The following is a 120,258-nucleotide window of genomic DNA, read 5'->3' on the forward strand; positions in this document are numbered from 1 at the left end:
AGTTCATTTCTCCAAATTTATTTCTACCTTCCTAATATTCATTATAATCTGTTTGGATTGCTAGAATTAAAAGAGACCTTATTGATCTCTCCTCTGATAGACACAATTTACCAAAGAGAAAGGACCAGAAGGCAAAACACAATACATAGAAAAATTAATGTTAGACTTTCAATAAATGAGACCTCATCAAAGTTTAAAACTTTTTGTCAAATATAGACACTATTCAGATAATTAAAAGAAAAGCTCCAGACTTGGAGAAAATATTTGAGATCATACATCCAACAAAGGACATGTAACTAGAATATTAAGCATGCCTGCTATGGTTTGAACGTCCCCTGTAAAACTCAGTAGAAATTTGTTATTCTGGGGTCGGGGCTGTGGTGCCGTCAGCAATGCCGGCATCCCAGAGGGGCCTGCCTGCTCCACTTCTGATCCAGCTCTCTGCTGTGGCCTGGGAAAGCAGTAGAAGATGGCCCAAGAAGATGGGCCGCTGCTCCCACGTGGAAGACTCAGAAGAAGCTCCTAGCTCCTGGTTTGGGTTGGGCGAACTCCCGCTGTTGTGGCCATTTGGAAAGTGAACCAGCAGATGGAAAACCTCTCTCTCTCTGCCTTTCTGTAACTCTGACTTTCAAATAAATAAATAAAAGATAAATCTTTAGAAAAACAAAAAAGAAATTTGTCATTCTAGCAATAAGAAGAGGTAGGACCATTAAGAAGTGATTAGGTCATGAGGGCACCATTGTGAATGGACGCTGTGGTGAGCATCGGTTATCACAGAAGGAGGCGCCTGATGGCAGGGCAAGTTTGGCCTTATTATCCCTCCATCCTCTGTGCTCACGTACCACTCCACACATATAGACCCTTGAGTTTGGATTTCCCAGCCTCCAGAACTGTAAGCCAAATGCTAGTAAACTTCAGTTGTTTATAATTTTCCCAGTCCACAGTAATCAGAGCAGCAGCAAATGGTCTGAGACAATGCCCAAACCCAACACTAACAAAGCAAACAACCTAATTTAGAAATTGGCAAAGGTCTTGGGCAAAGTCTTCACTGTGAGGATCACAGAGAGTAAATTAGTACGTAAGAAGATGCTGAACATTTTATCCATTGAGGAAATGCAAACCACAACGAGATAATTTGCACAGCAGTTAGAATGGCTACAAGAAAAATACCAAGTACTGGCCCGCTCAAGTGCTACAAGGATGCAGAGCAAGTGCAACTCTCAGACATTGCTGATAGGGATGCATGGTGGAGCAAAAACTGGAAAACAGCTTGCCACTGTCTTACAGTGTTCTCACACATATAATCAACCACATGACCCAATAACAGTCCTACTCATTTCCCATAGAAAAACAAAAATTTACATTCACACAAAAACCTGTATGTGTTTATAGTAGCTCTATTCATAATTGCCCCAAATCACAAATAGCCCAAATACCTTTCAAGGAGTAAATAAACTATGGTATAGCCATACAATGGAATACTGTTCAGCAATACAAAGAACAAATTATTTGAAAAAACATTTATTGAAGGGCCGGCGCTGTGGCATAATGGGTAAAGCTGCCACTTGCAGTGCCAGCATCCCATATAGGTGCTGGTTCGAGTCCTGGCTGCTCCACTTCCCATTCAGCATTCTGCTGTGGCTTGGGAAAGCAGTAGAAGATGGCTCCAGTCCTTGGGCCCCTGCACCCGTGTGGGAAGACCCAGAGGAAGCTCCTGGCTCCTAGCTTCAGATCGGCGCAACTCTGGCTATTGTGGCCAATTGGGGGATTGAACCAATGGATGGAAGAACTCTCTCTCTCTCTCTCTCTCTCTCTCTCTCTCTCTCTTTCTCCCTCTCTCTCTGCCTCTTCTTTCTGTATAACTCTGACTTTCAAATAAATAAATAAATCTTTAAAAAATATTTATTGAGCTCGGTGTTGTGGCGTAGCAGGTAAAGCCATGGCCTGCAATGCTGGTGTCCCATATGGGTGCAGGTTTGTGTCCCAGCTTCTCAACTTTCTGGCTAGCTTCCTGCTCATGGTCTGGGAAAAGCAGTGGAAGATGGCCCACCTGAGGAGACCTGATGAAGCTCCTGGATCCTGGCTTTGGCTTGGCCCAACCCTGGCTGTTGCTGCCACCTGGGGAGTGAACCAGCAGACAGAAGATTCTCTTGCTCTCTCTCTCATCCCTCTCTTTCTCTTTGTAACTCTTTCCAATAAATAAATCTTAAGAAAAAAATAAAATAGTGTGTTTTTATCTACTTGAAAGGCAGAGCAACAGAGAGTGTGGGAGAGAGAGACATCAATCTTCCATCTAATGGTTCCTGTCCCAAATGCCCACAAGAACCAGAGTTGGAGGGCTGGTGCAGTGGGGTAGCAGATAAAACTGCCACCTGCAGTGTTGGCATCCCCAATCGGCACTGATTTGAGTCCTGGCTTCTCCACCCCCAATCCAGCTCTCTGCTGTGGCCTGGGAAAGGAGTAGAAGATGGACCAAGTGCTTGGGTCCCTGTACCCATGTGGGAGACCTGGAGGAACGTCCTGGCTCCTGGCTTTGGATCGGCACAGCTCCAGCCACTGCAGCAATTTAGGGAATGAACTAGTGGGTGGAAGACCTCTCTCTCTCTCTCTCTCTCTCTCTCTCTCTCTCTGTCTACCTCTGCCTCTCTGTAACTCTGCTTTTCAAATATATAAATAAATCTTTCTAAAAATAGAGTGTATGTTAAAACTTAATGAAAGATAATAAATGTGTTAATTAAAAAAAAAAAAAGAAAGAAAGAACCAGGGTTGGACCAGGCAGAAGCCAAGAGCCAGAAACTCTATCTGGGTCTCCCACATGGGTGGTAGGGGCTCAAGCACTTGAGCCATCATCTGCTGCCTCCCAGGATGCATCGGCAGGAAGCTGGATTGGAAGAGGAGGTGCTGTGGCTTGAAACACTGCTCTGATAAGGGATGCAGCTATCCCAAGTGGTATTTCAATCCATTGTGCCACATGTCCACCCAGGAATGAATTCTTGGTACACAAAAAATTTAGATGACTCTGAAGGGCCTTATGCATCTACCCACTGGTCCCCACCCTATCCATTGATTATAAATCATGACTTGCCTTGTTGGAGTCAGAATCTAGTCCAATCTCTACCCCAGGGGAAGAACTTGCTGCAGCGGCTGGAAGGCCACCACAAAACATACCAAACACCAGAGTAAGGGAAAGGCTTTATTGTCGGGTGGGGGAAGCCCAACAGACTGCCTCCCTGTGCACGAGAGAACAGCAGCCTGAACTAGGTCTTTTTTTTTTTTTTTTTTTTTTTTTTTTTAACGGAAAGGGCTTATTGCGGAAAACACAACAAACCAGAGGGAAGGGGCGAAGAAGGAAAAGAGGGAGAAGGAGAGCATGAGAGAGACAGAGACAGAAAAATGGAGAGAAAAGAGACAGAGATTGAGAGAGAGACAGAGGAAGAGAGATCAGGAGATGGAGAGAAAGACAGAGCCTTGTGTTCAGGAATAGGTCCTCTCAAAATTTTGCAGGGAAATAGGAGCAGTGAATCCCAGTAGATTGGGGGTGGAGCTGACACCGGTGGTTGGGCCATGTGGCCACCATGCTTCCAGCAATGGCAGCGGGGGCTAGAGCCTAGGGTGGTGTCTGGGGTGTAGATAGCGCCATAGATAAGACTGTGCCATTTTACTAACATTCCCCCCTTTTGTTTTTTAAAAAGTAAGAGTTGTATGGGAGTACATTAGCCCAAAAAGTCCAGGAGGGGTAGAGGGACGATGATCTGTCTTTAGAGCTACTTCCTGCTGACATGGGGTGACGAGGTACTCTGCTGGCATAGGGTGATGTCTCAAGCCACTGTCTCCTGGGTGGGGAGTCAAGTATATCTCTGTAGCAGCATTTGGTTGACCACCTGGTTGGTGAAGGCCTTGGTTCGTTCCATTATCATCGCCTGTAAATACTTAAACAGAAACTGTAGTATAAAAGACAGGGTGAGAATAGTAGCCAATTATCCTAAGAGTGGCATTAACCAGGTAATTAGAGGATTTCATAGAGGGGAGGAAATGAGGAGGGTCTCTGGACCCTTGTGAAGACTGTTTGATGGATGTGGTTTAAAGCTGATCTCAACCAAGACTGTGAGAAAGGCCACTCATCTTTTGCAGGTAGAGGGGTTTGTCTGTAGAGAAATTCTGAACAATCATACAACATTAGGTGGGGGAGAGGACCATCAATACACACAGGTCAGGAGCAGAGCCATTGATGTAAGAGTAGAGGCTATGATTACAAAGGAAGGAGGCCCTGGGGGTTGGCTCTGTGATGCAGTAGGTTAATCCTCTGCTGCGCCAGCATCCCATATGGGCGCCGGTTCAAGTCCCAGCTGCTCCTCTTCCAATCCAGCTCTCTGCTATGGCCTGGGAAAGCAGTAGAAGATGGACCAAGTGCTTGGGCCCCTGCACCCGTGTGGGAGACTGGAGGAAGCTCCTGGTTCCTGGCTTTGGATCAGCATAGCTCTGGCCGTTGTGGCCATTTGGGGAGTGACCCAACAGATGGAAGACTTTTCTTTCTGTCCCTCTTGCTGGCTGTAACTCTACCTCTCAAATAATTAAATAAATAAGTAAATAAATAAATAAAAAGGAATGAGGCCCTAAGTGGGCTAGACAGGGTCTAGAACAAAGGACACAGTCATTACTAGAGGACCTAAGCAAGGTGCTGTCTAAGCCACGAATAAGTTCTAGGTCTTATATAGCTTTGCAGCAGTAAGGAAGTAGGAGCAGCAAATCCTGTTAGGGCAGGAGCGGAGCTGACACTTGTGGTTGGGCCGTTGAGTCACCTGACTGCTAGTAAGCCAGGCTGGGATCGAAGCTTATTGTACAAGATGGCAGCCGGGGCTTAAGATGGTGCCCCAGACAAGATGGCATCGTTTCACTAGCAGTGGGCACATCCCTATTGCTACGGGCCTCCTTGTATTAGGTCAACCTGCCATCCTTAATAAGTGTTATGGGGCTGGCACTGTAGCGTAGCAGGTAAAGCTGCCGCCTGCTGTGCTGGCATCCCATATGGGCACCGGTTCCAGGCCCAGGTGCTCCTCTCCCCTTCCGGATTTCTGCTATGGCCTGGGGAAGCAGTTCAAGATGGCCCAAGTCCCTGAGCACCTACACCCATGTGGGAGACCCGGAAGAAGCTCCTGAATCCTGGCTTTGGATAGGCCCAGCTCCAGCCGTTGTGGTCATTTGGCGAGTGAGCCAGGAGATGGAAGACCTCTCTTGCTCTCTCTGCCTCAGCCTCTAAGCCTCTAACTCTGCCTTTCAAAAAAAAAAAAAAAGTGTTATGCACATTTTTTAAAACATCAAAAAGACAAAATTACCCTGACAGCTGATCAGTCACTGCTAGGGGTTATGACGCGGGCAGGGGATAATTACAAAGGGAGTTTTTTGGGCTGATAGTACTGTTACAGCGGAGAGTGACCCTGGGAACTTGCTCTATCTGTGACAAAGTATGAGGCAGATAAACGAAGGGAGAAGATGATTTTTTTTTTTAAGCCAAGCTTTATTGAAGTGAACAGAAACAGCTCTTGCAGCAAGCAGCTCAATGAGCGGACCCTCTAAACAGAAAGACCTAATTGAAAAGAGCAGAGAGAGGGGCCAGCCTTGTGGCTGAGCGGGTAAAGATGCCGCCTGTGAAGCCGGCATCCCATGTAGGTGCCAGGTTGAGTCATGGCTGCTCCACTTCTGATCCAGTTCCCTGCTAATGTGCCTGGGAAAGCAGCAGATGGCCCTACCCATTGCAGCCATTTGAGGAATGAACCTCTGTCTCTCCTCTCTCTCTCTGTAACTGTGCCTTTCAAATAAATAAATCTTAAAAGAGTAGAGAGGGCAGCGCCACGGCTCACTAGGCTAATCCTCCACCTTGCGGCGCCAGCACACCAGGTTCTAGTCCTGGTCGGGGCGCCAGATTCTTTCCTGGTTGCCCCTCTTCCAGGCCAGCTCTCTGCTGTGGCCAGGGAGTGCAGTGGAGGATGGCCCAAGTACTTGGGCCCTGCACTCCATGGGAGACCAGGAGAAGTACCTGGCTCTTGCCATCGGATCAGCGCGGTGCGCCGGCCACGGCGGCCATTGGAGGGTGAACCAACAGCAAAGGAAGACCTTTCTCTCTGTCTCTCTCTCTCTCACTGTCCACTCTGCCTGTCAAAAAAAAAAAAAAAAAAAAAAGAAAAAAGAGTAGAGAGAAGACTGCCAGGAAAGGAGGGACTTTTCTCAGCAAGAAAAAAGCCGTTGTGAGGAAGTAATCTGGGAAGTTTGTACAAGGTCATTTAAGCCAAGTATGCACCGTGTGATGAACTCCCACCTTCTTATCGCTTGCTCCTCCATTTGGTCACTCTCTGGTCCCAAGTGCGTTATCTACGGTTTAGCCAGCTCCCCATCTCCCTGCTCATGACCTTGGGCTTGTTAGGTTTTTCAGTAACAGGTTTTTTTCTCTCTTATCCTGCTAATTTATAGTGTCCAGACTTTTGCTTTTTAAGTCCCTATTTAGTTTTTGCAGTGTATCTCTTAAGAGTACTGCCTCCTGTTGCTTAGTAACCAGAGGCTGCTCTCCTGACCTTGTAGCCCCACCCTCACTCCCACCCTTAGCTGTAACCTAACCTAGCTCGCTGTCTCCTACCTACATCAGCACTGCTGTATTTTGATTATGGTGATGGTTACATGAATCTATACAGGTGTTAAAAATCATAAAACAATTGTATGTTACTTGAAAAAAAAAAAAAAACACAGAGGTGTCTTCTCAGTGGAGTTTCTTTCCTCAAATCCCTGGATCCCTTTTCCTGTCCCAGGAAGAACTGGGGTCAAGTCCCTGGGAAGTTTTTCTTTGCCAGGTTTGGATTGCTTCGTAGAGCGTGTTCTGGCCTCCTGGACAGTGTTCCGGGGGCTGAACTGAAAGCCCAGCTACCTGTGACAGAACAGTCTTTACAATTCAGTGACCGCTGGCCCTGGGGCTCGTGCCGACCGGCTGCCGTGTAACACTAAGGTTGTAAACAGGCAGCCTGTGGCCCGGATTTAGCCCACAGAGTTGTGATCCACTGGGCACTTCTAAAATGTCTAATTTATTTCTAACAGCCACAACAAAAGGGAATTTCACGTGAAAACATGGCTTTTGGTTTCTCTTGGAAACTGGAAGTTTGGGCACACACTGGGCCCTGCATGGAGCAGGATTAGCAAGGACGGGTCTGGACCCAGAATGCGGTCCTCTCTGCAATGCAGCTCCAACCCTGCCACCTACCCCCACCTGGCCAGCTCCCAGCTTTCCGGCTGACCCCCTCTGTGACCTCTAGAGCCTGCAGGCTTCTGGTGCGCTGCAGATGCTGTACATTCCCAAGCTCATTTTACTGAGGTTGGGGAATGCTTTCAGGCTGCAAACTCTTTTTTCTTTTTAAGATTTTATCTATGTATTTGAGAGGTAGAGTTACAGACAATAAGAGGGAGAGACAGATTTTCCTTCCGTTGGTTCACTCCCCAAATGGCCACAATGGCTAGAGCTGTGCTGATCCGAAACCAGGAGCCAGGAGCTTCTCCTGGTCTCCCATGGGGTGCAGGGCCCAAGGACTTGGGCCATCCTCCACTGCACTCCTGGGCCACAGCAGAGAGCTGGACTGGAAGAGGGGCAACCAGGACAGAATCCGGCGCCCCAACTGGGACTAGACCCTGGGGTGCTGGCGTTGCAGGCAGAGGATTAACCTAGTGAGCTTTGGCGCCGGCCCTCGCTATGCCTTTCAAAATAGATGAAAATACATTTAAAAATTTTAAAAATCCACTGTGACAATCTCTTTTAATTGATGTTTACCAATCATTTAAATTTCATGTGACTATTGACATGTTCAGCTCTGTCTATACCATCTTATTTATTTGTTCTGTATTCTCTTTTATTTCCTTCCTTTGGTTGGCTTGAACATGTTTTAGTATTTCACTTTAATTTATTGTGTATGACTATTTCTCTTCATATGGCTTGTTTTTAGTGGTTGCTAAAGGGATTGCAATAGATTTATTTGCTTTGTCGTAGACCACTTACAATCAATAGTTTACCACTTCAAAGAGAGTATAGAAACTTTACGGCCAGCCCTGTGGTGTAGCTGATAAAGCTACTGCCTGTAGTGCTGGCATCCCATATGGGCACTGGTTCGTGACCTGCTGCTCCACTTCTGATCCAGCTCTCTGCTATGGCCTCGGAAAGCAGTACAAGATGGCCCAAGTCCTTGGGCCCCAGCACCCGCATGGGAGACCTGGAAGAAGCTCCTGGCTCCTGGCTTTGGATCTCTGTAGCTCTGGCCATTGCAGCCATCTGTGGAGTGAACCAGTGGATGGAAGATGTCTCTCTGCCTCTGCCTCTCTGAAACTCTGCCCTTCAAAATAAATAAATAAATCTTTAAATAAAAAAAGAAGAAATTTTACTACTATATAAGTTCCTTTATTTTATCTCTTGCCTTTATGTTATAGTTATCTTATTCATTAGAATTGGAAACCACATTATTTGGTGTTATAATTTTTTAAAGATTTATTTATTTATTATTTGAAAGTCAGAGTTACACACACACACACACACAGAGCAAGAAATAGAGCAAGAGTGAGAGCGAGAGAGGGGAGAGAGGTCTTCCATCTGCTGATTCACTCCCCAGATGGCTGCAATGGCCGGAGCTGAACCAATCCAAAGCCAGGAATCAGGAACTTCTTCAGGTCTCCCACTTGGGTGCAGGGGCCCAAGGACTTAGGCCTTTTTCCACTGCTTTCCCAGGCCACAGCAGAGAGCTGGATCGGAATTGGAGCAACCAGGACTCGAACCGGCGTCCCTTGGGATGCTGGCACTGCAGGTGGCGGCTTCACCTGCTATGCCACAGCGCCAGCCCCAAGTGTTTGATTTTTGTAGCCAACTATCATATATATATATTTAGCCCAGAGGAAGAATAATCTATTACTTTACTCAAATGCTTTTCGTTTCTGTTGCTCTTCCCTCATTCTTCACATTCCAGATTTCCCTCAGGTATCATTCCCCACTGTCTGAAGAACTTTTAGCAATTCTTTAAGAGCAGGTGTTGGCAACAGATCCTTTTGGTTTTCTTCCTCTGATAATGTCTTTATTTGACCTCCATTTCTGAAGGGTACTTTGGGCAGCATAAAGAAGTGAATCTCCTGATAGTTTAGGCTGGGGGAGGGGAGCGGGAAATCCTAGCCAGGGGCTGACCCCATTCCATGACTACCACTTCCCAGCTCTCAGATTCATAGTCTAGGGCATGCAACGACACTTTTGAGCCCTCTTTCCCTGGATCCAGCCATTTGTCAGGACTAACCTTTTTTCTTCAAAATAAGCTTTATTTATTTATTTTTTGCCATTTATGCCTTTTTAAAAGTTCATGAATTTGTTTTCTTTATTTGTAAAGTAGAGGGCTCGGTGTTGTGGTACAGTGGGTAGAGCCACTGCCTGCAACTCTGGCATCCCTTATGTTACAGAGAAGGAGAGTGAGAGAGAGAGAGAGAGAGAGAAAGGGGGAGAGAGAGAGAGAGCGAGTGAGAGAGAGAGAGAGAGAATCTTCCATCTGCTTGTTTACTCCCAAAATGGCATCAACAGCTAAGGCTGGGCTAGGCTGAAGCCAGGAGCCAGGAACTTCTCTGGGTCTCCCACGTGGGTACAGGGGCCCAAGTATTCGGGCCATCTTCCGCTGCTTTCATAGGCACATCAGCAGGGAGCTGGATTAGAAGAGGAGCAGCCAGGACTCGAACCAGAGCCCATATGGGATGCTGGTGCTGCAGGTGGTGGCTTTATCTGCTACACCACATCATCGGCCTTGGATTTAATTTGATCTTCAGAAAATAAAGAAATATATTATTTCCTCCAGACCTGAGCATGCCCTAAAATTCTCCTCTGTCACTTTTGGACAAAGCATTGGAGCCAACGTGGCTCTTTTTTTTTTTTTTTTTTTGGTTGACAGGCAGAGTGGACAGTGAGAGAGAGAGAGACAGAGAGAAAGGTCTTCCTTTGCCATTGGTTCACCCTCCAATGGCCGCCGCGGCCAGCGCACCGTGCTGATCCGAAGGCAGGAGCCAGGTGCTTCTCCTGGTCTCCCATGTGGGTGCAAGGCCCAAGGACTTGGGCCATCCTCCACTGCACTCCCGGGCCACAGCAGAGAGCTGGCCTGGAAGAGGGGCAACCGGGACAGAATCCGGCGCCCCGACCGGGACTAGAACCTGGTGTGCCGGCACTGCAAGGCAGAGGATTAGCCTAGTGAGCCGCGGCGCTGGTCTCCAATGATGCTCCTTGATTTCCTCTTTTGCATAAGTGTCTGAAGAGAGAGCTCCAGCAGCAGTGATGCCACTCCAGGGTTTCATGTATAAGCAGTGACATTCATACCCTTAGGAGAACACGCAGACTTTCAGAGTATACTGGTTGGGTCCAAGAGCAGAGTTTCAGACAGAATAGGAGTTGACGCCAGGTTTTATTTGTTGTGTAGCCTATACCCTCCCAAATAGGCTTCATTTATTTTTTAAAAGCCTCTTGCTAAAATTGCTTCATTTGATTTTCCAGTGTATGTGGTGTACTTGGTTACAAGTAATATACTTGTATAATCCTACCTTCATGGGTTCAGACAATAAAGGAATGCATTGACCTATAAAGTTGAAAAGAATAGGAAGAGGACAAATTCCACACAAGCCTCAGTTAAGGCTGGGTTGCATTTTTGGCCAATTTTCTCCACTCTGTCCTCTGTTAATTGGCTTTATTCCCAAACTGGCTTCTTTGTTTTGTTAAGGTGGTTACCATGGAGTATATGAAGGGTTTTCAATAATTTCATGGAAAATGCATATTATAGGCCGGCACCGCGGCTCACTAGGCTAATCCTCCGCCTTGCGGCGCCTACACACCGGGTTCTAGTCCCGGTCGGGGCGCCGGATTCTGTCCCGGTTGCCCCTCTTCCAGGCCAGCTCTCTGCTGTGGCCCGGGAGTGCAGTGGAGGATGGCCCAAGTGCTTGGGCCCTGCACCCCATGGGAGACCAGGAGAAGCACCTGGCTCCTGGCTTCTGATCAGCGCGGTGCGCCGGCCGCAGCGCACCAGCTGTGGCGGCCATTGGAGGGTGAACCATTGGAAAAGGAAGACCTTTCTCTCTGTCTCTCTCTCTCTCACTGTCCACTCTGCCTGTCACAAAACAAAACAAAACAAAACAAAACCTCACAGATGCGGGCGCTGTGGCATAGTGTATGGAGCTGTCACCTCCTGTCCCGGCATTACATGTGAGCACCAGTTTGAGTCCTGGCTGCTCCACTTCTGATTTGGCTATTTGCTATGGCCTAGGAAAGCAGTGGAAGATGGTCCAAGTCCTTGGGCCCCTGCACCCACATGAGAGACCTGGAGGAAGTTCCTGGCTCCTGGCTTTGGATCCAACAGCCATCTGTGGATCTCTCTCTCTCTCTCTCTCTCTCTTTGCCTCTCTGTAATTCTGCCTTTCAAATAAATAATAAAATAAATATTTAAAAAATGACTCACAGGAATATGGGGGAAAAGACACTAAATGTAAAATGTCTTTGAGATATAGATAGAAGTAGATCTACCTATAGATAGAGATACACGTAAAGATTCCCAATAATAGCTATCTATTACTTTTTTATTTTTTGACAGGCAGAGTGGACAGTGAGAGAGAGAGAGACAGAGAGAAGGGTCTTCCTTTGCCATTGGTTCACCCTGCAATGGCCGCCACGGCCGGCGCATCGCACTGTTCCGATGGCAGGAGCCAGGTGCTTCTCCTGGTCTCCCATGTGGGTGCAGGGCCCAGAAACTTGGGCCATCCTCCACTGCACTCCCGGGCCATAGCAGAGAGCTGGACAGGAAGAGGGGCAACCGGGACAGAATCCGGCGCCCCAACCAGGACTAGAACCCAGGGTGCCGGTGCCACAGGAGGAGGATTAGCCTATTGAGCCGCGGCACCAGCCATGATCTATTACTTTTACAATGGAAAAAAACCTACAAGTTTATTGGGAAAAACTTGAGTCAAAGAATGATATAAAGTAGCAATATGAAATTTCACCAGATACTTAGTGCAAAGCTAATTGCCAATAAATGGAACAATGCGTAATAGGGAGAGTAAGAATGAGTCATAAATTCTGTTTATCTCCTTAAAAAACCCTTTTTTCTCTTCAGGGCTCTTAATGCTAAAGAAAATTCTTTAAAAGCACTCTAATCATATGCAGCATCCTGTCTCAGGACAGCCATTTGAAATATATGTTGGGTTTTATTTGCTGGTTACTCAACAAAAACACTCAAGTAAACTTGCTCTGCATTTTTTCTGACATGCCATTTCTGTGTCTGAATCTGCATTCTTTGTCTCTTACAGCCCTTGTCTCCTATACCCAGCATATTACAGATAGGGAGTTGTCCCCTGATAAGTGTTTGCTTAATGAGTGCATGGATGAATGCCATCTATGTGCCTTAGGATGACTTTGAGTTATGAATCCAAATGACTGAGTGCTAAGTAAATTCACCTGGAAACTGGCTTGCTTTTTCAGTGAATATCAAATCTTGTGGGGACACAGTGTTTTCATGATGACCTTTCCCGTTGGCCTGAGGTCCTTTAGTCTGAGCTGAGCCACTTGATAACATCTGAAACAAGAACTCTCCCTTTTTGTTTTTTGTCGGATTGCGTCATCACGGAGTATTGTTTTCCTGCTAGCTGTTCTTCCTGTTTTAAAGATTGACGTGTAGTCTTAGTATCTTTGGAGTCAGAAAGCATATATGTAAATCTGGCTCTGTCGTTTTTAAAGAAACTTGTCATTTATTTTCATTTATTTGAGAGACAGAGAGAGAGAGAAAGACAGGAGAAGAGAGACTGAGAGAGAGAGAGAGAGAGAGATCTCCTGTCTAGTGGTTCACTTCCCAAGTGCTCACAACAGCTGGGGCCAGGCCAGGCTGAAGCCAGGAGTTGGGAACTCAGTCTGGGTTTCCCACATGGGTGACAGGGATCCTTGAGCCATCATTTGCCACGTCCCAGGGTGTGCATCAGCAGGAAGCTGGAATAGGGAGCAGACAGAACTCAACCCACACACTCTGATGAGGGATGGGGGTGTCCCAGGTAGCACCTTAACTGTGCCAAACTTCTGCCGCGGGCTCTGTCACTCACTAGCTGAATAACCCTGGGCACTAACCTGTCCGAACATCAACTTCCTCATATGTAAAATGGTGATTGCAATAGAACTTACGAGATTGCCGAGAAGACTGAATGGAGTCGCGTATGGAAAGCATATTTACCCTGAAGTGAGTGCTGAGGAGATGCTAGCAAAACGGTTATTTAACAAACACCTGTTAAGTGCTGTGTATGTGCTAGGCACCATTCTAGATGGTGATTATGGTGATGATGAAGACGGTGATGACTACAAAGCACTAGGATAGATAGAGTTCCTGTCTTCTTGGAGCTGATCTAGTTGGGGACTGGGAGATATAAATAGGCATTACCAACATGAGGCTGTGAGAGTAGAAACCCGGGATGCTGGGAGGCCCATTGAAGGCCTACCCAACCTGGGCTTGCTGGTTAGGGAAGATTCCAGGAGAAAGTTACATAGAAGTTCATACAAGAAGGCTGAGCAGGACTTGGCAAAGTGAAGAGAAGGAGGACAAGTGTTCTAGGAACAGCTTGTTTCAAGGCTCAGAGGCAAGAAAGAGCTTGAAGTGTTTGAGAAACTGAAACACATTCCGTGTTATTTGAAGCCTGTCATGCAAGGCGGAAGTAATAGCAAGAGTTGAGGCTGGAGGAATATGGGGCTGAGCTGTGCTGAGCCCTGTGGACCAGGTCAGGATTGGGAAGGGCAGTGGAAGATAGAAGAGAGCTTTACTCCAGGAAGTCACTTGATCAGGTTTTAATTTTAGAAGGACTGCTCTTGCTGTGGCTGTTGGAGGTAAGGGTAGGGAGGGCAGAATAACTTTTGGTACAGAGACCAACCGGAAGATGAATTCAGAGACTGATGCAATTAAATCAGAGATGATGAGGGCCTGAAGCTGGAGGGTAGGAGCAGAGGCTGGAGAAAAACAAACTGATCCATCAGATATTTAAAGAGAAAGAATCAGCATGGATGCATGTGAGAGATAAGGGAGTTCCTCAAGATGATCAGAAATTCTGATGGACAGTGGCGTCGACCTCAAACACAGTAGGGAAAGTGACTCTCGAAGTGAGTGCATTAGGGCAGGAGCGGGAGATTAGCATTTGGGATAAGTGTGCCGGGATGCATCATAGGAGGTTGGGACAAAGGGGAAGCTTCCAAAGGCAGAAAAGGGAAATTCACAGAGTTCATTAGTCACAGAGGCTCCGGAAGCAGGCGGCTGCTGCTCATTGGTGACATGGATGGCTGCTGGGGGGAGGTCTTTAAAAAGCAGCTTCTCTGGAGTAGTTTTGTGCTGTGAGAGAGTTTTTATTTATTTTTTTCATTTTTTATTTTTTTTTGACAGGCAGAGTGGACAGTGAGAGAGAGAGAGACAGAGAGAAAGGTCTTCCTTTGCTGTTGGTTCACCCTCCAATGGCCGCCATGGCCAGCACGATGTGGCCAGCGCATTGCGCTGATCCGAAGGCAGGAGCCAGGTACTTCTCCTGGTCTCCCATGTGGGTGCAGGGCCCAAGGACTTGGGCCATCCTCCACTGCACTCCCGGGCCACAGCAGAGAGCTGGCCTGGAAGAGGGGCAACCGGGACAGAATCCGGCGCCCCGACTGGGACTAGAACCCGGTGTGCCGGCGCCGCAAGGCGGAGGATTAGCCTAGTGAGCCGCGGCACCGGCTGAGAGAGTTCTTGAAATGGTTCTTATCATAGGCATGTGTGAGAAGGACTTTCAGAGAGATTTGTAACAGTTCTTACTGTAGGGATGTGTGTGTGTGTGTGTATGTGTGTGTGAGAGAGAGAGCGAATGAGCAAGTGAGAGAGCACTCTTCCTTTATGATATCCCGATTCCGTTTTGCTAGGATTCAGCGTAAGTGACTGCATCTTGATCTTGACAGCTTTCGCAGTCCTTTCATTCCATGAGTTAGGGAACACAGCAGGAGCAGCTGAGGGGGTGGGGCTCTGGGGCAGAGATAGATTCAATTCTAGGTAAGTCGAGTGTGAGGTGCTGTGGAACATACCAAGGGAAACATTTGCCAGGCAGCTGGATTCAGAGCTCAGAAGAAACACCTGGGGGCTGCAGCTCTGGGAAACATCACCTGGAGTTGATCCTCTCTTGGAAGCGAGTGTGGGGAGTTCCCCCTCCTGTGGGTAGAGTGAGGCCAAAAAAGGGCCAACGAGAGGAGACTTTGAGGAGAGGAGCCTTTGAGGAGCGCTGTCAAATAAAGAGCAGAACAAGGGAACATTATCTGTACTAGCTGTAAGATACAGATTTTAAAAAAGGCCAAGGTGGCATAAGGAAAAGTCAGACTATAAGATTAGAAAGCTAAACTGAGAGAGGGATTAGGAGAAGAAGAGTTTAACAACAACACTGCTGCTGATTGATGAAAATGGACCGAGATAGAGCCTGGGGCCTTGGCAGCAGTCATTAGTGAATTAACTAAGAGTGGCTTCTGCACAAGGCAGAACATGGACGGCACTGGATTAAGGAGTGAAGAAATAGTGAGGTGTGTGACTGCAGCAAAGATGAGCTGGTAACTGGAGAGAAACTCGTCCCTTTGTTATGGGAGGAAAGAAGGCATGGTAGGTACCGTTGCGTAACAACGCGTGTTTGGTGCCAGGAACTGGGGGAGCTCTTACATAATGGCATCTGTAGTATTTTCCATGTGAAGTAAGAGGGCAGGTCATCTGCGTGATGGAGGTGATAGGCTCCGAGATCTGAAGAGAAAGACATCCTGGATAATCATGGAAGGATGGAAGAGAGGTCCGACAAGGGTCACGTGAGGGTCTCTGGACAATACCATTAAGCTGGCTCCTGTAATGCTGGCATCCCACATATCACAGGGCCAGGGAGTCTGGCGGCTCTGCTCCCCATCCAGCTCCCTGCTAATGCACCTGGGAAAGCAGCAGAAGATGGCCCAGATATTTGGATGCCTCTTTCCCACGTGCGAGACCTGGATGGAGTTCTAGGCTCCTGGCTTTGGCCTGGACTGGTTCTGACCATTGCTGCCATTTGTGAAATGAACCAGCAGATGGGAGCTCTCTGTCACTCTGCCTTTCGATTAAATAAATAAATCCTTAAAATAAATGTCATTTTAAAAAAGAAATAAACATGGTTCAGAGTGGGTTTCTGGCCCAATCAATGTTAAGATGTTGGTTAAGATGGCCATGTCTCATGTCAGAACACCTTCGGTTGATACCCAGCTCTAGTTCTGTCTTCTGATTCCAACTTCCTGTTAATGCAAACCACGGGAGGCAGCTGTGATGGTTCAAATAATTGTGTCCTTGACAACCATATAGGAGACCTGGATTCAGTTTCTGGTTGCTAGCTTCAGCCTCTGCCCAGCCCTGACCGTTATGGACATTTGGGGGAGTGAATTAACAGATGGAAGTTTCTTTGTCTCTCTGCCCTTCAAAGTAATTAATTAATTGAAAAAAAAAAAAAAAACACAGAAGACCATGGAGGAGCATATCAAAATGAAAAAAAAAAAAAAAGTAGGAATTGGATCCATACAAAATCTGGGTACAAATTCTAACTTCACTGCTTACCACTTGGCAGAACTTGGAGAATCAGCTTAGTAGCTCCGAGTCCCAGGTTCCTAACTGGTTTGTGCTCGACATTTCCCTGGCTCTTTTTCTGGGTAATGTGGACTTCTGGACACCTATAATAAAGGGGTGATGTCCCCCTCACCCCCCACTTCCGTGTCACTCTCTGTGATAGAGCCCAAGGTAGTGTTCATATCGATCAGAGATTTTAGTAAGTCCACTATCTCAAGTCCTGACTATTGTTCTTTCTTGGTTCCCCTCCTGCATTCTTTTCTCTGCTCTTCACTGCCGAGGCTGAACCAAGTCTAGATGATAAACACTGTACTGTCTTCAGGCTTCTGTACTCTGCTGCTGACCAGGCTGGTCTTGCTGGTTTATTGTCCTTCTTCACATGAGTTGTCTCTAAGAAGTCCCTCGGCAAACAGATTTCTTGATTGTCTTACCAGTTAGGTAGGCCTGGGGATGTGTCTAGATGTATCTACAGGGACATGGCTAATTAGGCTTCTCGTCATTGTGAAAAAATGCTTAGAAGTGATGTAAAGTTTCCATGCTATTTGGTTAAAACGTCTAGCAAATTAAACAGGATTCTGAGCCGGCGCCGTGGCTCAATAGGCTAATCCTCCACCTTGCGGCGCCGGCACACCGGGTTCTAGTCCCGGTTGGGGCGCCGGATTCTGTCCCGGTTGCCCCTCTTCCAGGCCAGCTCTCTGCTATGGCCAGGGAGTGCAGTGGAGGATGGCCCAGGTGCTTGGGCCCTGCACCCCATGGGAGACCAGGAAAAGCACCTGGCTCCTGGCTCCTGCCATCGGATCAGCGCGGTGCGCCGGCTGCAGCGGCGGCCATTGGAGGGTGAACCAACGGCAAAGGAAGACCTTTCTCTCTGTCTCTCTCTCTCACTGTCCACTCTGCCTGTCAAAAAAAAAAAAAAAAAAAAATAGGATTCTATAGCACACAATGTCTGGCCTGTGACAGCTACATAGAGAAGGTTTTTTTCCTTTTTTTTTTTTTTAAGATTTATCTATTTATTTGAAAGGCAGAGTTAGAGAGAGGCAAAGGCAGACACACACACACACACACACACAAAGAGAGAGAGAGAGAGAGAGAGAGAGAGAATCTTCCATCCACTGGCTCACATAATGGCCAGAGCTGGGCCGATCCAAAGCCAGGAGCTAGGAGATTCTTCAGGGTCTTTCATGCAGGTGCAGTGGCCCAAGGACCTGAGCCATCTTCTACTGCTTTCCCAGGCCATAGCAGAGAGCTGGATCAGGAGTGGAGCAGCCGGGACTCAAACCGGTGCCCACATGGAATGCCATCACTGCAGGTGGCGGCTTTACCTACTACACCACAGTGCCAGCTACCCTCCTTTTTAAAAAAGATTTATTATATTTATTTGAAAGGCAGAGTTACAGAGAGAGGGAGAGACAGAGTGAGAAAAAGATCTTCTACCCACTGGTGCATTCCCCAAATGATCTCAATAGCCAGAGCTGAGCCAGGCCAAAGCTAAGAGCCCAGAACTCCATCTGGGTCTCCCACGTGGGTGACAGGGGCCCAGGCACTTGGCCATCTTCTGCTGTTTCCTGGGAGCATTAGCAGGGAGCTGGATGGGAAGCAGAGCAGCCAGGCCTTGAGCTTCTGTGTCTTAACATAGGGGCCTTTCTCTCCTTCCGTAATCATCTCAGGCTGGGATAATGTTTCTTCCCTCCATTCTCCCACAGCTGCCCCCTTCCGTAATAGCCACTGCACTGTAGACTACCAATCTGTTTCGCTGTCTGTCTCTTTTCAGAAAGTGTACATGCCTTGGTCTTCCAGTCTTTCAGCCAACTCCTCATTCCAGTCCCCCATTTATTCTCCTTCTTCCTAAGAAATAGTAAATGCGGCCAGCGCAGTGGCTCGCTTGGCTAATCCTCCACCTGCGGTGCCGGCACCCCGGGTTCTAGTCCCGGTCGGGGTGCCAGTTCTGTCCCGGTTGCTCCTCTTCCAGTCCAGCTCTCTGCTGTGGCCTGGGAAGGCAGTGGAGCATGGCTCAAGTCCTTGGGCCTCTGCACCCACGTGGGAGACCTGGAAGAAACTCCTGGCTTCAGATTGGCCCAGCTCTGGCCGTTGTGGCCATTTCTGGAGTGAACCAGTGGATAGAAGACCTCTTTCTCCCTCTCTTTCTCTCCTCTCTCTATGTAACTCTGTCTTTCAAATAAATAAATAAAATCTTAAAAAAATGAAACAAAACAAATAAAAAGTCCTGAACCAGGCAGTGCTGTCCAAGAGCCGCTTTCGGGGCAGGCAGCCCCTCCTGGCTGCCAGGAGCTTTCTCTGCTTCCTTCAATAAGCTTCCATCAATAAGCTTCCATCACTTTGCTCACTCTTGCTGTCTGTGTGCCTCATTCTTCACGGTCACAAGACAAAGAACCTGGCAGAGAAGTTGCAACACAGAAGATTGTACCATTCCTTGAGGAACCTGGCAGAGAAGAGAGGTTCAACCCAAGAGGAGAGGGAGGAGAGGCAGTGACACAAGGATCTGTAACACACAGAGCTGTAACGTGGGAGTGTTGTCATTTCTAAAGCATCCAGAGAAAAGAAGACTCTGCTACATCTCTAGGGGTTGACACACAGACCCCAGTCATTGGAGTGGTGGACTCCTCCTGCAACAGTCTCACCCCAATCTGGACCTCTTTGTTTAGAGAGGTCAGTTACCCTGTAATCCTCAGATCCTTCCAATCACTGGTTGCTTTGGAGATGAGATAAATTACCTCCTTGGGAGATAGACCCAGGGGCCGGATCATGGAAGCCAGAGCAGATGTGCAACTTCTCCACCAGTGTCTCCCATGTACTGGGTGGTAGCTGGTGTCAAATGAAGACAGGTGCAGGATGGCCAAAGGAAGTCGTAACCTGGCCTCCTCTGAGCCAAAGCATGAAATGTCTTGCGTGTTTGTTCTTCACAGATAAACACATTATGGCCTATAGTCATCACTAAACAAACACCAGTTCAAATGCATACAGTCTTTCACTCTGGTAAATCTTTGGTCAAGATGGATATTTGGTGAGAGGTTAAGACATGACTTGTGACGCCCCGTCCTGTGTCAGAGTGCCTGGGTTTGAGTCTCTTCTACTCCCAGTGACAACTTCCTGCTAACATGCAGCAGGTGACGTGCAAGTACTTGAGTCCTGCCACTCACGTGGGAGACCCTTTGGAATTCTTGGCTCTTGGTTTCTGCCTGACCCAGCCCGTCTGTTGTGGACATTTGAAGAGTGAACCAGCAGGTGGGAGATCTCCATTTGTCTGTCTCTCTACCTTTCAAATAATTGAAATTAATAATACAAAATTTTAAAACAAAAACTGTTTCACCCATTGCCTCCAGGCCCAGTAAACTCTGTAGCTCGATCCTCTTGGAAATGGCCAGGTAGCCCTGTAGGGCGACAAAGGAAGGCCTGGTTGTCTTGTGATGGATGAGATTAATTTACTAAGTGGGAGAAACTAAATAATTAAATTCCTGATCACCCCCCAAACCAGCGAGGTCAGTACAGCCGTGGAAGGAAGAGTGTTCTGATTCCAGCTCAATAACCCAGAGAGGAGGCGGTATTGGGAAGAGGCACAGACAGAATCCACTAGACGGAGGAACACCAGCAGGGAAGCAGCCATGCTTGACCATGACCACAGCTGAAAACAGACAGAAAGCCATCTGCCATTGGCTGAAACAGGGGGAGGGGAGGGTCTGGACCCTCTTCCACCCTCCCCAGAGCACCTCCCTGGGGTGCATATGGGGCTGGTGTCCGGGACTCACAGACTGCGTGAAACCTCGGCTTCTGTCTGACACAGAGCAGCATTTCCTGGCATCCTTCCCAGCTCTGGTCCGACAGGCCTGTTTCCTGGGGTGAGGCGGGAATGACTCCTCCACAGTCCCCCTGCTTCCCTCAGAAAGTGAAACAGAGGAAGGTATTGGGGAGTAGAAGGGACAGAACTAAATTCTGATTGAAAATGTCTTCTGTGGGGCCAGCACTGTGGTGTGGCAGGTTAAGCTGCTCTGTGTTGGAGTGCTCATTCCAGTGCCAGCTACACTACGTTCCTGCTAATGTGCCTGGGAAAGCAGTGGAAGATGGCCCACGTACTTGGGCCCCTGCCACACACGCGGGAGATGAGGATGGAGTTTCTGGCTTCTGGCTTCAGCCTGGCCCAGCCCTGTCCGTGGCTGCCATTTGGAGAGTGAACTCAGTGGATGGGAAATCTCTTCCTCTCATCCTCTCTGTATCACTCTTCCTTTCAAACCAATACATAAATAAAACAAAGAAAAAGAAAAAATTAGCACATTTCTCCATGAGTTTCATTAAAACATGAATAGCGCCCAGGAGGGCACTCATCAGACAGAGGTAAATTTTAAGGTGAAAGGGAAAAAAAAAAACAAACGAAGACTAAGGATCAGGAGAAACAGTGAACAGAAGAAAATTACTTAAATGTTTACCAACTGTAATTAACATACTCAAAGAATTCAGAGGATTTATACTTTTATAAAACAAGAACCAATGCCCTGAAAAAAAAATGGAGCAAGAGAGTAATAAAGAGCTCTGGGAAATTAAAATTGTTGTAATCGATGCTAGAAATTCAATAGAGGTGCTGGGAAATAGAGTTAGGAAATCGTTGAAAAAGGAGAACAAGAAGATAATATCAAGCCAGCTGCATCTTCCCTCCCAGAGGACAGCCGTGAGGAAGGCTGAATCCAGAGCAAACTTATCCCTGTCAAAACCCCGGTGACTGTCTTTGCAGAAATGAGCAAGAAGACCTTAAAATTCATTTGGAAATGCAAGTGGATCCAAAATAGTCAAAACAATCTTGAAACAACAACAAAGTTGAAGGATTCACACTTTTTGATCTCAAAACTTGCTACCAAGCTGCAGTAATCAAGGTGGTGCTTAGACACACAGATCAGTGAAATACAGCCCAGAAAGAAACCCTCACTTTGCAATCAATTAATTTTGACTAGGATGCCAAGATAATAGGTAAACTGCTGTCTGTGGTGCCAGCATCCCATGTGGGTGCTGGGTAGGATCCAGGCTGCTCCTCTTCTGATCCAGCTCCCTGCCAATGTGCCTGGGAAAGCATCGGTGGATGGTTCAAGTGCTTGGATCCCTGCACCCACATGGGAGACTCAGAAGAAGCGCTTGGCTTCCAGCTTCAGACTGGCCCAGCTTTGGCCATTGTGGCCATTTGGGGAGTGTCTCCATCTCTGCCTCTGCCTCTCTGTAGCTCTACCTTTCAAATAATGAATGAATCTTGTAAAAAAAAAAAAAAAAGATGTCACTTGGGATATCCTCATCCCATATCAGAATAACTGGGAGGCAGTAGGTGATGGCTCAAGTTGGGTACCTGCCACCCACATGAGAATCCAGGATTGAGTTCCTGGCTCCTGATTTCAGCTGGCCCTGGCCTAGCTATTGTGGGCATCTGGGGAGTGAACTAGTGGATAGGAAATCTCCCTGCCTTTCAAATAAATGAAGTAAATAAATAGCATACTCAAAATTTCAAAAGATGCCAAGATAATTCAGAGGGAGAAATAAGTCTTTTCAATACATAGTGATGGGGGCCTGGCACTGTGGTGCAGCAAGTTAAGCCTCCGCCTACATTGCTGGCATCTCATATAGGCTCTGGTTCTAGTCCCAGCTGCTCCTCTTCCAATCCAGCTCTCTGCTGATGGCCTGGGAAAGCAGTAGAAGATGGCCCAAGTGCTTGGGCCCCTGCATCTGTATGGGAGACCCCGAAGAAGCTCCTGACTTCTGGTTTCAGATTGGCCCAGCTCCGGCCACGGCAGCCATTTGGGTAGTGAACCAGCAGATGGGAGACCTTTCTCTCTGTCTCTCCCTCTCACTGTCTATAACTCTATCTCTCAAATAAATAAATAATTTTTTTAAGATTTATTTATTTATTTGTAAGGCAGAGTTACACAGAGAGAGAGGAGAGGCATAGAGAGAGGTCTTCCATATGCTGGTTCACTCCCCAATTGGCCGCAATGGCCGGAGCTGCGCCAATCCAAAGCAGCCAGGATCCAGCAGCTTCTTCGGGGTCTCCCACGAGGGTGCAGGGGCCCAAAGGCTTGGGCCATCTTCTACTGCTTTCCCAGGTCATCAGCAGAGAGCTGGATTGGAAGTTGAGCATCTGGGTCTCGAACCGGCGCCCAATGGGATGCTGGCACTTCAGGCCAGGGCGTTAACACACTGCACCACAGCGCCGGCCCCAATAAACAAAATATTTTAAAAAATACGTAGTGGTGGGACAACTGAATATCCATATGCAAAAGATTTAAGTTGGATCCTCTACTTCAAACCTATTCAAAAATCAAATCAAATGGATCAATGGCATGAAGATAAGAGATAAAACTATAACAAGTTTAGAAGTAAATGTAGCCATAAATCTCTGACTTTGGATTAGGCAGGGATTTCTTTGATATTACACCAAAATCATAAATAATAGAAAAACTAAATTGCACATAACTGAGATTGAAGACTTTTGTGCTTTAAAGAAAACTGCCAAGAAAGTGAAAAGGTTACCTAAAGAATGAGATAAAATTTTTGCAAATCATGTATCTGGTAAGGGACTTGTGTATAGAATATAAGAGGAACTATTAAGTGTCGGTAATAAAAAGACAACCCGCCAGCACTATGGTTCACTAGGCTAATCCTCCGCCTTGCAGCGCCGGCACACGGGGTTCTAGTCCCGGTCGGGGCGCCGGATTCTGTCCCGGTTGCCCCTCTTCCAGGCCAGCTCTCTGCTGTGGCCAGGGAGTACAGTGGAGGATGGCCCAAGTACTTGGGCCCTGCACCCCATGGGAGACCAGGAGAAGTACCTGCCATCGGATCAGCGCGGTGTGCCGGCCGCGGTGGCCATTGGAGGGTGAACCAACGGCAAAGGAAGACCTTTCTCTCTGTCTCTCTCTCTCACTGTCCACTCTGCCTGTCAAAAAAAAAAAAAAAAAAAGACAACCCAATTAAAAATGGACAAAGATTGCAAATAGACATTTCTCCAAAGAAACAGATGCACGAATTGCAAATAAGCACATGAGACAATGCTCAACATCATTAATTATAAGTGAAATGCAATCAAAACCACAGATACACCACTCCACACTCACCAAAGTGATTGTAATAAAAACGAAGATAATAAAACTGCTAATAAGGAGAAAATAGAACTCTCATACACTGCCAGAGGGAATGTAAAATAGGGTAACCATTTTCAAAAATAGCCCAGCAGTTCTTCAAATGGCTAAAAATATAATTACTACAATGCCATTTCTAGGTATACATCCAAGAGAAGTGAAAACATGACTGCAGAAAAGCTTATACACAACTACTCATAGCATAACATGACAGCCAAAAAGTGGAAAGAATCCAAGTATTCATCAAGAAATGAATGGATAAAAATGTGGCATATTCATATGGTGAATAAATACAATATAGCAACTACTGTTTCTTTTAATTAGAACTGATGGATAAAAGGTATGCTCATTTTCTTTTTTAAGATTTCTTTACTTGAAAACAGAGTTATAGGGAGAGAGGGGGAGATACACATAGAGTGAGAGATCTTTGGTCTGCTGGCTCACTCCCCAAATGGCTGCAATGTCCAGGCATGGGCAAGGCTGAAGCCAAGAGCTACTCTTCCAGGTGCATTAGCAGAGAGCTGGATTGGAAGTGGAGTTACCAGGACTCGAACTGGTACTCATGTGGAATGCTGGCTTTGCAGGCCGTGGCTTAATCCACTGCACCATAACTCTGGCCTCATCCATATTGTTTGGTGATAAAAAGAAATAAAATACTGATATACACTATAACATAGGCTGAGGCATCCGTCACAAAGAAGAAATTAGTCACAAAGGATCCACTTTTATGAGATGTTCAGAATATACAATACTTTTTTTTTCCTTTTCAATTATCTTTATATAAAGAAAATTGATTTAGTATATATTAAGTAAAGATTTCATCAGTTCGCACCCACACAGAACATAAAGTGTAAAATACTGTTTGAATACTAGTTATAGCATTAATTCACATTGGACAACACATTAAGGACAGAGATCCCACATAAGGAGTAAGTACACAGTGACTCCTGTTGTTGACTCAACAATTTGACACTCTTGTTTATGGCATCAGAAATCTCCCTAGGCTCTAGTCATGAGTTTCCAAGGCTATGGAAACCTCTTGAGTTCGCTTACTTTGATCTTATTTAGACAAGGTCATAGTCAAAGTGGAAGTTCTCTCCTCCCTTCAGAGAAAGGTACCTCCTTCTCTGATGGCCCATTCTTTCTATCTTTCTACTGGGGTCTCACTTGCAGAGACCTTTCATTTAGGTTTTTTTTTTTTTTTTTTTTGCCAGAGTGTCTTGGCTTTCCATGCCTAAAATACTCTCATGGGCTCTTCAGCCAGATCTGAGTGCCTTAAGGGCTGATTCTGAGGCCAGAGTGCTGTATAGGACATCTGCCATTCTACGAGTCTGCTGTGTATCCCACTTCCCATTTTGGATCGTTCTCTCCTTTTTTTATTTTATCAGTTAGTATTCGCAGACACTAGTCTTGTTTGTGTGATCCCTTTGACTCTTAGACCTATCAGTGTGATCAATTGTGAATTGAAATTGATCACTTGGACTAGTGAGATGGCATTGGTACATGCCACCTTGATGGGATTATATTGAAATCCCCTGGCACATTTCTAACTCCACCATTTGGGGCAAGTCCGATTGAACATGTCCCAAATTGTACGTCTCCTCCCTCTCTTATTCCCACTCTTATATTTAACAGAGATCACTTTTCAGTTAAATTTAAACACCTAAGAATAAATGTGCTGATTACAGAGTTCAACCAATAGTATTAACTAGAACAAAAAAAATACTAAAAGGGATAAAGTATTAAATTGTACATCAACAGTCAGGACAAGGGCTGATGTCATAGTGTCCCTTTCACTTCAACAGGTTTCCTTTTCAGAATATACAATTCTAACAGAGACAGTGTTAGTGAAAATAGTGCCATCTTATCTGAAGTGCCATCTTAAATCTTGGTCTCCATTTTAGGCTCTGGCCCAGTTGCCATCTTGTACAATAAGTTTTTTTTAAGGATTTATTTTTTTATTTATTTGCAAGTCAGAGTTATACAGAGAGAGGAGAGGCAGAGAGAGAGGTCTTCTATCCGCTGGTTCACTCCCCAGGTGGCCGCAACTGCCGGAGCTGCTCCAATCTGAAGCCAGGAGCCAGGAGCTTCTTCCAGGTCTCCTACTTGGGTGCGGGGGCCCAAGGACTTGGGCCATCTTCTACTGCTTTTCCAGGCCATAGCAGAGAGCTGGATCAGAAGAGGAGCAGCCGGGATGAGAACTGGCGCCCATATCGGATGCTGGCTCTTCAGGCCAGGGCGTTAACCCGCTGCGTCACAGCGCTGGCCCCCTACAATAAATTTTGATCTCAGTTCCTAAGTCCAGTCTGGCTCACTAGAAGTCAGGTGACCAAATGGCTCAACCACAAGAGTGAACTCCACCCCTACTCTAACGGGATTCACTGCTCCCACTTCCTTACCCAGGCAAGGCTGGTTTTTCCACACAGGCTCTGTCTCTCACCCTTTCTCCTCAGCCTGTTGGGTTCTCCCCCCCAATAAACCTTTTCCCTTACTCTGGTGTTTGATGTGTTTTGTGGTGGCCTTTCAGGTAGGAAGTAGATTGGTAATTGCCCAAAGGTTGGTGACAAATGGGGAGTGACTTCTAACAGTTTTGGGATTATTAAAATGTTCTAATAATGACTGTGGTAATGGTTGCACAACTTCTGCCCATATAAAAGCCTATTGTTGTATACTTTAAATGGGTAAACTCTATGGTATGTGAGTTACAGCTCAGTAAAGAGGAAACCTTTGGGGCCAGCGCTATGCCGTAGCAGGTAAAGCTGCCACTTTCAGTGCCGTCATCTCATATGGGCACCAGTTCAAGTCTCGGCTGCTCCATTTTCGATCCAGCTCTCTGCTATGGCCTGGGAAAGCAGTAGAAGATGGCCTAAGTCCTTGGGCCCCTGCACCCACTCCTGGCTCCTGGCTCCGGATTGGCACAGCTCTGGCCGTTGTGGTCATCTGGGGAGTGAACCAACGGATGGAAGACCTCTCTGTCTGCCTGTCTGTCTGTCTGTCTCTCTCTCTGTGTAACTCTGCTTTTCAAATAAATAAATAAATATTAAAAAAAAAAGAAGAGAAGAGGAAGTCCCAGAGAGAGCCCCCCATGAGATCTTTTCTGGCCAGTGGAGTTAGAGGACAAAAAGGTTTCAATTCTAGGGGCCGGATAATGGAGTCAGTCTGGTGACTCCTCAGTCAGAGAAGTACAGCTTAATACCACAAAGGATCTCTAGGGGGTGGAGAGACTGGCATTGTGGCATAGTGGGATAAGCCACTGCTTGTGACACTGGCACCCCATACCGGAGTGCTGATTGAAGTCTGAGTTGTTCTGCTTCTGATCCAGCTCCCTGCTAATGGCCTAGTGGATGGTCCAAATACTTGGGCCCCAGCCACCCACGTGGCAAACTTGGATAGAATTCCTGGTTCCTGACTCCAGCCTGGCCCAGCCTTAGCCATTGCAACCATTTGGGAAATGAAACTGTGGATGGTTGATCTCTCTGTCTTTCTGCTTTCAAATAAATTGATAAATCTTAAGAAAGAAAGAGGAGCCAGCGCTGTGATGTTGCAGGTAGGTCCGCCGCCTGCAGTGCCAGCATCCCATATGGGTGCCAGTTAAGAGTCCTGGCTGCTACACTTCTGATCTAACTCTCTGCTATGGCCTGAGAAAGCAGTGGAGGATGGCCCAAGTCCTTGGGCCCCTGTGCCCACATTGGCGACCCGGAGGAGGCTCCTGGCTCCTGGCTCCTGGCTTTGGATTGGTGCAGCTCCAGCTGTTGCAGCCATCTGGGGAGTGAACCAGCAGATGGAGGACTTCTCTCTCTCTTCTTCTCCTTCTCTCTCTCTGTAACTCTGACTTTCAAATAAATAAGCAAATCTTGAAAGGAAGGAAGGAATGAAGGAAGGAAGGAAGGAAGGAAGGAAGGAAGGAAGGAAGGAAGGATCTCTGAGACCCAAGGGGGAAATTGTTAGTAAAATGGTGCGATCTACATCCTGATACCATCCTAGGCTCTAGCCCCCGCTGCCATTGCTGGAAGCCAGGTGGCCACATGGCCCCAACCCCGTCCTAATGGGATTCATTGCTCCTACTTACCTGCCTGCCTCCCTTCCACAAAGTTTTAAAAGGACCTGTTCCTGAACACAAGCCCCATTATCTCTGTCTCTGTATCTCTCTCTCTCTCTCACATTCTCCTTGCTCTTTCTCCTTCTTCGCCCCTTCCCTCCTGTCTGTCGGGTTTTCTCCAATAAGCCAAACTTTGCCTTGTCCGGTGTTTGGTGTGTTTTGTGGCGGCCTTACAGAAGTCATCTCCTCTTTCTGTGATGGAGGAGGTGACAAGGGCAAGGAAGTGCCTTCAGGCTGAGTGCTTGGGGGCCCGAAATCAAGAGAAAGAAATGATGGAAACCTCATTCCTGAGACCTGTGGGGCAAGGGAGGATGCAGGCAAGACTAGGCAGAGTTCAGGGGGGTTCAGGGCTAGGGTGTGCAGGTGTGTGCAGAGGCTGAGGACCTGGCCAGCCCTGGTCACAGGTGGGAGACCAATCAACGGTTGGGGCTAAGGGAGAGTATAGCTGCGAGAGGTCTCTGGGAATCAATGCTTCTGGATTAGACCTTGAACCAGTTCTGGGGATCATCAGAGTGTTTGTGGATGGGAGTGGTTAACTCTGAAACATCAGGACTGGGCATTGTTGACCCTGATGGAGGGAGGGAGAGACCGAGGCAGGTCAGGTGGTGGCTACTGAGAAGGTGCACAGGTCCTGGCACAGCAGGCAGTCAAGGCCCATCCAGCACTTGAGGCCATGTATTCCTAGCTGCACTCTTCCCCATTCTGGGTTGGGAGCGGGGCTCTGGGTCGATTCTTTGAAGTCTGGGGAATTCCTAGCACGGAGGCATGCTGAAAATATTGAAGGGACACACTCCTCTGGGGCTCAAGTTCCTGGGATGTTTCACATTCAGCGTCTTACTCTTCCTGAGATGCCTCTGGGTCCAGCCCTTGCACTGACCCGCAGCTTAGTGCAGAACTGGGCTCCTTTACCTGCATCTCTAGGGCCTGTGTTGGGTCACGTGACCTTTGTGTTACCACCACTGTTCCTCGATATTCTTTTTTTTTTAATAAAGATTTATTTTATTTATTATTTTAAAGTCAGAGTTACACAGAGAAAGGAGAGGCAGAGAGAGAGAGAGGTCTTCCATCCGCTGGTTCACTCCCCATTTGGCCGCAATGGCTGGAGCTGCGCTGATCTGAAGCCAGGGGCCAGGAGCTTCTTCTGGCTCTCCCACATGGGTGCAAGGGCCTAAGGACTTGGGCCATCTTCTACTGATTTCCCAGTCCACAGCAGAGAGCTGGATAGGAAGTGGAGCAGCCAGGTCTTGAACTGGCGTCCATGTGGGATGCCGGCACTTTAGGCCAGGGCATTAACCCACTGCACCACAGCGCCGGCCCCTCCATATTCTCAAGTCTCCTCCCTGATGTGGTTGCCAGAAGACAATGTATCTTCCCAATCTAAAATTTAGCACTCACAGTAGAGGGATTCCAAAGTTCTTTCCCCAGCAGTGGGGTTCTGGGTCAGGATATCCCATGTCTTTGTCTGGTCAGTGGTTAGGAGACAACTTCCTTTTATAATTATTTATAGAGCTGCACACTTAGGATTTGTGCACCTTTCTGATGATCCTGACTCTCCTACCAACATCTTCTGAACTTCTCTGTAAGAGACGCTAAGTTATTGCTCTCAGCTTGTCAGAAAATGGGGTTATGTAAAGTGATTATTAATGAAATCCTCATCTTTTCCCCTTACTGGTATGGGTAAAGGGAGGTGTTAATTTTTTTACTCCAGGCTCTTGTCATGCACAAAGACAAGAATTCTAAGTGCTGACATATATAAGGCAAATTTTATTCGAAAGTTGAACACACACACACACACACACATACACGTGAGCATGGGTTGCCCCACACAGAAATACCCAACACAGTGGCCAGAAGATTTGCCCCAAAGGAGATGGGATGGGGAAGGGGAGAGAGAAAGAAGACCTGACAGCCTCTCCAGGATGTTGTGAGTGCCACTTGTCATGCAGCTTGACAAGGCGAATGTGACATGTCGGAGCAGGGGGAAGAATCACCCAGAATTGTGATAGTCTTTTCAATATAATTTATTCTTCAATAATCAATACCACTCAATATATATATTCAATGCACACATCTAAAGGTCAATACCACGCAATATATGTCATTAGTCCACAGGTCATAAGACACATCTAGGAGTAAGGCAACTTCCAGAAATATCCAGCAATAGTATAACACATACAAAGCATATAAGCATAAAAGCATAACCAATCTAAGCACTCAACGCTAAGGGTGTAATATGAATGCTGCGTTCTCAAGGTTCATATCACGGTCACAAAAAAGTCAAAGTCCGAAGCCCAGAGTCCAAAGTCTCCATTACCACTCTGAGAGACCGATCTCAGAACAGTCACTTACAGGCAGGAGTTGTGGGATGACTGGCACTCTGGCAGTAGGCTCGAAGTTCCAAGATGGACAACAAGGTGAAGGGTTGGAAAGGTCACCTGATGAGAGGTCTGGTCCGGCTCCGATGTCAGGTCCTCAGCAGCTGGGATGTCCAGGCAAGGTGGCTCCAGCAGGGTGGCGAGCAGAGCTTCAGTCAGTGGAGACTCGGGCAGAGTTGCACTTTCACTGAGCCATGGTACCCCAGGGATGAAGAGCAGGTGTGAGGCTGGCCTTTTCATCCCCCCTCTGGGGTCGGGGGGCGGTGCAGGTGCCCTGGTGTGTCACCAATCACAAGCTCACCTTTTTAGGTGTCACCAACCAGATGTCAGTGTCTGGGTGTGACCAATGGTGTTTTAGGGGTCTTCTGGGTGTGACCAATCATGGTGCAGTGGTAAGGATGAAGTAATGCAGTAGCCAGCTGGTTAGCTTCTTGTAATGTAGTGTCCCGCGGTCCTTATCAGGCCTCACCACCTGTGTCTGTCTGACAGACGGTCTAGGCAGTTCCTGGCCTTAGCTCAAGTAACTCCATTTTGGTTTTGCTTAGGTTAAGTAACTCCATTTTGGTTTTTCTTTTTCTCTTTCTCTTTTGGGTTAGTGGTGCTCTTAACTCTTTTGGGACTCCTGTGGGATTCCCCACACAGGAGCAGTTTCCAGGGGAAGAGAGACCCCCCTCCCAGTTGTTGGGCTCTTCTATGAGGATAGGGTGGTGCCTCTCCATGTGTAAAACCAGCAGGGAATTTCATGGCACTTGCACAAGTTCCATGTGGAGCTCAATATCCATATTCTCAAGGTGTCTTTGAAGTCCAGGATGAAGCAGAGGCATTCTGGGAAAGGGGGTATTTTGATTGACAAACAGGAAGATAAGATTATACTTGGGGGCTTGTGACCTCCAGGTCAGCAACCCTAAACTAACCTCCTACCTATTTAACCCACATCATTACCATTATAAATAAAAACTTCACAAGAAAGTAGAAGTTTAAACTTGAATCCACAGGTCCATCATCCCACACTCCTGAATCCAAAAATTTCCCAACTGGGAAGATTTTCATAATTCAGCTGGCAGCATATGACCTCACTTGAACTCTTAGTGGCAGCAAAGCCTGATCTGATGCTAGGTTATTTTCAATTTTTATTTATTTTATTTTAAGATGAATATTCATTATATTTTGCTTTTAAAAACACCATATTTGGTTAAGAGTCCTTGCTAGTTTTTTTTTTTTAAAGATTTTATTTATTTGAGAGGTAGAGTTACAGAGAGAGGGAAAGACAGAGAGAAAGATCTTCCATCCACTGGTTCACTCCTCAAATGGCCACAATGGCCAGAGCTGGGCCGATCTGAAACCAGGAGCCAGGAGCTTCTTCCAGGTCTCCCATGTGGATTCATGGGTCCAAACACCTAGACTATTTTCTACTGCTTTCCCAGGCCATAGCAGAGAGCTGAATCAGCAGAGGAGCAGCCAGGATACCATCCGGTACCATGTGGGATGTGGGTGCTACAGGCGGAGGCTTAGCCCACTATGCCACAGCACTGACTCCGCATTGCTATATTTTAAAGAATGTTGTTGGGACATGTTGGACAACCCTTTAGTTCCTGAGCACAGTGCAAGGTGTGAGAGCAGCAAGTGTGGAAAATCCTAAAGGAAATGTGAATAAAGAAAAAGGCTTATAGGATTCCAACATGAAGAAGAACATTTTCCTTACAAAGAGAAGAGAATTAGACTGGCTTGGGACTTGTGAAATACTAACGGAGAGACCAAAATTCAAGAATCTCAGCTAAGACACCTTTCTTGGATAGGTTGCTGACATTTTTTGGAAATAACATAGAAGAAGAGGTAATGGGGATTGAAAACCTTTCTTTAAAATTCTATCTGTAGGGGCCAGCGCTGTGGCATGGCGGGTAAAGCTGTGGCCTCCAGTGCCGGCATCCCATATGGGTGCTGGTTCTAGTCCCAGCTGCTCCTCTTCTGATCCAGCTCTCTGCTATGGCCTGGGAAAGCAGTAGAAGATGGCCCAAGTCCTTGGGCCCCTGCACCCATGTGGGAGACTCGGAAGAAGCTCCTGGCTTGTGGCTTCAGATCCGTGCAGCTCCAGCCATTGCAGCCATCTGGGGAGTGAACCAGAGGATGCAAGACCTCTCTCTCTCTCAATACCTCTGCCTCTCTGTAACTCTGCCTTTCAAATAAATAAATAAATAAGTTTTTAAACAAAATGTGTAAAATTCTATCTGCGGCCCACAGAACAAGAGTTTGGGGGCTCCATTGCTCTGGGTAACCAGGCAAAAGAGCAACATTTCATCAAAACATTGTCAGCCCAGATGGAGGAGACAGGGGGTGTTGAATGACACATGAATCTAGCTGCAACCAGTCATGACCGCATGTGCAAATGAACACCGTCTGGGCCCCCCATGTGGGTGGCAGAAGCCATAGCACTTGAGCCATTACTTGCTGCCTCCCCGTATGCATTAGCAGGAAGCTGGATCTGAAGCAGAGGAACCGGGACTGGAACCAGGCACTCCGAAATGGGATGTGGGTGTCTCTAGTGGTGGCTTAACCCACTGAGATACAACACTCACAGTACTGCACTTCAAAAACAATTAGACCCTGTGACAAACGGGCGGCCCCCATGTTTGAGGACTGTGGATGCCACTTGCCTCTTACCGAGGAACGCAAAGCATTAACAACCACAGTGCTGATGATGAACCAGTCTGTGATGGCATGGACCCCTTGTCAGGTCTCTAGTCTGCAATGCCAGCATCCCACATGGGTGCCAGTTTGAGTCCTGGCTGCTCCACTTCCGATCCAGCTCTCTGCTGTGGCCTGGGAGGGCAATACAAGATGGCTCAAGTCCTTGGGCCCCTGCACCTGCGTGGGAGACCCAGATGAGTCTGCTGGCTCCTGGCTTCAGATCAGTGCAGCTCTGGCCATTGTGGCCAATTGGGGAGTGAACCAGCGGATGGAATACCTCTCTCTCTCTGCCTCTTCTTCTCTCTCTGTGCAACTCTGACTTTCAAATAAATTAAAAAAATCTTAAAAAAACCCATACAAGATATATTAAAATAACCCCTTCCTGCCCATTCCTAGTAGTGGCCATTCTTTTCCTTTTGAACTTTTGCTCTTCAAGCCCTGTATATTTAATTGCTTTGTATAGTTTGGGAAAAATAAACAACTTAAAGCTATAGAAACTACAGAGGTTTTTTACTCAGAAGCATAAACAATTAGGGGTTGTTCCTGGGGATCTGCAAGCCTCTCTTAGGATAACAGGTTAAATTTTCTACTCCTCTGCCAGGCCCTAGAATGCCAACCAGTTCTAGCAGAAAACAGCTACCAAACCATGGGCCTTCACCCCAGGTCTCTCAAAAGTGAGGAGCAAAGTAGCTCATGTAATGAGAGTGGGAGGAACCCCTCCTTCTAGGTAACCAGGCAAAAGATAACATTTCACTGGAAATTTTCTTCCAGGTCTAGACAGAGGAAGCAGGTGGCTTTAACCCAAGAAACAGGTGGCTTTGATTGACATGAGTGTAGCTGGAACCATTTGTGATCATAGCCAGGACAACTGAGCATGCGCACATGTCCAAAATGGACTGAGAGTAAATCCTTCCCCAGTTTTCATGTCAAGGTCTCCAGCCAGAGACTTCAGCATGGTTAGCATAACATGCGATGTATGTCTAAGCGTGTTTCTAGATTACACCAGTGTAAGCTTGTGCCCAGCCTTCCGTGGGTGACAAGTTCACCTCTTCTCTTGCATATCTACTTCTCCTGAGATGAAAGACTCACTTCTCTGTGCTTTAAAGGTGATTACTTATGGTCTCCTTATCTGCTGTAAATAAATTTCTTTGTGTGACAATAAGTTCTGATAGAGGTTTTGATTTCTACTCAACAAGAAGTGGGCCCACACCTTGGGTGAGTAGCAAATCTTCCCCTTTTCTGTTGAATTATAATTATAGCCTTGAACATGACACTTCAGTTCTCAGGCCCCTGTGCAGTTCCCTGTGGCCACATGGACTGAGCTGTGTCTAACAGAATGGGATCAGATGTGTTAGGGACCATTTCTGCTCCCTGTGGCTTAAGACCAGGGCAAGCCTCCTCTACTCTCAGGAAGATGTGCCTGGGACCTAGTTTCAATGCTAGAGAAACAAGATGGGAGAATATGGAGTTCATAAATGATCAGGGAGAAGAACAACTGTTAATGCCCTATAACAGATGTCCTGAACAGCAACAGGAGAGCATAAACTTGATGTTTTATTTGAGCCATTTCATTTTAGAACTTCATTTTCATTGTGTTTGTCAGTTTTGTTACTATAATGAAATACTTGAAGCAGCTAATTTATAAAGAGAAAAGGCTTATGTAGCTCACACTTTAGGAGGTTTAAAAAGTGCAAAGAAGGCCAGCGCTGTGGTGAAGCAAGTTAAAACCCTAGCCTGCAGCATTGGTATCCCATACGGGCACTGGTTCGTGTCCTGGCTGCTCCACTTCTGATCCAGCTCTCTGCTTTGGCCTGGGAAAGCAGAAGATGGCCCAACTCCTTGGGCCCCCGTAACCGCGTGGGAGACCCAGAAGAATATTCTGGCTACTGGCTTCAGATCAGCTCAGCTCTGGCCGTTGTGGTCATTTGGGGAGTGAACCAGCGGATGGAAGACCTCTCTCTCTCTCTCTCTTGCTCTCTGGCTCTATCTTTCTCTTAACTCTGTTTTTCAAATAAAGAAAATAAATCTTAAAAAAAAGTAATGGAATGATAAGTGGCCCTACTTTGAAATAAAAAGTGCAAAGGGCATGTGCAGGTTTTGGTTCTGGTGAGGGGCCCATGGAGGATGGTGGTGTGTGTGTGCAGAGATCACATATGGAGTCAGGTGGGCTCACACTTAGGCTCTGTAACAACCCTCTCACTGGAACTCAAGAGGTCACAGGAAGACTACTTTTCAAGGCCACACTTCCAACAACCTAAGTACCTCCCACTAGGCTCCACCTTCTACAGCAGTGGTAGACAATCTGCAGCCCACAGGCTATATAAGGCCTGTAAAATCATTTAGTTTGGCCCTGCCAAGGCAACTGTAGGTTAGACTTGAAATTTATTTAATAAATATATAGCAGGCTAATGTTTTTAAAAAGATGTATTTATTTGTTTGAAAGGGGGAGAGAGAAAGAGAAAGAGAGAGACATTAATCTTCTATTCATTGGCTCACTTGTCAAAAGGCCACAATGGCTAGGTCTAGGCCAGGCTGAAGCCAAAAGCCTAGAACTCTTCCCAGGTCTCCTCCCTGTCAGGAGCTGAAGCACTCGGACTATCTTCTGCTGCTTTTCCAGGCACATTAGCAGGGTGCTGGATTGGAAATGGAGCAGCTGGGACTTGAACAGGTGCTCATCTGGGATGCTGGCATCATAGGTGGGGACTTAACATGCTGCACTACAACACCGGCTCCCAGGCTAGTGTTTAAGTTGACGATTCTGTGTGGCTCCCAAATGATGTTATAAATATCCAAATGATCCTTGGCATGAGAACAGTTCCCCACCTCTGTCCTAAATGTTCCACTACCTCCCAATAGTAGGGGAAAAGGAAAGAGAGAGGATGGGCCAGGCTGAAGCCATGATCCAGGAACTCCAGTTGGGTCTCCCACATGGGGGGCAGGGGCCCTAGTACTTGGGCCATCATCTGCTGACTTCCTAGGCACATTAGCAGGAAGCTGAATTGGAAGTGAAGCAGCAAGGACTCAAATCATTGTTTCTGTGATATGGGACGCTGGTGTTACAGTGGCGGCTTAACCTCCTGCACCACAACCTCGGCCCCTCACCAGCACCTATTTACATGGTGGCTCCAAGAGAGGAAAGGCAGAAGTTCCCAATGCCTATGACTGATACAGTGTACTTTCTCTGCAATCTATTGGTCAAGGTAAGTCAGAGTCCAGCCAGATTCCACTGGAGGGCAAACTGACTCTTCTTGATGGGAGAAGCATCAGGTACATAAAAACATGGAGGAGGGCAATTGTAGGCAGTCTTCTTTATCAACGATCTCTCACCTTCTGGCTCTAACAATTCAGACTCCTTCCAAACCAAAATACATTCATCCCATTCACCAAAAACCTCAAACCATTATGGTACTGGAGCAAAGCCTAGGACCTCACCACCTACATCAGGCCCACGAAAAAGAAGCTTCTAATATGTATTTCATTGCATACAGACGCTCTGGTGCAATTTCTTCAGCCTAGATAGCTAGCAGTGAACTAAACAGACAAGTTACTGCTCCCCCTACTACCCAGTCCCTATCACTACACATCCAATACACTTGACAATGCAGAGACAAAAGGATTCATTGGACACTCTTGTTCACAAAGGAGAACAGAAATCACATTAATGGTCATTGATCAATAGTAATTCTGAAATCTACCTGGACGCCTATTGTCAGATTCTCCTACTCGGAGGACAGGAAATGCTCATGGACTTTTTTGTTCTCTAGGATTGATTTCATAATTCATTTTTTCAGCTTCTTGGTTCTGCCTTCTGGACTCTTGGCTTCACCACAGAGAGAACTTCCTTTTCCATAAGAAAAGCTGAGTCGATTTCTCCACTTAAATTCTGCCCATAGAAAGTTGGAAGCTCAAAGGCCTTTTTTGTTTCAAACTGTCTTTGCCTGCTACAGTCTATGGTTTGTTTTGTCAATTTACTTCCCTTAAAAACTTTGTGGGAGCTTTACGAAACTTACTGGGATTTGCTCAACCGCCCCCAAACCACATAGGCATCCGTCTGTTTTCCACTGAAGCTGGGTAACTGGTAAAGAAAAGAAGTTTATTTACAGTTTTTGGAGGTTCAAGGGCATGATACAGACATCTGCTCAGCTCCAGTGAGGGCTCCCTTGGCTGCATCACACGGCTATGTCATCCTGGTGGAAGGGATGTGGGGCAGCAGGTGGAGCGACCGCCTTTGACACTGAATCCCATATCTGAGTGCCAGTTTCAGACCTGGCTGAACTACTTCTGATCCAGCTCCCTGCTGATGTGCGTGAGAGAGCAGCCCCCACTATTCTGATGGGAAACCCGGATGGAGTTCCTGGATCCTGGCTTCAGCCTTGTCCAGACTTGGCTGTTGTGGCTATTTGGGGAGTGAACCAGTTGATGAAAGATCTCTTTTATCTGTCTCCCTCTTGCTGTCTGTCTCTCTCCCTTTCAAATAAATAAATAAAATTTTTAAAAGAGATCTTTAAAAATCTTTTAAAATAGATTATATGCTGAGACAAGAAATCGGAGAATAAGGAGGGGGGATCAGTCTTCTTTTTTACATAAACCCTATCTTGAGAACTAACAAAGGTTCCTTGAGAACTACATTAATCCCTTTCAAGGATGGTGTCCTCAGTGACCAAACCACCCCCCACTAGGTCCTACCTCTTAAAAAATATTCCACACTACCTCTCCACATCACCAAATGGAAACCAAGTTTCCACTACCTGAACCCTTGGGAGATATTTAAACCATAGCCAAACCTCAGCAACACCCACATTTCTTTCTGAGACGGAAGTCTCTCTCTGTTAGCTTGCTGGGACGCAACGCCTTCATGTTTGTCAGAAGCTCTTCTGTCTTGTCAATGGAGCACTGTTAATCTCCTTATGAAGTCTTATATCTGTACTCCTCATTCGATATTGGCCTTGAGGCCACTTCTTACCTGTAATGGCTTATTTTTTATCTTTGTTCTGAGCCCATTTCTTGTTTTGATGATCTTTTCTAGCGGTGGGCCTGTCTTGGGTCTAGTTTCTGTTTGAAAATGGAATATTTCCTTCTTTAGCTTATTTGTCTTCTGTAATAGCCTGTTTTTCTTTTGTGATTTGTCTTTTGGCAGATTCCATGTCTGACTTCAAGGTGGCATCTTCTTGCTGTGTCCTCTAGAGAGGAAGAACCCTGCACACACACGGTGGAAGGGCCCGAAGGGCAGCAGGGGAGCGGAAACCCCGTGAAGTCTTTTTTAAAAGGGAATGAATCACATTGCCTCCCAAAGACCCATCTCTCTCTTTTTTTCAAAAAAAGATTTATTTATTTGAAAGAGTTACCCAGAGAGAGAGGAGAGAGAGAGAGAGAGAGAGAGAGAGAGAGTCTTCCATCCTCTGATTCACTCCCCAAATGACCACAACAGCCAGAGCTGAGCTAATCTGAAGCCAGGAGCCAGGAGCTTCTTCTAGGTCTCCCACTCAGTTACAGGGGCCCAAGGACTTGGGCCATCTTCTACTGCTTTCCCAGGACACTGCAGAGAGGGTGTCAAACCAGCACCCATATGGGATGCCGACGCTTCAGGCCAGGGCGTTCACCTGCTGCGCCACAATTTTTAAGAACATTACTTTGGGTTTCATTTTCAACATACGAGTTTTGAAAGGGCAAGTACAGGGGCCAGGGCTGTGGTGTAGCTGGTAAAGGCGCCTCCTGCAGTGCAGCATCCCATATGGGCGCCGGTTCAAGTTCAGCTCCTCCACTTCTGATCCAGCTCTCTGCTTTGGCCTGGGAAAGCAGTGGAAGATGGCCCAAGTGCTTAGGACCTCTGCACCTACATGGGAAGACCTGGAAGAAGCTCAAGGCTCCTGGCTTCAGATTGGCGCCACTGCAGCCAACTGAAGAGTGAACCAGCAGATGGAAGACCTCTCTCTCTCTCTGCCTCTCCTTCTCTCTCTGTATAACTCTGACTTTCAAATAAATAAAAATAAATCTTAAGAAAAAGAGTGGACCGGCGCTGTGGTGCAGTGGGTAGTCTTCTGCCTGCGGCATCCCATATGGGTGCCGGTTCAAGTCTTGGCTGTTCCTCTTCAGATCCAGCTCTCTGCTATGGCCTGGGAAAGCAGTAGAAGATGGCCCAAGACTTGGGACCCTGTGCCCACGTAGGAGACCCTGAAAAAGCTCCTGGCTCCTGGCTTCAGATTAGTGCAGCTCTGGCCATTGCAGTCATTTGGGGAGTGAATCAGCAGATGGAAAACCTCTCTCTGTCTCTCCTTCTCTTTCTGTGTAACTCTTTCAAATAAAAAATAAATAAATCTTAAAAAAAAAGAAGAAGTAACTTCTCACCATCCATGTGTATAATGTAGGGATAATTTAAAAAAATAAAAAGGGCAAGTACATTCAAAATGGAGGACTCATATCTGAAACACACACACACACACACACACATATCCATAAGAAAACAGCCACAATTCAGTAACAGAAACTGAGTAAGAGACTTGAACAGGCACTTTACAGAGAGGTTAGCCAGATACCCAAAAACACGAAAATGGGCTCAACCTCATCAGTAACCTGAGAAATACCAATTAAAATCACAGTGAGATACCACCAGATCCCTAACAGAATGGTTGCCACTAAAAAGATGTACAGTAACAACAGTCAGCTAGGAAGCTGTCAATCGAAATCCTTTACTGTGAGAGCAAACTGAAACAACTACCTTTACAATTTTCCGATCTTATCTATTTGCTTTACTTTTGTGAGTATAAAATAAGCAATTTCACTGCTAGGTGTCAACTCAGTTGAAACGTGAGATACCAGCCACAAAAGATAAAAATGTTCACAGATACATGATTCTTAAGAACCCCAAACTGGAAGTAACTCTGTCCATCAACGGATGATTAAACTGCGGTCTATTTACAAGATGGAATGCCATAGGGCCGTCAAAACGACTAAAGGACAGCTTCACCAATCATGGCTCTATCTCCAAAACAAGGTCGAAAGGAAAATAACCCCAAATACTGACTGTGGGCAAGCTGATTAGTTCTTCATTTCCGTCTCGAAGATAAACTTTATACCTTTATAATTTATTAAATTTATACCTTTCAGGATGGAGGTGAAGATTAATGGCAGGAAGTACACTACGGGTTTCACAAGAACGTGGCTTAATCAATGTCAGCTATTATTTATTGTGTTCTCTTAGCAGGCCACCTTTCTGGAAATGACATTAAAGAATGGAGCAGAGCCCTTACTGGTCACCTAAAACCCCCATACCCTCCCCCAAACTCCTTCCTCCAACTTTTCACAACGGCCTCGGCCTCTTTAAGAAGTCAACCATAACTGAGGAAAAGGGCATGCCGGGAAGGTCCACTCAGCTCAGAGCTGGGCCTGACGGGAAAGAAGGGCGGAGCCCAGTGCTGCGCACGCGCACTGGGCCGAATGTTGCGTTTGGATGAGTCCCGCAGAATCCTTGGAAAAGCACCTGGCCGCCGTCTAGCGCGAGGGACCTCGTGTCTCGTTGCCTGATCCGCGGGGGGTGCAACTCCGGGCGCAGGAGACGGAAGGTGGGTGCGTTCCAGCGGCAGCGGGAGGGGCCGCGCCACGTGACGAGGCGGGCGCGGGGCGGGGGCTGCGGGTTGCGGGTTCCGCCGCGGGGACGCGCTGACAGGCGCTTGGCGGGTCCCGCGCGCCGCCTTCGCGAGGCGTGGGAATTCCTGGTGGAACTGGAATGTTGGGGACGCACGCGGTACCCGGGGGGGAGGGACGAGCGCCCGTAGCGTTGCCGTAGCTGCGGCAAGTGGTCAGAAGTTCTCGTGTTCTTCGGAGCGGGCTTCCTGACCGAGTTGTCCGTTTGCGAGCCTGGCTGAACCCTTCTTAGCCTGAGAGCTTGCTTCTGGCCTCGTGCGTCGCGGTCCCGCTGGGTCCCTGTACAGCCGGGGGAAGCGGCATCTGCGGAGTGGCCGCTGGCGTTGGTTGTTTGCGGGAAGACGGCCGTCCGGACGCGCTGGCCTGACCCCCGCTGGTGACCCTGGAAGGTGCGGGTGGTGCCCGCCGGGGGAGTGTGGGCGCACCTTCTGGCGCCCTGCGGCTGCATCTCGAGCGCTGGGCTCGCCTTGGGCCGAGAAACGGAGCCCTTGGGGAGGCGTCCGGTAAAGGCTGAGTCATAGGTGCGGGTCGGGAGGCTGGCGCGTCCCGCGGTGGGACAGGGGAGCCGACGGGGGGCTTCCACCGCCTGGTTCCCGCGGGATAGGAACCAGCGCTCGAATCCGCCCCTTGCACAGCTTGGTCACTTCCTCCAGGTCGGCTGGCGTAATGCCCGTCAGCAGCCTTCCCTCCATATGAGGGGACCTCGGAGAGTTCACGGGGCATGGAATGGCCAAGTTCATGTGGGTGTGCTCCTTCCGTGAAACCCGTGCGTAATTATCCCCTAACACCCATTTCCCAGGAATCAGGGAGACCCCTTGGAGAAGGTGCACAGGGTGTTCGACTTCAGAGATGTTTGGGAAACGGGAGCCACTGCCCGCTGAAAGCAGGAGGAAGCAGTAGTTAGTCATCTTCCCACAAGAGTTGTTTTCCGAATGCTCAACCCTGGAGCCTCCTAGCAAAGATCCACGTGAAGGGGAACAGTGACAGCAACAGGAGAATCAACCTGAGTCTTGGTCCTTTGTGTTGTGTTTTAGGCGTCCACAGTGCCCAGTCTCAAGGAGACTATTAGTTTTTTGACTGGTGAATGTGGCTGAAAGCTTAGAATGAAAGAACCTTTGGACGTTGGATGGGACAAAGCAATGGCACCACAGCAGGGGCTTTTGGACAAAGTTAAAGAAGAACCTGACGATGCACAAGTAAGGATTTCGTGTTGATTTAGAAAGGGTTTTTTAAAAATTCCTCCCACCTGATGGTTGAAACTTCTTTACTTAGGCAGTGATTGGTTTGGAAGTGAAAGCAAGCCCGAGTGTGTTTTCCCCATTCGGTAGATGTTATGGTTTGAATGTGGAACCTTTTAATTCCCAACGCAGGATTGTCGAGAAGTGGTACCTAACAACAAGTGGTTAGGTCAGGAGTGCTCGGCCTTCACCAGTGGACTAATGTTGTTATCTCGGAAGTGGGTTAGTGCGCTTTTATAAAAGCTAGTTCAGCCGCCTCTTGGACACATGCACCTGCTCCCTCTCACTCTTCTTATGCAGCAAGAATGTCCTCAGCCCATGTGGTCCCTTGACCTTGGCCTAGAACTGGAAGAGATAAATTTCTGTTTCTTGTAAATTATCTGGGTTGTGATGTTCTGTTATAGCAACACATATGGACTAAGACAATGCATAAACAAGTTTCCTGTTCTTTGAATGAAAGAAGTTCTTAATAACTGTGTTTTCTTGAAAAGAATGTAATATGTATTACCATTTTTTCATAGATAATTCTGTTGTCTGTGATAGTTGTTTTATGCCAGACTCTGGGGGTCCAGGACTGAGCTGTCAGCTATGTCCCTTTTCTTAGAGCTTCTAGGATGGTAAAGAAGACAGAGGTACTGGGGCCCTGGTCTGCAGTGCTGGCATCCCATATGAGTGCTGGTTTCAGTCCTGGCTGCTCCACTTCCCATCCAGCTCTTCTCTGTGGCCTGGGAAAGCAGTTGAGGATGGCCTAAGTGCTTGGGCCCCTGTACCCATGCAGGACACCTGGAAGAAGCTCCAGGATCCTGGCTTCAGAATGGCCCAGCTCCAGTTGTTATGGCCATTTGGGGAGTGAACGAGTGGATGGAAGACCTCTCTCTTTCTCTCTCTCCCTGCCTCTCTCTCTCTGTAACTCTACCTTTTCAATAAATAAATAAATCTTAAAAAAAAAAAAAAAGACCGAGATTACACAAGTAGTTGATCAGGTAGTATACAGAGTCACACAGGGAGTGATTGGTTAGTGTTTAAGATGCCCCGCATCCCAGAGTACCTAGGTTTGATTCCCAGCTCTGGCCCCTGACTCCAGCTTCCTGCTAATGCATACCCTGAAAGGTAATGACCGAAGTAATTGGGTTCCTGCCACCCACATAGGCAGCGTGGACTGAATTCTTGGCTCCTGGCTGTAGCCTGACTCAGCCTTGGCCAGTGTAGGCCTTTCAGTAGTGACCTAGCAGATGGAAGCTCACCCTCTCTTTATACACACACACACACACACACACACACACACATGTAAAGATGTATATAAACTATGAAAAGTTCTTTGACCTAGTTTGGACTGGGGGCAGAGTGGCTAGGGAAGGAGTTGTAAGCTGAATTATGACAGTGAATCAACTGTGCAAAGGGATTAGAGGAGAGTAATGTAGACGCAGGAAAGTACCCATAGGAGAGGCCCGAGTTGGAAGGAGGCATAGTTACTTGAAGAATGCTAAGACCTGTGGCCCTGGCATAGAAGAGGCATGAAAGGGGTGATGACAGTGATGATAACTGTAGTAGCTACAGGACATCTAGTATATTATAGTAGCATACGATGTTATTAACTAATTACTGCTAGTTATGCAGCTTTGTTTTACAGATGAAAAAACCAGTGCACAAAAAGGCCAAGGAGTTTACCGTAGGTCACAACAAATGGCAAAGCCTGGATTCAGATCCAGGCAGTGAGACTCCAGAGCCCATGCTGTCCTCTTGTAAGTCTCTACGTGTGGTTTGGGGCCAGGTTATGTAGGTCATCGTGGGCCTTGTCGGGTCGTAAGTGGGTCAGTAGGATGAAGTAGATTAGCATTTGGGAAGAGCCTTCTGGCTTCCCCCTAGAAACCAAGATTAGAAGTCCAAGGTTCAATGTGGAGAGACCAGTTAGTTATTTTGGCAAGAATTTTTCCTTCTTTTTAGACAATCTCTTCAGCTTTGTATTTATGGTTATTGACTTTGTTGTATAAGTAAAGCGATCACATTTAAAATAGTAAATAATGTAAACAGCAGAATAATAAAATAATAAAAGTAGTATTTAATTTCTCACACCATCTCACCGGCAGTGTCATTTGGGATAGGGATGTGAAGTGGGTTGCAGCTCACCCGGGAACTCCAGACCTTCCTAGCCTGCTGGGCTGAGGGGCTGGTGGAAGGGATGTGGCATCCAGGACACTTAGGTCCCATACACATGGAACATTCTTCTTCTGCCAAAAGGAACCTTTCTTTTGCTCGGTTTTGCAGTTTCTACCTTTTAGGTATTTTTTCAATCTGTTCCTTCCTTTTCCTCCCTGATTTCATTGTTTCTCATCTGGACTTTTCTAAGTTTCTAGCTGTTCTTCGGTCACATAGTCCACCGAAGCACTGTACTGCAGAGCAGGTGCTGCCACTCCTTGTAAAGACCCCGCCTCCTGCGGAATGAGGCTCACACCTGTTGGTGCGATGTCATTGCTCCCTCTCACTCTCGTCGCTCACCCTTCCCACCACTGCTAGTCTTTGTAGACTTTTTGCACTTTTTTTTTTTTTTTTTTTGACAGGCAGAGTGGACAGTGAGAGAGAGAGAGAGAGAGAAAGGTCTTCCTTTTGCCGTTGGTTCACCCTCCAATGGCCGCCGCGGCTGGCACGCTGCGGCCGGCGCACCGCGCTGATCCGATGGCAGGAGCCAGGAGCCAGGTGCTTTTCCTGGTCTCCCATGGGGTGCAGGGCCCAAGCACCTGGGCCATCCTCCACTGCACTCCCGGGCCACAGCAGAGAGCTGGCCTGGAAGAGGGGCAGCCGGGACAGAATCCGGCGCCCCAACCGGGACTAGAACCCGGTGTGCCGGCGCCGCTAGGCAGAGGATTAGCCTAGTGAGCCGCGGCGCCGGCCGACTTTTTGCACTTTAAAGGTGTATTTTGTTGAGTTTTATTTCCTTGCCTTTTGCACAGGCAGGAGAAAAGTAAACTAGGTTCCCTGGCAAAAATACGCTCCTCTTGTAAGATAGTTTAACTGTCATTCAGTGTTGTCATTAATCATTTTCTTTTTCTCTATTGTATTCACTTTTTTATGCTATCTAATAGTTCAGTGAATTATTTTATATATATATATATTTTAAAGATTTATTTATTTATTTGAATGTCAGAGTTACACGGAGAGAAAGAGAGGCAGAGAGAGAGAGAGAGGTCTTCCATCCATTAGTTCACTCCTTAATTGGCTGCAATGGCTGGAGCTGTGCCGATCCAAAGCCAGGAGCCAGGAGCTTCTTCCAGGTCTCCTTTGCGGGTGCAGGGACCCAAGGACCTGGGCCATCTTGTACTGCTTTCCCAGGCTGTGGCAGAGAGCTGGATCGGAAGTGGAGCAGCCGGGACTCAAACCGGTGCCCATATGGAATGCCGGCACTGCAGGCGATGGCTTTACCCACTATACCACAGGGCTGGCCCCTATTGTATATATTTTTTAAGATTGATTTATTTTGAAGTGAGAGTTACAAAGAAAGTGATTCACTCCCCAAGTGGCCCAAATGGCCAGGACTGGACCAGGCCAAAGCCAGGAACCAGGAACTTTATCCACCCACATCTCTCACATGGGTGGCAAGGGCCCAAGTACTTGGGCCATATTCCACTGCTTTTCCCAAGTCATTATCAGGGAGCTAGATTAGAAGTGGAGCAGCCAGGGCATGAATTGGCACTCATAAGAGATGCCAGTATTGTAAACAGTGGCTTTAGGCACTATGCTACAATATTGACTCTCAATTTTGTTATTTTTAAAAAAATTTTATTTTTTATTTGAGAGGCATGAAGAGAGAGAGACTGCTTCACTCCCCAAATGTCTCTAACAACCAGGGCTGGTCCAGGCCAAAACCAGGAGTCAGGAATTCAATTTGGATTTTCCCATGTGGGTGGCATGGACCCAGCCACCTGAGCCATCACCTGCTACCTCCTATTGTGGGAACAGAGTTGGCACTTGGATTCAGGTACTGCAGTATGGAATGCAGGCGCCTCAACCAGTGTCTTAACTGTTACACCAAATGCCTGTGCCTGAATTTTGTTTTTATATTGATCATACTAATGCTTCCATTCCCTCATCTTCCCTGCATCCACATTCACACTCCAGACTGCACTGTCTTTGAAGCCAGAAATGGTTCTTGTTGGACCTGAATCCCCAATTCCAAGCACAGTGTCTAGTCCAGAGTACATGGTCAGTAATTGGGAAAAAGAGCTTTTGTGTCACAGATGAGGAAACTGAGTGGTAGAAATAGGTGGCTCCACCAGTATTCCATGCTATGTGGCTGGGGTGCAAACTGGGGTGGTGGTGGTGGTGTTTTTTTTTTTCCCAAACCCAATAGTTCTTTTGTTATACCTTGCCTGTATTCCACAAACTTAACAAGTACAGTACTATAAATTAAGTAAGTGTTGTTTCTGAATATAACAACATAGGTTGTGAATTTAAGTGGATGGGGATCTCCTTGATTCTATTTGGTTTATATTTTTTCATGATTGAGGATGTGAACCTTGGTAGAAACCACTTGAGCACATTGTGTGTGCTATTTTCCATATTGCATGGATGAAACTCACAAATAGAAAATAAGAGCCAATAAATTAAAATGTTTATAGCTTCTGTGCCCTGAGACTCTGTTCTGGATATTAAAGTCACAGCTGAGCTGTCCTCCACTCATTCAGTGAGTTGTTATTCCGTTTACTGTAGTTCCCAATCCTTGAACACTGTGTGTAAGCAGTTCATGTAAATTAGTCCATTTGATGTTGGAAACCCTGTGTTAGATGTTATTTTTATTCCTATCTTACACACAAGGAAGCTGAGTCACAGGTGGTAACCTGTTGAAGGTCACATGGTACAGGAGCCTGTCTTAGTCTTTTTAACAGAGTACCTGGGGCTGGGGGATTGATAAAAAAAGAGGTTTATTTGGCTCTTGGTTCTGAGGCTGGGAAGCCCAGGAGCTTGGTGCAGGCATCTGCTTGGCTTCTGGTTAGGGCATCATGGCCGAAAAGCAGACGGGAAACGAGTGTGGTGGAGACAAAGCATGAGGGTGGCCCAGCTGGGTAAGAACCGGTTCTCTGGGTGACTAATCCAGTTATCTGAGAAAGGCATGCATCTCTCTCACAGCCTACTCGCCTCTTAAAGGTCCCACCACCACTCAACCCTGTATTAATGGGTTGAAGCAGCAGGAGCAGAAGACAGTGGGATCATTGGCAGCACCCTATGTGTCAGAGGTCATGCAGGGTACAAGCCTAGAAGTGGTCGTGGGATTAGGCAATTGTGGGATGATTGTTTCTGTTAAACCTTGTTTGTGTTGAAGCAGTGGCCTGAATGCACTGGATTCAGAAGGGAGGGAATCTAAGTGAGGAAGCAGAGAAAGAGCCAAGTACTTTCCCTGTAAGTTTGGCTAAGAAGGGAGGGCAGAGAGCAGTGCTTCCTAAGGGAACAGACTGAAAGAGGAGGGGAAGAAACCAGTGTGGAGGTGGAGAGAGGGAAGCTGAAGACTAAGCAAGATAGTGTGCTGGGAGAGGCAGAGGGAAAGCACTCAGGGCCCAGGCTCTGGTAGCAGTGCTTAAGAAAGTTGCCTTCTCCCATAAGAGGCCAGTTTGCTGGTGAATTTGTAGGGATGACGGAGGGGGAAATCAGAATGTTGAAAGAGATCTTGTTTTATATGAAATCCATAGGTAATTAGGAAGTATGTGGGGTTGGGATTTGTGAGTGATGATGTTTAGATGAGTTACTTTGTGAAGTAAAAGAAGCCAGGAAAATACAACAGGAAAACAGAAATATTAGGGAGTCAGTTGATAAGGCAGTCATTTCTAATGAAATCCAGAGCTTTCTTTTTGGTGAATTGAAGAATAAAGTTCTTTTAACTTCCTCCTCTTTGTAAATTGTAATAAGTAAATATTGTTTAAATGTAAACTAGTGTTTAAAAACATCTACGTTGGATTGAAGGGACTTGGATCTGTTCATTCAACAAATATTTATTAAATGTTCTAATTACAAAGTATAAAATCTAGATTTTTGTGTGCATATCCTACATGCTTTTGGCTAACTGGAGGGCATCATACTGCCTGCTTTATTTGTATTAAATTGTCTATCCCCCTGGAATGGACTCTGGGCTAAGTAATATCTTTATCTTTATTTACAGATAAAGAAATTGAAACCAAAAAAGACTTTTAAAATTATTTATGTATTTTTAATTTTATTTATTTATTTATTTATTTATTTTTGATAGAGTGGATAGTGAGAGAGAGAGACAGAGAGAAAGGTCTTCCTTTTGCCATTGGTTCACCCTCCAATGGCTGCCACGGCTGGTGCGCTGCGGCCGGCGCACTGCGCTGATCCGAAGGCAGGAGCCAGGTACTTATCCTGGTCTCCCATGGGGTGCAGGGCCCAAGCACTTGGGCCGTCCTCCACTGCACTCCCGGGCCACAGCAGAGAGCTGGCCTGGAAGAGGGGCAACCGGGACAGAATCCAGAGCCCCGACCGGGACTAGAGCCCGGTGTGCCGGCACCGCTAGGTGGAGGATTAGTCTATTGAGCCGTGGCGCTGGCATTTTTAATTTTATTTTAAAGAGAGATAGAAAGAGAGAGGTCTTCCATCAGCTGGTTTGCTTCCCAAGTGCCCACAACAGCCAGGGCTGGACCAGGCTGAAGCCAGGAGCTTGGAACCCAATCTGGGTCTTCCATGTGGACTGCAGGGCTCCTAGTACTTGAGCCTTCACCTGCTGCCTCCCGGGGTGCCCATTAGCAGGAAGCCAGGTGGAAGCAGAGGAGCCAGGCCTTGAATGGTGTACTTCCAACCTGGCATGCGGATGTCCCTGGTGGTGTCCCTGCACCAGACACCTGCTCCCAAGAAAGATGAGATAACGTAAAGCCAGAGTCACATCTGTTTCTGTTTACTCTTGGAACCCATAGCCTTTTCTGTTGTGTTGTGTGATGGTGCTGGGCATTGGGTATGCAGAAGTGAAAAACAGATAAAGAGCCTGTACATGGTAGACATGGTCCTTTCAGTCTCTAGTCTTCGTATGGTGGAGGGGCCTCAGGAGGAGGGTCTTAGGCATTAGTCAGATTATTACCCAAATATGAAATGATGTTATGACTGGTGTTACGAGAGAAAGGAAATGGGAGAGACTGCAATAGGGGAACTTAATGTCAGTTGCAAGATAGGTAGCAGTTATGTGATATTTGATATCTATGAGGGGCACAGCATGGATTTTGGAACTAAGAGCCTGGGGTTTGGTGCTCATCTGTGCAAATAGTATATTTGTGATCTTGGACAAGTTGCCACACATCTCTAAGCTGTATGTTCCTCATCTGTATAGATGATATTCCTATCCTAGGTGCCATATTACCCATCGTAGGAAGTGGTGAATTAATGCAGTGGTTCCTAGTCTCTGGCATTCAGTAGTTAATAACTTTTTTTTCCCCAAGGATTTTATTTATTTATTTGAGAGGTAGAGTTATAGACAGTGAGTGGGAGAGAAAGAGAAAGGTCTTCTGTCTGTTGGTTCACTCTCCAAATGGCCGCAATGGCCGGAGCCATGCCAATCCAAAGCCAGGAGCCAGGTGCCTCCTCCTGGTCTCCCATGTGGGTGCAGGGCCCCAAGGACTTGGGCTATCTTCTGCTGCTTTCCCAGGCCACAGCAGAGAGCTGGATTGGAAGAGGAGCAGCCGGGACTAGAATTGGTGCCCATATGGGATGCCGGCGCTGCAGGCGGAGGATTAACCTACTGCGCCACAGCACTGGCCCCCGTCGATAACTTTGAAAGTGACATAGCCAGTCATTAATTTTGCTAAGTGTAGGGAGATTGAAGATACAACTATCATTGATTATTACCATTGTTCCAGAAAAGGCTACTTTTAAAAAATTTTCTGTTTTGAAATATGTAAGGCTATTTTAACACACATATAAAAGAATATAAGGTTGTATTCTCAGAATAAATGAATAAAAGATAGCTGTTTTCAAGATAGGTATATATGATTTACTTTTTTTAATTAGAAAAAATTTTTAAAAGATTTATTTCTTTATTTGAAAGGTGTAGTTAGAGAGAGAGAGAGAGAGATCATCTATCTGCTGATTCATTCCTCAAATGGCCACAATGATTGGGCTGGACCAGGCCAAAGCCAGAGGCCAGAAATTCCATCCAGGTCTTCCGGGTGGGTAGCAGGGCCCTGAGCACCTGGGCCATCTTCAGCAGCTTTCCTAGGCACATTAGCAGGGAGCTGGATCAGAAGTGGAGCAGCTGGGACTCAAACCCAATAATCTTTTTTTTTTTTTTTTTTAAGATTTGTTTATTTATTTGAAAGTGTTACAGAGGGAAGGAGGGATGGAGAGAGGAGAGAGATCTTTATTCACTGGTTCATTCCCCAAATGGCCATAGTAACCAGGGCTGTGCCAAGAAGCCAGGAGCCAGGAACAAAGCCAGGAGCGTCATCTTGGTCTCCCACACTGGTGCAGGGGTCCAAGCAGTTGGACCATCCTCCACTGCTTTCCCAGGTACATTAACAGGGAGCTGGATCAGTTGTAGAGCAGATGGGACTCAAGTCAGCACCCATGTGGGATGCCAGCGCTGCAGATAGCAGCTTAACAGTGCCACCCCCTGCCCCAATGATTTCATTTCATCTTTTAATTAATTAATTTTCCAAAAGATTTATTTATTTGTTTGAAAGGCAGAGTTACAGTCAGGTGAATAGGGGTGGAGGTTGGAAAAAAAAAAAAAAAAGGCAGAGTTACAGAGAGGCAGAGACAGAGAGAGGGAGAGAGATTTTCTGTTTGCTGGTTCACTCCCCAAATGGTCACAATGACCAGAGCTGTGCCGATCCGGAGCCAGGAGCCAGGAGCCAGGAGCTCTTCCAGGTCTCCACATAGGGTGCAGGGACCTAAGCACTTGGTCCCTCTTCCACTGCTTTCCCAGGCCACAACAGAGAGCTGGATCAGAAGTGGAGCCGCTGGGACTTGAACTGGCGCCCATATGGGATGCCGGCACTGCAGATGGCAGCTTCACTTGCTATGGCACAGTACCTCTCCACCAATGATTTTAAAAACTAGTTTTGTGGTTACATTAATTTTAAAGCATTTTAAAGAGTGTATTAAGGATAAAGCTGACTCAGGCTATCATGATTTTATGTATAAAGAGAAGATTGCATTGAAACTCTTGTTGTATCGTTTCTGCTACTGACAGATATGACTGTTGGTAAGTCTGTTGTCTAAAATTATGAATTTAGATCCAGACTCTAAATCATTCGGCTTTAATTGCACTCTTGTAAATAAAAATTGCCTCAAAAACGGGTAGTGCTCAGAATTGACATAGTTATGTATTACTCCCGTGTATCAACACTGCATTTGAAAAGCAGAGACAGCTATTATAAATGGATCTCCAATTCTGAAAGATTGTCTTTGCTAAGATGAAATCCAGTCTAATAATTTGCACGTTTTGACTTCTGTGGTATTTGTGAATGTGATTATGATTAGAATGTGTAAGAGATGAAAAGATAGAATCATTTTTTGCTTGAATTTCTGTTTTACTAGACATGTTACAATAATTTCTCTCTCTCCTTCTCTCTTTTTAAAGGATTATGGACATACCCAACAGCCAAAAACTGAAGAAAGTGAACTGAAAATTAGTGCTGTGTTTTCAGTTAGTGACAGTCCTCTTGGTAAGAATGGAACTATGTGAGTTCATGGCGGTTAGTGTGTGTTGGTGCTGACCATTAGAATTGAGAGCACCACCGTGTGTCCTTCCCTCCCTAACGTTAGAGCAGCTAGTCTTCACCAGTATTTAAAAAAATAAAACAGATTCAGATTATGTCAGAGTTGGATGCACATAGTAAGGAATTGTATTGTTTCATAAAATTTCTATTTTAGGCATTCGGTTACACACATGCACAAATGTGTGCATGTGAGAGAAGCAGGTTGTAATGTAAAAGGTAGTTTTTACCATGAGTCAGGACCAAAGAAGTTTGAAGTCCTCTGTTTCAGTAGCTTATTTCCTTATTCATGTGGAGAATTTTTCCAAGAAGGAGAAAGTGTGTGTGTTAGCGTTGACACTAACACTGTTCTGTTCCTGTTTTGGCAGCTCAACAGTTCACCCCAGGCTTTCAGCTGCCTCTTGCAACTCCTGGCCCCAAAATGTTGCTTCCTGTGGTTCCAGCCATACCTCTTCAGGTTTTTTGTTCTGGTTGTAAAAAAATGCTTTATAAGGGGCAGACTGCATATCACAAGACAGGATCTACTCAGCTCTTCTGTTCCACGCGCTGCATCTCCAGAAATCCTTCACCTGTCTGCCAGCCGCCGCCTGTTCCCAGGAAAACCTGCACAAACTGTTCGAAGTATAAAATTCTTCATAACATCCCTTGTTACTGTCTATTTTTTTTAGTATGCATGGTTCAGATGTGTTATTGCTACCTTAAATCTGTTTTGCACATTACAATAGAAATAGCTTTCTAGCTGCTGGAGGCATTTGCGGATACCACAGGTTTGCAATGTTGAATAAGGGACTTTGTATTGGAAGTATTGCCTAGACTAGATTTCACTCTCTTCCACTTGTGGAGAGAGAGGGAGAGAGGAGGAGAGGGAGAGAGAGAGATGGATCTTCCACCTGCTGGTTTACTCCCTAAATGACTGTAATAGCTGGGGCTGTGCCATGCCAAAGCCAGGAGTGAGGAATTCCATCTAGGTCACCTAAGTGAGTGGTGGGTACTCAAGGACTTGAGCCATCATCTGCTGTTTTCCGGGTGTGTTAGCAGGGAGTTTGATCCAAAGTGGAGCAGCCAGAACCGTAATGGGATGTGGGCATCCCTAGTGGCAGCTTAATCCACTGTGCCACAATGCCAGCTCAAGCCATTTTTTTTTTTTTTTTAATCTCTAGTATACTGGCGTAAGTTCTCTAAAAGTAGATGGTGCTGAAATGGAATTCACCATCTAAGGAGAGAAGAATTTCTAAATGTTTTACTTAAAATTTAGTTTTGTTCTAAAAACACTTCTAGTGCCTTAACTTTATATTTTCTAATCAAACCAATCTGAAAGAGTGAATTTAGTTTTTTGTTTCTGGATATCTGTTATCCAAGTGTCTACAGTGTTATTTCCTTAAAATTAATCACCCTTATCAGTAGCTTTTTTTAAAAAATATTTATTATTTATTTGAGAGGTAGAGTTACAGACAATGAGAGAAGGAGAGACAGAGAGGTCTTCTATCTGCTGATTCACTCCCCAACTGGCTGCAACAGCTAGAGCTGAGCTATTCTGAAACCAGGAGTCAAGAGCTTCTTCTGGGTCTCCTGTGTGGGTGCAGGGGCCCAAGCCCTTGGGCCATCTTCCACTGCTTTCTTGGGCCATTAGTAGAGAGCTGGATTGGAAGAGGTACAGCCGGGTCATGAACCTAATGAACCGGTGCCCATATGTGATGGTGGTGCCGCAGGCGGAGGCTAAACTTACTGTACTACAGTGCTGGCCACTTAAATAACATTCTTTGTTGCTGTGATTTTAGGGAAAAGTCACTTTACAGAATTAATACTTCATTGATGTGAAGCATATCCACTTGGCTTCCAAGATGCACCATCATGTTTGTAATGTTAGCTTAGTTGTAGAAAATTAAAATAATTTCTGTTACTGTTCTTCCATGGTTTACTGTGGACCAGCCCTGTATGATGAAGAGACTGGGCGGGAGGCAGGAGAGTGGCGTGATTTCCTGCAGCCTCCCTAGATGTGTTTTCTGGCTTCACTGCCAGACTGCACTGTGACTCTGACTAGCCGTTTAATGTCTGATTTGGTCTCCTCATCTGTGAAGTGGTTGTTTGAATAATGCTCGCCTCATAGTGTTTTGTGATAAATTGGGTGTTTTGAGTAAAGAACACTGTGTGGCACACAGGCTTACTGAAGTGGGTAGCATTATTACCGTTTTCTTCTCTACTTTGTAGCCTGCTCTGATGTTTCTAATCACTGACTTTGTTTTACACTTGGCAGTGCTCAGCCTCTGATTTACCAGGGTGTCGCCATCAGTGTTGCTTGCAATAATCAGCCCTTCTAGAATGGCTTCAGAAAGCTGCCAGCACTATTTAGTAATCTGTATTCTTCCTGTCCCATTCTTATTTCCATCTGTCCTCTGATAAAGTCTTAACAGCCCTTTTATCATCTATATCTTTGGTCTTTTCAGTTATAGCTAGTTTTATAAATCATGCTAATTTTTTTTAAAAAGATTTATTTATTTGAAAGGCAGTTACAGAGAGAATGATAAAGCAAGAAAGCGTGATCTTCCATCTGTTGCTTCACTCCCCAAGTGACCACAACAGCCAGGGCTGGGCCGATCTGAAGCTAGGAGCTAGGAGCTTCTTCTGAGTCTCTCGTGTGGGTGCAGGGGCCCAAGGATGTGGACCATCTTCCACTGCTTTCCCCTGGCACATAAACAGGGAGCTGGATCAGAAGTAGAGCAGTCGGGACTTGAACCAATGTCCATATGGGATTCAGGTAGTGGCTCCACCTGCTACACCACAGCACTAACCCCAATTAATTTTTATTAATCTTTGGTATTTCACCTGTTTCCCAAAATCTTGCACTTATAATTTTTTAAAAGTTTTTTTTTTTTTTTGGACAGGCAGAGTTAGACAGTGAGAGAGAGAGAGACAGAAAGAAAGGTCTTCCTTCCGTTGGTTCACTCCCCAAATGGTTGTTACAGCCGGCGTGCTGCGCTGATCCGAAGCCAGGAGTCAGGTGCTTCCTCCTGGTCTCCCACGCGGGTGCAGGGCCCAAGCACTTGGGCCATCCTCCACTGCCCTCCTGGGCCACAGCAGAGAGCTGGACTGGAAGAGGAGCAACCGGGACAGAATCCGGTGCCCCAGCCGGGACTAGAACCTGGTGTGCCGGTGCCACAGGCAGAGGATTAGCCTAGTGAGCCGTGGTGCCAGCCAATTTTTTAAAAGTTTTAACAGGCCAGTGCTGTGGCGTAGCAGGTAAAGCCACCACCTACAGTGCCAGCATCCATATGGGTGCTGGTTCAAGTCCTGGCTGCTCCACTTCCTATCCAGCTCTCTGCTGTGGCCTGGGAAAGCAGTAGAAGATGACCCAAGTCCTTGGGCCCCTGCACCCATGTGGGAGACCCAGAAGAAGCTCCTGGTTCCTTGGATTGGTGCAGCTCTAGCTGTTGTGGCCAATTGGGGTGTGAACCATTGGATGGAAGGCCTCTCTCTCTCTCTTTCTGTCTCTGCCTCTCTGTAACTGCCTTTCAAATAAATAAATAAATCGTTAAAAAAAGTTTTAACAAATATTTATGTTTTTGTTTTGAAAGGCAGAGTTACAGAGAGGAGGGAGGGAGGAAGAGAGGAGAGAGAGAGAGAGAGAGAGAGACACTTCTATCTTTGGTTCACTCCCCAAAGGGCCCCAATAGCAGGAGCTGGGCCAGGCTGAAGCTAGGAATCCAGAACTCCATCCAGGTCTCCCACATGGGTGGCAGGGGCCCAAGTACTTGGTCCATTTTCTGCTGTCTTCCCAGGCACATTAGCAGGAAGCTATATTGTAAGCAGAGCAGCTAGGACTTGAACTGGTACTATTATGGGGTGCTGGTGTTGCAGGCAGTAGGTTAACCCAGTGTACCACAATGCTGACCCCTCATTTTTAACTTTTAGGTTTCTTTCTTTTTTTTTTTTTAGAGATTTATGTATTTTTTTGAAAGAGTTACACAGAGAGAGGAGAGGCAGAGAGAGAGAGAGAGGTCGTCCATCTGCTGGTTCACTCCCCAGTTGGCCGCGACGGCTAGAGCTGTGTCGATCCAAAGCCAGGAGCTTCTTCTGGGTCTCCCATGTGGGTGCAGGGGCCCAAGGACTTTCCCAGGCCATAGCAGAGAGCTGAAACGGAAGTGCAGCAGCTGGGACTCGAACCAGCACCCATATGGGATACCGGCACTGCATGCGGAGGCTTTACCCGCTATGGCACAGCACTGGCCCCTAGGCTTTTTTTTTTTTTCTAAGAATTATTTGTTTATTTGAAAGGCAGAGTTACAGAGAGGCAGAGAGAGAGAGAGAGAGAGAGATATCTTCCATCCACTGGTTCACTCCCCAAATGGCCACAACAGCTGGAGCTGGGCTGATCCAACTCCTCCTGGTCTCCCATATGGATGTAGGGGCCCAAGGACTTGGGCTGTCTTTTGTTGTTTTCCCAGGCATATTACCAGGGAGCTGGATCAGAAGTGGAGCATCTGGAACTTGAACTGGTGCCCATAAAGGATGCTAGCAGTGCAAGCGCCAGCCTCACCTGCTACACCACAGCGCTGGCCCCAAGTTTTAGACTTCCACATTTCTACTCTTGGCAGCTGCTGGCTGGGAAGAGGACAAGTATCTTGTGGTCTATGGTTATGGCATGGCCACTGTATCTAGAGCTGTTGGCCCCAGTGGATGAAACTTGGGTGGAGCCAGAAGCCTCACTGTTTTTGTCATGAGCATCTGGCTGGCTGTATTTTCAACATAATTTTTCCTCAACACATGCCTGAATTAGATATTATTTACACATTTTATCCAGGAGAAAATTGACATGGTTGTTGCCTGCCTCACGTTCTGATGAGTGAGAAAACCAGTCCTCAAGCCAGGTTTGCAAATGCCTCACCCCAGCCTCTGTGTGCCAGGCAGGCGTTCCCCCTGGTAAACGTGCCTGCGGCTCCCAAAGAGGAAAAAGGTACATTTGGGAGGAACACGGTTTATTTTGCCTTTCTGATTTGTTTTTAGAGACATTGTGAATCCAAAGACTGTGGTTACCACTCAGTTTGAGAATTCTACTCCCAGCAAAGATTTCTGCAGCCAATCCTGCCTGTCTTCTTATGAGCTCAAGAAGAAACCTGTCGTTACCATCTACACCAACAGCGTTTCCACTCAGTGCAGTATGTGTCAGAAGAATGCTGATGTAAGTTACATTTCATCTTTATTGGGGTTCTGCTCAAAGACTGGAGACTTTGTTTTTTTAAAATGACTCCTGATTGTGGATGTGTGTGTGTTTATCTCCTAGATTCGATTTGAAGTTAAATTTCAAAACGTGGTACACGGTCTTTGTAGTGATGCGTGTTTTTCAAAATTTCACTCTACCAACAACCTCACCATGAACTGTTGTGAGAACTGTGGGAGCTACTGCTATAGTAGCTCTGGCCCTTACCAGTCCCAGAAGGTTTTTAGTTCAACAAGTGTCACGGCATACAAACAGGTATGGATATCAGTCTATCGCATTTGTTGAGGCTCCCTCCTACTGAGTCAGTTGCACAGGCCCGAGCTGTGAAATGAAAGAGAGTTTCTCCCTTTAGTTCATCCTGGTATGTGATTTTCTCCCCGGGAAAATGGGGTAGATTCTGATACTGTGAGAGATGATTGTAGGGAGGCGAAGCAGGTGAACTTGGGTGGCCTTTGGAGATTCCTTTCATGGCTAAAAATTCCTACTTATTACTTCAAGATTTGCTGTAGAATATTTTGTGACATTCTGATCGTGAAGAAAACTCCGTATTGTACGCACTACAAGAAAGAATTAAAACTTGATACAATTAGTGACTCTAAGGGAAAGCAATTTTTTTCATTTTGAAAGTATCCTGGGATGAATTATTATTTTGACAACAATGCCTTGTTGAAATACTAACTTATTTATTATAATGAATAAAAATGGATTAATCTGGTTACTAAATAAAACTTTAATTACTGAATGATTTCAAGTTAAAAAGTTATTTTTCTTAAAAATTGAGGTACATGAGAATTAAGCATTTTTTCAGTAAGCAGCTTTGGTTTGTTATTTCCTCTGAACAGTCTGATAATTGACATTCCTCGTTGAAAAGCATCGCTTCTGGGAGTTGTGCTTTTGTTTTTGCTTTCATAGGAAAAGACTTTGCTGTTTTATATAAAGGTACTTCAGAAAGTTCATGGAAAATGGGATTAAATGGTGTTTACTTTTGGGCAGAAAAATTTCGAAATTATACATAGTTTGTTCATGTTCTACGTTCTTTTTATTTGAAAGAGCAACACAGAGTGAGGAAGAGACAGAGAGAGAGAAACAGAGGAAGACAATTCTTCCATCTGCTGGTTCACTCTGCAAATGGCCACAACAAGCAGGCCTGTTCCACACTGAAGCTAGGAGCCAGGAACTTCATTCATGTTCCCACATGAGTGGCAGTGGTCCAGATCACTTGGGCCATCTTCCATGGCCTTCTCAGACTTTTTAGCAGGAAGCTAGTTCAGAAGTAGAGCAGCTGAGACTCAAAGCAGCACTCCTGTATGGGATGAGGGCGTTGCAGGTGGTGGCTTAACCCACTGGCCTTCTGTGAACTTTTTGAAGATCCCACATGGGCGTGCATTTCAAAACAGCTTAAAATTTTTTTAGCAGATTTTAGGCATGGGCATCCGGTGCAGTGGTTGATACCATTTGGGATACCTATATCCTATATCAGAATGCTTGAGTTTGTGTCCTGACTCTGCCTCTGATGCTAGCTTCCTGATAATGGACACGCTGGGAAACAGCAGGAGGTAGCTTAAATTCCTGGGTCCTTTCCAGCCACTTGGGGGACCTGAGTGGAAGTCCTGGCTTTAGCCTGGCCTAGGCCCAGATGTGTGGGCACTTGGAGAGTGAACCAGGAAATGGAAGATCCCTCTCTCATTTTTTTTTTTTTTTAATGATTCATTTATTTATTTGAGAGTTACACAGAGAAAGGAGAGGAGAAAGAGAGAGGTCTTCCATCCGCTGGTTCACTCCCCAGTTGGCCGCAACGGCCGTAGCTGTGCCGATCCGAAGCCAGGAGCCAGGAGCTTCTTTCAGGTCTCCCACGTGAGTGCAGGGGCCCAAGGACTCGGGCCACCTTCTGCTGCTGTCCCAGGCCATAGCAGAGAGCTGGATAGGAAGTGGAGCAGCCGGGTCTCAAACTGGCGCCCATACAGGATGCTAGCACTGCAGGTGGCGGCCTTACCCGCTATGCCACAGCGCTGGCCCCTAATGTAATCTTTTAATAAGATTTTATTTATTTACTTGAGAGGTAGAGTTATAGGGGGAGAGAGAGAGAGAGAGAGATTGGTCTTCTATCTGTTGGTTCACTCCCCATGTGGCCTCAATAACTGGAGCTGAGCTGATCTGAAGCCAGGAGCTTCTTCTAGGTCTTCAGTTTGGGTGCAGGGGCCCAAGCACTTGGGCCATCTACCACTGCTTTCCCAGGCTACAAGCAGAGAGCTGGATCGGAAAAGGAACAGCTGGGATGTGAACTGGTGCCCTTATGGGATGCTGGTGCTGCAGGCAGAGGCTTAGCTCACTATGCACAGCACCGGCACCTTGCCATGCTGTTGGATGATAAAGTGCACATTCAGATTATTCAGCATGGGGTGACTTATGCTGAGCATGCACTAAGGGATAATATGTTGGACAATGTTGATTGAGAGCCATTACTCTTTCTCTCTCTCTCTCTTTCTCTCTCTCTCTCTCTCTCTTTCTTTCTTTCTTTCTTTCCTTTCTTTCTTTCTTTCTTTCTTTCTTTCTTTCTTTCTTTCTTTCTTTCTTTCTTCCTTTCTTTCCTTTCTTTCTTTCCTTTCTTTCTTTTCTTTCTTTCCTTTCTTTCCTTTCTTTCTTTCCTTTCTTTCTTTCCTTTCTTTCTTTCCTTTCTTTCTTTCCTTTCTTTCTTTCCTTTCTTTCTTTCTTTCTCTCTCTCTCTCTCTTTCTTTCTTTCTTTCTTTCCTTTCTTTCTTTCTTTCTTTCTTCCTTTCTTTCTTTCTTTCTTTCTTCCTTTCTTTCCTTTCTTTCTTTCCTTTCTTTCTTTTCTTTCTTTCCTTTCTTTCCTTTCTTTCTTTCCTTTCTTTCTTTCCTTTCTTTCTTTCCTTTCTTTCTTTCCTTTCTTTCTTTCCTTTCTTTCTTTCCTTTCTTTCTTTCTTTCCTTTCTTTCTTTTCTTTTCTTTTCTTTTCTTTCTTTTCTTTTCTTTCTTTCTTTTCTTTTCTTTCTTTCTTTTCTTTTCTTTCTTTCCTTTCTTTTCTTTCTTTCTTTTCTTTTCTTTCTTTCTTTCTTTCTTTCTTTCTTTCTTTCTTTCTTTCTTTCTTTCTTTTTCTTTCTTTCTTTCTTTCTTTCTTTCTTTCTTTCTTTCTTTCTTTCTTTCTTTCTTTCTTTCTTTCTTCAGAGTGGACAGTGAGAGAGAGAGAGACAGAGAGAAAGGTCTTCCTTTTGCCGTTGGTTCACCCTCCAATGGCCGCTGCGGCTGGCGCACCGCGCTGATCTGATGGCAGGAGCCAGGTACTTATCCTGGTCTCCCATGGGGTGCAGGGCCCAAGTACTTGGGCCATCCTCCACTGCACTCCCTGGCCACAGCAGAGAGCTGGCCTGGAAGAGGGGCAACCGGGACAGAATCCGGTGCCCCGACTGGGACTAGAACCTGGTGTGCCGGCACCGCAAGGTGGAGGATTAGCCTAGTGAGCCGCGGTGCCAGCTACTCTTACTATTTCTTAAAACACGAATACACTTATAACAAGTTTTATTGTGAAACTCTGCTTGAAAGCAGGTAGTTCTGTAGGATCTTCTACTGTATCGTTAAACATTATTTCTGTCTCTTGCTGGAGTCTCACAACTGTTGCAGGTGGTTTACGCTCCTGTCCAAGTCTATACTGAGCATGGCCCTCTGGTTCAGGGGTTCCCTGGTCTTCTCTGCTTATTTGTGATGAGAAAAATATGTTAGAACCACCTGTCTCAATAGTTGTAATGTGTTTTATGGTTGCTAAGGTATCTGAGTGGTTACTCATTTTTCAGTTTCCTTTATTTTGTTGTGTGACAGATCTTTATCGACATCCCAGCTTTCTTTTTCTTTTTTTAAAAGATTTATTATATACTTGAAAGGCAGAGTTACAAAGAGAGAGGTTGAGACAGAGAAAGAGATCTTCCATCTGATGGTTTACTTCCTAAATGGCTACAATGGACTGGGCTAGGCCAAAGGCGGGATATGGGACTCCATCTAGGTCTTCCATGTGTGTACCAGGGACCCAAGCACTTGGGTCATTCTGTCTGCTTTCCCAGACACATTAGCTGGGAGCAAGATTGGATGTGGAGCAGTCAGAACTTGAACTGGTGCTGCCCCTGTCCACCTTTCAGAAGAGTCTAAGACTTGGTGTGCCTTATTGTCATGCTCAGACATTTCAGCCAAAGGCAGTGGTTGTAGGTAGTTTTGTTTTTTCTTCTTATAAGCAATATGTAATAGTGTGTGTATGTCTTAGGTACCTAAGTATTATTTTATTTTCTTAATAGAATTCTGCCCAGAAGCCTCCATATGCCCTGGGGAAATCATTGAGGCCCTCAGCTGAAATGATTGAGACTACAAATGACTCAGGAAAAACAGAGCTTTTCTGCTCTGTTAATTGTTTATCTGCTTACAGAGTTAAGACTGTTACTTCTTCAGGTGATGTTTAAATTTGATAAATCTGTAAGTTTTGCAACTGTTGAAGAATGTACCTGCTTTTCTTTCAATTTGTTACAAATGAAGTTTGTGTAGTTCAATAAAGACCTAAGATTGATTTACTTTCTTTAAAAAAAAAAAAAAAGATTTGTTTATTTATTTGAAAGGTGGAGTTATAGAGAGGGAAAGGCAGGGGTAGAGAAAGAAGTCTTCCACCCACTGCTTCTCTCCCAAAATGGCCACAGTGGCCAGGGCTGGGCCAGACTGAAGCCCCAAGCCAGGAGCTCCATCTAGGTCTCCAGCGTGGATACAAGGACACAGCACTTGGGCCATATTCAGCTGCTTTCCTGGGTGCATTGGAAGGGAGCTGGATTGAAGTGGTGCTCATAAAGGAAGATGGTGCTACTATGCCATAGTGCCAGTCCCTGGTTAAGTTACTTTTAAATAACTTATTTTTAAGTGAAAATAGTTTTTCACAGATTTTCTTGGTTTGATGTATGCTTTATAGTCTGTATGGGAGAAGTAATTAAAACACAAGTTCCAAGCTGGTTTTTATATAAGCGGACTTCGAGTTGTAGTTATATTTATAGATTTTGTGAAATTCCTTTTTTTTTTTTCATGTCTCACAGTTGGCTCCCCATGTCCATGCATTCCCCATCCATGGATGGAAAATATGCAAAAAAAATTGTGTAGTGAACATGTACAGACTTTCATTTTCTTGTCATTATTCCCTAAACAGTACAGTATAACAGCTGTTTATCTAGCATCTATATTGTGATAGGTATTATAAGTACTCTTAGAAATGATTTAAGGTATACAGGAGAATGTGTGTAGGTTATATGCAAATACTATACTACTTTGTGTATTTGAAGTTTTGTTTGTTTATTTTTAGTTATTTGAAAGGCACAGCAGGAGAGAGAGACTGTGACAGAATTCTTTCATCTGCTGGTTTACTCTCCCAAATGCCTGCGTCAGCAGTGCCTGGGCCAGATGGAAGCCAGGCGCCTAGAAGTCCAGCTGGGTCTCCCATGTGGCTGGCAGGGACTCAAGTACCTGGGCCATCACCTGCAGCTTCTCAGGGTGTGCACCGCTAGAAGCTGGATTGGCAGTGGAACAGGGACTTGAACTCAGGCCCTCTGACATGGGATGTGGGCATCTTAACTCGCTGTGCTGAACACTGGCCACTGCTATACCATTTTACCTAAGGGACTTGGGCTTCCACAGATTTTGGTACCTAGACCACCATAGATGCCAAGGGATGAGTGTACTATTTGATGTTTGCATTCTCCTAATATGCTTTTGGATCATTTTTCAGTTGTGTGACTGACTTTTTAAATTTTTTGTCATCAAGGTGTTCAGGTGTCGTGTCATAGTTGTAAAACCTCAGCAATCCCTCAGTATCACTTGGCCATGTCAAATGGAACTATATACAGCTTCTGCAGCTCCAGCTGTGTGGTGGCTTTCCAGGTATGACCCAAGACAGTGTTTTATCCCTGCTCTTCTCTCAGGCATTGACTGGTGGCAAAGCGTTGACTGCCGAAGGTCTGTCTTACAAAAGTTCAAATTTAAATTAAAAAGAAGAAGGATCCTGTTCACCTCTGGTAACAGAAGTTATTTCTACAGAGTGTCTGAGCCCAGATGTTGGGCCTCCGTGTTTTCTTTCATATGCAAGGTCCTTACCTCCACTCCCCTTCTCTTCCTTTCAAATGGATGGCAGCTGGGCTTGGTTTGGGTAGGTGGTGTGGTGAAGAAGTGAAGGGTGACTTATGTGTCCCCCTCTCATCCCGGGCCAGATGCCTAATGATGCCTGGCATGCAACTGTAAACAGCCACTGCCCCCTCTTCTCACTCTTGGCAGAACACTCAGAAAGAGCAGAGCTTAGTGGTCCTGCTGGGTGGGAACATGCCTAGTGCAGTGTCTCTGGCAACCAGGGAGAAAGGCTGCTGGTGGCTACTCTGTGTGTTTGTTTTTTTAAGATTGATTTATTTGAAAGATGGAGTTACAGACACACACACACACACACACACACACACAGATCTTCCATCTGCTGTTTCACTCCCCAGTTGGCTGCAATGGGTGGGCCATGCAGAAGCCAGGAGCCTGAAACTCCATCCAACTCTCCTACTTGGGTGGCAGGGGACAAGCGCTTGGGCCATCTTCTGCTGCTTTCCCAGGCACGTCAGCAGAGAGCTGGGTTGGAAATGGAGCAGCTAGGAACTGGCACTCATGTGGGATGCCAGCATCACAGGTGATGACCTGACCTGCTGTGCCACAAGGCGGACCCCAGCCACGTGTCTTTTTTTTTTTTTTTTTTTTTTTTTTGATAGGCAGAGTGGACAGTGAGAGAGAGAGACAGAGAGAAAGGTCTTCCTTTGCCGTTGGTTCACCCTCCAATGGCCGGCGCATCGCGCTGATCCGAAGCCAGGAGCCAGGTGCTTCTCCTGGTCTCCCATGCGGGTGCAGGGCCCAAGCACTTGGGCCATCCTCCACTGCACTCCCAGGCCACAGCAGAGAGCTGGCCTGGAAGAGGGGCAACCAGGACAGAATCTGGCGCCTGGACCAGGACTAGAACCCGGTGTGTGCCGGTGCCACAGGCGGAGGATTAGGTGCCGCGGCTCAACGTGTCTTAATATATATCAGGAGCTGGGTGTTGATGGGAGTCAAGTGCAGGGTTGTCTTGGGGTGAGGGAGGCTGCTCTGGTTTACTAGAAGCAATTGCAGGGGTCTTTGTCCAGAAAGCCTGCATGCCAGGCTCAACCTGCTGGTGGAGTTTCTCGGGCTTTCTGTTCTGGACGGATGCCCTTTATTTAAAGTCTTTCTGTGAGATAGAAGATTTCAAAAGTGCTTGTGGGGGGATTACTTTCTTAACATGAGGGATCGAAGATGCCTAAGCTCTGTTGTTTCTCAGTTGGTAACAGCTCTGCCTTGTTTTGTATCCGTTCAGAATGTCTTTAACAAGCCCAAAGGAACAAACTCATCTACAGCGGTGCCCCTGTCTCAGGGCCAAGTGGTTGTAAGCCCACCCTCCGGGTCAGCAGCGTCAGCAGGAGGAGGTAACAGCTCTGCAGTTTCCCCCAGCTCCGTCAGTGGCTCGGCTGCTGCCAATCTCCAGCCTCTTGCTAAACAGTCCCAGCAAGTTGCTTTGTCCCATACAGTTGTTAAACTCAAGTGTCAGCACTGTAACCACCTGTTTGCCACAAAACCAGAACTTCTTTTCTACAAGGTAAAGAGAGATCATGGAAGGATTGAATGTACGCTTATCCAGTAGAAGCATTTTTGTCTTTAGTCTTTGACAGTCACTTGGTTTACGTTGCAATGAGAAGGAAGAGGATTTCTTAAGCAACTAATTAATTAGATCTTAACGACTGTTGTTTCTCTGCAGGGTAAAATGTTCCTGTTCTGTGGCAAGACTTGCTCTGATGAATACAAAAAGAAAAATAAAGTTATGGCTATGTGTGACTACTGCAAACTGCAGAAAATTATAAAGGAGACCGTGCGATTCTCAGGGGTTGATAAGCCATTCTGTAGTGAAGGTAAAGACAAAAGTTCAGCTTTTTCCACGCAGCTGCTGGAGGTTAGGAAATAATTCGTGATAAGTTAGTTGGGTGATGAATCTGTGATTTTCAAGTAACTTTTGTCTTAAGAGGTATGGTTTGAGCATTTTTTATTGAGATTATACTTAATTCATTTTAAAGTTTACTGTTTAACATTGTAACAAAGAAAACTATGAAATTATAATTGATTAATATGTTAATATAGAGAATCTCTTCAAAAGTTTAGCTAGATCATCAAGAGGTTGTCTTGTTCTTGCAGCCATTCGTAAAGAGGGAACTGAAGCAACTGCTCCTTTTTGGCTTTAAGAACCTGTTACACCTCTGATGTTTCTGAATCTAGATGATCTAATTTTTTTAATGTATTTATGTATTTGGAAGAGTGACTTAGAGAGAGGAATAAATAGAGAGAATGATATTTTTTCCATCTACTGATTCACTCTTCAACTGGCTATAGGAGCCAAGTCTGGGCCAGGTAAAAGCCAGGAGCCAGAAACTCCATCCTGGTCTCCCACAGTACTCTTGGGCCATCTTCTGCTGCCTTCTGCTGAGTAGCAGGAAGCTGGATTGGAAGCAGAGTAGCCAGGATGTGAATGTGGAGTGGCTAACGATGCTGGTATCACAGGCGACAGCTTAACCTGCTGTGCCTCAGTACCAGCCCCCAGGTCATCTACCGTTTATATTTAAAAAGGGATGAAAACGGGTTTTGTGACTATGGAGACTATTCTTTAGAGGCAAATAATTATGTTTAGAATAATTAGGTGTTTAGAAGTTAACTTCCAGTTTTGTCCAAGACCGTAGACACTCACTTTCCCTCACTGAAGTTAATGTATATTTGATGTTTCTTCCTTTCATCTCTTCTGGTTCTCAGTTTGCAAGTTCCTCTCCGCACGTGATTTTGGAGAACGATGGGGAAACTACTGTAAGATGTGCAGTTACTGTTCGCAGACATCCCCGAATTTGGTAGAAAATCGATTGGAGGGCAAGTTAGAGGAGTTTTGTTGTGAAGATTGCATGTCCAAATTCACAGTTCTGTTTTATCAGGTAAGTGTGATACGTGTTTTTTGGCTTTCTGAAGTTAGTATGAGTATATTATTTTCTACTAAGAACATGTTTGAATTGTGTGAAGAAAAATTTCAGTTAAGTTGGGTAAAGTAAATTGTGGGCAGGGTGGGCATTTGGTGTGGCAGTTATTATGTCACCTTCGATGCCCGCATCAGAGTACCTGGGTTGGAGTACCGGCTCTGCCTCCTGCGGTGGTACTCTAGAGTCAACAGATGACAGCTTGAATACTTGGGTCCCTGTCACCCATGTGGGAGACCCAGGTTGACTTCCAGGCAGCCCTGACTGGTGGGAGCATTTGGGGAGTGAACCAACAGATGGAAGATTTTTCTGTGTCTCATTTTGGGGATATGTTCCTTTTATTTTTGCTTTCTTACATATAAGGACATTGACCTTATTTGTAACTTCTAGCTCTTTCAGGTTACACGTTTATAGACTGTTGCCTTGCATGGCTGTTATTCAGGTTATTCTGAAGAATTTGAAGTCAGACCTTATTCTCAACTCATGGGTCACATGACAAATACTGACAAACTTACCTATCTCCTTTTAAAAACATTACGTTTTTGAGGGGTGGCTGTTTGGTGTGGTGGTGCAGGCTCCACTTGGGGTGCCACATCCCATGTTGGAGTTGCCTGGGTTCGTTATGGCTCTGCTTCTAATTCAGCTTCCTGCTAATGCGTACCTTGGGAGGGAGCAGGTGATGGCTCAGGTCGCTGAGTCCCTGCCATCCTGTGGGAGACCTGGATTTGGCCTGGCCCAGCCCTGGCTGTTACTGATATTTGGCGAGTGAATGAGCAGTTGGAAGATCTCTCTCTGTGTCTTTCAAATAAAATAAACATTTGTTTAAAAAAGGTTAACTTTTTGAAAGGCTAAAAAGACAGGTATAATTAAGTGAACCACTAATGTATATCTGGTCCTCCTTAAGTGTTATTTCATTTAATCCTCACGGCAGTCCCCAGAGGTAGGTGGTTATCATCAGTTAATAATTAGGGAAACGGAGGAGGTCCCAGGGGGTTGACTAAAGGGCCCTTGAGGAAGCTGGTAAGTGACAGGTAGAGAGCATCTGGAGTGCTGTAGTGAGGTCGCTGTGTACTTGTCTGCCTCACCTTCCAGACAGGATTTCCCCAGGGGGAGGGGCAGGGTAGTATCTTTTCCTCATTGTGTTAACTGTGCTCAAGACAAAGAATGTCTAATTAGGTGCTTGTTGAATGAGTCAAACTCATTAACTGACTCCAAAGTGCATGTTCTTTTTACTGCAATATGCTGCTGCTTAATCTTTCTAATTAAGTATTTATTTATTTTTTTGAGAGACGAGAGAGAGAGAGAGAGAGAGAGAGAGAAAGAGAGAAAGAGTTCCTGGCTTAGTCCACAAATGCTTGTAACAGAGAGAGAGAGAGAGAGAGAGAGGGAGAGAGAGAAAGAGTAAGAGTTCCTGGCTTACGGCGCCGTGGCTCAATAGGCTAATCCTCCACCTTGCGGCATCGGCACACCGGGTTCTAGTCCCGGTTGGGGCGCCGGATTCTGTCCCGGTTGCCCCTCTTCCAGGCCAGCTCTCTGCTATGGCCAGGGAGTGCAGTGGAGGACGGCCCAGGTGCTTGGGCCCTGCACCCCATGGGAGACCAGGAAAAGCACCTGGATCCTGGCTCCTGCCATCGGATCAGCGCGGTGCGCCGGCTGCAGCGGCGGCCATTGGAGGGTGAACCAACGGCAAAGGAAGACCTTTCTCTCTCTCTCTCTCTCTCACTGTCCACTCTGCCTGTCAAAAAAAGAAAAAAAAAAAAAAAAAAAGAGTTCCTGGCTTAGTCCACAAATGCTTGTAACAGCTGGGCTGAACTGGGCAGGAGCCAGGAGCCAGGACGTCAGTCCAGGTCTCCCACGTGGCTGGCAGGAATTCAGTCACTTGCGCCACCACTGCTGCCTCCCACAGTGTGCATTTGCAGGGAGCTGGACTCAGGAATAGAAGCCCACTGTGGAACCCAGTTACTCTGATAGGGGACACAGGTGTCTTAACTGGGGTCTTTTTTAGTTTTTTAAGATTGATTTATTTATTTGAAAGGCAGAGTGACAGGGAGAGACAGATCTTCTATCCACTGGTTCACTCCCCAAAAGGCTGCAACAGCTGGAGTTGGCCCAGGCTGAAGCCAGTAGCCTGGAACTCCATCTGAGTTTCCAACATGGGCCAAGCAGCTGGGCCATCTTCTGCTTTCTACCGGGTGTATTAGGGAGCTGGATCAGAAGTGGAGTAGCCAGGACTGGAATCTACACTGTGATATGGGATGCCAGCATTACAGGCAGTGGCTTAAGGCTGCACCACAACACCGGCCCCTTAACCAGCCACTTAACTACTAGGATCAATTATCTCCTCTGCTTCTTAATATTTCAAAAGTAGAATTAATGTTTAGATTTCTTCTTTGGTAATTTTGAAAACATAGAGCAAATTTTATACTCTCTCAATTTAGGGCATCTATATGAAACAAATAAATATATACATATACTTAACTACAATATTTTAAGATGGGAACCTTACATTGTATAGTCTCAGCTGACTCATATATCCTGTTCTCAAAGTGCCTTTGGTTTTATGATTCTTTTTATTATTATTATTTTATGGCCTTAAGCCAGTCCTGTCTTATGTTTCTTTCCCAGATGGCCAAATGTGACGGCTGCAAGCGGCAGGGCAAGCTAAGTGAGTCCATAAAGTGGCGTGGCAATGTCAAACATTTCTGCAACCTCTTTTGTGTCTTGAAATTTTGTCATCAGCAAATTACAAGTGACCCCCTCTCACAAAATAAAGGTGAGAATAACCTTGGCTGATGAGATCTTTGTGTCAGTGCTTGAATATACCATGAGCACGCAATGCTATAAGCAGTATTATAAAAACAAGTCTTCCCTGGGTTCAAGGAGCCTGAATTTCCTTAGCTTTTCCTTTAAGAATCTTTAAAGGTTGCCCTTGAGGAGAAACTTATTCTGATGCTTTTTTGCCCCCCTGTTGAGATACACCAAGAAATCAGTGAATGTTTGAGAATGAATTTTGATAGAAAAATTAGATTTGATTTCTTTTCGTTGAAGTCTCTGTTCATAAATAACCCTAATGTATATCTATCTGTCTATGTCTGTATGTGTTGTTCACTTAGTAAACGAAATAAAAACAGAAAATCGGGGCAAACAAAGGAGGAAGACATAAAGTGTGTTAATGCCATTGTTGTGACTGGTGTCAGATTTGATCCAGAGTTTGCCTGTACTCAGGGGAAAAAAGAGCAAAGCATTAATTATCTCAGAAAAAATAGACCAGTTCTTCATGGGTAGCAAAAGTTTCTCCTTACTAAGAATAAAACAGTCTTGCAAGTAGGACATCTGTCGTGGTCAGAATCGCCAAAGAGATAGGTATGTGGCATGGTCTTAAAGTAGCTCCCCTAAGTAGCACCTTTTGAGCGTTAGATTACAGCCACGCTGCACTGGCAGGATTCATGTTCTTTGGCTTCATGCGTTCTGCTCCTTGCCTACCTTTCCTAGCTTGTTAATCGTCACCTCAGTCACATATGCCTTGTGCTTATATGTTGTGTTAGCCATCTGTTCTGTAGGTCCAGTCTGGTTGGTGGTAGAATATTTAATATGGCCGGCGCCGCAGCTCACTAGGCTGATCCTCTGCCTCTGGCGCCGGCACCCCAGGTTCTAGTCCTGTTGCTTCTCCTCCAGTCCAGCTCTCTGATGTGGCCTGGGAAGGCAGTGGAGGATGGCCCAAGTGCTTGGGCCCTGCACCCACATGGGAGATCAGGAGGAAGCACCTGGCTCCTGGCTTCGGATCAGCACAGCACGCCAGCCGTGGCGGCCATTTGGGGGAGTGAACCAATGGAAAAAGGAAGACTTTTCTCTCTGTCTCTCTCTCTCACTGTCTAACTCTGACTGTCAAAAAAAAAAAAAAAAAAAAGATTTAATATGGGTTAAGAAAACTAGTGTTGTGCAGGTAGGCAGCTTCCTTGTCAACTTACTTTTATCATTGTTACGTTAAATTTTTTATTTAAAGCAAGCTTAGGTGCAGGAACCTGTTCATGTATATAGCATACAGCAACCCAGTTAATTCTGAGGTTAGTACCTGCATTTTTACCTGTTAAATATCATTTGAGGTTTGTAGTTCCTGTTAAGCCCTAATGAATGCTAATCCGATCAGACTTCCCAGTTCAGCGTTAGTACAGAGTCCGACCAATATTTTCGTTGTTCCTAGAAAACCTAGTGTTGGACAGGGATTTTTCTGTGTGACCCTTTCGTTATCCCGGGTCTTACCTTCTTATTTCTTTTAACCAGTAAATGTTTCTAAGGCACAAACTGCTTTGATGGAGCTCCCTCCTGCAAGGACTACCACAACCCCAGTTATAACCAAAGTAGTGTCATTGGCAAAAATACCTGCCCAGCCTGCCGTGGACACGAGCAAAGTTTTACAAGGTATGACTTGATATAGGGGCGTTTGGCTCGATATAGGGTGAGCGTTGCCAGCTGAGCTGTTCTTGGCAGCAGCTAGCATTGCATTGGATGGAGAAGCATGCCTCTCTTGTCTCTGAGGCATGTGGGTAGCAAGCAAGGGAGGGTGGTGGGAAAGGAAGTGTGCGTGTAGTTTACTTTGTGAAGAACCCACCTGGTTGTAATGGCCCTGCTTCTTTTACCACCAGAGATTCCAATCAAGTAGGATGGGGTTGGGGCCTGTGAGCTGCACCCCAGGTGGTGTCGATGGGGGAGTTTCCTTGGACTGTTGTTTGAGAAATTCTGGCCTCGTCTGTAGCCCACCTTGCTGAGAGGAAGGCAGCGCCTTGGTTTCGATGTTCATGTCTGTGTATTCTGGGGGTCATGGTGTATGTTTTCATTCCTAACAGATGCAGCTACTAAAGAGGCAGCAAAGGCCATAGAAGATGTAAGTTTTTTTGTTAATGTTTTTTCTGATGTTGCCATGTGGGTTTATTTTTACTTTAGGTATAGCATTCATACCTGATTTATTTTATATTTGTGTTCTATCATTTTGTTAATAACTCTGCTAATTCTGTTATCACATTTAAGTATTTTAGACTGGAAAGTCTTTTGAAAATTAATGTAGTTTGTTTGATACAATTATGTATCAAACTATGAATTATATGAAGCTTAAAATACTGTGAAGTGGAAGAATATTTGAACTGTCACTTGATGTCCCAAATTTGAATATAATGAAACTTCCTGGAACTGGATTTTTCAAGAAGTGTGTAATTTCCGATCTGTCAGTCTGAAGGGATTATAAACTATGTCATTGTTGCCTTGTGTCAGTGTCACTGTAGCAGGAAAACCACTTCCCATCACCCTTTTTCAGTATCATATGGCTCTGCATCAGCTCTTTGGTTCTTGTTTTGGTGATGGTTCTGCTGCTGTCTTAACATTTGCTCTAGATAAAATTAAACATTTTTTTTTTTAAATGCTGTGTAACAGTGTCATTCAAATGATTCTTCAGTTGTGGTTCCCAAATTTGGTAATTTTGAAACAGAAACTAGATATGATAGAAAGTCTCTGAAGATGACCAACCCCTGCTATGAAATCTCATGCTGTTAATTCAGGAGAATCTACCCCTAACACTCAAAAAATCAAAAGCAACATGAGAGTTGGTATCCCCCCCTGCCATAGTTCACAATATTATCTTATAACCAGGCGAAGATAATGGAATAAATGGGAAAAGTCCTGGCAGCATAGCTGTGAAATCAGTACTGCCATACAGGCCCCTAAGTGCCAGCTATCACATGTGCCAAGGCATGAAGCTTTTTTGACAGTTTGAGAGGAAGAGATAGACGGAAGATTTGCTATAAGTCAGTGCTGGCTCCCTGGTTTTCAAGCCCATTGAAGGTTTAAGAATGTGAAGGTGAGCAAGCAAGCTATGAAGGTGTCAGAAACTTTGAGCTTTACCTTAAAGAACTCGCTAATAAGAAATGTGTGAGGCCGGCGCTGCGGCTCACTAGGCTAATCCTCCACCTAGTGGCGCCGGCACACCGGGTTCTAGTCCCAGTCGGGGCGCCGGATTCTGTCCCGGTTGCCCCTCTTCCAGGCCAGCTCTCTGCTGTGGCCAGGGAGTGCGGTGGAGGATGACCCAAGTGCTTGGGCCCTGCACCTCATGGGAGACCAGGAAAAGTGCCTGGCTCCTGCCATCGGATCAGTGCGGTGCACCGGTCACAGCGTGCCGGCCGCGGCGGCCATTGGAGGGTGAACCAATGGCAAAAGGAAGACCTTTCTCTCTGTCTCTCTCTCTCTCACTGTCCACTCTGCCTGTCCAAAAAAATAAATAAATAAATAAATAAATAAATAAATAAAAGAAATGTGTGAAAGTGGCACAGAAGGTCGAGTAGTCACACAGAATCGATGGAGGAGATGTGAGTTCCATGGGTTAAGAAAAGACACGTGCTAGCATTAGGAAGAAGGCAGCAGGAAGGGCGCCCCAGCAGTTGTCCTGGGTCTTCAGCAGGCTGCAGGTACAGGCTTTGGGCTGCATTTCAGCGGCAGCAACTGGTTTTGAAAAAGATGATCCAAATATGGTGGCAAGGCAAAGATGGGAAATGTGTTTGTGTTTAGAGTATATAGTAAAAGAAAAAAAAAATCAAAGAAAAAAATTTCAATCCACATTAGATTCATTCTTTAGCAGATTTGAAGGAATCAGACCAGCTTTCATCATTATATGGAAAGAGATCTTGTCCTGGCAGTGCCCGTAACTCTCCCGTTATTTGTGCTGTTGGAAGGTGGTTTCTACTTAATTCTTTTCAGACAGTATACCACAATAGTTAATGAAATGTCATTAAATTACCTTTTATTTATGCGTATGTTAGGCATTGTACCTTAAATTATAAAATATCATTAATTAATTACCATATAATGACCAATTATGATAACTACTTAATTATATAATTAAGATATTGTGTTATATAATTAGAAAAACATTCTATATTGGCCGTATATTTGTGAATTGTGAGAATGAATCCCTCCTCTGCTTCACATGTGTGGGACAATTAGTCTTGAATTAGGCTAGTGTTGAATTATTCAGGTTTTTCAGGGACACATAACTCATATTTAATGTGACTGCCCTATATATGGTTTCCCCATGTGGAGTATTTCTATAATTCACTAGTCATTTAAACTGTGTTACAGAATAGCTCTGATTAATATTTTCAGTTTAGTCTATAAAAAGTATTATAATAAATAATGTAGTACTCTTAAGATATGAAAAAACTGACAGTTTTAGAATCTTTGCTTTGTTTCTCTGAGGACTTTATTATCAATCTCTGTCAAGTTACTTAAATGGTTGTGTTTTTTTTTTAAAGATCTGTTTTTATTTTATTTGAAAGGTGGAATACAGAAAGAGGGAGAGACGGCGATAGAGAGGGAGATTTACCATCTGCTGGTTCACTCTGCAAATGGCTGCGTTGGCCATGGCTGAGCTAGGCCAAAATCAGGAGCTTGGAGCTCCATCCAGGTCTCCCACATAGGGACAGGAGCCCAAGCATTTAAGCCTTTGTCTGCTACCTTCTGCCACAGCAGAAAGCTGGATTGGAAGCGGAGCAGCTGGGACTCAAACCATAGCTTATATGGGATGCCAGCATCACAGGCAGCTTAACCCGTTGTGCCACAGGGTAGGCCCAAATGGTTTTAAATGTAAAAGTGAGGCCAGCGCTGTGGCACAGCGGGTTAACGCCCTGGCCTGAAGCGCCGGCATCCCATATGGGTGCTGTTTGAAACCCGGCTGCTCCACTTCCAATCCAGCTTTCTGCTATAGCCTGGGAGAGCAGTAGAAGATGGCCCAAGGCCTGGGGCCCCTGCAGCTTTGTGGGAGACCTGGAAGAAGGTCCTGGCTTCTGGCTTCGCAGATTGGCACAGCTCCGGCCGTTGCGGCCAATTTGGGAGTGAACCATTTGATGGAAGACCTCTCTCTCTGTGTAACTCTGACCTTCAAATAAATAAATAAATCTTAAAAAAAAAGTATAAAGGTGAAAATAGAGAAAGGTACACAGAAGAAAATTACTGCAAAAATCATCAAACTGTTTCATTAAGGCCTAGATAGTATTTACTTATGTTACTCTGAGGCTGCATGGCCTCTGTTGTGACTGGAGACTGCCACTTAAGTTCCAGACAGCACGATAGGGAGCGTGGGTGTGCTCCAGTAAAAGTCCTCTCACAGATCCAGGAGGTGGGCTGGGCTTGGCCTGTGGAGCACTGTTTGCTGACCCCTGCTCTGTACTTCCATCACCCAGAATGAACTTTGTTAGCTTTGGGTCGTTTGCTCACAATATCCACCCCTGCCCTCTGCACATTTTCTTTCTCTGTTAAAAAAACATAATCATGACCACGCATCCCCTTCTCACATCTCCAGAAGCAAGCACTCGTGAGAGTCTGCTGTGTGTGCTTTCAGACCGGCTTGTTACCTTTCTACACAGACACTCGTGGAAATATTTAGTACTGTTTTTCCAAACACCTAGCCATGTTGACACTTCATAGGTTGCCTACATTTCAGTTGGCTGCCTCATGTCTTCTTCTTCTTCTTCTTTTTTTTTTTTTAAAAGATTTGTTTATTTATTTGAAGATCAGAGTTACACAAGGAGAGAAGGAGAGGCAGAGAGAGAGAGGCCTTCCATCTCTCCAGTTGGCTGCAATGGCCGGAGCTGCACCACTCCGGAGCCAGGAGCCAGGAGCTTCTTCCAGGTCTCCCACAAGGCTGCAGGGGCCCCAGGCCTTGGGCCATCTTCTACTGCTTTCCCAGGCCACAGCAGAGAGCTGGATCGGAAGTGGAGCAGCCGGGACTTGAACCGGTGCCCATATGGGATGCTGGCATCGCAGGCAGAGGTTTTACCAGAAGTACCAGGAAAAATATTTAATAATATGGAAGTGAGGGGAAGTATTTCTAAATATGTCACAAAACCCTAAAGCTATGAAGGAGTCAGTAGAGAAGTTCAACTGATTTCAAAGGCAAATGACAAAGTGAACAAAATAGTTTTCTTGTTGAAAAAAAAACTGGTATTTTAAAAAAATACATAAAGAGCTTCTGTGAATCAGTAGACTCACTACTCTGTAGGAAAATGAGTGTAAGTATGAACCAACAGTCTACAGGCCTAGACTGAAAAGTAGTTCTTAAACTAGTGCAAAGATGTGTAACCTCAGAATTAAAGAAATGTTGGGTACAGCAATAGTTTGGTCAGATTGGCAAAGATAGAGATGATGGACAGCACTTTACGGCCTCTTCCATATCAGCAGTAGGAGTGTAGATGAGTGAAATAGCACAGAGGGCAATTTAGGACCTGTTAAACTTTTTAAATGTAGACACTATTTACCTAGGAATTCTGTGTTTAGGTATTTCCTTTTCAGATATATTTTGCACATTTATGAAATGAAATATGTGCAAGGAAATTCATTGCAGCATTGTTTGTAGTAGCAGAAGCTTACAAACAGACCTAATTGTTTCATCAGTAGTCAAACCACAGGGAGTTCACTCTGAGTTTTTACATGAATTAGGAAAAAGAGCCCTATATGAGCAGAGCCTGACACGCGCTCTTTTCTGGTTCCATACCTGCTTACGTGGCCTGCTGCAGTTAATTTATGCTATATCCATACAGTAGAATACCATGCAGTTGTTAAAAAGGATGTGGCAGCATGTTTTTTGTTTTTGTTTTTTTTTTTTTTTTTAGAAAACTTTTTTTAATGAATATAAATTTTGAAAGTACAACTTTTGGATTATAAGAGTTTTCCCCCCATAACCACCCTCCCACCCGCAAATCATCCCATCTCCTATTCCCTCTCCTATCCCATTTTTCATTAAGATTCTTTTTTTTTTTTTTTTTTTTTTTTTTTTGCACAGGCAGAGTGGACAGTGAGAGAGAGAGACAGAGAGAAAGGTCTTCCTTTGCCGTTGGTTCACCCTCCAATGGCCGGCGCACTGTGGCTGGCGCACCGTGCTGATCCGATGGCAGGAGCCAGGTGCTTCTCTTGGTCTCCCATGAGGTGCAGGGCCCAAGCACTTGGGCCATCCTCCACTGTACTCCCTGGCCACAGCAGAGAGCTGGCCTGGCAGAGGGGCAACTGGGACAGAATCCGGCGCCCTGACCGGGACTAGAACCCGGTGTGCCGGCGCCGCAAGGCGGAGGATTAGCCTAGTGAGCCACCGCGCTGGCCAAGATTCATTTTTAATTATCTTTATATACAGAAGATCAACTTAGTATGTACTAAGTAAAGATTTCAACAGTTTGCACCCACACAGACACACAAAGTATTTGTACTATTTGAAGACTATTTTTACCATTGATTCTCACAATACATTAAGGATAAAGATCGTACATGGGGAATAAGTGCACGGTGACTCCTGTTGTTGATTTAACAATTGACACAATTGGCTGGCGCCACAGCTCACTAGGCTAATCCTCTGCCTGCGGCATCGGCACCCGGGTTCTAGTCCCGGTCAGGGTGCCGGATTCTGTCCCGGTTGCCCCTTTTCCAGGCCAGCTCTCTGCTGTGGCCTGGGAGTACAGTAGAGGATGGCCCAGGTGCTTGGGCCCCGCACCCACATGGGAGACCAGGAGGAAGCACCTGGCTTCTGGCTTCAGATCAGTGCAGTGTGCTGGCCTCAACAAGCCGGCTGTAGCGGCCACTTGTGGGGTGAACCAACGGCAAAAGGAAGACCTTTCTCTCTGTCTCTCTCTCACTATCTAACTTTGCCTGTCACAAAAAAGAAAAAAAATAATAAAAAAAATTGACACTCTTATTTATGACGTCAGTAATCACCCAAGGTTTTCGTCATGAGCTGCCAAGGCTATGGAAACCTCTTGAGTTCACAAACTCCAACCTTATTTAGACAAGGCCATAATCAAAGTGGAAATTCTCTCCTCCCTTCAGAGAAAGGTACCTCCTTCTTTGATGGCCTGTTCTTTCCACTGAGATCTCACTCACAGAGATCTTTCATTCAGGTAATTTTTTTGAGAAACCCTCATGGGCTTTTTAGCTAGATCTGAATGCCTTAAGGGATGATTCTGAGGCCAGAGTGCTGTTTAGGGCATTTGCCATTCTATGAGTCTGCTGTGTGTCCTGCTTCCCTTGTTGAATTGTTCTCTCCTTTTAAATTCTATCAGTTATTATTAGCAGACACTGGTCTTATTTATGTGATCCCTTTGACACTTAATTCTATCTTTATGATCAATAATGAACTTAAACTGATCATTTTAACTAGTAAGATGGCCTTGATACCTGCCAACTTAATGGGATTTGGAGTCCCATGGCACGTTTCTAGCTTTACCGTTAGGGGTAAGTCTGAGTGAGCATGTGCCAAACTGTACATCTCCTCCCTCTCTTATTCCCACTCTTATTTTTATTTTTTATTTATTTATTTATTTTTATTTTTTTGACGGGCAGAGTGGACAGTGAGAAAGAGAGAGAGACAGAGAGAAAGGTCTTCCTTTACTGTTGGTTCGCCCTCCAATGGCCACTGTGGCCGGCGCACCGCTAATCCGAAGCCAGGAGCCAGGTACTTCCTCCTGGTCTCCCATGTGGGTGCAGGGCCCAAGCACTTGGGCCATCCTCTACTGCACTCCTGGGCCACAGCAGAGAGCTGGCCTGGCAGAGGGGCAACTGGGACAGAATCCGGCGCCTGGACCGGGAGTAGAACCCGGTGTGCCGGTGCCACAGGCGTAGGATTAGCCTATTGAGCTGCGGCGCCGGCCCCCACTCTTTTTAACATGGATCAATTTTCAGTTGGATTTAAACTCCTAAGTGTGTTAAAGAGTTCAACAAATGGTATTAAGTAGAAAAAGAAAATACTAAAAAGAATAAAATAGTAAGCTGTTCCTTGACAGGACAAAGGCTGATCAAGTCATTGTTTCTAATAGTATCTATTTCACTTCAATAGGTTTCCTTTTATGTGATCAGTTAGTTGTCACAGGTCAGGGAGAACATGTGATATTTGTCCCTTTGGGACTGGCTTATTTCACTCAGCATGATGTTTTCCAGATTCCTTCATTTTGTTGCAAATAACTGGATTTCATTTTTTTTATTGCTGTGTAGTATTCTCTAGAGTACATATCCCATAATTTCTTTATCCAGTCTTCTGTCGATTGGCATTTAGGTTGATTCCATGTCTTCACTATAGTGAATTGGGCAGCTCTGTTTATACATAAAGCAATCTTATAGATCCTAAGTGGAAAAAGGAAGACGTAAGCCTGTGGAGCCTACTGCTGCTGGGCTTTGAGCACAGAAGACATGCACGCACACACTAGCACAAATGTCCAGAGCATCCCTGGGAGGCAACCACTAAATAGGTAATGATGGTTGCCTCAGAGGAGAATGGAATGACTCGGGGAGAATTTTAGGAGGGAAAGGATTTCTTTTTATTGTTTACCATTTGAATCTTTGAATTTTATGTCACATGACCCATTTAAAAATATGCATGGATTTAGTGTTTTTTAAAGGAAAGCAAGGCAAAGGATCTGAATAGATGACTCACAGAAGATGAAACATTAATAATAATAACAGGAAAAATGCCTAACAGCACTACAATAGGGTAATTTTTCACTGAAAAGTAGCAGAATGTACTACTCTGTGACTAGGATGTTGGAAAACAGCTCCCATATGTTGCTCATGGTCGTGTAGTTTGATATATCTGTGGGAAGCTCTCTGGCAGTGCCATTGATCGACTGGCAGCACTTAGCCTGTATTCTCTAGATCAGGGATGGGGAGCCTCTTTTCTGGGAAGGGCCATTTGGATATTTATAACAGCCTTTGTGGGCCCTACAAAATTATCAACTTAGAAATTAGTCTAGTATAGGTTTATTAAATTGGCATCCCTCCTACAGTTGCCTGGGCAGGGCCAGACCAGATGATTTAGGGACCTTTATACGGCCCACGGGCTGGATATTTCCCACTTCTGCTGTATTTATGTGTGTGTGTGTGTGTGTATCTATATACATATATATATATATGGAATTAGATATGTATATATATGGAATTAATTTTTATGTAAGGACAGTCACTGTTGCATTGTTTATAATAGCAAAAGATTTATAACGTTACTTGAGTACATGCATTCAAGAATGGAACACCAGGAAGCTGTTACTAGGCAGCTTTTCACGAAGTTATGTAAATATACCTCCAAGTTGATTGGCCAAGTGACAAGAGCAAGGTGCCAAGTCCTGTTAATGTTATTATTTGTAGTTAGAAGCAACTTATGTTATTACATAATCCATCTATAGAAGGATACATAAGAAACTGGGAACAGTGATTGTATTCAGAGTTGAGTCTGGGGGCCGGCACTGTGGCTCACTTGGTTAATCCTCCGCCTGTGGCACTGGCATCCCATATGGGCACTGGTTCTAGTCCTGGCTGCCCCTCTTCCAGTCCAGCTCTCTGCTGTGGCCCAGGAGGGCAGTGGAGGATGGCCCAAGTACTTGGGCCCCTGCACCTGCACGGGAGACCAGGAGGAAGCACCTGGCTCCTGGCTTCAGAGTTGAGTCTGGATAGATGGCAGTCATGTACATAGACACTTTCATACCATTTGAATTTTTTACTGAATGCATCTATTAATAACTTTAAAAGTAAATTTAGGTATAAGCTCCAGGAGCAGGTATTGGCCTAGCAGTTCAGGTGCCTCAGTCTCATATTGGAATACCTGGGTTTGATGCCTCCCTGTGGTCATGACTGCAGGCTGCTGCTGATGCAGGCCCTGGGAGGCATGGGTGATGGATCAGGTGTGCTACCCACATGGAGAGCTGGATTGAGCTCCCGACTCCTGGCTTGGGCCTCAACCCAATCCTTGTCAGCTAAGGGCACTTGGGGAGTGAACCAGCAGGTGGAAGCTTGCCCTGTCTCTCTGCCTCTCAAATTAATAAATATATAGAACCGCCAATGGTGTCCTATCGCATTTAAAATGCAATTCTGAATTTTTGTTGATGGTCACTAAGAACCCCTGAATCCTTAGTTTGGCTTCTGTCAGCCTCTCCGAGTTTCTAGTTTCCTCTGCTTACTCTGTTCCAGCCCTGTTTCGTTGATGCTCCTAAAGCAGGGCAGCCATTCTCGCACTTCCGGCTTCTGCATCTGCAGTTCCTTGCCTGGGCTCTTCTGAGCCCAGACCTCTGCTCTGCTTGGTCTTTGTTGTTGTTGTTTTTTTTTTTTTGACAGGCAGAGTGGACAGTGAGAGAGAGAGACAGAGAGAAAGGTCTTCCTTTTGCCGTTGGTTCACCCTCCAATGGCCGCCACGTCCGGCACACCGCGCTGATCCGAAGGCAGGAGCCAGGTGCTTCTCCTGGTCTCCCATGGGGTGCAGGGCCCAAGTACTTGGGCCATCCTCCACTGCACTCCCGGGCCACAGCAGAGAGCTGGCCTGGAAGAGGGGCAACCGGGACAGAATCCGGCGCCCCGACCGGGACTAGAACCCGGTGTACCGGCGCCGCAGGCGGAGGATTAGCCTAGTGAGCCACTGCGCCAGCCTCTGCTTGGTGTTTTGACTCGTGCAGAGGATCCCTGCTTGGATGTTTCCTCCACATCGTCGCCCTCCACTCCCTTCATGTTTCTTCCTCACTCTTCCCACCACCTAGAATTATACGTTATAGGTTTGTTTCACTTCTGTGTCTCCCTGTAGAATGTACAGGACTCTGTCTTATTTTCTGCTGCCTCCTCACGGCTTAGAACAGTGCCTGTCTTGGAGTAACCGTTCAGTAAATATTTACTGATTGAATAAACATGCTTTAAACACATTCTGTCTCTCTGTTGTTTATCCTTTAGCTTTGTTTCATAAAGACCTTTGTTTATACATTTTTTTAAAGATTTATTTATTTGAAAGTCAGAGTTACACAGAGAATAAAGGCAGAGAGAGAGAGAGAGGTCTTCAGTCCCTGGAGCCAGGAGTTTCTTCCAGATCTCCCACGCACGTGCACCGGCCCAAAGACTTGGGCTATCTTCTTCTGCTTTCCTGGGCCATAACAGAGAACTGGATTGGAATTGGAACAGCGGGGACTTGAACTGGTGCCTATGTGGGATGCCGGCACCGCAGGCAGCAGCTTTACCTGCTGTGCCACAGTGCCGGCCCTGTATAAATGTTACACATTTTGATGTAGCCAAACAATATAAAACTATATAGGATACTACCATTTGTGCTTTAAACACATGCATACAGCCTTTACTTATACATACAAGGTACTTCACAAACTTTGTGGAAAATGGAATTAAAAAGACAAGTTTGTTTTGGTGCAAAAAATTTTGAAATCCATACGTAGTTTTTTTGTTTGTTTGTTTTTTGACAGGCAGAGTTAGAGAGAGAGACAGAGAGAAAGGTCTTCCTTTTTCCATTGGTTCACCCCCCAAGTGGCCGATACGGCTGGCATGTTGCGGCCGGCGCGCTGCGCCGATCTGAAGCCAGGTCTCCCATGTGGGTGCAGGGCCCAAGGACTTGGGCCATCCTCCACTGCACTCCCAGGCCACAGCAGAGAGCTGGACTGGAAGAGGGGCAACCAGGACAGAATCCAGCACCCCAACTGGGACCAAAACCCGGGGTGCTGGCGCCGCAAGGCGGAGGATTAGCCTGGTGAGCCGCGGCACCGGCCTATACATAGTTTTTTAATAATTTGCATTTTTTTCATGATTTTTTTGAAGACTCGTGTATATTTCACATTTTTTTAAAAAAAATATACTTTAAAGAATTTTTTTTTCCTGGAGCCAGTGTTGTGGCATAGTGGGTTAAACTGCCAATTGCAGTGCTGGCATCCTGTATGAGCACCAGTTCAAGTCCTGGCTGCTCCACTTCCAATCCAGCTCTCTGCTATTGCACCTAAGAAATTAGTGGAAGACAGACCAGTGCTTGGGTCCCTGCCACCCATCTGGGAGATCTAGATGGAGTTCTAGCTCCTGGCTTAGGCCTGGCTCAGCCTTGGCTGTTGCAGCCATTTGGAGAGTGAACTGTTAGATGAAAGTTTTCTTTCTCTACTCCTCTCCCCCATAAATATGCCTTTCAGATAAATAAATAAATTTTAAAAATTAAAAAATTTTGGGGGCTGGCATTGTGGTATAGCTGGTAAAGCTACCACCTGCAGTGCTGTCATCCCATATGGGCGCTGATTCAAGTCCTGGCTGCTCCACTTCTGATCCAGCTCTCTACTGTGGCCTGCGAAAGCAGTAAGATGGTCCAAGTCCTTGGGCTTCTGAACCCACATGGGAGACCTTGAAGAAGCTCCTAGCTCCCAGCTTCAGCTTGGCATGGCTCCAGCCGTTGCGGCCATTCGGGGAGTGAACTAGTGGATGAAAGGCCTCTCTCTCTCTCTCTCTCTCTCTCTCTCTCTGCCTCTGCTTTTCTCTGTGTAACTCTGACTTTCAAATAAATAAATCTAAAAAAAAAAAAAATGAGAGAGAACTTCATCGAGTCCCTCACGTGGGTGGCAGGGATCTAAGCACTTGGGCCATCTGCTGCCTTCCCAGGCACGTCATCAGGAAGCTACATTGGAAGCAGAGTATCGAGGACTTAGCACTCAGACATAGGATGCTGGTGGTTTTTTAGCCTGCTCTGCTCTGACACAGGCCACCACCTCCCATCGTATTTTTAAGAAATTACCTTCTATAAAAACAAACAACCAAACATTATTTATTTGAAAGGTAGAGTTAAAAAGAGATATTGATCTTCCATCCACTGGTTTATTCCCTGAATGGCCACCATAGTCAGGGCTTGGCCAGGCTGAAACCAAGAGTCAGGAACTCCATCCATGTCTCCCATGTGGGTGGTAGGGACCTAAGCACTCAAACCATCATCGGGTGCCCTCCCAGGTGCATTAGTGGGGAGCTAGATAGGAAGTGGAGCAGCTAAGATTAAAATCTATACTTGAATAAGGGAGGCTGGTGTCTCAGGTGGCAGCTTACCACACTGCACCACAGCACCAGACCTGCAGAATTTTTTTTAAATCAATAAATGGAACTGATGCTGATTAGGAGAATTAGCAATTAGTGTCTGTTTTCCAAAATGGCTTTTTTATTGCACCCACTCTTTCAAAGGAATTATATTTCTCTTGATACATATTACTTTTCAATTAATAGCAATTATGGTCAGTGATAAAATACTAAAAATATGTTTGGTGTCTGAATTTGTTTTTCACCAGGAAAGTACACTAGCAGATACCCTAAAGCTCATGTCTTCCCAGCCTCTCATGGTCTTAAAGAACAAAGCCTTACTGTGCAAGCCTGTCACACAGACCAAGGCCACCTCCTGCAAGCCACACACACAGCACAAGGAATGTCAGGCAGGTATGTGTCCCTGTGCTGTCCCATGTGGAAAGTCTGTTTTCTGGTTCACTTTTTTTTTTTTTTTTTAAGAAAGGATAAGTTGACAATTCTTGAATATTCTTCAACCAAATGGCTTCAAATACATAATTTATCCTTTTATAATTATTGTTACTAGTTCTAATAACTACCAAGTTGAATCTGTATGCACACAAAGCATGTGTGGAGTAGGTGAGCATTTCTTAGACCTGTGCACTTGCAGTTCTCACGTGTGTAGACGAGCTACTCTAACTATGATACAGATTATAGTTAGAAGTATTGCTGACTTAACCTTGGGAATGTATTTTTTAAACACTGAATTCAATTTCAGGTTAATAAAAGTACACCTCATGTGCTTGAGGTGCTGTTGATCAGGAAAATCATTTGAGCTCATTGTTGAAAACGTGAAGCATTCCCCATCCATGTTGACTACTTTTAAATCCTCCCCTTATATTTTCAGTTACTTGAATAGCCAGCTCTGCCTAAATCATTTTTTATTTTTGTTTTTAATAATTTATTTCATAGAGTCTACTGTCTTTAACCACTTAGTCTATCAACACATAGTCAAGCTTTTTATATAGGGACTTTTCTTTTTATGGGAATGAAGGCGAATCCTGTCTTCCTTCCTCAGGAAATTACCCTCTTATAATCCCATTAAGACATACTTTTGTGTACACGAATTTATGTTACACATTCACATGTGGAGGGGAGTGGAATCTGTGGGTATGTGAACTCAGACTTCTTTGAACTTGCAGATTAAATATTGTATTGTTTTTATATACTGTTGTAAACGACTTTGTCATTTGACATTGCATTGAAAACATCATTCCACATCAGTATACATTTAAATATGCCTTGTGGTTCTTACTGGACAAAGATTCCAATATATGTAGCATAACCAACACCCTGTATATATATTTTAATTTTTATTTGTTTATTTGAGAGACAGGGAGCTACCATCTGCTGGCTCACTCAAATGCTTGCTTGCTTGCAACAGCTGGGTCTGGACCAAGCAGAAGCTGGGAGCCAGGAATTCAGTCTGGGTCGCCCACATTGAGGGGCAGGGACCCAACTGCTTGAGCCTTCACCTGCTGCTCCCCAGCATCTACATTACAGCAGAAAGCTAGAATCAGAGCAGAACCGGGACTGAAACCAGGCACTCTGGTATGGGATGTGCATGTCTCAGCTGCCCGGCCACATGCCTGCCTCAGGGTTCTGAATATTGTAAGCAGTGTTGTGCTCGGCTCTGTTAATGGATCTTTGTCTACTTGTCTGATTATGTCTTCAGGATAAATCCTAAGCAGTAGAATTACAAATTCAAAAGCCATCATAGATTTTTAAGGCTTTTGGTACCTGTTGCTAAATTGCCTTGTGAAAAGTTCTGTCAGTTATGCTCCAGTCAGCGGTGTTCGGGAAGATCTATTTCTTCACACCATCCCTGGTGCGTGGTGTTAAAATTAATAATTACTGCTTATATTTTCCCCAGTTTAATTTAGAAAAATTCCACCTTTCAGAGAGGTTGGAGCTACAGCACAGTGAGCACTAGTATGCTCCTTAGCTAGATTCCCAAAATGCTGACTCTTTTCCAAGATTAGATTTTTGTTCTGAATTGTTTGCAAGTAAAATAATTTATTCTTTTTTTAAAAAAATAATTTATTTTTAATTTGATAGTGTTCCGTGGATTTCCGCCCTAATCCCGATCATCTTATGGCTACTTAGGATTACTTACACATATATCACAACCTACTTTTTTTTAAGTCAGTTACCAAGCTTTGGGTAAAAGAGAAATTGTTTTTAGTGGCATTCTAGAAGTACTCTGGTTTGTGTTGAAACTAGTCTCTGCATCCTGATGAAAATAAATTGTTAACAAAATGTAAATTTTAAATATGTAAGAAAAACCATGAAGAACATTGTTCATTTGTTTTTGAAAATAACATGATTCAAATGTTCCATTTAGATTTACCTGTGCCTAATGAGAAAAATGAAGCAGAACTTGATTCTCCACCTGCGAAGAAGAAAAGAATAGGTTTTTTCCAGAAGTACGATGCAGAATATTTAAAAGTGGGTTTTATTATCTGTCCTGGATCCAAAGAAGGTTCACCACGGCCTCAGTGTGTCATTTGCGGAGAGATCTTACCCAGTGAAAGCATGAAGCCCGCAAATCTTTCTCATCATTTGAAGACAAAACATTCAGAATTAGAAAACAAACCAGTGGATTTTTTTGAACAAAAATCTCTTGAAATGGAATGTCAAAACAGTTCTTTTAAAAAATGTTTACTAGTTGAAAAGTCACTGGTGAAAGCTTCTTACTTAATTGCTTTCCAAATTGCTGCCAGCAAGAAGCCGTTGTCCATTGCTGAGGAATTAATTAAACCGTATTTAGTGGAAATGTGTTCGGAAGTGTTGGGTTCAACGGCTGGAGACCAAACGAAGAGCGTTCCTCTGACTAACAGTGCCATCGGGCACCGGATGGACGAGCTGTCTGCCGACGTTGAAGACCAGCTGATCGCCAAGGTCCGGGGCTCGCCGTGGTTCGCCCTCCAGGTAGACGAGTCGGCGGAGATCTCAGACGCCCCCCTGCTTCTGTGCTACATCCGTTTCATTGATCATGATTGTAAAGATATAAAAGAAGAGTTACTGTTTTGCCTTGAGATGCCTTCTCAGATGACTGGTTTTGAGATGTTTGAACTCATAAATGCCTACATCGGCAGCAAAGCTCTGAACTGGAAACACTGCGTTGGTCTCTCTGTGGACGGGGCTGCGAGCGTGACTGGCAGGTGTGCTGCTTTAAGGGCAAAAATTCGAGAAGCCGCCTCGGACAGAGTGGCGTTTACACCTTGTTTTCTTCACCGTGAACGTCTAGCTGCAGAAGAGTTGTCCCCAGGCTTACACAAAACTCTTTTGCAGGCGGCACAGATGTTGAGTTTTGTCAAGAGCAATGCGTTGAATTCACGCATGCTGACAATTCTGTGTGAAGAGGCGGGGTCTCAGCACATGCACTTACCGCTTCCTGCTGAAGTGCGCTGGGTGTCGAGAGGGAGAAGCTTAACAAGGTTATTTGAATTACGGCATGAAGTTGAAATATTTTTAAATCAAAAGCATTCAGATTTAGCCAGGCATTTTCGTGATGAGGAATGGGTTGCAAAACTGGCCTACTTAGCAGATGTCTTTTCATTTATCAGTGAATTGAATTTAAGTCTCCAGGGGACTCTGACCACTGTCTTCAGTTTGTATAATAAAATCGAGGTGTTTAAGAAAAAGTTAAAAACGTGGTTGAGGCGCGCACAGGAGAATGATTACGACATGTTCCCTTCGTTCTCCGAGTTCCTGCACTCATCAGAGTCAAACACGGGAAGCATCCCAGGCATCATTTTTGAGCACCTGCTAGGACTTTCTCAGATGCTCGAAGCTTGTTACCCGGCAGCGGAAGACTTTCGTTCAGGAAACTCGTGGGTCGTGAACCCTTTCCTGAAACACCAAAACAATCATCTCACCCACGGGGAGGAAGAAAAACTCACACGGCTATCTTCAGATTCAGGGTTACAGTCAGTATTTAAATCAACGCCTCTCACTCAGTTTTGGATAAATGCAAAGGCAAGTTACCCAGAACTCCATGAAAAGGCAATGAAGTTTTTGTTACCTTTTTCGACTGTATATTTATCTGACGCTGCCTTTTCAGCTTTGACTGAGTCCAAACAAAGAAATCTGTTGGTTTCTGGCCCTGCCCTGAGACTTGCAGTCACGTCTTTAATTCCAAGGATAGAAAAGTTACTGAAGGACAAAGAATAGCAACGTGTATATTTGCTTATCATCAAAGGCTCTAATTTTGCGTTAAATTTTGTATAAGTACCCTAAAATATAATTTCCTAATGTGGATTTGTGCTTCCAGTGATTAAATAAGTGTTTTAATAACTTTTCCTTTTTCCCTTGTGGAGGAGTTTAATAGTTGTGCATTTGTGCATGATTACATAAACCCTTTGTAACCCACCGTAGAGAATTCAGTGTTTGCTAAGTCTGGATGAGTGGCAGAGCGCAGGTGATGACGCAGTAGCACCACCTGGAAGCACATGGGACCGCAGTCTCGGGCCAGCTAAGAGAGGCACAGCAGCAGGGGAGTCCGGGGTCCTTGCCCGGGGTGGCCCACTAATCAGGGCCAGACAGGAAGTACATGAGGCTTTGCTGGCCACTGTTGCAGCTACTCAGCCCACACACAAACGAGTGTGGCTGCCACAACCCAACTTTATTTAGGAACACTGGCATAGGAGTTTAATTCAGATTTTCATGGGTCACGAAAGCGCCTTTTTAATCATTAAAAAAATAAGAGGTGGGGGGCAAGTAACAAAGCCCAGACAGCTGCCCGGTGTGGTCAGCCCATCCCCACCAACCCCGCGCAAGAGCAGGTGGCTGGGGAAAGGCGCTCACCTCCTGGCCGAATCTCCAAACACCTTTCACATTTTCATTTCATCCCAGAGGGATCAGAGGGGAAAGACCTTCCCGGCGAAGACAGAACAGGACAACTTAACAATGACTGGTTATTGATCTGTTACTAATAATAAGTTAATTTACAAATGACTTTCTAAGCTCTTAAGCTACAACCTCGGCAGAACTGGTCAGGCCTGGTCCCATTTACAGATGCAGACAGGGAGGCCCCAGGGGGTCGGGCGGCACCTGCAGGGACAGCTGATGGGAACTCCTCGGGACCCAGGGGCTGGGCCGGCCGCTCACAGCCAGTGGGCGCCCGGGTCCTGCGGGGCGAGGGGAGGAGGCCGCGGCCCGGGCCTTCCGGGCGCCTTGCGGGGAGGAAACGAGCCGGGGGCGGGTTCTCAGCGAGCCCGGCCCTCGGGCGACGGAGCGCGGCTTCCCGGAGGCCGAGCGCGGCCATGGCGCTCATGCTGGCGGCGCTCCGCATCCTGCTGGGCGGCTTCTTCATGCTCACCGGGGCCGCCAAGCTCTCGCCCGTCGCGGCCCCGGTGTCGCAGCAGTTGGTGAGCGGCGCGCGGCGCTGAGGCCTGGGGCTCTCCCCGGAGCCAGGGGGCGGAACCTCTTCTTCCGGTGGGCCTGGGTGGCCTCAGGCACCAAGTGAGCGGGAGGTGGGAGCTGCTCCCCGCATTTGGGGGGCGGAGAGAGGTTTGTGAGACCGGTCCAGGCAGCTCTGGCCTGCAGGTAAACCTGTTTGCTGAAGGCTCTGCAAAGGGCCAAGAAGCCGGACCCACACGGGACACCGGCCCAGCTCAGAATCCAGAGTGGGCCGGGGAAGCCTGGAGGCCACCTGTCAGCCCGCGCAGGCATTTGCCCAGCCCGGCCAGGAAGCCAGGCCTCCCCTCTTCCCCTCTACCCCTGGCCTAGGTGGGTGTGGGTGAGCCGCAGGGCGGAGAGGAGGAAGCAAGCGCACAGGTGCGGAGCACAGAGCTGGTTCCTGGTTCCAGGGCTCTGCTCCTCTCCCGGCTGTTGCTTTGTCGCGGGGAGCTGAAGGTGCAGCCGTGCGGCCTCTGGGCTGTGCCCCGCGGTGGGTGTGTGGCTGATGGGCATCTCCTGCCACCCCTAGAAAGTCCTGTTCACACGGTTTGCCGAGGTGTGCCCGCTGAAGTTGTTTGGCTACCAGCCAGATCCCAGGAGCTACCAGACCGCCGTGGGCTGGCTGGAGCTGCTGGCTGGGGCGCTGCTGGTCGCCGGCCCACCGCTGCTGCAAGGCATCAGTACCTTGCTCCTGATCTTGCTCATGATGGGTAAGGGGGCCAGCTGGCCTGGGCACAGGGGTCTCCTGGGGAAGAATGACGGAAAGAGCTGGCTGTTCTCCCTCCCGCTGGCCACCCGCCTTGTTTCTCTGGGACTTCTCCCGAGCGCTTCCTGCCCTGCTGCGGTTTCCACAGCCTTCAGACTTGGACTGTGCTGTTGCGACTTCACCTGTGCGACACTGGCCCGCGTCGGGCACAGCTTCTGCCTCATCCCTTCCAGTGGCTGTGTAGTTGTGTGGATGTGGCCGTGCACCCAGAGCTCCTAGTCCTCCCTCCACACACCCACTCCTGGGGTGAAGGATTGGAGCAGCCACGTAGGTGTCTGGCAGGTGGAGATGGGGAGTGGGGAAGCTGGGGCCCCTCCCAGCAGCTCTACCCACAGGTGCACAAGGCCAGCTGCTGCCTCAAAGGCCACGCACCCTCAGCCTGTGCCACCACCACCAGCCGCCCTCCAGGCTTGCTTTCCATGTCAGGAGCCTCCCTCATTTTCAGGTCTTTCCTGTACCTCCACCGCCAACTCCTGGGCCTCCTTCCAGGAAGTAGAGGTCTGGGAGAGGGGAGGATCAGGGAGAATTTGCTCCCCAGACTCCCTCTTTCCTGCCTCGGCCCCTGTCCTGTTTGGGTCGTTTCTATTTCTGAGGGCCCACATTAGTTGAAGAGACTCCTGACTCCTGCTCCTGCTTTTTCTGGGAGGCCAGAGATGAGTGTGGCTGGTTTGGGTGTGTGTGTGTGTGTGTGTGTGTGTGTATGCGTGCGCTGGGGTTGGGGGGCCTAGGCTGCCGAGGGTCAGCTCAGGCCGGACAGCCCTGAGCTCCTGGCGATCCTGGCACCCAGGAGGCCTTAGGGACCTCACTTTCTATCCCAGGGGCCATCTTCACTTTGGTGTCTCTGGAAGAATCCCTGAGCACCTGCATCCCGACCCTCGTCTGCCTGGGGCTCCTGCTGCTGCTGGATGCCTGCCGGCTCTTAGCCCAACCCCAGCAGGCACTCAGACCCAGCAGGAAGAAGACGGCGGCTCCGCGCGCGTTCAGGGAATCATGGGAGTAGAGGCTCTGCCTGATCGCGCCGTGCCACCCTCACAGCAGGAACATGGGACAGAGTCTGCTCCTTGTTACAAATATGCCCAAGGCCACTGGTGTGGAAAGAGACATCTCGTCTACCTGGCCCTGCACACTTGAACTTTACTGTTCTCTGTGGAGTACATGTTACATGGACTCACATTCCTCTTGTCACGTGAAACAAGCACCCCGAATAACCACCTTAAATCCCTTGGTATAACTGTACCGTTCAACTTTTTTCCTGTGCCTTTATACAGATAGGTATTTTTTTAAGGAAGGTGAAGCCATTATATCCCACTTCATTATCCACTTTTAAAGCCTAATACACTGCTACTGCATGTGGTGTCTGGTTTGTCTCATTGGCGGGAATGGCTACCTGGAATTCCACTGTAAGGATGACCCGCCACGTGTTCGTACCCCGCCCCCCTGGGAGAACATTTGGGTTGTTGCAAGGTTTTGTGGTCGTAAACCTCACAGTGAGTCACCTTTGCGTGTGTCCTTTCCGTACCAGTGAAGGAGCCAGTTCAAATGGCATGCACGTTTTCAAGGTTTTTAAAGCACATTTGAGGTTTATGTATTGACTATGGCAGTCTTTAGGCACCTGCTTCTGCCCGAGCCCTTCCAAGCCCAGTGAGGGGCTCACCGCTCCCACCTTAGATTTGCGGAATTATCAAGGGTGGCACTGAGTCGTGGTTCCTTCCAGCCCTGAGCCCGTCGGCCTGTGGTGGGGAGGTGTGGCACCCAGTCCGTTACTCCTGCCCCTCCTCCTTGGAGGTGGGGAGGCCTCCAAGCCCGTGGGGCGGCAGGACCGGAAGCCGGGGGAGCCCCAGAGGCCTTTGGCGGTGAGAAGGGAGTGTGTTTGTGGTAGGTTTTGAGGGATGGTGGACAACATGGCAGGGCACCATCTTCACCGTAGCCCCCTGGGGGCTTTTGGGAAGTAATGTGCCTCCCAAGAGGGAAAACTGTGAAGAAATGGAGTTCATTTATTTCTATAACCATTCCGGCCACCAGCCTACAAGTTGCTCTGCGGGTAGGGAGGCTGGCTTTGGGAGCCCTCGGGAATGGGTACCCCGGCTCTGACGCAGACTCCGTGACGCTCGCAGCTGATCCGCTCTTCTCGTGTCTAAAGCAGTGATGCAGACTGCCCACAGCAGGGTACGTGGCGATCTGGCTAGAACCCAGGACACGTGGCTGGGCTCCAAGCTGGAGGGATGCCTCACCCGAAGAGGCCCCGGTACAGTGCGGCCGCGGTGTTGGTTAATTTGGCTGCTTGCTGACAACATCAAGGACCAGCGTTCGTTCGTTCTTTCTTTCTTTCTTTTTTTTCTTTTTGACAGGCAGAGTGGACAGTGAGAGAGAGAGACAGAGAGAAAGGTCTTCCTTTTGCCGTAGGTTCACCCTCCAATCGCGCTGATCCGAAGCCAGGAGCCAGGTACTCCTCCTGGTCTCCCATGGGGTGCAGGGCCCAAGCACTTGGGCCATCCTCCACTGCACTCCCAGGCCACAGCAGAGAGCTGGCCTGGAAGGGGGGCAACCGGGACAGAATCCGGCGCCTGGACCAGGACTAGAACCCGGTGTGCAGGCGCTGCAGGCGGAGGATTAGCCTAGTGAGCCGCGGCGCCGGCCCAGCGTTCTTTCAACTTTCTGCTCTGCTGCTGTCAGTTTATTTGCTATTCTCCTCAGAGCTGCAAAATAGCTGCAGCGACTCCAGATGGCACATTTGTGCCTGACATCCACAGGTGAAGAAAGGGCTCTTTAAAGACCTTGGATGGCCCTCAGATCTCATTGGTCAGACATATGTCACATTTCCGCCCGTGGACCAATCACCAGCAAGGAGAATGGAATTCCCAGCCCGGACATAGACTAGCTGAGATTTGCTCATGGCTGGCTGACAAGGAAGACAGGAGCGGGTAGGCAGTAGTTTCTGCCACTTGCCTAGCTCATTTGCAAATATGGGTAAGAGTGACTACTTCATAGGCTGGCATGGAAGAAGTGGTCAGTACACAGCGGGTATTATTAAATATCCATTTGTTCTGGGGATGAGGAAATGGACTTGGAAGGCGCCAGTGCCTGTGTCAGACCTGGCACTTGAGCTAAGGCCTGTCCTTGCACCTGCTGCCCAAGCTGGAAGTGGGCAGGGACAGCACCTGGGGTGGCCCGTCCAGCATGATTACACCTGCCCTGCTTCCCAGAATGCCCCTCTGTGTGGACACTTTGAAGCCCACGTAAGTAGAGCTTGGCACCCCCGGGACCCTGGCTACTCTCTTCACTACTCCCAGGATGCCACAGCCAGCCTGTCTCCAGCCAGGACTGTGAGCAGAGGCGCGGACAGCTGGCGTTGCCTGGAGGGCTCTGAGGCTTTGCCTGTACGCCAGTGAGCAACTGGCACACTCCTCTCCCCAGACACCACAGCCAAGCCACAGGAAAAGCAGCGCGCCGCGGGAGCGGGCTGGTGCCTGGTGTGTGTGCGGTGGGGAGTTGGGATTGACAAGATTGACAGTGCCTGGAGCCCCAGCCGTGGCTCCCCAGCAGCCCCGGGGAGAAGCCAGGCCGCAGAAAAGAGCGCCACTCACCCAGGTCAGCTCAGAGCCACGCTGCTTAGCAGCCTGGCCTCCCTGATCCCTCTCCTCCCCCAAGTGCTGAAGACCCCCCTGCCCTGTAACGACAGTCCCTCTCCCCGGGGGCCCTCTTGTACCCTGGATCCTCAGCCCCTCCAGCTGTTGGGCCCATTCATGTCATGTCCTGGGCCCAGCCCACTGATGGGTCTGGAATGTGGGCGTGGGAGGGGATTCTGCTGTCTCCACCTTTTTTTTTCTTTTTAAGATTTTATTTATTTATTTGAGAGGTAGTTACAGAGAGAAAGAGAGAGAGCCAGAGATCCCATCCGCTGGTTCACTCCCCAAATGGCTGCAACGGCCAGAGCTGGGCCGATCTGAAGCCAGGAACCAGGAGCTTCTTCCAGGTCTCCCATGTGGGTGCAGGGACCCAAACACTTGGGCCATCTTCCACTGCTTTCCCAGGCCATAAGCGCAGAGCTGGATCGGAAGAGAAGCAGCCGGGACTTGAACCGGCACCCATATGGGATGCTGGCATGCAGGCGGAGGCTTAGTCTACTACGCCAGCCCCTGTCTCAGCTTCTTCTTCTTCTTTTCTTTTTTCTTTTTTCTTTTTTTTTTTTTTTTTTTTTTTTGTAAGGCACTTGCTTCTTAAAGCCAGGACCTGAGAGAGCCCCAGCAGCCAGAACAGCAACAGGGAAGAGAGGACCAATCTGGTGGGAATATAGGGTGAGGTTCAGACTGGGGGGTCCCTGGGGGCTGTAGAGCCACTCAGGATTCCAGGAAGGACTGGAGCCCCAAAGGCTCAAAGGCAGAAATGCAGATTTCGGAAGTGGACACCCGAGGGGTGCATCCGTGTTAAAACAGCAGGGGGCTGGTGCCCCCCCCCCCCGCCGCATACACCCCCCTTGGGGGGAGGGTAGGAATTGGGCCAGATGTTTTTGTGGTGTTGTGTGTGCTGGGGGCATCTGTGTCTCTGACACCGTGTGTGTGTGGGGGGGGTGGTGGTGGTGGTGGGGTGGTGGGTGTGGTCTGTACACATTCATCTGTGCACTGCTGGAAAGGGAAGGGAGCTAACAGTTATGAAGCATCTCCCCAGTGTCAGCCACGGGGCTCTGAGTTTTACTTATGTTTCCTCGTCATCCCTGCAACAGCGCTGCGAGGTAGGTATTTTACAGCACCAAGACAGGCTCAGTGAAGCTGAGTAATTTGCCCAAGGCCACATGGCAAAAAAAAAAAAAAAAAAAAAAAAAAAATTGTGGATCTAGAAGCTGGGTCGGCTTCCCAGGCCCGTGCTCTTTTTGTTTGGCTGCCGGAGGTTTCCACCCTGACTCGGGGCTCCTCTGTGGCCGGCAGGGGCAGGAAAAGGGCCGGTGCTGCGATGGAGCAACTGCCTGCGACCCCCACGGCTCACATCAGCCTGCCAGTGTGAGCCCCGCCCCTGTGCCAGCTTTGATCTGGCTCCCTGCTAATGCATCCTGGGAGGCAGTGAATGGTGGCCCAGGTGCTCAGGCCCTGCCACCCTCATGGGAGACCCAGGTAGAGTTCAGACTCCTTGGTCCAGTCCTGGCTGGCAAGGTCATTTGGGGAGTGAACCAGCGGATGGAAGGTGTCTCTCTCTGCCTCTCCCAGCCTCTCGGTAGCTCTGTCTTTCTAGCAGATGAAATTAAAAGCAGGGCCGGCACCGTGGCTCACTCGGTTAATCCTCCACCTGTGGCGCCGGTTCTAGTCCTGGCTGCTCCTCTTCCAGTCCAGCTCTCTGCTGTGGCCCGGGAGTGCAGTGGAGGATGGCCCAAGTGCTTGGGCCCTGCACCCCATGGGAGACCAGGAGGAAGCACCTGGCTCCTGGCTTTGGATCAGCATAGTTCCGGCCGTAGCGGCCATTTGGGGGGTGAACCAACGAAAGGAAGACCTTTCTCTCTGTCTCTCTCTCTCTCACTGTCTAACTCTGCCTGTCAAATAAATAAAAAAATAAATTAAAAGCAAACAAATATTTAGCTACAACAAAGAGGCGAGTGAAGAGGAGACAGGCCTGGAAGCTGGAGAGAGGTGAAACCTTTGCAGCCCTGCCAGGGAGCTGCAGGCGAGGGCCTTGGCCAGGGCAGGGCCCAGGTGGCTGTGCACCGGGCTGCACCTTGGGGACTGCAACACATGGCCATTCCTCCACTCCTGCTTTGCTCCCTCCCCCTCCCAGCCTGGGTGGCACTAGGAAGGGCCCTGGGGCTGTTTCTAGGAGTGGTTTCCAAGTGGGCTGCCTGCACAGGGCTGTGCCCCTACACAGCTGAACCCTCCTCCATCTGTGACCACCACCCCCACCCTCCCTGGTCACCAGGGCTGGAGACTCCTGCCTGCCTCTTCCCCATTTCCCAGGGCTCACAGTCAGGAAGTCTGGAGTCCACCTCCTGTTCACAACCCGCAGCTGCAGGCCACGTTCCTGCCCCTCTCTCAAGGAAGTCTTCTTACCTCTGTGGTCCCCTCCCAGCAAGGGCTGAAGAAGAGGGGGCAGGGCAGGAAGAGGTGGGTTGGGGGCTTCTCTGGTGCTAGCCTCCCCAGCAGCCTCTTCCTCTCCCCATTGCAAGGTCAGTGATGAAGAGCAGTGTTGGAGACCTTGGTGCTGGCCGCTGTAGCCCCTGGGATGACCTTGACCGCTTCATCGTGGTGACTGAGGCTGATCGCTGCATGTGCACCTGCTCAGCCTGGCTCTAGCCGGCGTGCTCTGCTGCTGCGGCTCACCTACTACTTCCAAGAGAGGCTACTGACTTGCTCACCTGAGCGGCCGCGGCCTTCGGGGCGCTCGGCAGCCTGTGCCTCTGCGGTGGGTGCGGTACGCGGGCTCCGCTCTGCGTAGGGCGGTGGGGGGTGGGGGGAGGAGGGCCTCTCGCAGGGCACCCCTGCCCTGGTGGGGTGGTCTTTTTCGCTGTCTTTGCGAGCCTGGGCCTTGCTCCCAGCCGCCCGTACCCGCGCGTGCCAGGACCGTGGCGCAGGCGCTGTTGCTGGCCTCTGGCCTCTGCCTGTGGCCTCACACCTGCTGCTGGCGCCTGGGGCGCTGGACGTACTCCTCCCACTCATCTACTACTTCTCCCGGCCACTGGGCACTGAGCTGTAGCATGGGTCAGGGGCACCCGCGGGCATGGGCCGACTCGACTTCCTCCTGGGCAGGTTCTGGGCCTCTTGGCCTGCGTCACAGCCTCGATTCCAATCCTGTGCAACCCCTCACTCGCCGTGCAGCTGTGCACCTCTGGGTGCGTCCGTGGCCACGGGCTGGGACGTTCTTTGTAACCCGGTGCTCCCACAGCTCTGCTAGCTTTGGGATGCAAATAACACACCCATGTTTGTACAGCCCTTGGGTTAAAACCTAAGTGCCTCAACATGACTGACAAGGCCCTTCCTAGTCCAGTGCCTGTTTCCCTTCCGGCCTCACCCTGTATTGCCCCTGCGTCTCTGCAGATTCAGTCACCTTCCTCGGTCCCTCCAACCTGCGACGTTCCTGCCCATCGAAGATTTGCACCTGCAACCGTTAAGCTGCCACTTGGGGTGCCTGCATCCCAGATTGCAGTGCCTGGCCACAGGCCCAGCCTCTCCGCTTCTGATCCAGCTGCCTGCTAAGGCACCTGGGAGGCAGCAGATGATGGCTCAAGTTCTTGGGTCCTTGCCATGCACAAGCGTGGCCCAGATGGAGTTCCTGGCTCCTGGCTTCAGCTTGCCCCAGTCCTGACTGTTGGAGACACTTGAGGGATGAACCAACGAATGGAAGATTTCTGTCTTTTCCCTCTCTCCGCCACTCTACCTTTCAAAAAACAAAAAAACAAAACTTAACACCCCTACCCCCTTATCCCAACAAATCTTTGCCTCTGACATGGCCAGGATGGTCTCTCCCTCTTCTTGTCTCAGTTAATTTCTCCTCAGGGGCTGGCACTGTGGAGTAGCAGGTACGCCGCCTGCAGTGCTGGCATCTCATATTGGCACTGGTTCAAGTCCTGGATGCTCCACTTCCAGTCCAGCTCTCTGCTATGGCCTGGGAAAGAGTAGAAGATGGCCAAGTCCTTGGGCCCCTGCACCCACGTGGGAGACCTGGAAGAAGATCCTGGCCTCGAATCGGCACACCTCCGGCTGTTGTGGCCAGTTGGGGAGTGAACCAGCAGATGAAAGACATCTCTTTCTCTCTCTGTCTCCTTCTCTCTCTATGTAACTCTGACTTTCAAATAAATAAATAAATCTTTTTAAAAAAATTTCTTTGTTTCTCAATTCCTCAAAAGTAACTTACTTTAGAGAAGCCTTTCTTGGCTAGCAACACACACACACACACACACACATACACACACACACAGAGTTCTTTTCGCAGCTGTAATCAAGCAATTAATTGGGTAATGTGCTTTTTTCTTCTCTTGCCAGAATGTATCTACCTTGATCCATAAGAAACTGCCTCTTTTGGAGGTGCCCAAAGATTGAATATTGGCGATTTTATTTTCACATGATTCTGCTTCATGAATTCCGCGTCTGCCTTGCTCGCGGCTGTATCTCCTGCGCTTGGTCCTGTGCGTTGCCTATAGTGCGAGCTCAGTGTGTCTGACGAGTGAACGAAGGCTGAGGATCGTCAAAGCTCTTAAGCACTCGGGCACTCCGGGCGGCTGGTTTCCTCGAGTGTTTCTGGCGTTTTCCAAGCTTGTCTTGCCCCTGTGTGTTCCTGACCCAGGCCTGATGATCGCTGCCTTTTTGCTGGATTCCTGCGGCTCTGCCATCACCTACACTGTGCGCAGGCTCCTGGGGCAGGTCCTGGTGCTAACCAAGCCGGAGACCCAGCCTGCTGGTGGCTAAGTAGGGATTGGCCGGCCCTGCTGCCTTCAGCTCCAGCTGACCGGGGCCTCTCGCAGGTGCAGATCCCCGCTGAGGGCTCTGGCCCCCAGTGCTTCGATAGCTCAGCAGTCCGGCCCCTCTCCAGGGCAACAGAACCACACTCTCTGCTCAGCCACGCCTGCTGGCATCTCCAGGAGTTAGAGCTCGGGGAGCCAGTGGCATGGTCATGCAGCAGACTGGACTGGTCAGGCAGGGCCTGTCCCATCGGCCACCCTGTGCTACCTCCCTCCGGGTACTACTGCTGAGTTACCTTCTGATGGTACATTTCATAAATACCTTCTTTTCTTTATAATACATTATCTTTCACTGTCCCTTTATTCCTTCTTTAACATTTTTTCTTTTATGTTTTAAAAGTATTCATTGCTCATGAAAGTAAATTCAAAACTGTAGAGAAAAATGTAAACTAGAAAGTGAAGAGAGCCAGTGCTGCGGTGTAGAGGGTGGGGCTGCCACCTGCAGTGCTGGCATCCCATGTGGGCGCCATTTCGAATCCTGACAGCTCCACTTCTGATCCAGCTCTCTGTTATGGCCTGGGAAAGCAATGGAGGATGGCCTAGGTCCCTGGGCCCCGGCACCCACCTGGGAGGCCTGGGGGAGGTTCCTGGCTCCTGGCTCCTGGCTCCTGGCTTCAGATCAGCGCAGCTCCAGCCTTTGCAGCCAGTTGGAGAGTGAACCAGCAGATGGAGGACCTCTCTCTCTCTCTCTCTTTTTTTTTTTTTATTTTTTTATTTATTTATTTATTTTTTTTTTTGACAGGCAGAGTGGACAGTGAGAGAGAGAGACAGAGAGAAAGGTCTTCCTTTTGCCGTTGGTTCACCCTCCAATGGCCGCCGCGGCCAGCGCGATGCGGCCGGCGCACCGCGCTGATCCGATGGCAGGAGCCAGGAGCCAGGTGCTTTTCCTGGTCTCCCATGGGGTGCAGGGCCCAAGCACCTGGGCCATCCTCCACTGCACTCCCTGGCCACAGCAGAGGGCTGGCCTGGAAGAGGGGCAACCGGGACAGAATCCGGCGCCCCGACCGGGACTAGAACCCGGTGTGCCGGCGCCGCAAGGCGGAGGATTAGCCTAGTGAGCCGCGGCGCCGGCCTCTCTCTCTCTCTCTTTCACTGCCTCTCTACCTCTCCTTTTCTCTCTGTGTAACTGTGACTTTCAAATAAATAAATCTTTATTTTATTTTATTTTTAGATTTACTTATTTATTTTAAAGTCAGAGTTACACGCAGAGAGAAGGAGAGAGGAGAGAGAGAGAGAGAGGTCTTCCATCTGCTGGTTCACTCCCCAGTTAGTCATAACGGTCGGAGCTGTGCCGATCCGAAGCCAGGAGCCTCTTCCAGGCCTCCCATGCAGGTGCAGGGGCCTAAGGGCTTAGGCCATCCTCTACTGCTTTCCCAGGCCATAGCACAGAGCTGGATTGGAAGTGGAGTAGCTGGGTCTCAAACTGGTGACCATATGGGGTGCCAGCACTGCAGGTGGTGGCTTTACCTGCTATGCCATAGTGCCAGCCCCAAAAAAGAAATCTTAAAAAAAAGAAAGAAAGAAAGTAAAGGTCCCAGGGCCGACACTTTGGTACAATGGGCTAAGCCTCCACCTGTGGTGCCAGCATCCCATATGGGCACTGGTTTGAGTCCAGACTACTCCACTTCTGATCCAGCTCTCTGCTATGGCCTGGGAAAGCAGTAGAAGATGGCCCAAGCCCTTGGGCTCCTGTACCCACATGGGAGACCTGGAAGAAGCTCCTGGTTCCTGGCTTCAGATTGGATTAGCTCCAGTGAGTAAGGCCACTTGGGGAGTGAACCAGCGGATGGAAAACCTCTCTCTCTCTCTCTCTCTCTCTCTCTGCCTCTGCCTCTGCCTCTGCCTCTCTGTAACTCTGCCTTTCAAATAAATAAATAAATCTTTTTCTTTTTTTGGTTTTGTTTTGTTAATACATTAAAAAACAACATAGTACAAAAGTGGTATTAAAAGGATCCAATTCTTTAAGGAATTAATTTTTATAAGCAATTCAGTAATAGAAGAACAACTACATTTTGATGCATAAGAATTCAAAAAATTTTGATGCACAAGATTCAAAAAATTTAAAATCAGCAAAGTGTTTAAATTCTTCCCAATGTTCAAGAAAAAAAAGAAAATGTACAATCTCCATAACAAAATGTGTCCTTGTATGCACATCCTGGATACTCTGAAATGTTACATTTTTTAAAAAAAATGTGTATTTATTTGAAAGGCAGAGTTACAGAGAGGCAGAGAGAGAGAGAGAGAGAGAACTCTTCCATCTGCTGGTTCACTCCCAAAATGGCTGCAATAGCCTGAGCTGAGCTGATCTGAAGCCAGGAGTCTCCCATGTAGGTGCAGGGGCCCAAGGACTTGGGCCATCTTCTGCTGCTTTCCCAGGCCACAGCAGAGAGCTGGATTGGAAGTGGAGCAGCCGGGACTCGAACCGGCGCCCATATGGGATGCCAGCACTGCAGGCAGTGGCTTTACCTGCTACACCTCAGCACCAGCCCCAGATGTTAAAATTTTTAAAGTTTGAGACATACAAGGCAGCACTTAAATTCTTCATGGATGTTTTGTCCAGTAAGCATTTTTTCAGTCAAACACTTTACCCTTTTATCTATGAATTGACATGTTTTTCTTCCTGAGAAAGCGAATTTATATTAACACTGTTAACTTCTAATGTAAAAATATACGAGATGCTCAACTTCCTATGTGACTTCAGTCGTACATCAAACGTGATTTATTGAATAAATTCCAAAGCTTTAGAATGACGTAGGGTGTGTTGATTTACACTTATGTGTTCAATTAGGATGAAACTGAAAGAGCACATCACAGAATTTATACTTAAATTTTCTAAGTTATGCAATATGATTTATCCCCAGAGTTAACCATTAAGCTTCATCAAATAAAATGTTAATAAAGTGAATCACTGAAAAGTCATGCCTTCTAATTTATTACCATAATCCTGATAGCCATTTCAGATGACGGATTTGCATATTTTCTTTCATACACACCAAAATCTGATTCACTAACAAGAAATTTCTTGCAATACAAAGGCATAACAGATAATTAAAATATTTGCTTTATAATTCAAACAATCTATGTAATCCGCCCTCCCTAACCTGTGTAAAATGATGCAGCATTTTCTTTTGCCTAAAACTCTGGGGTGAAAGGTTACTGATGTACTACAAGTGGAACCACAGTCCTCCTTCCTGTATTAAATTGCAACTAGCAGCTTTAAAAAATTATAAAGAAAGTTGGCAACTTGTAAAGCTGCTCTATACAGTTTCTAAAAAAAATAGCTCCAGAGCAACTTGGTCAAAAGTGCCTAAAATGACCCTATGACACAAGGTCCTTTTAACACTCGTTAGTGTCGAGATGAACGCCATTTCCTTCGCTACCACTGTCTCTCCTGTTATCACAGTCTTGGCTCCAGCCTTTGTGGCTCCTGTCTCCACAGCAGCCGTGGCCACAGCTCTGACCCTGCTGCCTGGGGTGAGAATCCCGGCTGGTGTGTCCTGGCGCCCCTGGGAGCCAGAAGACCGGCTGCAAGGATGAGCCTAGGTGAAAAGCCTGACTGATCCACACCTGGAGACCCAGATTTCCCACCATGTGACATCTGTCTGCAAATGTCATCCTTCCCTGCTGGCCTCTGATAGTTTTCCGGAGAAGAGAAAGTCCTCTGGCTCATCTGTGCCGATGGAGCCTCATTATCCACAGCCCTTTCGTAGCTGCTGCTGCGGGATGTGGAGGTAGGGCTTGAATTTCCAGCCCGATGCCGGGGCTGTGACACTGTGACATCCTGCGAGGCACCTCTGCCTCCTGATCTGAACTGAATTTTGATGGGCCTTCCAAAAAGTCCGATTCCGTGAAGTAGATTCATTGCATAAGGAACGGACACCTCGTGTTTGAAATTTGCAAATGTGAACGCTGTGGTTTACCATCACCTTTGGTACTGGCCCAGCCTGGCGGAAAAGCTCCAGTTTTAGTCTCAATGTCGCCCACAAAGGGAGTGATTGCCTCTGTGGCCGCTGCTCCCATCTCAGGGTCGCCCCCACCCAGCCCAGGCCCAGGGATCCCAGCCGATGCCCCCACTAAGAAATAAGTCTCTTACAAAAAATAAATAAATAAATAAATAAATAAATAAATAAATAAAGGTCTATCAGTGATAGCCTCTGTTCCCAATTTTTTTTGAAGATTTATTAATTTATTATTTGAAAGGTAGAGTTACAGAGAGGCAGAGGCAGAGAGAGAGAGAGAGAGAGAGGTCTTCCATCCGCTGGTTCACTCCCCAAATGACTGCAATGGCTAGGGGCTGGACCCATCTGAAGCCAGGAGCTTTTTTCAGGTCTCCCACAAGGCTGCAGGGGCCCATGCACTTGGGCCCATCTTCTACTGCCCTCCCAGGCCATAACAGAGAGCTGGATCAGAAGTGGGGCAGCCGGGACTAGAACTGGTGTCCATATGGGAAGCTGGTACTGCAGGCAGGGGCTTTACCCACTATGCCACAGCGCCAACCCCTGTTCCCAATTTAAAAAAAAAAATTATTTATTTATCTTAAAGCCAGTGTTATAGAAAGAGAAGGAGAGAGAGAGAGAGAGAGAGAGAGAGAGAGAGATCTTCTACCTTCTGGTTCACTCCCCAAATGGCTGCAACAGCTACGGCTGGGAAAAGCTGAAACCAGGAGCCCAGAACTTCCTGTGAGTCTCCATCCTCCACTGCTCTCCCAGGACATTAGCAGGGAGCTGGATTGTAAGGGCAGCAGCGGGGACTCAAACTGGCACTCATTTCGGGTGCCGGAGTTTCTTCACCTGCTGCACCACAACGCCAACCCCTCTAGTCCCAATTTCTTGTGTGTCTTTCCAGATGTTTTCTTTCCCCACACAAATACACAGATAGTAATTTTCATCCAAAACCTGCAAGTAGGATAGTATTTCAAGGCTCTTCCACAACTTGCTTTTCTCACTTCCCGTGTCAATCTGTATCCATGCGTATCGATCTACCTCATTTCCTTTATCAGAGGCAGAACACTTGTTTTACTCAATTGGTTCCTTATCTGTGGGCATTTGTTTCTGCTGTTACTGTTCTAACAACACTGCAAAGAATGTTCTTGTTCACAAACCATTGCATACTTATAAATCTGTAGAATAAATTCCTGGCTGTGCAATCCCTGCGTCAGAGAGAGGGAGAGAGGGAGAGAGAGAGAGAGAGAGAGAGAGTGAGAGAGAGAGCGAGCACTTTAACTGTTTAATGATTTCACCGAGTCACCTCCAGAAATGCTGCACCAGTGACACATCCCTCAACAGCAGGTAGTGGTCCGTGTTGTAGCCACACGCTCACCAGCCCCAGGGTTGTCAGCCAGCCCCTTCTGGAACCTGGACTTCTGCCGGTGCCCTGCTTCCTCTGGGTGGGTCTGAATAGATCTGCATTCCAGCTGCAAGCAGGGCTAGTTTTTGTCTTCTTCCTAGAACACTTCCCTGTCTCTTTATACCTGTTAGAAAGCTAGTGGGAGGAGTGGGAAGAGAAAGGGTGTCACTCAAGGCTTCACACCAGCCCAGGCGTAGCGGATCTTGCATGCTGGGGAGATTAAGTGAGAGCCCACGTATCCAGCAGTAGGTTCTCCAGGACCGGTCCCTCCTCTGCCTTGGGATTTGCACAGCTGGCCAGCATCTCATCTCAAGGGCAGGAGGCAGCCTGGTCCACATCATGGATTCATTTGCTCTGGTGCGATGAATCGCTCAGTCCCAGGGGCCGGGCACGGCTGAAGCTTTGAGAAATGACCTGGCGCCCACACTAGGGTCAGAGGAGTCTCCTGAGGCTGGATTTGATTCTGTCCAAATAAAAAATGGTTCCTGGGGGCCGTCTCTGCCCTGCAGCCTGGTGCTAGCATGTGTTTGACGTGACTTTTCCCTGAGTGAAGTAGCTGGTTTCCTTTGGGAAATGTCCAACTTTGTCTTCCGGGTCTGACCTAGAGAAAAAGAACTTGAGAGCCGATTGCCTCTGGGAGGTCAGACATGGCGGGAGCAAGGCCTCCGTCTAGTTACCGTGTGTGGGGATCCCCTGCTCCCTCGGTGTCAGCTCAGAAAAGGGGGACCCTGGGGTGAGGACCCAGGGCAGAGGACCCAAGCACTGAGAGACCCTCAGCTCCAAACCTTCCAAAATGTATCACGAGAGCCTCCCTCAATCCAGGAAGGAGAAGGGAGCCACGTTAGTCCTTAGCCGTGGACTCTCCAGGATTCAGGAGAAATGCACCTGCCTGCTGCTCTCAGTAGCTACCCATTGATGTGCCCCAGCCCCTTTGCAAGGCCAGGAGTGCCAGGTCCCTGCCCCTACCCCTGCCCTGCCGTGCCTTGTGGCTGTGGGATGCGGACATGGTGCAGGGAAGCTGCTCTTGGCACACAAAGAACAAAGCTCCACTTTCTGGCAGACCCCACCCTCTCTCCCTCTGCTCAGTTCTGAACACAGCCGGACCTTGTTCTTGACCTTGGCCAGGACTGGTCCAAGTCCTTAGCTCTGCATCCATCAGCCTGGGCCCCACTCGGAGCCCTGCATGCGGTGGGAGCCTGCCTGCTCCTGCCTGGAGCCTGCCCTCTAGCCCAGGTCCCACCTGCCACCCCCACTCCCCGCCTCTATGGGGAACCCTGTAAGACTGCAGCTTACTTGTGCCCGGTCTTCAGGCCTCCGAGTGCTCTCTGGTTCCTGGCTTCAACATCATCTTGCCTCCTTGTCCTTGACCCCAGGAAGAGGACAGTGCTTTCCCGTCTGGGTCCTACCGATCTCCCTGTGGCTGCAGCTTCTGTCATTGACCAGAAACCACCTCCTTGGATGATATTCCAGCTTCTGGGACTACGATCTGCTTCCCAGAACTGTCACTTCTAGGCTCCCCAAGGCCTACCCTTTCCTGTGTTAGTAAGGTGCGTGCCAACCACCGCACCCTGAGAGAGGGTACTTCCGTCATGAAATCAGGCTGCCTGACCCTACCCCTGTGTGAGCACAGCCTGGTTCCGAGATACACTCACGACTGGAATGCTGGGCTCTCAGGAGCCCCTAGCATTGGTGAAGTCCTTGGCAAGAGAACCAACAGAGGCCCGCATGCTCCAGGTTTAGGATCCTGTTTCCAAAATGCCTGGGACTAGAGGTGTTATGGATTTTGGGGGGATTTGGAGATATTTGAATGCACATGAGATATCTTGGGATTAGGACCCAAGTCGAAACATGAGAATTATATGTGTTTCATATACAGAACTCACATGCCTCATCCACATAACCAGATGGCAGTTTTATATGATATTTTAAACAAATTATTCATGAAACAAAGTTTTAGTAAGTGGACTTTTCCATTTGTAGCATTTTGTAGGCACTGAAAAAGTTTCAAATTTCAGAGAATCTTGAAGTTTTTGGAGTCAGGATATTCAACTTGTGCATGTGTAAATAGTTGAAAGTTATAAATAAAGCTAACACATTGTTAAATAAAATACATTCCACCTCCCTGCCTTGGCAAATATACTTTTGTAACAGAAAAAGAAATAAACGTGTGTAAAGCTATGATTTCACAACTGAATTTCAGCAAATTATCAAAGATGACTGAATTTCATTTTATGTATTATGTTTGAACATTGTATTTGGGTCATGCATGATAAATTAGCACCACAGAAAACAGAAAATATTTTAATTTCATCATATAAATCATTGTCACCCATAATGGGACATTTTAAGAAACTATTTCTTCAAGCCATATTTATATTCATTTAGAATTTAAGGTCTTTCCTTAGAGATTTTCAATGATGGGCAATTATTTTTAGAAAACAGAAAATGGGCCTGTGTGTTGTGGGAAAACGAGTTACAGCATCTTTTGGGATGCCCACTTCCCATCCCGGAGTGCCTGGCTCCCGTCCAGGTTACCTCGTGCTTTCTGATCAAGCTTCCTGCAAGTGCACCTGCGAAATGGCAGCTGACGGCCCAATTACTCTCCTGCATGCGGGAGACCTGGTTTTGGCCTGGCCCAGCCCCTGTGGTTGCTGGCATTTGGGAAGTGAATCAGCAGATGGTAGATCTCTCTCTGTCTCTGTCTCTCCCTCTTTCTCTCTCACTCTGCCTTTCAAATAAATAAATCTTTAAAGAAAACCCATAAAATGACAATTTGTGATTAAATTTGTTCAGATCTCTCTTCAATCAAGATTATACAACTATCTGTCACAGTCAAAAAATAGTCTCTGTAGAAATTAGTTTTGAGACGGTCTGTGAATCTTATTCATTGTTATGCAAACATTTTCAATTGCCTTATGTTTTATTGAAATCTCACTTGGTTGTATATTTCATATGCAGCTTTTTTCAATTTAGAAAACTATTTTCTGACACAGAAATATTTTTAATTTAAAAACTGAATAGTTAAACTTAGTAACCTGTTTTTATAAGCTTTTATAAAAAATTTTAATAGCAAATGATAGTGCACATCAAGTAACTATTAATAATACATACTCAAAATGAATGGTTTTCTCCCAGAGACCATGATCTGTTCTCTATTGGAGAATTTGTTTTATTTAACTTTTCTAGTACATCTCATATCTTAAACAAATTCAATTTGCCTGGTTTAATGGCCTTAGTTACGATTCCCACAATGTGTGTGAGTGGTTCTGAGGTCAAGGGTGATGTGTTTCATCACTGAGTTCCATTTTTGGGCATATCCAGAAAATATTATGCCTAATCTTTGAATTATTCAAAATTCTGTCACTGCTCTCAGCACAAATCAGCCCATGTCTTATGGTCAAAGAATTTATCTGGATTCTTGGGCAAAAGTTTGGCTCTGGATTACCTTCAGAAGTCTGGGTAGCTAGGCCGAGGGCTTCTAAAAGGCAGTGCGAAATTGTTCACAACCTTGGAATACTTAGACACAAAGTCCAACTAGAAGAATGAGGCCTGATGCAAGAACATAGCCAGAATTCCCCCCAAAACAGAAACTACCCTTTGAAGTTGTGGGAGTGAGGAGGAGGTAGGAAAACAGCTAAGGGGCCAAGCTCAGAGCCTCCAGAGAGCAGAACTGAATCTCCCACAGGTCTTCAGGGCTGGGGAGGCAGAGAGCCATTAGATTCTCAATCAAGAGCCCAGGAAGGCCCCACCTGAAAACAGAAATGAAGTGGAGGCAGACTGAGTCATCCTGAAATTGAAGCGCAGCTCTGTCTCAGTTAAGTCCTGATTCAGTGATCAGTCCCTCATCTTACTTGCTTAACAGAGGAAAAGAGCAAATTTCTCTACTGGGAGGTATTGTACTGAGCCTCCCAGGTCTTTTATATCCAGGTCACTGTAGGACTACTTGTTGTCTCTTTGGGTCTTCTTATTGCATGCCAGAGATCAATGTCTAGCATACAACAGAAACTAACTAGGCATGCAAAGAAGCAGGAAAATGTAGATGATAATCAAGAGAATAGACAATAGAAATAGACACATAAATGACCCAGATGTTGGAGTAGTAAGACAAAGATGTTAAAGGACTCCAATTAAAATGACTTAATAATAGAGGAAAATATAGAAAAATGAATTTAAAAATAGATATTTTCAATGGAGAACTAGGATTCATCAAAAGGAATTAAATAATTGATTTGTGAACTGTAGAGAAGGTAACACTGGAATGATGTGGGATTCTTTTACAAAAGAATAACAACTAATAAGAAGAATCTATTCTTGTACAATTTTACCCAGTCCTATACACACACATATAAGTACAAGTTAATTAACTTCTTGCTAGAAGCAAATATATCAATAAACAGGAGTAGTTTATGCTACATTTTCACCAGAGCTATCTTGGAAGAAAGAATCACTAGTATTTTTTTAAAAAAAGATTTATTTATTTATTTGAAAGGTAGAGTTACAGAGAGGCAGGGGCAGAGAGAGAGAGAGAGAGAGATATCTTTCATCTGCTGGTTCACTCCCCAAAGAGCTGGGCAGATCCAAAGCCAGGAGCCAGGAGCTTCTTCTGGGTCTCCCACGTGGGTGCAGGGGCCCAAGGACTTGAACCGTTTTCTGATGCTTTTGCAGGCATGTTAGCAGGGAGCTGGATCAGAAATGGAGCAGCTGGGACTCCAACCAGTGCCCACATGGGGTGCAGACACTGCAGGCGGCAGCTTTACCTGCTATGCCACAGTGCCGGCCCCTGCTCCACTTCCTATACAGCTCTCTGCTAATGTATCTGGGAAAGTAGCAGAAGGTGGCTCAAGTGCTTGGACCCCTGCCACCCACATGGAGACTGGGATGAAGCTTCTGGCTCCTGGCTTCAGCCTGGCCCAGCCCTGGCCATTGAGGCCTTTCGTACAGTGAACAAGCAAATGGAAGATCTCTGAAACTCTGCCTTACAAATAAAGAAATAAATGTTTTTTTAAAAAAGAAATAAAATTCAAAGAGTAGGGGCCACAATTGTGACCCAGTGGTTCAAACTGCTGTTTGCAGCGGCTCAGTTCACGATAGCTAAGACGTGGAATCAACCCAAATGCCCGTCAACTGAAGAATGCATAAAAAATTATGGGATATGTACACCATGGAATACTACACAGTGGTGTAAAAAAAAAAAAGAAATCTGGTTGCTTGCAACAAAATGGATGAAACTGGAAAACATAATACTTAGTGCAATAAGCTAGTCCCAAAAGGACAAGTACCATATATTCTTCCTGACCTGAGCTGTGATAACTAATAGAGCACCTAAAAGGCAATCTATAGATTGTTTTATTAGAAACAAGTGAGGTGGATTGAATACAACAATTCATTTGGTATTTCCTCCCCCATCCTGGAAATGGAGCCCCCCACCCCCAGCTCAAAGAAAAGCCAAGACAGAAAGGTGAAGCTTCTGCCTCCATTCGCAGAGGGCACCTGCCTGCCAGTCAGGATTTTTGAGTTTGAGTGAACTTGTCCTAAACAGCCTCTAGAAGCAGTCCGTCTGCAGGCCCGGCCCCACCCTGCAGCAAGGCAAGACCGAGGCCTTGGGTCTCCTCTGGTGGGGAGCAGAGTGGCCGTGGGGTGGGCGCCGGCCAGAACCACTCCTGCCCCTGCCCTGCCGCAGTGAGGTCCTCTCCTGCTTCTACTCTGAATCCAGTGAAGCTGTCCCAGGCCCTGGGCCCTTAGGTTGGTTAAATGCTGGTCATCCCTGGGGAAAATCCATGCCCACAAGGACACCCATCTCTGGGCTTCCGAGAGCCAGCAAGTAGGGTGTGCAGTGCCAGTTAGAAGGGAGTGCAGGCAAGGCCTGGAATCTTCCATAAACCTGAGAGTTAAAGTAGCTTGGTGCGGGCCGGGCTTCCAAACCAGCATCTTCGGCAACAGGCATGCAGGGGAAACAAGCTTGGCATGGGCACAGCCCTGGCACTGGGCCTCCTTTCTGCCTGGCCCTCTCCCTGCTTGGAGACCGGCGTCCCTGAGGTCAAACGCAGAGGCAAAGGCAGGAAGAGCGGCAATGACTTTGAACAGCCCGTTTCTCGACTGTTGAGAAACAATTCTTTTTCATATTATTTGTTGAACTCTTTACTTAACATAGAGTTAATCATACGTGTATAAAGTTAACTGAAAATAGATCTTAGTAAAATGTGAGAATGGGAATAGGAGAGGGAGGAGGAAGAGGGGTGGGAGAGTGGGTGGGAGGGTGGATATGGTGGGGAGAATCACATGTTCCTAAGGTTGTAATTATGAAATACATGAAGTTTGCATTCCTTAAATACACGATTTCTGGGGAAACAGTAAATAAACTTTAGACATCTATGTGAAAAAAAATAAATAAAGTGCTGCTTGCTAAGACAGCATCCCATATCTAATGCTGGTTCAAACCTTGGCTGCACTGCTTCTGATTCAGGTCCCTGCTAATGCACTTAGGAAGGCAGCAAAAATATGGCCCACGTGCTTGGGTCCCTGCCACCCAAGTGAGAGACTGATAAAGGGTTGATAACCAGAATCTACAAAGAAATCAAGAAACTCCACAAGATCAAAACAAACAACCCACTTAAGAGATGGGCCAAGGACCTCAATAGTCGTTTTTCAGAAGAGGAAATCCAAATGGCCAACAGACACATGAAAAAATGTTCAAGATCACTAGCAATCAGGGAAATGCAAATCAAAACCACAGGGAGGTTCCACCTCACCCCAGTTAGAATGGCTCACATTCAGAAATCTACCAACAATAGATGCTGAAGAGGATGTGGGGAAAAAGGGACACTAACCAACTGTTGGTGGGAATGCGAACTGGTTAAGCCACTATGGAAGTCAGTCTGGAGATTCCTCAGAAACCTGAAGATAACCCTACCATTCAACCCAGCCATCCCACTCCTTGGAATTTACCCAAAGGAAATTAAATTGGCAAACAAAAAAGCTGTCTGCACATTAATGTTTATTGCAGCTCAATTCACAATAGCTAAGACCTGGAACCAACCCAGATGCCCATCAACAGTAGACTGGATAAAGAAATTATGGGACATGTACTCTATAGAATACTATACAGCAGTCAAAAACAACAAAACCCAGTCATTTGCAACAAGATGGAGGAATTTGGAAAACATCATGCTGAGTGAATTAAGCCAGTCCCAAAGGGACAAATATCATATGTTCTCCCTGATTGGCGACAACTAACTGAGCACCAAAGGGTAAACTTGTTGAATTGAAATGGACACTGTGAGAAACAGTGACTTGATCAGCTCTTGTCCTGACTGTTGATGTACAACGTAATACTTTATCCATTTTAGTATTTTTTTTTGTTCTAGTACCATTGGTTGAACTCTGTAATTAACACACAATTATTCTTAGGTGTTTAAATTTTAACTGAAAAGTGATCCCTGTTAGGAATTTGGAAAACATTATGTTGAGTGAAATAAGCCAATCCCAAAGGGACAAATACCACTTGTTCTCCTTGATAGGTGACAACTAACTGAGCACCAAAAAGGAAACCTGTTAAAGTGAAATGAACACTATGAGAAATGGTGACTTGATCAGCCCTCACCCTGACTGTTGATGAGCAACTTAATATGTTATCCCTCTTAGTATTTTTTTTGTTTGTTCTACTTAATACTTTTGGTTGAATACTGTAATCAATACACAATTCTTCTTAAGTGCTGAAACAACTGAAAAGTGATCGCTGTTAAATATAAGAGTGGGAACAAGAGAGGGAAGAGATGTGCAATTCGGGACATGCTCAAGCTGACTTACCTCAAACAGTAGAGTTAGAAACATACTAGGGGATTCCAATTCAATCCCATCGAGGTGGTATGTACCAATGCCATCTCACTAGTCCCAGTGATCAAGTTCTGTTCACAATTGATCCTAATGATAGGACTAAGAACCAAAGGGATCACATAAACAAGAATAGTGTCTGCAAATACTAGCTGATAGAATAAAAAAGGGAGAGAATGGTCCAACATGGGAAGTGAGATACACAGCAGATCCATAGAATGGCAAATGTCCTAACAGCACTCTGGCCTCATAATCAGCCCTTAAGGCACGCGGATCCGGCTGAAATGCCCATGAGAGTATCTCAGGCATGGAAAGCCAAGACACTCTGGGGGAAAAAAAAACCTAAATGAAAGATCTCCACGAGTGAGATCCCAGTGGAAAGAATGGGTCATCAAAGAAGGAGGTACCTTTCTCTGAAGGGAGGAGAGAACTTCCACTTTGACCATGGCCTTGTCTAAAAATGATCAGAGTCAGTGAACCCAGGGGGCTTCCATAGCCTTGGCAGCTCATGACAAGAGCCTAGGGTGATTACTGATGCCATAAACAAGAGTGTCAATTTGTTAAGTCAACAACAGGAGTCACTGTGCACTTACTCCTCATGTAGGATCTTTGTCCTTAGTGTGCTGTACATTGAGATTTAATGCTATAACTAGTACTCAAACAGTATTTTTCACTTTATGTTTCTGTGTGGGAGCAAACTGTTGAAATCTTTACTTAATGTATGCTAAACTGATCTTCTGTATATAAAGAGAATCGAAAATGAATCTTGACATGAATGGAAGGGGAGAGGGAGTGGATAAGGGGAGGGTTGTGGGTTGGAGGGACATTATGGGGGGGAAGTTATTGTAATCAATATTCTGTACTTTGGAAATTTATATTCATTAAATAAAAGTTAAAAAAAAACAAAAAACAAAACAAAACAAAAAAAACAGCTGGGAAAAAATAAAATTCAAAGTCTGGTATTGCAATTAATTCAGGTTATTTTGATTGCATTGTCATGACAAAAGCTTGGGGTACAGAGGGGAAAAACATAGGGTCGAAGCGGGAGGGACCCAGGATAGAGCTCCAGCTCCCTCACGTTCCAACTGCACACTCGCAGTGGTGCTGCCCAGGTTTCCCAGCTGAAACGGAGGAAACCGCATTCCTGAGGTATCTCAGGGAGAACTTGCAAATATCAGGGGTCAACGGACAGTGGCGATAATTCTTACAACTCCAATGAAACTGACATCTGAAGATAAATTTCTCATTGTTTTCTCTTATTTTTAAAGGCAGAGGGAAAGGTGGGTGGAGAGGGAGAGAGAGAGAAAGAGAGAACAAGAAACAGACATATTCCATCCAGGGATATCTGAATGGAGTTCCTAGCGCCTGGCTTTGACCTGGCCCAGCCTTGCTGTTGTGGGCATCTGGGGAGTGAACCAGTGGATGGAAGGCCTCTGTCTTTCTCCCTTCCTTCTTCCTGCCTTCTCTGTTACTCTGCCTTTCAAATACACACATACATAAAGACTTAAATGGAAAAAAAAAAAAAACACCTCTTCTATCTACTGATTCACTCCCCAAATTCTGGCAATAGCCAGGGCTGGGCCAAACCAAAGCCAGGATCCTGGAACTCAGTCTGGATCTCCCATGTGAGTGGCAGGGACTCAAGTGCTTGCGCCATCACTGCTGCCTCCCAGGGTGTGCACTAGCAGGAAACTGGGTTGGAAGCAGAGCCAGGACTGGAACCCCGGGCACTCAGAAAATGCGATGCAGGTGGGAGCAGCATGTTAACTGCTGTGCCAAACGCTTGTCCTCGTTATTTTGAATTATTTTAAATATTTATTTATTTGAGTTACACAGAGAGAGAAGGAGAGGGAGAGGGAGAGGGAGAGGGAGAGAGAGAGAGAGAGAGAAAGGTCTTCCATCTGCTGGTTCACTCCCCAATTGGCTGCAATGGCTGGAGCTGCACCAATCCAAAGCCAAGAGCCAGGAGCTTCTTCCAGGTCTCCCACGTGGGTGCAGGGACCCAAGGACTTGGGCCATCCTCTACTGTTTTCCCAGGCCACAGCAGAGAGCCAAATCAGAAGCGGAACAGCTGGGTCTCACACTGGCGCCCATATGGGATGACGGCACTGCAGGCAGCGGTCTACCCGCTACGCCACAGCGCCGGCCCCTGAATATTTTGTTTTTAATTGTGCTTCCTATGAGCAGATTTGCTTCTACAGTGCTGTAGGAATAAAATGCAAAATGATGGGTATAAAATGCAACATCTAAGCATTGGTCACTGTTTGCAACAGAAACTGTCTACTTCTCAACATTGAATGGAAATCTGGATATGTAAAAATGTATTTACATTTATGTGTTTTTTTTCAAAAGCAAACTAATTAGCAGAGCAAATGTCAGAAGTGGAGACGTTTGAGATTCGGTGCTATAATTTATTCTTCTGCACTGTGAATTTTAACTAAGTCAATTCAGGGGAATCTGCTGTTCCGAAAAAGGCTGCTGTTAGCATGAGATGGGAGAAACTATAGCAAACGGGAGACAACAGCTTGTTGTTGTTTTAAGATTTATTTATTTGAAAGGCAGACTTGCAGAGAGAGGGAGAGACAGAGAGAGAAAGATCTTCCATCTGCTGATTTGCTCCCCAAATGGCCGCAGTGGCCATGACCGAGCCAGGAACTCCATTGTGGTCTCCCACGTTTGGTGGCAGGGGCCCAACTCCTCAGCCCATCTTATAGAGCTTTTCCAGCCACATTACCAGGGAGCTGGATCAGAAGTGGAGCAGCTGGGACACGAACCAGTACCATATGGGATGCTGGCATCACAGGTGGCAGCTTAACCGGCTGCATGGTGCCACAATGCCAGCCCCTGCGGACAACAGCTTTATTTTGTGCTGAAAGAGGTGCACACAGATTTCCCCTGCAAATGGAACAGACAATGTTGTTCGCAAGGAGGATTCCTTCTAACCCTAGCTCCTAGCAACGCGTGTGATTGGCAATGGCTGATGAGGGTGCGGATCCCCCCAGATGTCACCATCTGCCAAGAAAACCAAAAATAAACTTGGGTTTCTCCCCCACTCCCTGAAAACAGAAGTAATCGAAACAGGTAATGGGCTCCTGGGATTGAAAAGTATAGCATCTTGGCCGGCTCCGCAGCTCACTAGGCTAATCCTCCGCCTGCAGCGCCGACACACCAGGTTCTAGTCCCGGTCCGGGTGCCAGATTCTGTCCCAGTTGCTCCTCTTCCAATCCAGCTCTCTGCTGTGGCCCAGGAATGCAGGGGAGGATGGCCCAAGTGCTTGGGCCCTGCACCTGCATGGCAGACTGGGAGAGGCACCTGGCTCCTGGCTTCGGATCAGTGCAGTGCACCAGCCGCAGCGGCCTTTGGGGGGGTGAACCAACGGAAAAGAAAGACCTTTCTCTCTCTCTCTCTCTCTCTCTCTCTCTCACTGTCCACTCTGCCTATCAAAAAAAAAAAAAAAAAGTACAACATCTGAAATTAAGAATTCACTGGATGGGTTTGACAGCAGACTGGACACAGATTGTAAAATTAGTCAATTTAAAGACCAGTCATTAGCAAATATTAGAAATATCCAAACAGAATATAAGGAGAATAAAGACTAGATTTAGGGACTGGCATTGCTGCATTGTGGATTAGGCTGCCACCTGTGATACTGGCATCCCATGCTGGCGTGCTGGTTTGCCTTGGCTGCTCCTCTTCCAATGCAGCTCCCTGCTAATGCACCTGGGAAGACAGCAGATGATGGCCCAAGTGCTTGGGACCCTGCCACCCACCTGGGAGACCCAGATGGAGTTCCAGGCTCTAGGCTTCAGCCTGGCTCAGCCCTAGCAGATGTGACCATTTGGGGAGTGGACCAGTAGGTGGAAGCTTCTCTCTCTCTCTCTTTCCTTCAAATAAATAAAGCAAGTCCTTTTTTAAGAGGTTATAAATTTTAAAAGAATGGGGCATAAAAGACATGTAAGATCAATCAAAACAACAACATGCTTGGAGAAAATGGTAGCCAAGGGCACACTTAAAGAAATAAGAGCCAAAAACATCTCCAAAGTAATGAAAAGGCATTGACCTACAAAATCAAGAATTTTAAAGTCCCTTTAATGCCTGTAGAGACATGATGTATCCTCTTCCATTAAAAAATTTATTTAGGAGCTGGTGCTGTGGTGTGGTGGGTATGGGCACCATATGAATTTGAGTCCTGGCTGTTCCACTTTCAATCCAGCTCTCTGCCATGGCCTGACAAAACAGTAGAAGATGGCCCAAGTGCTTGGGCCCCTGCACCTGTGTGGGAGACCTGGCAGAAGCTCCTGGCTCCTGGCTTTGAATCGGCTCAGCTTTGGCTGTTATGGCCATCTGAGGAGTGGACCAGCGGATGGGAGACCTTTCTTTCTCTGTCTCTGCCTCTCTGTAACTCTGCCTTTCAAATAAATCTTTAAAAAATTTTTATTAGTTGAGAGGCAGAGAGATATACAGACGAAACGCGAGCGTTCCCATTTGCTGCTTCACTCCCCACATGCTTGAAACAGCTGGGCTAGGCCAGGCTGAAGCCTGAACCTGCGAAATCAATACCAGTTTTCACACGGGTAGTGGGAACCCAGCTACGTGAGCCATCTCTGCTGTCTCCCAGGGGCCACGTTAGTGGAAGCAGGAGTCAGGAGCTGGAGCTGGGGATCAGACCCAGGCAATACAACGAGGCGTGCAAGCGTCCTAGCCGCTAGGACGATGCCTGCTCCACCCTTCCTTCCCCCCTTCCCCCCTTCCTCCCTCTCCACTTCCGATCTTTTTTTTTTAAAGATTTATTTGTTTATTTATTTTGAAAGTCAGAGTTAGAGAGAGAAAGAGCGAGAGAGAGAGAGAGAGAGCAGAGCTGGGTCACGAACCTGCACCCAGGTGGGATGCCGGCATCACTGGCAGTGGTTTTACTTGCTATGCCACAGTGCCAGCCCCCTTGCCTTCATTTTTTTTTTAAAGATTTGTTTGTTTATTTATTTGGGAGGCAGAGTTACAGAGGGGCAGAGAGAGAGAGAGAGAGACTGACTTCCATCTGCTGACTTACTACTCCCCAAATGGCTGCAATGGCCGGAGCTGTGCCGATCTGAAGCCAGGGGCTTCCTTCCGGGTCTCCCATGCCTTTCCCATTAAAAAGCATTGAGAGCGGTATTGAAAATGGAGCAGCTGGGACTCGAACAGGTGCCTATATGGGATGCTGGCACTGCAGGCAGCGGCTTTACCCACTACGCCACAGCGCCGGCCCTGCCTTCATTTTTTATATCAATAAATCGTTTCTTCTCACTTTCTCCTGCTCAAATCAGTTTATACATTTTATTGCTTGCTTAAAGAGCAGCTTTAAGTTTCATTGTCCCCTCCCCCCATTTTTCTACTTTTCTGACTTCTGCTCTTTATTGGTTCTTTCTATTTCCTTTGGACTTCATACGCTTTTTGTTTTTTTTCCCCTTAAGGTGGATATCTTGGGTGATTGATTTGTGTTCTCATGCTCTTCCCTAATAGAAACGTTGAAAACTATGCCTTCCTTGCTACTTAAACTACGTCCCTGGACATTTTGACATGTTGTACTTTCATTTTCTTTGAGTTTAACATTTTTTCTAATATCTCTTGTGATATCTTCTTTGCTAATGAATTATTTATACTCACGTTGTTTACTTCCCAGACACTCAAGGGTTACTTCTACATATGGTTCTGTTTTTGTTTCTAATTGCAATATAGTCAGAGACCACATTCTGCATGACTTAAAGCCTTTTACGTTTATTTAGAATTGTTTTACGGCTCAGTGGAGGGCCTATGGTGGTTCCTGTGCACTTGAGAAGAATGCTCATTCTTCCGTATTGGTGGAGTGTGTTAGTCAGCTTTTTACCCCTAGAACAAATACCCGAGACAAGCTACTTGTGCAGGAGAAAGGTCTATTTTGGATCAAGGTTTTGGAGTTTCACAGTTCAAGATTACAAGGGCCGGGCCGGCGTCGCGGCTCAATAGGCTAATCCTCCACCTAGTGGCGCCGGCACACCGAGTTCTAGTCCCGGTTGGGGCGCCGGATTCTGTCCCGGTTGCCCCTCTTCCAGGCCAGCTCTCTGCTGTGGCCAGGGAGTGCAGTGGAGGATGGCCCAGGTGTTTGGGCCCTGCACCCCATGGGAGACCAGGAAAAGCACCTGGCTCCTGGCTCCTGTCATCGGATCAGCGCGGTGCGCCGGCCGCAGCGCACCGGCCACGGCGGCCATTGGAGGGTGAACCAACGGCAAAGGAAGACCTTTCTCTCTGTCTCTCTCTCACTGTCCACTCTGCCTGTCAAAAAAAAAAAAAAAAAAAAAAAAAAAGATTACATGGGCCTACTGATCTGGCAACTATGGAAAGAACATGGATGCCACAATGCCAATCCTGCAATTTAACTGTATTTATTTATTTTATTCAAAAGACGAGAGAGAGAGAGAGAGAGAGAGAGAGAGAGAGAGAGAGAGTCTTCTATCCACTGTTTACTCCCTATATGGTCTCAATGGTCTGGGCTGGACTGGACCAAAGCCAGGAGCCAGGAGCTTCTTCCTGGTCTCCCACGTGGGTGCAGGGGCCGAAGCACTTGGGCCATCTTCTACTGCTTTCCCAGGGCACAGCAGGGAGCTGGATCAGAAGTGAAGCAGTGGGACTGGAACTGGCAGAGGTGGTGGCTTAAACTGCTGTGCCACCACACTGGTCCCTAACTTTATTTTGATCACTCTTTGTATGCCATGTCTCCTCCCTTCTTTCACTTTTAGGCTATCTGTGTCTATTTCAAGAGAACAATCTCTACCCATTTATTGGAATGCTTTGACTATTTACATGACTCTCTACAATTAATGTACTTATTGATATGGTTGATTTTAAATTTGCCATATTGTTATTTATTTTCCAATTTTCTCATATATTCTTCATTTCTTTTATCCTTTTTTCTAGTTTTATTTTGGATTAGTTATTGTTTAAAAATTTTTAGTTAATTTCAGCTACTAGCTCAATAGCTATGTTGTTTTGTTTCATTTAGTTAGTGATTGTTCTAGGATTTACAATACGCATTTTTAACTTGTGACTGATTACTTCCAAGTAATGTTATCTTATTTCACATTTTACATAGTATGTAAGAACTTCACAACGGTAGACTTCCATGTCCTCTCTCTCAGCCTTCCAGTGCTGCCATGCATTTTATTTCTATGTATGTTGTAAATCCCAATTACAAAGCAGGATTTTTGTTATTGTTGTTTTAAACATTAATCATGTTTTCATTGTGGCAAAAACCCACATAACATAAAATTCACCTTCCTCCTCATTCCCATGTGCCAACCTAGCACATGGCTGTGCCCTGGATCCACAGAGCTCCCGTCTCGCCCAGCAGGAACGCTACACCCACTGAAAAATAGCTCCCCACTGACCCAGACCAGACTTTATTTTAAAATAAAAATAAAGTTTTTATAGCCACCATTTCCAGTACTTTTTGTTTTTTTGTGGAGATCCGGGTTTCCATCAAGGATCCTTTTCTTCTCTCCAAGTGCAAGTTTGCTGACACTGAGTCGCCTCATCTTGTTTGGGTTTGAAAAGAGCTTTAGTTTCTTTTGCTTTGCATGACAGTTTCATTGAAGTATAATTTACATATGATACAATTCACTCATTTGTCTTCACTTTCATAGAATATTCTCTTTGCATAGAGAATTCTAGGTTAATGGTTTTTTGTTGATTTGGTTTCCTTTCAACACTTTCAAGATGTTTATCCATTGTCTTCTGGCTTGTGTTATTTCCGATAAGTAATTTACTTCCATTCTTGTTTTTGTTTCTCTAGGTGTGCCTTGTATTTTTCCCTGACTGCTTTTAATGTTTCCCTTTATCACTGGTTTTCAGGGATTTGAGGATTCTGTGCCTGTATGTGCTGTTCTTGGTGTTTATCCTGCCTAGGGATCTTCGGGCTTTTGGGATCAATGATTTTGATCAGAAAAATAGTTTTTATCATATTTGGACAAGTTGTGGTCTTTCTAAAGTAGTTTTGTGCCTCCCTCCTCCTATTTTCCCATCAATCCAATTACAGGTATGTCCAATTACTTGAAATCATTCTACTGAATTTCTCAGTTCCTTTTTCCTCGACCTTTCTCTCTAGCTCTCTCCCTATGTCTTTCTTTTTCATTTTGAATAGCTTGATTTATGTGTCCCCGGATGCACTGGTATTTTTCTTCAGTATCTAATTTGCTATTAATATCATCCAATGACTTTTGCACTTCATATTTATCATGCCTAGAAGTTCCATTTAGTTCTTTTCAATGTTCATTTCTTTTCTCATTGTATTCATGCTTTGCTTCAAATTCTTGAATACATTGTACACATCTATGATAATTGTTTTTAGGTTTCCTAATTCCATACTCTTCCTCATTTATTTGTTTGGATTTAAACCATTTTTAAAAATTTTTAATTTGAAAGTCAGAGTAACACACAGGTAGAAGGAGAGGCAGAGAGAGAAAGGTCTTCTATCTGTCGGATCACTCCCCAGATGGCCACAACGCCAGAGTTGTGCTGATCCAAAGCCAGGAGCCAGGAGCTTCCTCTGGGTCTCCCACACAGGTACAGGGGCCCAATGACTTGGGCCTTCTTCTTACTGCTTTCCCAGGCCACAGCAGAGAGCTGGATCAGAAGTGGAGCAGCCGGGACTTGAACCGGCACCCATATGGGATGACGGCACAGCAGGCACGGCTTTACCTGCTACGCCACAGTGTGACACTTTTAAGATTAAAAAAAAAAAAAAAATAGGGTGAGAAAATAAACGGTGCTCAAGCCCAGCCCCCAAATCCACCCGTTATGTATATTCTGTTAAACCCCACCTCAGTCACCACCCGCTATGCCTCCAGTTCATCTAAAGGGACGAACCCAAATCCCGCTGAGGGCACCTCTCTGGAGCATGTCTGCACTCCTTCCTGAGTGTACTTTTGCTCTGCTTGCAAATAAAGCTTGCTTCTGTGCTGACCTTTCCCCACATCTCATCCTCACCTTCTTTCTCGCATCAGAGTCAAGAACCCAGACCCAGCCAGCCGACAACTGGGTAAGCATGCACCTTAGTTACATCTTCCTTGCTCAGAGTGGAAGTCAAGACAGATGCGACTTTAAGAGTGCGTGATTCAGGGCCTTAAGGTGGCACAGCAGGCGAAGCTGCTTGCAAGGCTGGCATCCTGGTTTGAGTCCTGGCTACTCTGCTTTCGATCCAGCTTCCTGCCAGTATGCTTGGGAAGGCAGCAGAAGACGGCCCAGGTACTTGGGGCTCTGTCACCCACATGGGAGACCAGGATGGAGTTCCTGGCTCCTGCCTTTGTGGCTGGCCGAGTCCTGGCTGTTGTGGCCATTTGGGGAAGTCACCAGCAGATGGAATACCCCTCTCTTTCCCTTTCTCTCTTTCTGTTTCTCCTGTCGCTTTGCCTTTCAAATAAATAAAGTTTAAAAAAAGAATGTGTAATTGGTCTGAGAATACACAAGTACACCAGGACAGACAAGGAACAGAACAGAGAGGAAGAAGCAAGTGGATGTGTGTGTGTGTGTGTGTGTGTGTGTGTATATATATATATACATACATACATATACATACATACACACACATATAGCTACTATAAGTCAGGAGGGGAAAAAAAGATCTTTTAAATAAATGATAGAGAAGAAAATGAAGAGTAAATGCTGAGGACGGGTCTCCGGAACCTTCCCCGGGTTGGGGCCAGACCTCTGGGTCTGAGGGTGACAAGTAAGGTTCTTCCAAGTCCTGGGAAAGCTGCAAAGGGGGTCTGGCTGCTGCCGCAGGAAGGCAAGGCTGCTGCAGGCACAGCACTGCCG

The 120,258-nt window shown here is 46.6% G+C and overlaps 2 protein-coding genes and 1 pseudogene across 8 annotated transcripts; 2 read left to right on the plus strand and 1 right to left on the minus strand.

The window, feature by feature from the left end:
- Positions 1–40,337: 40,337 nt before the first annotated feature.
- On the plus strand, positions 40,338–86,953 carry ZMYM6 (zinc finger MYM-type containing 6). Of its 6 annotated transcripts, none has more exons than XM_008273706.4 (16): positions 40,338–40,479; positions 41,596–41,757; positions 51,371–51,455; positions 51,875–52,127; positions 56,508–56,682; positions 56,785–56,976; positions 61,019–61,169; positions 62,518–62,633; positions 64,111–64,389; positions 64,549–64,699; positions 65,589–65,761; positions 68,426–68,573; positions 70,082–70,219; positions 70,645–70,682; positions 82,882–83,026; positions 84,999–86,953. In XM_008273706.4, exons 2-16 carry the CDS (start codon positions 41,665–41,667, stop codon positions 86,828–86,830), a joined length of 3,969 nt encoding a protein of 1,322 aa, XP_008271928.1. In that variant the 5' UTR covers positions 40,338–40,479; positions 41,596–41,664; the 3' UTR covers positions 86,831–86,953. The 6 variants fall into 6 exon arrangements, with proteins under 6 accessions (XP_008271928.1, XP_051688116.1, XP_069934879.1 ...); XM_070078778.1 differs by having other exon boundaries at positions 40,356–40,479; positions 41,361–41,757; XM_008273707.4 differs by lacking the exon at positions 40,338–40,479 and adding an exon at positions 40,813–40,950.
- An 884-nt stretch (positions 86,954–87,837) lies between these two features.
- Positions 87,838–90,172, plus strand: TMEM35B (transmembrane protein 35B). Of its 2 annotated transcripts, XM_070078779.1 has the most exons (4): positions 87,838–88,026; positions 88,587–88,767; positions 88,912–89,090; positions 89,642–90,172. In XM_070078779.1, the coding sequence occupies exons 1-3, from the start codon at positions 87,922–87,924 to the stop codon at positions 89,040–89,042; spliced, it is 417 nt and encodes a 138-aa protein (XP_069934880.1). In that variant the 5' UTR covers positions 87,838–87,921; the 3' UTR covers positions 89,043–89,090; positions 89,642–90,172. The 2 variants fall into 2 exon arrangements, with proteins under 2 accessions (XP_069934880.1, XP_008271931.1); XM_008273709.4 differs by lacking the exon at positions 88,912–89,090 and having other exon boundaries at positions 87,845–88,026.
- Positions 90,173–100,603: 10,431 nt separating this feature from the next.
- Positions 100,604–101,277, minus strand: LOC127487242 (RNA-binding protein 7 pseudogene; annotated as a pseudogene).
- Between the last annotated feature and the right edge of the window lie 18,981 nt (positions 101,278–120,258).

This window comes from Oryctolagus cuniculus, chromosome 7 (genome assembly GCF_964237555.1).
Source record: "Oryctolagus cuniculus chromosome 7, mOryCun1.1, whole genome shotgun sequence".
NCBI classification, from domain to species: domain Eukaryota; kingdom Metazoa; phylum Chordata; class Mammalia; order Lagomorpha; family Leporidae; genus Oryctolagus; species Oryctolagus cuniculus.

Coding starts and splice junctions, on each gene's coding strand:
- ZMYM6 (XM_008273706.4), top strand. CDS start 41,665: ATGAAAGAACCTTTGGACGTTGGATGGGACAAAGCAATGGCACCACAG. Junction 41,758..51,370: donor AAGAACCTGACGATGCACAA/GTAAGGATTTCG, acceptor CTCTTTTTAAAG/GATTATGGACATACCCAACA. Junction 62,634..64,110: donor GCTGTGTGGTGGCTTTCCAG/GTATGACCCAAG, acceptor GTATCCGTTCAG/AATGTCTTTAACAAGCCCAA.
- TMEM35B (XM_008273709.4), top strand. CDS start 87,922: ATGGCGCTCATGCTGGCGGCGCTCCGCATCCTGCTGGGCGGCTTCTTC. Junction 88,027..88,586: donor CCCCGGTGTCGCAGCAGTTG/GTGAGCGGCGCG, acceptor TGCCACCCCTAG/AAAGTCCTGTTCACACGGTT. Junction 88,768..89,641: donor CCTGATCTTGCTCATGATGG/GTAAGGGGGCCA, acceptor TTTCTATCCCAG/GGGCCATCTTCACTTTGGTG.